At 39.8% G+C, this 144,179-nt stretch overlaps 4 protein-coding genes across 11 annotated transcripts in view; 3 read left to right on the forward strand and 1 right to left on the reverse strand.

Annotated features, from left to right (window-relative positions):
* Positions 1 to 11,468: 11,468 nt before the first annotated feature.
* On the forward strand, positions 11,469 to 13,207 carry LOC120800814 (early growth response protein 1-B). The gene is made up of 2 exons (XM_040147178.1): positions 11,469 to 11,625; positions 11,877 to 13,207. The coding sequence occupies exons 1-2, from the start codon at positions 11,469 to 11,471 to the stop codon at positions 13,205 to 13,207; spliced, it is 1,488 nt and encodes a 495-aa protein (XP_040003112.1).
* Positions 13,208 to 32,115: 18,908 nt separating this feature from the next.
* On the forward strand, positions 32,116 to 82,930 carry fbxo41 (F-box protein 41). Its single transcript, XM_040144935.1, has 14 exons — positions 32,116 to 32,168; positions 44,413 to 45,194; positions 45,962 to 46,191; positions 58,718 to 58,925; positions 64,070 to 64,143; positions 68,532 to 68,920; positions 74,542 to 74,780; positions 74,915 to 75,030; positions 75,574 to 75,726; positions 75,851 to 75,946; positions 76,069 to 76,187; positions 76,814 to 76,972; positions 77,447 to 77,562; positions 78,532 to 82,930. Exons 2-14 carry the CDS (start codon positions 44,646 to 44,648, stop codon positions 78,592 to 78,594), a joined length of 2,511 nt encoding a protein of 836 aa, XP_040000869.1. The 5' UTR covers positions 32,116 to 32,168; positions 44,413 to 44,645; the 3' UTR covers positions 78,595 to 82,930.
* An 8,843-nt stretch (positions 82,931 to 91,773) lies between these two features.
* Positions 91,774 to 109,510, reverse strand: smox (spermine oxidase). Of its 2 annotated transcripts, none has more exons than XM_040146745.1 (7): positions 109,404 to 109,510; positions 102,205 to 102,439; positions 100,191 to 100,417; positions 97,747 to 97,920; positions 94,826 to 95,570; positions 93,320 to 93,480; positions 91,774 to 92,287 (listed from the first exon to the last, which is right to left on the reverse strand). In XM_040146745.1, exons 2-7 carry the CDS (start codon positions 102,410 to 102,412, stop codon positions 92,135 to 92,137), a joined length of 1,668 nt encoding a protein of 555 aa, XP_040002679.1. In that variant the 5' UTR covers positions 102,413 to 102,439; positions 109,404 to 109,510; the 3' UTR covers positions 91,774 to 92,134. The 2 variants fall into 2 exon arrangements, with proteins under 2 accessions (XP_040002679.1, XP_040002678.1); XM_040146744.1 differs by lacking the exon at positions 109,404 to 109,510 and adding an exon at positions 109,066 to 109,374.
* Positions 109,511 to 130,420: 20,910 nt separating this feature from the next.
* Positions 130,421 to 144,179, forward strand: part of rnf24 (ring finger protein 24) — a 37,118-nt gene continuing 23,359 nt past the window's right edge. For 2 of the 7 annotated variants that reach the window (XM_040145332.1, XM_040145333.1), the window contains exon 1: positions 130,607 to 131,004. Coding sequence is in view for 3 of the 7 variants with exons in the window: in XM_040145331.1 (XP_040001265.1) it covers positions 141,303 to 141,364 (62 nt within the window). In the remaining 4 variants the exon portion in view is untranslated. Of the gene's footprint in view, positions 130,509 to 130,606; positions 131,016 to 131,624; positions 131,794 to 141,273; positions 141,365 to 144,179 lie in introns of those variants that run through there. The other 5 variants (XM_040145331.1, XM_040145330.1, XM_040145337.1 and 2 more) reach the window with 5 other exon arrangements.

Below are 144,179 nucleotides of genomic sequence, written 5' to 3' on the forward strand. Positions count from 1 at the left end.
GAAACTGTAGATACTGTAAATTAACAGAAATACAAATAAACACTGTAAGTTGGTGACTGTGCATCTTGAAAAAGGTTTCAAATGAATCTTTTTTAGTATTTTTTTCAACATTGTGAAATGTTCAGTTGACTGAGTTTGAGTTGAGATCTCAAAAATTGTTCTATGATGTATCAGTGTGCAATGATGCCTTCGGGGCTCAGTAGTGGGAGACACAAGCTCATCATTTGACCCTTTGACTTGTTAACGCACAGCACGTTATCGAGGGATTCGGACACAGATGAGCCATATCCTCTGCCTTTTGCCATTGCTCTCAGAGGAAATGGATTCCACATCCCCTAAATGCAACTAGAGTCGAAAATGCATTTATTTCTTTGAAGAGTGCGGACAATCTGTGTGACTAAAGCACTCACTGCGCAATCCATCCCCCTCACCCAAGACCCTTTTTTCACAGTGAGATGGGATAATAGCCAAACAGCATCAGAGCTAACTAATGTGACTGCATAATAAACAGATGAGTCAGGGAGTATTCATTTGCATATCATCCCAACCTTATCAGAGCTTCTATATAGTGACTATTTTGTGATTGCCTACTACCAATGAACTGGCTGATGGGTGCAGTGAACATGGAGTGAATGCCGCGTCCAAATGGCCGTAGCTCAGTGTTGAAATGTATTTTAATGATGGAAATCATTATACATCTGCAGAGTAATTATAAAGTTGTCTAATACTTGCTGGAAATACCCCCCCTGTAGCACTGACTGCTGAATTGAGTGTAATTACTGGGAACTTATGCTAGAGGGAGCTAATTAATAAGGCATTTGTGAGTGGGAAAGAGGCTTTTTGAATACAGCTTAGCTATCATTTTACTTACAATGGAGAGCTACTTAGAATTAAAGAAGTATAAGTGGATAATTATGCTAATGGCTCAATTTGGATTTAAGATATGGTGGCAGGCTGTATTTCTAGATGATCACTGCTATTGCATTACAGCGGCTCTCACACAGGTTTTCTGTGCGTATGTGGGCTTGTATGTTCATATTATCTCACTGGAGGTGTCAGATGTTTTGTCCTGAGGCCACACAATAATATGTCTGAGTGTGCGTGCAATCTCCTCTGACCAAACTTTTTTGCCTCCCATACAAATAAACAAGAACTCTGAGCAAACTGGCTATGAACTTCTGCTTCTTGTGACAGATGCATTTTCCCGTGTTTGTGTCTTCCTTTAGCCTCACAGCTATTAACTGTTTAATGTACCAATTTTTATTAGCTTATTGCATGTTAATTTTGCTCACGGTACTCTGGCTTTGACATCACTACCCTCCCAGGACAGTGTAACGGTGTTTGTTCTCCCTGACATCGAAACAACTAGCCTTCCTCTCAGCGTGAGATGCTATCGGCATCATCATCCACACTGGCCTAATTGTTGTTTATACTTCGTGTCTTTCTATAAAATGCCCTCCAGGATCCAGCATCTCCAGTTCTCTTTACCCTGCCTTTGCCCCCTAGAAGCTTACTGTGAGCACCAAACTTGCCTCAGCCAACATAGGTCTATGTATGTTATGTAAGGCCCACTATAAATAGGTTCACCCGCGATCTTTTGTCTTTACCTGATTCGCTCTTAGCCCAACAGTTTTTATTTCTGGAGAGAGCTGTGGAAGCCAGTGCAATGTAGAGCTGGCCGTTTCCATAGTTACTTTTGTTAGCTGCAAGCTCTCAACATTCTTCATCTGTTTCCTCACATGTCTGCTGTTAGCTATTTGTTTGAATCTGTTTGCATTGCATGTCCATGTAATGACTGTATGTGCATCGATAAAGCAGTAATGCAAGCAGTGCTTTCTAATTATTAACATTCATATCTTTTCATACACATTGTAGTGTCACTGGATGGAAGAAAGAGCAACAAATAGAAATCAGTGTGGGTGCAGATGAGTCAGAGACTAGAGTATGTAGACCTATTAACTTCTGTTGGTCAAAAGTACATGCAATTAGTCCCATGTTGCATGATAAGGATTTTGTGTAGTGGATCATATTGAGTTTCAGTCTAAGGGGATTTTTGTTGTATCTGGTAAATCAAATAACCTAGACTTTTGCATTTTGACACTTAATCAAACATTTTTTGAATCACTTTTGGAGTGATTAAAAGAAATTATGAAAATTCACTGTTTTTTTTCATGTATTTTTCTTGAAAAATGTGCAAGCAGTTAGGTAACAGCAGGTACAGTAGCTGGAGCAGGCCCAAGAATTGGACTGTCAGAGTGCTGCGAGCATGGATCCAACAGAGAAGAGGGCAAGGTGGGAGCCATGCAAGTGTAGTTTGTGTGGAGGAGTCTGAGGGCATGGTTAAAGAAACACTGGGGCATTCCGCAATCACGATTGGAGAGCTGAATGTGATTCTCACCCATCCCTGTTGTAGAGCTAAAGAGTACAGGCGGCTGGGGACCAAAGTGGGCGAGTGCAAAAGTATTTTTGGATCGTACGGGAAACCTGCCGCACCAACAGCAGCAGCAGCATCGGGGCCTGGTACCGGGCTTCCCTAACCCACTCCCACTCTCAGAGGAAGAGCAGGAGAGAGATGTTCCTTCAAAAGAAGAACCACGCTTCCGCTGCTTTTATTTTTCTTATTTGTGCTATTTTTCTTTCAATTGCCCAGCGTTTGAATGATGATGTAGTATATATAACTATGCAGAGCCCAACATGACAGAGAGAGAGAGAGAGGGAGAGAAAATAACGAACTTGGCAGCTGAGGCGAGTATCTTGTATTTATAGAAAGTCGTGTTTCCGGCAGAGGTTTCTGTGGTTTTAGCACTCCCAATCCATTTTTGCGGTGTCTTACAGGCCCTATTGTATACAGGTTTAGACTGAAGATGTTCCCTCATCTAACGCCTTGGGGGGAGATTTGACTGTGAGACATGTCAGAATGTGATTTGGGGGAGGCAGATGGATTTCTCCAGCTCTTGTGCAACCCTAGCTTTCGTAGGATTGCTCCAACAAATCTGCTTTGCATCGACAAACTTAAGAAAGCATAAGTCAAAAGTACAGCCCAGCACTTGAGGCTGAATGTAAATTTGTGTGCTGTATGATATATATGCATTTCATTATTGTATGGATGCAGGCAAAGATGTAGACTACCTTTTTTTTTTTTTAATCTCAGGTTTTTCGTATTGGTTAAATAGATTCAGTACAGTGTTTCCTGTATAACCTCTCCAGATCATGGTAGGTTTGAAGAGCTTTTTTATTTGAAAACAGCAACGACAGCCTCTGCATCTCAGTGGATTTCCTGGTATGGATCAGGTTCTTTTATTATTTACTCTAAAACAGTGTGGGTTGCATGGTTGGTTGACAGGATGCCAAGGCATTGAGACTTTGAGGAGCTACTGTATATCAAATGAGATATATTTCTTTTTGAAGTAAGATTTCCAAGTACAAAATGATTGCCTTTATGCCGTCAAATAGTAATGTCGACATGACACCAGAAACAGCCAACACTTCAAATCTCATAGTCTTGAGAAAAACGGTAGTCTGGGTTTTAAATGTTTAAGGTCTGAGAAAATCAAAAGACAGTACAGTTGTACTGTCCAATAAATTTAGAATTCCCATTGGAAATTGTTGTGGAAGATTTTCTACAAAAGACTCCTAAACCAATTAAACACACAAAACACTGATAGGGTTAAAGTGAAATATATTGTAAGTTACAATATAGGAGACAAACAAACCTTATAGCAAGAAGTCAAAGGAGAGTCTCTCAATAGAAAGAGTCTTACAGTCATCTTTATAGTGTTTCTTGAGACCAGGAACTTAGTCCCAATTGGTTATCCTTCAACCCAAACACATAGAAACATATATAATGTTCACGCACTGCCCATGCACTGGCCATAAATTGAAGCTCAGACACAGCTTAGCTTGGCTTATTTCCATTTATGGTAAGGCTACAGGCTGCTCCTTAGGTAGGCCCCCCTGGACTTATAAAACAAATGTCTAAGGCCCCTGGGGGAGACCTTGAAACTTCTATAGGAATATCACCGAAGGTGAATAAATGATTAACTTTTCTCTCACAAAATCAATTTTCAATAACAGCTGAAAGTCCCCTACTTTTCTGATTTTTAACCAGATTTACATGTTGTTTTCAAGAACAAAGGGAACTAGACTGGCACTTAGTAGAGTGCATACCTCTTCCAAGGCAAAAAATGGCAATGCCAATCTCGCAATGTTAAGGAAAGTGACAAAAAAAATCCTGGATCCGCCGCTTTAACCGGATCTGCACTAAAATGTAATGGGTTGTTCCCTGGCCCAAGTCCTATCCGTTCAACAAATTTGGTGCAAATCGGTTCAGTAATTTTTGCGTAATCCTGCTGAAAAACAAACAAGTCAACAAACAGACACTGGTGAAAACATAACCTCTTTGGGGGTGGAAATAGTCATATCAATAAGAATAGTAAGTGATAACTGACCTAGGACTCTGGCTGAGACTTGAGGTCACAGTCTCACACTTATAGGGAAATTGAAAATCTAAATTTTAAAACTAGTATGTACAGAACCTAAATTAGGTGTAATGATCCACTGATGTGTCCAGTTTTTCTCAACTGTTGCACAGTTTTGCTGGCCACAGCTTGTAGAATTCATCCTAAGATGTGTCTGAAGCAGAATGTAGTGTCTTTTTAAAGGTAATGCTTTTATTTTTAGATGGTGTTTGTATGTTTCATTAAGGCTCAATACAGCAAGACACAACTGAGTTTGATTGGGTTAGATGAGCATACTGTTGTTAGCATAGCAGCTCCTTTTGTTATTATAACACTGAAGAATAGTATTAAAAGTCAAAAAAAGAAAATATAGAACAGACATTACTGTCCAACCTATACTTCATCTTGCAGGTGGTGATCTCAGAGGGCAGTCACTCCTCACTGCCTCTTCAACTCTACCAGACACCCACCTGCAAGCAAAACTCCCACACCCTGTCCAGGAGTGAACCTGAAAATAACATGGCCAGGGGTTTGTATATACATTATAAAAAAAACTCTTTACCTTTCCCTGGGGCACAAAGCTTTCACTTCAGTTAGGAAAATAATAGAAAGCATTGCACATACAATCAATTAAGCAGAAGTGATGTAATCAAAGCATAATCAACAGAGATCGGAAAGTTTTCTGTTTGACGGTATAAATGTAAGTGAGAATAGGTCTGTGGGTGTCAGGACATTGATATTTTTAAGCATGTAGAAACTAAACTACTTTGCAAAATACAGGAGTTATTTCATGAAAAATTAGAATTTGTGTTTTTGCTGTACAGGAGCATTTTTAGTCACATAGGGTGGCATGGCTGTAGAGATGGCAATGTCGGTCTGTTGGTCCGTTGGTCTGTCGGTCGGTCCACCATAGACTGAAACATCTCAACAAGTGTTTGATGGATTACAGTGAAATTTAGTACAGCCTTTCATAGTCCCCACACGATAAATCCTAATGACTGTGGCGATCCACTGACTTTTCTTGTAGTGCCATGAGGTTAACATTTGTGGTTTTGAATGATATTTGCAACCCCCCTCCCCCGGATAACTTGTAAGCACTTTGGTGTTCACCCTTGACCCATCAAGTAGCGTCGTCAGCAGGGTGAAATTCCAGTTCGTCCCATACTTTGGTTTATGACCAAATACCTGCAAAACTAATGACATTCCCCCTCAGTTCAGCTAGATAGCTTAGATAGCTGGACTGACTGACTGATTTAATTTGTTACCTTATGTAGACACACGGGTTAATACACTGGCTAAATTAGAAAGACATACTACAAATTGATCTTCATTTAGGTCAAGGCTATATTAAAGCATGTTTCACTTGTGCTTTACTGAAACTATCCATTCAGTAGAAGTGCTGAGATATCCTTTCATTAAAGCAATGTTTCATCTTCTTTCCATAGCCAGCACTTTGAACCTCTTTTGAAGTCAATATCCTTGTTAAAACATGGAAGCAACTTTGTATTACTCTACATTCTTTCTCTGCCACACCAGGCTGTTCCCTACGAAATGGGAGCATTTTGTCTCACAGTGCTCAGATGTGAGGGAATAAAACAAAGGCTTTCCTTTAACTTTCACCGATATGAAGTTACCCCTGCGCGATAATATCAGTAAGTGCTAACATTACATAAATCCATTACTTAGTCCCTGTGCTGTGGCATTTTATGGAGGAGAGAGGTCAGCCACACTGCAGTTATCATAACAGCATCCCGTGATCTGAACTCTGTGTGATCAGATTGGTTTTAATAGTCTCTGGATTACTTGGAGGCAGTTCCTCAAAGCTAAACATCTCCGGGCCTAGAATTAGAGTGCACATCTGAGGTGAAAACGATTTGTTCCGGAGAATGTCACTGCTGCAATGAAAGAGCTTATACGCTATTATCATACACTACCTTAAAAAGATGACAGGGAAGCGGCTCAGAGATCCTTTGATACATTTTCCACTGCTTAGTATTGAAGGAGATAACATCAAATTTGAGTAGTCTAGTATAAGCAGGCTGTTTATTATGTCTAATAGTCTCTTTGCATTTGTGCTGCAGTAGACACAATACATTTTATTCCATGTAGCCCACAAGCTTTCTTCTCTTTAGTCAATCTTGTCCACAACAAAGCCCACTTGGACACTATTCAAATGACCTGTGATCTGAGCTCACAGGGGCCTTTCATTACACCTCAAAATAAGAAAAAAATCCTGTGGTTACTGGTAAAATGCTGTCTGTAGTGGTGTGAAAGAAATGATTTTCTGGTTTGCTCCACTTACTTAAAACATTTTTGCTTGTGTACAGCCATGTGCACCGGTGAACCCCTTGTCACAGGTTTCACGGCGATGGTGAGAGGTCAAACTGAAGAACCATTTCCCTTTCTCAGACTGTTTCATTTGAATCCTTTTTAGAAGCCTGAAGATATAAAACTATACATTATACACTATTGAATGAAAAAAGGTAGCCTAGTGGTTACGATGCATACCATATAATAGCAATGCTCCTGGTTTGGTTCTGGCTGTGGACCTTTGTTGCATGTCAGTTCTTCTCTCCTTCCCCATATTCCCTGTCTACCTCGACTGTCTGCTATTTAATAAAAGCGAAAATGCCGATAACCACTCAGTGTCAGCTTTATTAGTGCAATCTAATGCAGTCCAGTACAACTTTTCTGCCATAAAGTCTACCTTTAAAGTGCCCATAATGTTCAGTTTTTGTTAGAGGGCATAGTTAGTGGCAGTTGTTTACTGTGCTGCATTATACTGAGAGGTGTTTATAATATTCTCCTCCACTCGTGTATGTAAATAGGGAGAACAAAAAAAATTACAAACACCTCTTAATATAATGTAGTCCTGTACAACACCACCTTGAACTATGACCTCAATAGAAAACATATAATTGAATTTACACAGTTCCGACAATGTCACCAAAAACTGAATTTTATGAGCTTCGTAAAGATATATGTTACAGCAGGACTGTTGATTGCATTAGATTGCACAGGTGTAACTAATAAAGTGGCCACTCAGTGTTTAAAAATTATAAATATAATGTTGTGTTGCAAAATCACTGTGTACATCACTGCTAAAATATTGATTTTGGCCTGTTAGGGTCTTGTATGATCTTGCATCCTTATGGCAACGGGAAAAAGACATCTTAGCATAGCCAAAAGACTCAAATTATCTGTGATGGAGAGTAACTGCGATGATTGTGTACGGTCTTTGTATACTGCTGGTAAAGTATAATATTATACTGCTTAAACTACAGGGCTCCTGCCCATGTTGTATCAAATTATCACAATTCTGTTGACCACTGAACGAAATGCATCACAGGCTTAAGACAAAAAAACCGTTCTTCTATGAAAGACTTCTATGATGTGATTGGATTGATGTCATGCAAGAGAATGCCGTTCGCATGAATACAGTACCACAGTAACCATTCAGTGCACAGTAACAAGGGTTTGTGTGCTGCCAGTTCATGTGTGATTACACGGCTGAATGCTGCACCGTCGCTGTCCATGGTACTGAACCTCCAACCGGTGCCAGAGGTCTACTGCAGAGTGCAACGTCCTATGAAAGAGTATCGACTTTTTGTAATAGGAAGTGCGACCACGGAGTGCACCCGGCAATAAATGCGAAACTGGAAAAAAAAAAAAAAAAAAAATGCTTTGGGGGTTGAAATGTCATGTGAACAGTTGGGTTCAACCACTGAACACCTCAGGGGTGTTATTGACTCCCTTCAATGCTTTCAAAGGCCAAAGGTTCGTTTAGACTGGGCTTTGCAGTTATTCACCCTGATGGTGTAAGCGACCACAATTTCCAGCAGCCACACGAGAGGAGGTTATTTTGTGAAAGGAAATCTAAACAGTGGACTGCCTGGAAGAAGGGGTCAGTTTAATGCCGAAAACATCTAGACCATGCAGTCTGGCCCAGAAACGAGGCAGATAGAGAAGGAAGTGTCAGGAGAGAAACTAGTTGAACTAGACTGCAGATTGTTCTTGTATTTGTCCTAAAGTAATTAGTGAACTAGTGTTAACTTATATTCAAAGATAATCTTGCCGACTCAGGTTTAGGAGAATAGCCTATTATCTGCTCAGGTTCTTGCAGTTTTGCCTTAAATTGTTAGATTAATCTTCCTTTAGTGTGTTGTTTTTAATATTCAGTTCAAGGACACAGATCAGTGTCGTTTGTCAGGTCTACAAAGAACAGCTAGTCCTACCTGTCAGGCTGAACATAAACCTCTTTGAAATCTCTACTGCTCTCACAGTTTTTTTCGTAGTCATGTTTCATCTATTGCTTCACTTTGTTGATTTGGAACTTAAACTGGACACTGGACACCAGTATTACCCTAAATGAAAAGGCCTTAAAGAAAAAAAAAAATCTATTATTACCTGATTCTTCTATAATGACTTTTTGGTATCAGGAAATCTGATCTTGCATTATGGGCTTTTTTTCATGTATATCTATAGCATATCCCTGCTTCTTGTATTATGTATCTTATGTTTTCTTATTTCATCTCTGTCCCATTAGCATTACTTTAAAGGGCGTTAGTCTACTGTAATATCTATAGGCCTACAATATCTTGCTAAATGTTGTATAGATTATTGTAGCATTTTGTTTTCATATCTTATAGGCGAATACATTATTATAAAAACCCATGAGATTCCATAGCCTAAACTTCATTATACAGTCTTGGTTGAAATTATTAGCAACCCTGAATTTCAAGTGCATAACTGAGAATATCTTTAAAAATAAATGCAAATGAACCAATTTTGTATGATCAAAATATTTTAATAAAATATCAAAGGTTACTGAACAAAAAAAAATAACAAAACAAAACTTGCATAATATTGAAATACTACAGACATAAAATGTACCCCAGACACAGTTATTGGCATCCTTCGCTAATATTGGGTTGCATAACCTTCGGCAACAACAACAGCCTCTAACGTCACTTTTAGTTTCTGCCACTCTTCCATTGCTATGTGTTAAAGCTCTTTTAAGTTTGCAGGAGTCCTTTGAAAACCTTTGGAGAGAACTGAAATATGCCATTACAATGGAATATTTCAGCGCTCTCCAAAGGTTGGGATTTATGGTCAGGACTCTCTGCTGAATAACTTAAAACAGCCCATCTTTTCCTTTTCAACCATTCCTTTGTGCTGCTGGATGTGCGCTTTGGGTCGTTGTCCTGCTGAAAGACCCAAGACCTTCACCTCAAACCTAGTTTTCTGACACTGGGTAAAACATTTTGCTCTAAAATACCTTGGTACTCTTCTGATATCATCATTCCTTTGATACGTTCAGTGTCTCCAGTACCAGAGGCAGCAAACCAGCCTCTGAGCATGATAGAACCGCCACCATGTTTTACTGTAGGTAGGGTCTTCTTTTCCTTCTGGGCGTCAGTTGGTCGCCTATAAACAAACTGATGCACTGCATTCCCAAAGAGCTCTAGTTTGGTTTCATCTGTTCATAGAACATTATCCAAGAAAAACTGTGTCTTCTCTAGAAAATGTTTTGCAAACATTAGTCTTGTCTTTTTGTGCCTGTCTTTCAGTAGTGGTGTCCTCCTTGGCCTTCGCCCACAGAGCCCTACTTGGTTTAGTGTGCCGTGAATGGTACGGGCTGAAACCACCAATCCAGATTGCTCCAGGTCAGACTGAAGCTCTTTAGATGTCTTGCTTGGTGTTTTTTTTCACAATCTCAGTGAGTTTCTCCTTGGCACCACGTCCTAGAAGCATCTTAACAGTTTTATGACTGTGAAACTTCTTGATAACGTTACAAACTGTTGAAACAGATTTCAGTATCTTTGGCGATTGGCTCATAGCCTTTGGAGTTATGTTTTTTTGGTATTAGCATTTCTGATTCTTTTTTTTTTGTTGTTCTTGTTGTTCAGTGACTTTTGACATTTTATGGAATATTGTGATTATACATAACTGGTTAATTTGCATTTATTTCTGAGGAAATCCTAAATTCTTTACTTAAAATTCAGGGGGTGCCAATAATTTCAACCAGCACTGTATGGCTGATGGAAGAAACTTAGAACAAAGGCTATGCAGTTTTGTGAAAGTTTTTCCAGTGTATCTGACCTCCTGATTAAGTCTACACCATTCATAGAATATCTGCTGCCTATTGTATCATATTGTAAATCATGAAATATAATTAGAAGATAGCGAGAAATCAAATTGTCTTTCAGTTGTCACCTCACTCAAAAAGATCTACTTTCTTATTTCCCAAGTCGTATTTCAAATCTGTAGTGTTTATGACTCCCTGGGGGGTATATCTGTCACATTACTCGTCGCATTACCTTCAATACACCCCCTCAATAGGCGGCTAAATACCTACTACGCCGTTTGGGATCGTTTTTCCTTAAGAGTGACATTTTGAGAGGTGGAGAGAGATACCGAGAATAACGGCTTCGCATTTCCCTCGTAGCTTTGCTTCGGTATTCTTTTAATTGTCGTGATAAATCGTCAGTGTGCAAAGAAATACCATCATTACAGCGTTTTGCCACCCAGCACTGGTCGCCACTTGTTGCAACGTCAGACTCCATCTCTCCAGCACGGGAGGAGGGAGGATTGGGGAGGGTTAGGGGTGGGGTGAGAGGGGGGGGGGCGGGTTGGGGTGGGGGGGTGGGGGCGACTCCGTCACATCCTCTGTCCATATATGGGCATGAAGTTTACACGCAGCGGGGAATCCTCTCACTGGAGCTGATGAATGGGGAGGAGGGCCGACGGAGCTGCCAAAGTGTATATAAGGAGAGAGAGGGGAAGTCGCTGATGTGAAATCCACAGCAAGCAAATACCTACCGAGGAGCAGAGACGAAAAGGAATACCTTTAATTGCTTTTTACACCCTTTGACACTGACCACTTTGGATCATTTGTTGAAAACCATCAAAAAGGGGGTTGAAAGAAAACAGTCATCTGCACAATTTTGTTTTACATCTTCTCCCTTGTACCTTTTTCCCTGGGAGAGACGGACTTCTAAGTGCATCATTATGTTGAACAATATGGATTTGAATGCGAAAGATTCTTTTTACCCTCAGTTCGACAATTGCAACAGCTCTTCCCTGGGAATGGAAAACAGCGTGCGGAAAGATAACCAGGAGGCGTACGTCGATGCAGAGCGGGGGGTACCTGCCCAGTTTGGCCACGGTGAGTTCGCATCTTTGCACAGTCGATAAAATGTGCATGCATGAGAATTTGAATGTGTTAAATAGGACTAACACAGGAAATAGATAACACTGTTCGTGCAGGCGTGTATATGAAGGCATCTTATCCAGGTATTCCTGTGCCAAAATACGCATGAATGTTTATGTAACGCTAATTTTCTTCATCGCTTCATTTGCACTGATTTTCAAATATAAAACACTCGCGATGACAAAGTTTTCCCTCTAACTCAACAGAAGGAACCCCTGCAACCCTCAAAACCGAAGCTTCCAACTCGGAATTTGCTTTTAACCCCTGCGAGTGCCCAAAAGACACCTACACCCCCTCCTCGCTCGCCTACTCTGGCAGTTTCTATGTTGAGGCATCTCAGGGAGCGCCGTGCAGCACCGAAACACTCCTCAATATGATCACCGAGATCGTGGGTATATCTACGCTGCCGCTGTCAGAAGTGCAACAGAGCGGCAACAGTCGGGGAACTTACCCATCGCCTGCACCGATGGACAGCAGCAATGGCAATTTTGGAGACCCCGGCGTCAAGAGGCAACCTTACACCTGCTCCGGACCTACTCCCCCCGTATACTCCCCGGACCAGACCTGTCCGAGGTATGCTGATGATCAGGCCGACAGCCAGGCCCAAGACCCGTCCACTTCCCAGCTCGGCTTCGGCTCTTCCCGAGCTCCAAACCAGAAGAAGGCTGAACCAAAGTCAGAGGCCGCTTCCTTCCCGGTTGTGGTCAAGAATGAGTTTGAAAGCAGCTGCTACGAGTGGGGAACATTTAATAAGTCTGACTGTTTGGAGACGAGTTTCCAGAGCGAAACCTTCCCGATGTCGAGCGATTTCCCCCCTGATCAGCAAATGGATGTAAAGGAACTTTTAGACACGTTCCCCCCGATTTGTCCCAACCCAGAGATTGAGTTTAAAGTGGAGGGAGGAATCAAGCAGGAGCCGTGTTTCTCTGACACCTGTTCTCAGAGCTACTCCAGTCCTCTGTACAATAATTACCTCCCACCGCCGCCGATGGGCCTCTCCTCTAACCTGAAACCCTTCCCCGAGCCACCACAGCCATCTAATCAGTGCGATTCCTTATACACATCACCAGCTTTACCGAGCACCATAGACTCCATCCTCTACTCTTCCCTATTGCCAGATTCTTTTGCCCAAAGCTACACCACCCGTGCGACGAAGCCCCCCAGGGCCAGAAAGAGCCCCGCCGCCTCTCACGGCCCAGCCAAAGAGAAACCCTTCACCTGCCCCATGGAGAGCTGCGACCGGCGCTTCTCTCGCTCGGACGAGCTCAACCGGCACATCCGCATCCACACGGGCCACAAACCTTTCCAGTGCCGCATTTGTTTGCGCAGTTTCAGTCGTAGCGATCACCTTACCACCCACACCAGGACTCACACCGGGGAGAAGCCGTTTTCCTGCGACGTGTGTGGCAAACGGTTTGCCCGGAGCGACGAGAGGAAACGGCACGGGCGCGTACACCTGAAACAGAAGGAGAAAATGGAAATAAAGCCACAAGTGACCGCCGGTGCATGGCCATTCACTCTTCCCGAGGGAATTTGAAGACGAGGCTATGTGTCCACACATACGATTTTAGGATCTTTCCGTCTTGGAAGATAAGCCAGCTGACTACAACTTGATGTCTGAGTTGGTCTGACTGGCAAGCCAATGCCTGACATAAGAGGTTTTGCGAATGTTGCAGTTTTTGAGGAGCAGAGAGGGAGGAAAGAGGTCTGCTTCGGCCTTATTGCCTGCTGCTGATGCTGCTGACTTTATGCAAAGATGCATAACTTGTAAAAGTCGGTACACAGATCAACAGTGACTCGCTGCTGTTACTGTCACTAGAGCCAAACCTCTCTGCTGCGGCATTGCATGACTGCTGTTCAGCACCTCTTCATCTGGACAGCTCCAACCTCCATCCGCCTCTGAGCCTGGATGGATTGCACTTACAGATTAATAATATCTCCATTTAAGATTCTTATTTTCTGCTTTTAGCATTCTTAGAGCAATGGTTTGGACTATGTTTCTTAAAATGCATGTTTATGTCAGTGTTTTTTTTCCTTTAACCGGAATAACAACCACTGTCAAGGTACTCCTTCACTCCACAGTGAGGGTTATTGACATGAATGTAGGCGAACATATTTATGGCTTTGACCATAAAGCTGTCCATCTTTGATCTAATTTAGTGTTTGTTTAACTTCTTATCATTTGGCTGTCAGTGTTTTTTGTCATTGGTCTTTGTGTTGTGTTACAATTGTTTGGATTATTACAATTGTGAAAGATATATCATAAATGGGAAATAAATATATTTGTATTACTGTACTTCTTTGTATTTTTATAGCTAACTGTATATTTTACATTTACCACATTTGAGTGTCATTTCTAAGGTGGAATGTATTCTAAATCATTAATAATGTCTTGGTTTTTTGAGGGCTATTGTTTAGTAACACAATATTTTAAATGTCACAATTTGATATCCGAAAACATTTTCGCACTTCATCCCATTGTTGGTATGATAAGAGTTATTTCATTGAACTGCTGATCTAGATTTTAAAGGGACCAGAATGTACACTAGTTGTGGTACAGCTTTTCGACACAAATGATTTTACAGTATGTACAGAAGTATGTTTAATCGAGCTAGAAATGGCTAGCAAATCATATGAACATTGCTTTTGAGTAATATGGTAGCACACATTGCTGCGAGTTTCTGTGGACTTTACCTTGATGATTAAAGGGTTCTGCCACCTGGTATCTTTTGCTGGAGATACCGAATCCTGAAATGTTCACTTTAGCAAAACAAAACAAAAGAAAACAAACAAACAAACAAAAAAAAAAAGCACAAAACAAAAACCAACAAAAAAATTAAACAATGTTTAGAGTTTGGTGAAAGTGTCACCAACAGGGTACTGCAAAAAGTGATTTAACTTGCCTTAAGTTATATTAACTGTTCAAGTAAAGATTTTGTATATACACAGTTTCTACAATACTTTAAATTAATATCGATGTTGTTATTTTTATGAAAAGTTTATGAACAAAATAAACATTTTCTGGAAGCAGTAAGTTTCTTGTGCATGGTTCAGAATGATCAAAGCGCCTATTTTCCCTCTCACTTTGCCCAATCTGTTTCATAAAGCGTTGAAGACCCCCCATCGTAGCAATCAGATGAGTGTATCTCTTCCCAGAATATACATTGTGACAGGCCACCTGTGGCACCACACTGTAGCCCTAACATTAGACAACACAGTTCTGCCCTGTGACTCACAAGGCTTTTGACTCAAACACATTACAGTGAGTATTCAGTTACTCAGTGCTGTGATACTGAATCCCTTCGACTTCAAATATCACTTTTCTCATGATGGAAAAGTAGAGACTAACACCAAGAACACCACAATAAGCTTTATTGGAAAAACCGTTAGACAGGACATTTTCTTGCAATGTCAGCGAGATGATCTGATGCTCATAGTTAATTACTTCCTTTGTTCATTCACTCATCCGTTTTTGCAATAAAAAGATATTAATTTCCACTCAATTGCTGAATGCAATTATGGTTTATTATCATGTATTTTTTTTCTCTCAAAACGAATGGTGGAACTGAAGTCTCCTCTTGTCAAAACTCCCTGTAGATTCTTGTAAATGAAGTTAATGGTCTCCGTGCCTTGAAATCTGTCTACTAGAATTAAAAAAAGAGAGAGCAAGAAAAAGCAGTGGTGCAAGCCATCTCTGCTTTTTGTGATTGCGAAGACATTTTTTTCAAAGCAACAAAATTTGTATGTCACTATATAAAGAACAGACCCAAATGGCACTGCATTTTCATATGAAGCGGTCAAAGATTCACAGACTTGGAGCACAGTGCAAGTAATTCTTTGAGTTTACCGTACAAAGTGTACATTCAAGAGATTTGGGGAGGAAGACTGCCAAGATCTTACAGTCTGTCATTGCAAAACATGCAGGCATGTACTACCTCTGCAGGACTCTGCAGTGCAGAGGACATGCATGTGTCCATGACGCAGTTGGCTGGCAGAACACTTACTCTCCTTGCCCACGGCAGTGCGTAAGTGCCTGCGTTGTCTGTAGCTGACAAACATACTGTACCAGTCTGAAAATGCAAGCTGCCACACGGAGCACTGTGAATAGTATGTGCCCATCCTCTCCTGTCCATCACTCATCATTACTTACAATAGCACAGGGCCCCAACCGGCATCAACATGCATTCCCTTATCCATGTTGTTGTACTGGTTAACATTGTCCAGTGATGGATAGTTGAGGTTTTGAATTACAGTGATGTGCAGTCACAGTGACCATTATCCAGACACTTGAAGACTGAAGAGTTATTGAACTCTGGCCAGTGATGGAATTTCTGCATTTGTGCATTTGGAGGCTCAAATTCACATTTGCATACTGTAAATGGTCCTTGATAGATCTACAGCATGTGAGTACAGTTTCAGCTGTGTCGTCTCTATCGAATACGTTTACCATGTCATAAACCTTACTAACTCTTTTTTTGGTACGGACAAAAGACATAAATAGTCCACTGACTGAGTTTTATGTTGGTTGTTCACCTGTAGATATGTGTAATTGCTGAAGCCATTAAGTAGTAGTCATGGACCTCTGCTGTGAATGGTAGCACATGAAGTACATTAAATCCTTACCAGGGTATTACTAATGCAAACATGTTAATATTAGGAATGTTGCATTGTGTGTGTGTGTGTGTGTGTGTGTGTGTGTGTGTGTGGGGGGGTATCCAAGGTAGTGTTTCTGTGTGACTATCGTATTCAATATTTAACCAGAGAGAAACCATGAACAGATGTGATTTTACTTCTTCATTGTCTCATCCAATTAATCGCTTGATGTAGGATTGCTTCTGGATAAGTCAATGGGGCTATTTATCTGCTCCACCAAATGAGTACTTTGGCTCAGGATTAAATAAAAAAAAATCCTTAAAAATGACAGAGAAGGATTATATGGGTCCAAAGCATGAGGATAAGTGTCATTGCAGAATGATGTGTACTTACATGTGCATTACTTGTAAGCACACGCTTTTTATTTCTTCTGATTGGCACACAAAAGTTTGTTTTTTTTTCTGCATAATCCATTTTTTAATTGCTTTTGCATCACCCACAAGCAAATGGTGACCTCCAGTAGGTCTATATTATATAGGCTTAGAAGTGGAGCGTGCCGCCCTCCTCAGTGTCAAGCCCATACGCGTCTGTGGTACCATTAAATGTCTATCTTAAGAGGAACAAGTACAACCCCAGTCCTCTCTGAAGAGCCCAACATCCCTTTTATCCATGCTTGAACTCCAAACAATTCTACCTCTACAACTATAATCCAATAATGACTTTCAGAATGTATGAAAATGAATTTATTTGCTTATATGAAGGATCAGAGGCAGTTTCAGTGGCGCAAGCTTCAGCTATCGGGTCACCTCAAGTACCTATTAATAATCACAGTCCTACTTGAGACGGTCTATATGGCCACACGGTCTCATTCGTTCGTGGATTGATCCATTGTGAGGTAATCACCACATAATTTTATGCGCACCTTTAAAATGTGCACAGGGGCACGTCATGGTCCTTGGGGTGGGCTCAGTAATCAAGGTGCATAATCGCATGGCGGTAATGGCAATCAGGCTTAGCAGATTAATTCCTTGGATCATACATCAACCCGTCGGTCCTGTATCTGATCATGAAGAAGGGTGTAGGTGGTCTGGAGAGTGCAGGTGATTAAAAAGAAGAGAACCATTGTGGCAAGAAGGAGCTCGTTATGCAAACATTTTAAAGTGCCTAATTCTTTCCATTGTTCTGGCTCCCAAATTCTTCATTTGTATTACTGATCAGGCGTAGCACAAGACATAGAAAAGAACTTTCTCCTTGCTCCTTCATAAATTACAAGTCTACTCTAGGGTCAAGGAGTCCAGTCTACCACTTTTATCCTGTGCACAATATCTCTATGGTAACTATGTCAAAGGACTTTCAGTGTATGCTGCACCTAAAGTGAATGGAAAACATACCCTAGCTAGCTGAATGACTTCATAGCAATTCAATTACTCAGGAAAATTTGCAGATGCCCTTGGAACATTCCAGGTTTGAGCCCTTACAATACTGCTGCAGCAGAGTGGTGCAGCTGAGTGTGTGTGTGTACTGTGGCAACCTTTAGGAATCTGGACAGTCCATGGAAATAATAATAATTTCAGTCCATACCAACAGCTTTAAAACCATATTTTTTTTTTTTTTTTTTAACCTGCTGGTCTGAAATCCCCGTGTGTTGGATGCTTGTTTGTTCAGGTTTGTGTAGGAACAGGGTGCCCTTTGGTACTTTATAACATAACATAAATAATTTAAAGCTGCTATAATCAATACCTTTATAGTAACAATAAATCAAGTAACTGTTCAATATGGAATGGGTCACTCATAGTGATGAACTCAGAGAATTATCACCTGAGACTGTGGTTCCCCTCACCACTAAGGAGCATTTTAGCATCTTTCAGCTCATTGTTTTGGGCCTGCAACTTCACTGTTTTGGTAACACGGACCTGATTAGCCTTTCTTCACCTCCACCCGTAACAATTCCAGTTCGGGCTGCGACGGCATGTAGTGACAACAGGATGAACTATTAACCATTAACCTGATCAGCTGGTGGCAGAGTACCACAGCTTCCTCTCACAGTGAATGATCATTTAAATCAGTCATGATATATGCCCGCAGCTATGTGCACAAAAAAAAAAGAAAAATTCCCACCTATGCTCTTATCGTTTTGTTGTTAAAACAAAGGGCTGTTAACAATATACTGTCTAGCAAATATTGTGTATTTTGAAATGTGTGGAGGAAAGGAAACAAGCTTCAGGTGCATATATAGCTTAACATAGTTGAAAGCCTCCTGGATTGACAGTAATGACTCTGAAAGAAGTTTGTGCTTGTGTAAAAAAAAAAACGTCTATCATGCTATTACTTGTTGCAAATATCTAAACCTGCTGTCACATTAGCATGCAGCCATCTCACAAAGTGTCTCACGCAAAAGAAATGTGTAAAATCCAACCCTCTACATAACATCACCATATACACTCACAACTGTTAACCCCTCTTCCCATAAAATAAATTACCTATGACCACATGTCCAGTAGAGCTGTGAGTGATTACTTTAGTGCTTTGACATTTGCAACAGCAGTAATGAGGCATGTCTGTGACAGCAGTGTCACTACCAGCAGCCTAAGTCTCGGCTGTTCGGTTCAACGCTGGGAAGGAGGCACACTGTGGCCAAACACTGGCACTCTCTCTAGATAATGATGGTTCACCCATAGAGAAGCAGAGAAAATGTGTTGAAGTCTGAGGAAACTGTGCGCATGTGTGTTTCAGTGAGAGAAAGAAGTGAGTGAGGGAGGCCAATTGAGAGGGTATGTGAAGTGTATTAGTATGTATGTGTGTGTGTGTGCATGCATTTCTGTCATTGCCAAAATGGAATTAGAGACTGGGAGAGGAGGCTGGGCTGGGACATAAAGACTAGTAGTATAAAAATGAGTGGGCTGAACACACTCCGCTCATACAGTGCGCCCTCCCGTCGAGCAGGGCGACGATTTGCATCTGCATACCAGCCTTAACGCCAACTACAGTATGTATTCTGCATCTAAATCAACCATCAAAATCAAGCGTCGCTCTTGGGAGCTCCATGAAATGTATGCAAAATGTAGCTACTTCAGCATTAGCAGCTTGCATCCTCTGCCGCAACAGTTGTTTTAAGCCCGCTGAATTCTGATAGCTGTGAATTTGAGCCATTATTAAAGAACAGCAGACAACAGAGAGCCTCATTATATTCTGGACAGGTATATGAGTGACCTAAATAATACAGAGGGAGTCATAAAGTGGTTGTTTATAGAGGTTTAAGATCAAGTGTTTTTTACTGTTGTTTTATAATGGACAGAACTATTCTGTTCTGTTCTGTTCTGTTCTGTTGTATTGTATTCTGTTTTGTTCCTGTCAATTCTATTCTATTATATTGTTTTGTGTTCTGATCTATTCTGCTCTATTCTAGTCAGTTCTATTCTATTGCATTCTGCTCTGTTCTATTCTGCTCTGCTATTGTCGACTCTGTTCTGTTGTATTGTATTGTACTGTGTTTTGCTCTGTTCTGTTCTATTCTAGAATTTTTTCAGAAAAGTTGGAGATCTTGATAAATTGGTACAATAACTAAACCCATAACTAGATTTCGCTGAGGAATGAATCTTACTAAGTTTTTACTCAAAGTGCATCTCAGGGTTTTTGCGGCTCTCAGGATGATGAGCCTACAGTCTTTGTATATATATAAATATATATATATATATATATATATATATATATATATATATATATATATTCATTAGACTTTTGGTTGTGGCAATATGTATGTCGTAAAGAGTGTGATATTTTCTGCTGTTTTAAGTTACAGTATCTGTCGTGTCAATTTTTGCATTCACAATCCTACTGTTGAGTTAATGTACTTGAGTTTCAAAAGTCAAAATACATGTCATACACAATGCCCCCTCTCAATGTGTTAAAGCCCCTGAAAACTTAAACTCAAATATTAAATATTTCTCTATGACTGTAAATACTGATGACAATAAAAGCAACAATCCCACTTCAAACAGTGAGAAAATCAATCACAGTCAATATGTGAAATAACCAAAACTTTTCTAACTTTAGCAGTAAATCATGTTGGACCAAATCTCTCACAGTAAGAAGTCAGTTGATAAAATAGGTTTTCATGGCTTTTAGATTAGTATACTCTGTATAATTGGATCATTATTACTGATTAATTAACATGTAAGGAATTTTTCAATTGTTGTAACTGGGTGGTGAGGTGGTGCTGATTGTAAGTACTTTGTGTACTGGTTGCTATTTTAATTTTGTAGCCTTGCATCATATTTTGTAAGCTGATTATGTGTTTTACATGTGAAATCTGCAATATAACTAGTAGACTCACTGAGCACTTCATTAGAAACACCATACTAATACTGGGTAGGGCCTCCTGTTGCTCTCTAAACAACCTTAATTCTTCATAGCATTGATTCCCACAGATGTTGGACACATTCCTTTGAGATTCTGGTACATTTTGACATGTCTGCATCACACAATTTCTGCAGGTTTGTCATCTGCACATTCATGCTACCAAGCTCCCATTCTACCACATCCCAAAGTTGTTTATGGGACTTAGATCTGGTGACTGGGGAGGCCATTGAAGTTCCCTGAACTCATTGTCACGTTCATAAAACAGATTTGTGACGACTTTTTTTTTTGTGACATGATGAAGTATCATGCTGGAAGTGGCCATTAGAAGATGGTAAACTGTGGCCATAAAGGGCAGCACGTGGTCAACAACTATACTCAGATAGGCTTTGGCATTCAGATGATGACTGACTGGTATTAAGGGGCCCAAACTTTCCCTACACCATTACACCACCACCAGCAGCTGGGACTGTTGACACGAGGCAGGTTGGGTCCATGGATTCATGCTGTTGATGCCAAATTCTGACCCTATCTTTGGCGTGCTTCACCAGAAATACAGATTCATCAGACCAGGCTACGTTTTTCCAGTCTTCAACTGTCAACCATTATAGTGAGCCTGTTCCCACTGCAGCCTCGTATTTCTGCTCTTGGCTGACAGCACTGGAATCTGTGCAGTGGTCTTCTGCTGTTGTAGCCCATCCACCCCAAGGTTCGACGTATTGTGCATGCTGAGATACTTTTCTGTTCACCACAGCTGTAAAGAGTGGTTGTCTTAGTTACCATAGCCTTTCTGTCAGCTCCAATCAGTGTGGCCGTTCTCGTTCTCCTCTGACATCTCTCATCAACATGGCGCAGAACTGCAGCTCACTGGATGCTTTTTTGTTTTGTTGCACCATTCTGAGTGAACTCTAGAGACTGTTGTGCGTGAAAATCCCAGGATATCAGAATTTAGAATTATTGTAGTGGAGTTAAAATTTAATTTTTTCCCTCTGAAATGTAGTTCACTAATGGGAGGGTCGGTGGTTCGATCCCCTCCAGTCCGCATGTCGAAGTGTCGTTGGGCAAGATAACTGAACCCCAAATTGCTCCTGATGTATCGTCGGTGTGTGAGTGTGTGTGTGTGTGTGTGTGTGTGTGTGTGTGTGTGTGTGTGTGTGTGTGTGTTTGTGTGTGTGTGTGTGTGTGTGTGTGTAGAAAGCGCAGTATGTATAGAAAAGAGTGCTGCAGGAATGTGTGTTAATGGGTGGATGTGGCAGTAGTGTAAAGCGCTTTGAGTGGTCAATAAGAATAGAAAAGCGCTGTATAAGTGCAGTCCATTTATAGGTATAAAGTAACTCAAGTAAAGGACAAGTATTGGGGATTTGTAAGTAAGTGCAGTACTTGAGTACAGCTACTTAGTTACTTTCCACCACTGCTTTCCATGTGGGTCAGTAGGTTATCCTCTGATGCTGCTGAGCACAAATTAAAAGTACTCTACTAATCTCTCAGTCAGCCATGCTACCGGCTGCTTTACTCCCCTCTGGTGAGCGGCATTGCAGAGATGTAGTATCACACACTCCCCTCCCCTCCCATCCTCATTCTTCACTGTTCCTTCACAGCAGTGCATAATGGCCGGCTCTGCCCCCCCAGTGGCTTTTAGCTGGTGATGGACCGTCACTTTCACTGGGGGTGGGTGCACAGAGAGTGACGTCTCTCCCTGTCTAAGTGTATAGAAGCCATGCTGGGGTCACACAGGGGCGTATACGGTACAGTATGCTTCCCAAGCCTAAAAGCCCAGACCATAAATCAGACGGAAGCTGTCTCTGATCTCAAACCTGTAGAGTGTTGGAAACCTAAAGAGACATGTTTTGTCCCCCTCCTGTGATTCTTGGCACTTTAAATGGGAGCTTTCATATGTATGAGTCAGATCAGCAGTGCACATTTAAAAATCAAAACACTTTCTCTCACTGCAAGTCCCCAAAATCCCTTGTCTTGTGTTGTAAGCAATCACCATGTGAATTAACGGAGTGATTTAGGTTGTAGTTTTTGTAATCGCTTTTGTAGCTGCGGAGTAAGGCTGAAAATGGAGAAATTGAGCAGTGTTTGAAGGACTTAAAGTTGTAATTCATGCCTTGACACTAGAAAAGTGTTTAAAATACATGTATAATGTTCTCTGTCCATACTTTTGTAAGCCTCTGATTCAGTCAGTATGACTTAAATATACACTGGTTTCCCTTTTTTGTCACAGGTGCAAATAGGTTGTCTTGCTTGCCATTTAGAATGTTTCTTGAATCAAGTTTCCCGTAAAGCAATTTTAAATCGAATAATGCTAATTTCAGATTTCTAGAATCAGCAGCACAAATGCTTAGTGAGGAAACAGAAGAGGGAAAAGAGTCTGTGCTGTTGTTGTTAGTCATTTGTGATCCTGTCACTCAATGCTGTGGCGGCATAGGGTCTGCTTCCTGTTAACAAGATATGTTTACAGCATCAGCATTGGGCTCCCACTGTCTGTGTATTTGTGCATTTATACTACTTGTCACTCCTCAGGACTGATGCATCCACACGTCAGTTAACCATTAACTGATCAGGAACTGCCATCTTTGGGGAGACAGATAGTGACAGGGTCCCCGGTTCTCCACAGTACTTGGTGGCTGAGGCAGGCCTTCCTTTGTTATGAAGCCAAAATGGAGCCCAGTGGCAGGATGCTGTGTCTAACCATTAACTAGATTCTTGGCACAGGGGTTTACCACTGAGGTGACAAATCACAATGTTCCCCAGAACTTAGCCTGGAGAAATATTAACCCCATCTCAGCTGGGGCTCTTCCTCTGTCGTCGTGCAGATAAATGAATAGATGCTGATCCTTCCATCACCATCAGCTTCTCCTTCCTCCTACTCATCCACTCTCTGTGTTTGTGTCTCTCTTCTGGCACCACTGACAGTGGCGTCTTGTGAGGGAGGAAGAGATTGATATGATGAGAGGTAGATGTGCTGCTTCCTGCCTCTGGATGATAAAAAGATAATTTATGGATTCATCACTTTGCGGATCGTGAAAACAAGACTAACCATCAAAGAAATTATCATTATGAACGAATACAGAAGTATGATTGAAGTTGAACAATCACTTAAACAGTCGCAGAGCTGGTACAATCAAGGACTTGAATTTATGTAGAAGCTTCCCTTCATTTTTGATCTCCTGCAGTACCTGTGCTGTAGAAAGTCATTTTTAATGTGACCACATTTCTGTTCATATGACCCATTCACTGTGCCCCCAAATGTTGTATGTCTCCCTATGTTTAACCCCTCTGAAATATTTTCTCCCTCCTTCCTCGAGAAGCTAAAAGGGTGACAGATTCAGCCATTGCCTCCATCATTAAATCCTGCGCCCCTTCATAAAGTCAGTAGACCTCCATGGTGTGTCGGTCCCGTGCCGTAATGGCTGCTCATGGTCCAAATGAACTGAAGAGCTTTCATGTGTCCTGAACAGTCTACTCTCATTACAGCTCATAGTGGTCTCACATCAAACACCCTCATTATTTTCAATGAGGGAGGAAGCGCAAGTATGTGATGAGTTGGAGCTACAAAGTGACTACCAAGTTAAAATGAAATAAGCACTTTGAGGTTATGCTATGCAAGCAAAATGCTGCCGAGATTAAAGTACTGTGTGTCTCCAGACACGGGACTTCGAGTCACCAGTTTCACACATATTTAAACAGAATTTGGTGAAAATTATGTGAAATCAAGTCCTTTAATGTTTTAACAGGATACTTTAGATTCCTTCGCAAAAAAACTGCAGGAGTCTCCTTTATGCATGCTGCACCATCACAGTACAAAACCAAAATATAGTGTGATTATGATGGACAAGATTAACATTCAACATCAGCACTTCTGAATATCCTGTATCATAAATGGCTTTTCACAATCTGATCATTAAAGTGCAGCAAAAGTGTTTTGATATCACAAAGACCATCATATTAGCTCTCAGCTGCATTATGCCTATTTATAGTTTGAAATTATTTTACATCATTTACACAAAAAGCCTCTATTACTAGCCTAATTTAATAATAGCTGACAACAATTTGACAAGGCGAGATCAAAGGTTAAGCAAACACACGATGGCTATTAACTCTGTTAACATGGAAATGAATGCAACAACTCAATAGCCTGTTGTCATACCTACAGTGAACAGCCTAAATAAGTTGCAGTGAAAAATCACAAGGGCTGTACTTGATAAGACATACTCGTGTTACTATGGCAACATCCATGGCTCAAGCTAAGAATGCAGAGATCTGGATAATCGTTGTCATTGTGATACATGGGGTTTTTGCTGTAAGACCCATGTATTACTATACTGGGACATAAATGCGTTTGCAGTCGGCAAGATCATTTTCCATTCAGAAATCATCAACAATGGCTAGACATACACTCAACTGTCTGCAACACAAAAGCCTCTGTCCATCATTATTATCACAGTTTTCAAGATTAATATACTCCATGTATGCCTTTGTTGTAAAACTATGTACAGATTCTACATTACACTAAATAAAATGGCAATATTGTGGCAGTTTGCACAAATGATGAATCATTTTAAGTGGATTCTGTTTTCCAGTTTTATTGGCAAAAGGAATGTAACATTTGTTGGATATCCTGCAGAAACACCATTAGTTGCTAGAATGTAAAACGTACAGCGCACACAGTACGGTATTCACCCCCTTGAAGGTTTTCATGTTTTGTCGTTTAACAAAGTAGATTTAATGTGCTTTGCTGGTAGGTGCATCAGTATGCATTTTGCTGGCTGCTTAACTGGTTCAAGGAGCACAGTGCAAACAAGTCACAGAACTCCACCTTGTTAAGTTGACTTTTTTGAATTTGCTCATGTTTGGGTGCAAAAATGGATTTTAATTTGGGAAATAAGTTCAGCTAATACAATATATTTTTTTCAGTTTGGCTATTTTAGTGAAAATGACAGCTGGCGCTATTGGCAACACTTGTTTAATGGCCCTTGGACCAAACCACTGAGAAAAAAAATTCAAAAAACCCATTTGTATCAGTGGAGAAATGAGATCATGATTCCTCAGTAGCTGGCTTAGTAGTCATAATATTTCTGCAGAATACTGTTAAATTATTCTGATAAATGTTGTAATCGCCAACTGTAAGTAATAGCGGCACTGCTTGCCAAAATGACTAGAGTAATTCTTCAGGTGATTTCCAGATGGTTTTTATTTGCCCATTGTTTGGCCTCTTGCCCCAGAGTGTCTGTCCACACATTCATTTTCATAGCTGGACTGCTAGGTGATAAACTGTACACTTACATTTGAGTTGCATTGTTGTGAAGTGAATGCGATAATGATTTTCAAGCTGTTAGCCTGCAGTTTCATCACATTTTATTCTTTTAATGAGTATAATTGGCACTTGAGGTGATATATTGATACTGGCTGAGCTCCCACAGGCTTGTATGTTGTTGTATTGTGTTACCCTGAGTGTTGACAGACGGCAAAAGCCCATTTGACTTCCTGACGCAACAAGAATTCCCCATGCTTTGAGGAAGCTGGGCTGGCTGTCATTTTACACTGTGTGAGGTCTTTGATCAGTGAGCATGTTGATTTGGGAAAGATATCTCCTCAGCGTTTACAGAGGATTCATATGGTGGACAAATCCTTCATACATATGCAAGTATTCATTTGATCATTTTTGATTTTAGAAATAAGAAACATGCAAACAGGCTGTCAACAAGGAAATAACCACCCATCAAGACACAATGTCTGCACTAACAGTTACAGACATTTTAAATATCTGATCTGAGCTTGTTCTGATAACTGAAAACTAATATGTCTCTTAGTAACTGATGTTCATCAGTTAATCCTAGCATATTACTGGTGCCCCCTGCTGTTCAAGGCTTTAACTGCTTTCCATCTCACTCTTTAGTTGAGATATTGTTGTTGCTACACCAAACAGCCATGGCTTATTGATGTGCTTAAGTGTGGCTTATTTAGTCTAACATGACCTATTGAATTATATTGACCTTAAGGTCAGATAGACAGGCTCTCTCCTTTGGAGAATGTCATAATAAGTACCTAGGGAGGGTGTCAAGTATTGTCCCAAAAATAAAACTGTAGGTCTTCCTTCATGAAGAATTAAACAAGCGATTACCACAGCTGCCTATAGATGTTTGCCTCTTCCACTGATTTCACATTTGATGTTGACATCACTTAAAAACATAAATGTTAAATAATCTCAACAAACGTATTGTTTAGTGTCATGCATAATAATAGAAAAAGATTGTGCAATTGTCCTACCTGGCTTCTTCTCCTTTATCACCTTTTAACATCCTCTCAGCGAAAAATAAAATAAACTGTGGGCAAAACGTGTTCATTGTACAAAAATGTCAGACATGTGTTGTGGTTGCTAAGCAAACAGTGACTAATAATATCTACATAGAGGAGGTTTGCATTAGTGCAGCAAGCCAAAGCACAGCATGTCTCAGTCTCTACCAATCTAAAGACAATGAAGGTTCACCACACTGTAATTACCCGACAATGAGTTTGTCAGTCACTTCTCATAAATATGAATAAGGAGGGATGGATAAAGGTGTTCGGTCTAAATTTGCCACGGTTTTTGACGTGAGAGCGAAAAAAACGGCCCAGCATCATATTCATCCTATCAAAATCTCCTGAGGGAGAGAGTTTTTAAGCTTTTGTGTGTCAGTCTTTCCCTGTCATGGCTGGATGAGTGTAGCATGTAGAGGGCGTAGAGGGGTAGAGATTGATGTAACAGGTTTGGGTTTTTACTTTATAAATTATGAAAGGGGTTATATTTCTTAGAAACAGCCATAAGGTGTCAGCTGTTACAGTGAAATGAAGGAAAATCGCTAGGATATAATGGACAGTATATCTATATAAAACAGAAAATCAGACTTCTATATTCACTAACTAATTTAAATGTTAATGAGCTATATGAAAATCACCTCTTATACTGCTGCACAGGTTTCACTTAGCATCCATGGAGAGTACTCTCAAAGTAGGCTCGATCGTAACCAGTGTTGTACAATTACATTTCAAATTAACATTAGGCTATAAAAGGTTATTTTGGCATCAGAATCCATAATAATCAATTAATCTTTACTTTAGTCAAGGAGACTGTCTCTACCTCATCAGACTACCTCTTTGTTGTTGGATAGAGCAAGTCCTGGATAGACTGTAACACGGTGATAGAACAGCGTAGAGGCAGTGTTAGGTCCGACATAGGGTAGAGTCAAGTCCTCCTGGCTGCTGGAAAAACTTCTCAGTGTCTCAGTGCTGTGAGAATTCTGGTTTCATAACCGATGTTTGAAAAAAAAAAAACAAAGCAGACAAATGTTTAACAAATCATGTACATTTAATCAGTGTTAATGTACCAGTGATTATATTCCAAATATTACTATACTGTACAATACTGACCGTGTGTGTGACCTAGACCGTGGTCCATTAGTTTACCTTTTTAACTATTTTGAACAGCAGTGATTCTTGTCCACCTAAACGTGGTATTATTAAGATGATTATAAGTAACAAAACTCACAAATGACTTGATGAATCACAACATAATTAAGTAGATAAGATTTTTAAAAAGAACAATATTTCATTATTTCACATTTAGTGTTTAGACATTTTGAGGATTTTCACGATTACAAAGTTTTGATTTTGTGACAGTTTTATATAAAAAAGCAACATCAGATATAGTTTGTGCGTTTACTGTAATTTACTGAAGTATCACTGTATCATAAGCTTTTAACTAAAGCCCCATTGGCCATAGAGAACACACAGTAACTTTGATCTACAAAGTTTTACAGAGAAAACGAGTGAGGTAAATGCTGACATTTGGCATGAATAATTTGACAGTTTCAGAAGTGTGATGAATTATGGCCCATTTGACACTTTAATTTTCTGCGTACTTGCTGAGAATAAAGTTGACTGGACTAAATGAATTCATCAAATACATTGGTAGGAAAAAAAAGCTAGCTAGCATTTTACTTACAATTTCAATACTAAGCCATAAGGTTTATACACTTTATACATCACTGTGCTGCAAGGACTACGTCCTAAAAAATATTACTTTACTGAATCGTTTCAATCAGTCAATTTGCAATCCTGATACAGGACACCACAATGAAAAAGTTGATTGCTGTTAAAGGTGACAACCTATACTTACATTGTATTTGTGTCACTTTAGGTTGAAAACTTCTGTCATTTTTTTGCCACTTAAATAGCAATGATGCAAAGAGTTTTTTAGTTGTTCTAGTTAATCACATTATTGATGATAGCTTTGAGATTGTTCTGTATGATGATTTTTGTGTCTCTTGCAGCAGTTTACATATAGAATCTAAAAAATGTGCCAAACAAGAGTTTTTGGTTTTTTTTACTAACAGTTGTGTGTTTAAAAGCCAGTTTTTATTCCTAAATAAACCTGATTTTCCTCGGTGGAGGGAGTTGTATGTTGCATAGTAAAATTGATGACATATACTTAATAAAATTTCAATTCATGTCACGTACCAAGAACAGTAGTGGGTCCTGTTACTGTTTTTTAGTGATAAAATGTAACAACGTGGGAAGCGTTAACTAATAACTGTAGTTCAGCTGGTACGTCATGATATGTACAAGAAGTAAATAATATGCAGAAACACAGTATTTTCAAATGGCAGTGTGTACATGGTGTACTTCTCTTCTCTGACCAGTAAGTGGTGCTTGAGCCTCTGAATGGGATGTCTGGGGATCCTGCAACACTCTCTCTCTCTCTCTCTCTCTCTCTCACACACACACACACACACACACAAACACACACACACACACACACACACACACTTCTTTCTAATTGTGGCTGTATTTATTTTTAAGCTACATTAAAAACTGAACCCCATACTGTATGTTCACTGTAGCTTCATCTTGCTAAAGCTGAAAATTTTACCATATAAAGAGGCATTTAGTGTGTTCCACCGCAGGGCATATTAATTCAGACATTGAGAAATCATAAAAACATGCAGCAGTTTGGGTTTAATGACTCGCTCTATTTAAACTCACCTTTTTGGTAAGCTATTATTGGAAAATGTAAGTATAAATGCTCCTCAAATACGACATAATCATCCAAATACTGTATGATATCATCAGACCCGACCAGTTTACATGCTTGTCTGATGATGTGCTTAATAACAGGATCCCAATCTGACAACAGAGACTCAGATTAGCTGAGATTTAGGATTTCATCATTTAAAAAATTGTTTTGTCGTTGTGGAGTACATTTTGTAAAAATATTCTCGGTTGGTTCACACAGAAAATCTTTAAATCTTTGCAATGACAACTCAGTTTTACTTGCAGGCAGTAAGCACCCCATATTAAAGCTAAATCCCTAATGTAGCATCACTTTAGCAATACCTAGGTCTGTAGTAGAACCATCCAGTCAAGATCAATCAAGACTGAAGCAAATCTCTAAGTCTCTAGCACAGAAAATGTTCATCTAGATTTGAAAGCCCGACCAGGGACAGGAGCTGTATGGTTTCAGTTAAACAAACAAACAACCACATAATTTGATTCAATACAATAATGTCGATTTACTCCGTGGTCATTTTTAGCCCAAACTGGGAAAACCAATTAATCCAGTACCACACCACCACCACCAATTCTAGAAATACTGAAGTGAAGTGTCAAAAGACTACCTGACCACAATAGTCTGTAAGATTTTCTTTTTCCATGTTTTCTATATTAATCCAACTGTTAAAATACTACATTTTCTTACATTGTCTAAATTCTGTTTCTGAGTCTTCCACACTATCCAAGACATACATTACATTTCTTGTTGAGAAACATAAAATCCCTTCATTTTAATTTATGTTTTGGCCTAAAACAGTCAAATGTCATACTTTACCACTCCAAAAAATGTCAGAATCAGCCTTTAAAAACCCACTATGTTTTTAATTTGTGTATAATTGCTGGATACAAATTCTTCCGCAGGTCATTAAAAACAATCTTCTTGAAAGAATAGTGAGTTCACCTCTCTGACAACTACGTGATTAATGATTCTTTTTATTATAAACTGTCCGACCAACAATCCAAAACCCAAAGATATTAATTTTAAAATGACAGAAAACCAGGTTTAATGTATGTCAGTTTGTGGTACTTTGATGAAACACAACTTATTTTACTGAAAATGCGCCATGTGAGCACAGTATTCTGACTACAAGACAGGGCCATAGGGTTAATGCCCTAAGGACTCAAAAGTAAACCATCGGCCTTTGGGGCCCCTGGAGGTCTAGCGCCCCAGGGCGGTTGGCCTCCAGTTTCTAAAAAAACTGTTATCTACATGTTTGAAATTTTTTCTCGACGAACGACTCAAACAATTAACTGATTGGGGTGGACAGAACTACTGGATTTTCTCTGAAAAAAAAGGAAAATAGCTTTGCTTTGTAATGAACACTATATATAATGTGAGCAGGATCAGTAGATCAGATTGAGTACACTGTGCGTGTAAATTACTAACTCAAAAAAGTGGATCTAGAGTTTAGTTTCTCTTTAAAAGTGTCCAACTCCTTCTCGCTTCTACTTTTAGTGAATCAAAACTACTCTAACACTAAAATTGCACATCTGACTACCTCTAATTATACTGAGGATCCCCAAGAACAAAACCATCCGTGGTGTACAAATTGCAGGACCCCTTGTGCCCCCCTTTGTATCAAGACTGACTGAGAAGCAAAGTGGTTGGATGACTGACAAGATGATAAATGGTAAAGGCTGAGACACATGGATGATGTTTCACAACACCCCCCCCCTCCCTCCTTCACTTGATGTCCATTGATTCACAGAACCGAGCAGCAGCTGGCAGGACCGAACTGTCTCATCGGCTCGCAACGCTGAGCTGGATGAATGGGATTCGTTGTCAGTCTGTCCCTCCCGCCCGTGGGCCCTGTCATCTTCCTCCACACCCGCGGCCTCAGCAGACACAGGTACAGTGGTCTCTCCTCAATCAGAAGATGGGAGGACCGTATTTGTTCACGATTCCCTTTCTTACATCTGTTCGAGCCTTCTCTCTCTCTCTCTCTCTCTCCCCCTCCTCGCTGTCTCTCCTCCCTCCTCTCTCCGTCTCTCCTCCCTGGTCTTCCTCTGCAGGCCCTGCTGCTCTCTGCTGCAGAGAGGGGCTGCGTGACGTCAGTGAAGGCTGGAGCGGTTCCTTGGTTGGAGCGGAAAAAAAAAAAAAAAATGGGGAGAAGATTGCGAGGTGAGTGAGACGCGCATTTCTTTCGTTTTCTAACCCCCCTTCTTCCGATCACAATTTGTGTTGCTGTGTATCCGCGCACGTGTGTGTGTGTGTGTGCGCGCGCGCGCGCGGGCGGGCGGGCGGACGCGCGAGCGAGCTGTGTGTGTGTGTCGTTCCATTATCGCTTCATTGACGCCGCTTCTCCTGTGGAACGATTTTATGCAACGTCGCGAGTGGAGTCCAGCGATGAGCCAGCGACGCCGTGAGAACCGGAGAAAAATCGGGTACACGCCAAGCGGTGCCGCCGCCATCGGCATCGGTGCGAATTAACCTGACTCCAGGCCCGTTCGTGCTCGTAAGTCGTTACGGTGGCGTTCATTGCTGTAGGATGACACTTGGTGATGCCGCTCGTCCACACCCACATGATGTGCTGTTTGAGATCGATCCATGTGCAGTGCAGATATGAGGATCAGTGTTTGTATTTCTTTATTTATTTGTTTGTTTATTTAGGTGTGTGTGTGTGTGTGTGTGTGTGTGTGTGTGTGTGTGTGTGTGTGTGTGTGTGTGTGTGTGTGTGTGTGTGTGTGTGTGTGTGTGTCAGTGTTTACTGTCACACCGTTGACCGCTTGTCAGTCGACAGCTTGAATCAGCTTTTCAGACCAACAGGAGACTTTGATGGGCCTGTTTGGCCTGGACGTGTGAGAACTGTACCTGCTAGTCCTGTATGTAGAAATATTAAGATGTGCTGTATTGCGAGTTAAGTAAGTCCATTTATTCACTGTACACAAAGCTGTAGCCTGATCTTTTTAGTCAGTGTATGGAGCATGATTTCATGTACAATTTTATCATAAATTACATTCATTTTAGTAGCATCTGTGCAGTTATGTTCACAAACTGCAGTCTTCATGTGGAATAGGGTTTTAATGTTCCCCTGAGCACACTTCGATTCAAGAGTAAAATCATGACTCCATAATATTCACACTCTAAAAATAATATTCCCATGGGACCCCTCAAACTCTCCTGGTGTGCCTCAGCTCTCCAGGCAGCACACTGCCGAAGCGACAAACGGCCAGGGCCAGTTTGAGTTTGGGAAAGTGTCATGTGGCCCCGGCGCATGAGAAATCTGCCTCACAGTCAGCGGGCCTTAGCCTGTACGCTGCCGTGTTTGTCGATCAGACGTGACAAAAGTTGGAGCAGTCATGCTGGAAAAAAAGGAGGGATAACTACTAAGATTAAAAGATGACAGCACACACGTTTGACTGGTCCTCTGCAGAACGAGGTTAGTGTTAAGATAACTGATGACTGCTCTTCTCTTCAAGAGAGAGTAGTGTTCTGTATCTGCACTGCAGCAGTATGCAACACGCATTCACATGCTACATGCCTTTGTGCAGTCCCCCTGACCGGCTGCTTTGCTCACTCGTCCGAGACATTTTTTTCTTTTCTTTTTTTTTTTTTGATAGCATACCTGCAGTTTTCAGCAGCCATGTAAATGTCACTGCAGACAGATGGTTTCCCAATGATCCCATGTCAGCAAGAATTCACACTGATGCAGAATATTGTACTGTCACAGCCCTTAGCACTGAATATTCCTGCTGCTGAGACGTGATTGGTTATGTTACTTTGTGCACGATTACGTGTGTTTTCATTCAGTGAGCATGTGTGCATGGCTCTTAGAGCTGCAGTAGTGGATCCCACATTCATTAGCCCATGATCCAAGAGCAAATAGAGAGCCTCTGCTGTGGGAAAACATACGAATGTGTGTCTACAATATTGTATTTGTGCCATTTTGGGAGGATGGTTTTGTAAGATTTTTATTAATCTCGAAGAGTGTTTCTCTTGCCATGTGGTATACAGTATCTATCTATCTATTTTATGTGCTGACTGACTGATTTAAGAGTTGCATCTCTGGACGTGGGGTTTACAGATGAGACGGGGATAGAGACCCAGGGTAGGACCTGTCAGGATGCTGCCAGTCAAGTTTATGTCTACAAGCTAGAAACACTCACACTGAAATTCACATATCCCACAGATATTTAAGTACAGGTCCTTATATTAGACACTCGGGAAACATATTCACTGTATAGGATAAGGCTTGAGATATTCTGTATTTTTTTTATTGTCAAGAAATCCCATGAAAAGACCAAAACCAACAGTGCCTCTCTCAAAACTTTCTGATCCCCAGGCCTTGTTTATGACTCTTAATCGTAATCCCATTTGCCGCATTTGAGGACAAATATTCAGAAGCAGGTCACACATATGAGTTTCATTTTTTAAAACACAAAGTATGAGAGACATCTTTAATTTCCCAAAACAGCTGAGCTGTAGTTTTTTAGCAAACGCTACTCAAACAGGAGTAAATTGTGCATTTGTTGGGAACTATTTCCAGCTGCAGATTTGATGCGCTAACAAGTATTTACACCACCCAGATGGTGTAAATGGTGGGATCAATGCCAAATAAACTATAGTGCTCGTATTCATCACAATGAAAGAAGTTGTTGCCAGTGCAACAGTTTGGCTGACTGATGTGTTTTTAAGAGTTTCTGGTAAATAATGGAGGTCTATGGCACAAAGAGTTAAACTATTTCCGGCTTTGGTTAAACAGACAGTACTTGTTAGTAGGATCAGTTCACTGACTAATTGATGGCATTATAAATAAATTACAATAATATTCACGCTCTAAGTTTCTCTCAGTTTCCTAGAGTCCAAGTTGATGTTTTTAAATGTCTCGTTTTGTCTGACCAACAATCCAGAATCCAGAAATATTTATATATAAAACACAGAAAAACAGCAAATCCTCTAATGGAGAAGGGAAAAGTTTTTTCTCAAAAAGTTACTCAACCAGATAGTTATTTTTCAAAATATTTGATGATTAATTTTCTGTCAGTTCACCAATCAAATACAGAATATCACCAGCTTTACCCTTCACAACAAAAACCCTCTGTACTCTAACAAATCTGGGCTAGTTTTCAGTTTTGTGCTTAACGTGAAATTTGTTATTTAACATTATCGAGTTTCATGCTTTAGTTGGCCAATCTCTCGGGATCAGACTGTTTTCTCCCTTCGGCTAATCATTCATTTTTTAACTCATTATAAGTATTAACTTCTGTTACAACAATGTGCCCATGCACAGCTGCCTCAGACATCTCTCAGCCATTCTGTTGTTGTTGCGCCTGCCTACAAAATGGTGTTCATCCAACCATCACTAAGAGATCAAGGATCAGGCTCATGATTCTGGCCTCAGGGCATTTAAACTTTTCTAACAGCTCGTGTCTGCCAGACTGTGTGTGGAAGAATACTGATATTAATATGTTAATTCCTCTCGTGCTATATTTACTTATTCATCTTTATTTGTTGTAAGGTTTTTCAACCCAAGATTGGCATGTTATCAAATTTTGTTAAGTGCTCTCTCATTTGAAATCTCCCATCCTTGCGAGACAGAGTGTCATATATCTGCCCTATTGAAGTATGAAATATTTAATCTTCAAGGATTTCCTCACTCTACCAGCAACGTTAATATCATGCCACCACAGGCTCAGGATTAATGAGTATCAGAGGACCTCAGAGACAGTCAAAATGCGGCCACAAATAATAGGGGCCATTTTCTGCATCATTTCCCACCGATATCCTCTATAGAAGCTTTGTCCTCAATGTTGTTTAGGCTAGCACTGTGGGCTTAATGTACACACATAAGAAGCTCTCTTGTGTTCTTTTCAGAGGATATGAAATCCTGAGAAAGTATAGTGTCTTATTCAGCTCTGGTTGGATAAGATACTGTAACTCTTCTGGATGGCACTGACAAATGGGTCGGCATAACTATCTGCATATCCAGCAGTGGCTTGGATTAACGTCGCTAAATTCTAGGTAAACCCTCGGTATAACTTATTAATGGATCTATTAGTTGTTGAGGAAACTGCAAGATCAATTATATTTTTTTATATTCCTTCATTAACAAGCCAGTATCAGCCTAATTTCCTCCCATACCCATGGAAAAGAAAAAACTGTACATAACATACAAACTTATCCACGTACATTGCGCAGTTAGCGTCTTGGTATGCACTGATGATCTATGTATAATGGGGGATAACTGTTTCACTGAACAGCCGTCTGGATCAATAGTAGACAGTGGTGAGCCGGGGAATGAGTCTGTCCATCAGCTCACATCTGTGAAAGTCATTCCATCCCCTTTCACTATCCAAGCCTCGTCCTGGCCTGAGCCCCCATAATGATGCTCAGTTGGTGTCACTGCAGTGAGAGCTGTGCAGCTTTAGCTTTCTTGTTGTGTTCAGTCACCCTGTGGTCCCTGGATGTTAATACTGCTTCAGTGGATGCTGGCTGGGGCCTTGTCATAAAACATGAAAGAGCATTTACATGGTGTCTTCCTTTGTTATTGTATTGATGAAGTAATGGCTAAATGACAGATAGTTACCATACAATAGTCATCAACAACTTTTAACAGCTTCAAAGTACCTTACTTTACAAATATCTTATTTTTTTCATGGAGACTACGCTGAAAAAGGGGGATATATTATACTATACTGTGGATCAGACAATTATGTAATCACAAAATCTGTTTTACCCTTATGAAGTAACTTCTTGCTCATGATTTACACAGAGAGACTGTTACTTTAAACCTGCAATAACTGATTTTTTTGGCCACATGGGGGCAGTGGAAACAAGCTGTGAACGCAACATTGTCATCATCACCTTTTAAGTTGATATGGTGAACTTGTTAACAGTTGCTTATTTACATATCCAGCAGTTCCACAGCAACATTAGCTTTCAGTCAGAGTGTTTGTGTTTGTGTCGACCTGATGAATGTGCGTCCAAATTTCACTCTGTTTTGGCTCGGACTCCAAAAAAAAGACAAATTCTGAAGGCTCCTAATTGTTCCACTTTGTTCACAGGCTAGCAGCTAATTGTATCTGTCTGCCATTTGGTGCTCAAAAAAAAGTATGAGAGTGGTGACGGTGAACCAAAACCGTAAAGTTGCCGGTCAAACGGCTTAACAATGTGCTTAAACCCGCTATCAAATTCTGTAAAGCCACGAGGAGCTGCAGATTCAGGTGATTCAGGCTAGACAGGCCAGAAAATGTGCAATAAGCACAGTAGTAACCTCATGTTAAGTCCTAAAGAGAAATTAAATGAAATGAGATGAAAGTGTCTCCAGACGATGATGAGCTAAGCTACAGTACAGCAGAGTCTTCTTTAGAAGCGTGGCTCTGTGTATAATGACCAAAGTGTACTGAATCTTTTTCAACATAAGTGGTTAGGTTTGCCCTTTGCTGTCAGGTTAGGAGCCCCAGGCTATGAGACTGTCCTGTCATGGGAGTCCCATGACTTACTCAGGGCTAACACACTTGCCCATGCAGGAGCCTAGAGGGCATTAGGAGCTTTCACTAAACCTTTCATTGTTCAGTTTATAAAGGAGTCCATATGCTGTAGTGTAGCCTATCCTGGGAACATCCTAAGTCAGCTGCTGTCAGCATGCTTACGGTCTTTAACAAATTTTACATTGATGCTATCATACTGTATGCCATGCAGAGGAAATTAGGGTTGGGCAATGTGATTATTATGTCGTAGCGTTACCTCTTTATTTGCTTGGATATCAAGTTTTATTCTGGCATGGGCTGTGAAGTAATAATGTGGGAGTGGGGCGAACACATTTTACCCACACGAGAAAGACCAGCAGTGATAACAGCTCCATTGTCTAAGTGTAGGATGATGCTCGTGTCACACCTCTCATGCAGCCTCGGCACCTCCAGTATAATGTACAGTAGCGTACTGCAAGCTGCCAGTTTGTTTTCAGTGCCGCAGCATCTCTGGGTGAAGCTCTGCAGAGGACTGGCATGATGGCTGTGATGCACCTTGAGTCACACTCCTCCTGAATCCTCCAAGCAAAACAAATCTTTATCAGAGAGCACAGGCACACAGGAGTAAATCTCACAGGACAAAGAGATAGAGCCCCAGAGCCAGTCTGCTGAACCAAGATTGTGCGAAGCTGAGTGGCATTTTGCTTGAAACTGATGACTTTTATTATTTATGAATAAATTCAGACCAATTTGAGGATTTAACGTTCATCCTTAAGATCTGAACCTTTAACACGCACATCATTAGTGAGGCCTGAGGGCCAGCAGATGTTTTATGCGCATGGTGCATAGTTTAAGAAGTCCGTTGCAATGACTGCAGCATAGTCCACAGTATATTCACAGAGGTAATGTAAGGAGTTTGAATTAAATAATCAATAATTCTAACTCCAGTTATTGTGAGCCTATGGCAATGTCAGCTGAACCTGATGTTGTGAAAGCATTGTTTTTCAGACGTAAGCACAGTTCAGTCAGACACTTACCTCGAGGAATCAACCATTTATAGAAAATTGTTATACAAATAGATTTGGTGGAAAAGGCTCTGCTCTCTGAAGGAGCTCTCAAAGAATCAGAGTAGCAATGAGGATTGTGCTGCATTGAAGAACTAATCCCCCCTTAATAAACACATAAATGGACATGAAATCTTAATTAAATCAACAGTACCAAAAACACAGCACATACGGAGGAGGCTGGGGCTGTGGAGGGAGCTGCGGTGGAAAACCGTGTTGGCAAGACCGTATCAGCAGAGTAGTAGTGAGAAGTGTCAGGTTATAATGGCCACGCTGTACACCTACATGAATGTGGCTGGACGTTGCTCGTCAGCTGATAGCCTGTGAAAAAGCCCGTGATTGTGAAGCATAAATGTAGCAGCCGATGCCAATCAGGTAAAGTGAGTGCGGCTAAAGTGCTCTGCCTGGTCTAACTCAGTTCTGTCATTAGTTCCTTGGATCTCTTACATCGGAGGCGGCGATGGGCTAGTTCAAGTAATGCTAAAGTAATTTGGAACGTTTTCAGTAATTCTCCTTCTATTCAGTTTTCAGGGATCTGTGAAAACTAGACACACTCATTTGTATTACAGTGATATGAGAAAGCATTTGGTGCTCAACATAAACCAAAGAGGAACATGGAAGCCTCAAGGTTTTTCGACCTACTTATTGATTTTCTATCTTGTCTGTTTGCTAACAGCTTTGCAGAACATTGGCATCCAAGTTAAGGTACTTACAGTATATGGCCTTTTAGATAAGTATCTTGTGTCTTAAAGGATGTTACAGTGAATGAAAAACATGATTAGATCGAATAAATCAACAGTGAATCACAAAATGCCAAATGATTAAATACAGTATTCAAGAACACAGAACAAATTAGATAACCTGCAAATCACCTGCACTTTCCACTTTTCACCTCAGTCGGTGTAAGAACGAACTTTTTAAGAAGGCTGTATGAGCAGAGACAGAGTTAAAAAGAGTGACCTTGGGTAGGCTGAGTCAAAGAGAGATCACCCACTGAGATGGTTGAGCTTTCAGTGAGTGCTGGGATAAAATATTATTATATCTAGTAGCCTGGATCTGCAAAGCTTGTGGTTTGAAACAGATGTTACTGGTGTTAGCCTTTGTCTTCTACTCTTTAGTACATAAAATGCTGCTGTGCGCGACACAACAGCACAGCAGGTCCAATCAGGTGGTTTATATTGCAGTGCTGCAATAGAGCATCCTGTTCATCTTAATTAAAACGGTGTAAATACTGCTGTGTACACAAACTTTTAGCCAGTGACCACATACATGTAGTGCTTAAATTTAAAAGGTGTGGTAATGTAGGGAGAGGGTGTATGTGTGTCTGTAACGATGTCTGATAAAATAAAATCTGAATCTGCCAGAGATGTTATGACGTTACTGTCAAGCCACAACACATCTGACTCTGAATCTGACTCTGAAGCTGATGCAGGACCTAAAAAAAAATCATATGACGTACATTAGAAAATATGTACATGGAAGCCATTTAAACATAAATACACAGCGGTGGGTTATGATTTAGTGCCTATTCATTTTTGATTAGGGCTGGCCAATGCATGTAATCAAATGGTAAATGGACTGCATTTATATAGGTCTTTTTATACTAAAACCCTTTATGATTGGCTCTCTCACACACTCACACACACACACACAGCTACAATCTAAGGCACTGACATAACCACATGGAGCAATTGTGGTTCAGTGTCTTGCTCAGGGGCACTTCAACATGTGGATAGGCAACTCTGTCTCCTAGAGAGAAATCTAATTTCCAGCAGGACAAGTCCCTCCATGTCTCTGAATTAGTGGTGTATTTTCCATGGTTTTTCAATCATCATCTAAAATTTCAATATTAAGATCTCTCTATTTCTTTTTAATATATATAGCTGTGCTTAATAAAACTTTAAGAACTTTATGTATACCTCTTGCACGATCTATATACTCCTCCCCACCAATGTGAAATCTTTTAGCTGTCTCTGGTCTTGATCATCACCTTTCTATATCTTTATTCTCTCTGTCTATTTGAGTCCATTGTGACTCCCTCCTGACTTTCTGGTCAGTGACCATTTTCTTTTTGCGATAGAAATGTACTGCAGGATTTGCCAACCCCTGTAAACAAGCCTCTGTTTTTAAACACCCCTCAACTTTAGGTTACTGCCTTGATGCAAACAGCAATGGATATAGAGCCTTTTTGTTCTGATACTGTCTGTCTCACTCATGACCTTGTTGCAAATAAGCACGAAAGCAGAAATCGAAGCCCTTGTTCTCTTTCATGTAGGTCTGTATATGCCTTGATTGGATGGACTTGAATGCCTCGTTTGACCGTCTGAGAGCTTGTATGGGATTAATATACGATGAAAACGAGATTGTTACAGTTTCCCAGCAAAGAGCTTTAAAAAAAAAAAACTTTTCGTTAGAAGTCTGCAGAATAGGGCTACTTAAGAAAAACAGAAAGAAAACATCCAATTAGGGTGATATTTTCGATGACCTGTCATGTCAGTCAAGAGTGTGTCCATTAGCCGTAATAGTACTGAAATCTTTACTAATGCTTATGTATCCGCATCAGCCCTGGACTAACATGACACAAGGACAAGTGAACATAGTAGATATACAGTCCATACGAGATATACTGTAATAAACATATACTGTACTTCTTGATAATAAATACTCGGCCACTCGCTGTGATGTTTTACCATAGCACCAGGTGGCTGCTCTGTTGAGTCATACTTACATAGCAAATCTGTGTATGTTGGTATCCCAACATCATACCAGGACACAAAATGTGGCCCTGGGATTGTGGCAGATTTGCCTCTGATCGGTGCAGGAACGAGAAAGAAGCATTTGGCCTTTCCCCTACAGCACTACTGCCTCTACTTAATTTTAAAGGATCTCTTGTATATCTGATTACATTTAGGTCACACACAACCTATCAGTTGGCAGTTAAAAAGTAGAGGCCACTGCATCTTGGATACAGATGGGACAGTTGGTTTGATGAGGCTTGTTGCATTTGGCTGTTATTATTAATTTTTTTATCCACAGGAAAAGAATAAGAAGGTTTAAAAAAAGTGTCAGTTGCATTTTTCCCCCCACACATCGAACCAAGTGTACACAATATGAGAGTAGGACTGGTTATTGGTAGTATCTGATATTCCACCCTCTGTCTCTCAATTTTATTTCCATTTTAATTAGTATTCTGCAGATCTTGAAATAGTACATCGTTTGTCTCATTTTATGGATGTTTTTTATCGTTGATTCTGTAATCGTCTTGCTTTTGAGTGGTTGCTGCAGCCTACGGCTTAAGTATTAAGATGTTGATGGTTCAAAGTAGAGCTGAAACCGTAAGCCAATTCTAATTATTAATTATTCAATTAGTCAATCAACAGAAAAATAATCGAAAACTATTTTAATAAGAATTTGATCGTTCCAGTCATTTTTCAAAAATAGTAAAGTAATGTTACACATTCTCAGGTTCCAGCTTCTCTCATTGTCTCTTCTCTTTGTCATATAATAGTAAAATGAATTAGGTTGTCATTGGGACTTTTGGTCAAACAAAACAAGATATCTGAAGACATCACATCCGTGTAGTTGTGCTTGGTTTTTTGACAATTCAGAGACCAAACAAATGATCAGTTTATGAAAAAAATAATCACCAGATTAATAAATAATGAAAATAATGGTTAGTTGAAGCCCCAGTTCAAAGAGTAAATTTGATGCCTGACGAATTGTTGTATTTCTAACAAACTCACTGCTGACAGTGTGCAGGAATTCAACAATTTTTTTCTTTTGAATGTGCCCATGCATCAAAAAATTGTTGCTTCTTGCTACGACAGAACACCAGTCACTGTATTTGACAGGATCCTCTCATGGTGAGGCCACTCCAAATAAGTTTCCTACTGTAAAAAGTAAACGGACAACATGGGGAAAAAAACACAAAAGAGCTTCTTCTGATGTGTCTGTCAATGTAAAACTACAGTAACCACTGTTTGCACTTTTTGTTATGTGATTTTCACCTGGATTTTTTAAATATTCAAAATAGATACTGATCATTAGGGAAATGAAAACTCCAAAATGATGAACCCTAAATATTGTCGATGCTTTCCTTTTGCTGTGTGCTTGTACATGGCTAAGATGAAATCTCCTGGATCTGTTTGGTTGTGGTAGAAAAGAGAGGGACTGAAAGCCATGAGTGTCTTTTGCATGACACACATGCCCACTTTTCACCAGTCCACATTAAATACAGTCCTCTGCGAAGTCTCAGCTGCGCTGCATTGGCAGGATGTGACATGTGGCTACAAAGCAAACTCACTTCCTTCCATTTCCTGCCTGGTTAAATACCTCACTTAGTAATTTCAAGCAGATGGGAATGCCTGCTGTCTGCAGTGTAGTGACTGCGGCTGTGAAATCCTCCTTCTTTAATGAGTGGGCACAACTTGCCAGTACACTCCCCGATCCAGCCACACCAGACTTCTAATAACAGTCTCAGTGACTTCTGGGGAATTCCAGTGTATGAGCCCGTTGTGAGGACGGCCTGCATCTGGGATTTGTGATTACACTGTCAATGTTTGTGCCTACTGCCTTGCTGATTTAATAGCTGCTGTAGAAAGCTGTGAGACAGAGACATTCAAAAAGTCTGTTCTGGTTCAAGCTCCAGTCTTGGATTCGTGTACACCATTGCTGACCAGCTGTAAGAGTCCAAGTCGTACATGTTGGTATACAGATTGTGCACACTCTACGACATGGGCTACAACTTATATGCACTCCATGTGGATGAAAAATGGCGGTATCAACATTGTACAGCAATTCAAGTTCTGGGCTTTAGTATTCTTGGTGTTTGAACCAGCATCCATTCGGCTGCTGATTGTTTGACTTGACAGTCAGGATCTTCTTTTTATTGGCTGAAAAACACTAAACGTGATGTAGGATGAGTTCAGTAGAGCCTAAAGGATCTATCACCATATTCTTAATAGTAGAAATGGAAAAGGACACACAAATCACGTTACTCTTTTACATCTTTTGCATCTTAACAGGATTTCTGTCTGGTCTCTTTAATGGTATCTGGATATTTTGTATACTCTGGCCCTCTTGGCCAGGTCTCTCTTGAACCTTAACTTTACCCTGGTTAAATTACGGAGAAATGAAAATGAAAATGAAAATGAACAGACAGAAAAAAGAACAGCAGCCCATATAGACAGTGTAGATAACAGAACAACCATATTCAAACAGATAATTTTAACTTTTGCTGGTAGGCCATGACGCTGGTTTGGTTTTGCTGTAATAGAGGAACAAGTTTAGTCAGAGAGACTTATCTAGCCACTATCTAGAGCTGGTTTCAGTGCGCTGGTGTCTGACACTGACCTGAAGATCTTGCAAAAATATTTTTCAGTACAGTGCTTGATTAAAGGATTATACTTTCATTAAAGGACCTGACGTAGAGGAGCCAATGGAGGCTGAATTTTTATTTCATCAGGATTATCAAGTGCTGGGTAATTGGGTGAACACAGTGATGTAGGGTTCTTGTAGCAGCTTGACTGTGCTCAACATCTAAGTAGCAGATGGAAATGATAAATGTAAAGGTTTATAAAATATATTTGCCAAGGTTCATTGTTATTCAGAAATTGTTTCCTTTGTTTAATGTATGTTGAACATTTAATTGACTTTTCTATACCCCCAACTGCAATATTGTTAAAAATATAAGGCAGCATTTAAGGCTTACAAGGAACAACAGAAGCAAAAGACGGGTTTAGGAGCCAACTCAGATAACCGATAGTAGGGTTTCTTTCCTACTGTTGGTGACCAGGTCCCTTTGTAAAGCACTGTTGGACTAAAGAGATTTGACCAGCCTGACTTCGTAGACTTCAGACTGTAAATTAATGATGGCGCTAACAATCACTCTCACTAATTGATCCATTTGCATTTCCCCAGTTTGTATTTCATAGTACAATTAGTGAAGAAGAGGGAAAAAGTTTCAATCAACAGTTATAGGAGTCCGTAAACAGGATTTACTTACCCAGCATTTTCCTGCAACGAGGATATCTTCAAACAAAAAGGGCTCCTGAGCACTGGACCCCAATATATTTTTTTGTGGTTGCAATCGGATGAGTCACTGCCATCAATTGTCTGTCAGCAGTTTATTTAACTTGATTAAGTTCCATTTGTTCATTTGATTCTCATCTGATGTTATACCAAAATTCACAGTATTAGGCACTTGTGTTTTCTCCCTCTGTTTTAGGACCTCAGGCAGGGGAGCCATGAGGGATGAAGTGCGAAGACCAGTTGAATGTTGCCACTATGTGGAGCGGGGCTCTTCCATTGCACATGGAATCTCTCTTCCTTCTGACTTTCTGTAGTTGTCCTGTTTCCACCATGAGAGGATCTGTCAGGTGCCTGACATCTGTGCCCTCATACTGGCGCTACTGTTGTGCTGCGTGAGCGCCCCGTCTCCTCCGGCAGTTACTGCACGGAATGGCCTCTCTGGACCTGCCATACCGCTGTCCTCGCTGCGGGGAGCACAAGCGCTTCCGAAGCCTGTCGTCCTTACGTGCCCACCTGGAGTACAACCACACGTACGAGACCCTCTACGTCCTCTCCAAGTCCAACAGTGTATGTGACGCCGCTGCTCTGCTGCCCCTAGTGGCTGAGGGAGCTCTCCTCACGCCCGCCAACAACAACGACCCCTTTGAGCCGCTGCGGCCTTCAGCTTTAAAGGAGCGACGCTTCCCTTGCCGTGAACTTCCTTGTGCGGACGACCTGAGTTTGACCCCGGCCAACTCCAACAGTGCAGCTCGGTATATTCCCAATGTGGAGTTTCCACTGGGGGAGATTTTTATGAAGAAAGCCATGACATCCACCGACCCAGGTCCCCATGGAAACCCCAGCACAGCTGTAGCGGTGGCTGCTAATGTAGCTGCTAGTGCAGTGGAGGCGGCCTATGAGGAAGGCCTGGCCAGGCTGAAGGCGCGGGCGTTTGAACGGCTGGAGCTGGATGAGAGGCTGGAGAAACTGTCTGAAGAGGTAATTATGATCGCTGTGCTTGATATGGTGAAAGAGACTATAGATTTTGGTGCTCACCAGTGGTTGTATCAAACATTGCATGCAGCCTTTAGAAGCCCCTCCCCAAGTCATCTAACCTGGGGAACCTGAAAGTGAATAGAATAAAAGCAAACCACCAACTTTGAGTGGGATCTTTTGTTTCTACAAAAAAATGTTATCATGAGTCTTACAAATGAGTCGTTTGTAAGATGTTATCACTTAAAAAATGTACACATAGGGGCTTAGACATTGAACCACCAGCAGCACTCTTCCTGATGTCCTCAGTCTGCTTTGAGAACTTTGAGCTCTGCAGCAGAGAAGTTCTTTGCTGACCAAAATGTGTATATAGTGAATAATAATCAGAGAATAAAGATATCAACCAATGTATCAAAGTTTTTAGAAGATGGGAAGTTTTAATCTTTGCATCTTTTCTAAATTGGAAGGCCCATTACTGCACCACTGATTTTCCATTCTTTTTTCCACACTTAAACTTTTCTCAAAGAGTATTTTATGCTCAGAAGTTACATTTTCAGACAAGGAACCAAGCTGTTTAAAAAACAGAGCACTGACAGTGTATAGGGAAGTCGAGTGTAAGTATAACTGATTTGACTTACCTTCTTACCTTTGTTAATAAATGTTTTAATAACTGAATCTTAGTTGAAGACCTAATTAGCATATCTAGTTGTGTTTCATATAACCTGGTGATTATGGCAGGACATTAAGAAGCTCAAGTGCTCGTTGTCTTGTAGGTGGAGCAGAAAATAGCAGCCCGTGTAGGCCGTCTTCAGGCAGAGCTGGAGAGGAAGAGCTCCGAGCTGGAGCGGGCCAAACAGGAGAGCGAGCGGCTGAGCCAGGAGAAACAAGACCTGGAGGACAAGGCCTCCGAGCTCTCTCGGCAGGTGGACGTCTCTGTGGAAATGCTAGCTAACCTCAAACAGGATCTGGTGAACAAGGAGGCGGAGCTCAACCACAAACAACAGTAAGTGAATTGTACTTGTTCTACTGACTTAAACTGTGTCACAACTCCATGCTACATAATATATTTTAGCAGGTTTGATTTAGTATGTAGTATGTGATGTGTTCACAGTGTATGAGTGACAAAAAAAAAAAAAAAACAGCTGCAAAAACACAAATGTGGATGGTGATGATTTTTTTGGAAGAAAATTTTGCCTTTTTTTTGTGAAGTTTAACTTGCATTGGCTTTCCAAAGTTGCAGTTTGTGTGATGTCCATCATCTTAAGTAAGAGTAAAGTAAATTTCTCTTTGGTATACTAACTGCAAATATTGTATATTATAACAATTAGTATGGTGTATATACAGTGTATACAAAACGTGGCAGGCACAGCTCCAAACTGCAGTCCTTTTTATAGAACACATTATCATGCATACAAACACTCACCTCCTCTCCTTCACATCCACCGCTCTGTTGATAGCGTAATTTCATTCTCATATATATCCACCCACCAGATGTGCTCTGCATCTGTCTCGCTGCTGTCTCCTTGTACCACTGCCCTCCAGGGCTGGTTAGCTGCTCATGTTGAATGGAGGGTTGGACAGGAGCAGCTGGTTCGGCAACAGAGATGTCTACTGTCTCTCCCAGCCCCGCTGCCAGTCCCTCCATAAAGCTGCCATGCTGCTTCATGAAATAGTTAAAAGTACAGCTGGGGTAAATAGAAGAAGTACTTGGATGTAAATCAGAGTGGTGATGCAAGTTATTGGTGGCTCTGGATCTATTGAATATTATTTGGCGCTCTCCCACGGCATGGCACAAAGAGTGAGTAAGACCAGGCTTTATTTTACTGATTTTCAGGGTTTTTATTGAAATTAATCCCTGGATGATTTATTGTGCTTTCCAAACATTGATGCTATTTTTGGTTTGACAGTGTAGAAGCAATGCGTAAAATATATTATTTTTACTGAAGATAAGTCTATGTTAAAATGACATATGTATCCTCTACCATTATATGTTATTATTTTACAAAATGGCTTGCCCCTTTCCTGTCTCACCAATTAGGTTTTTAAAGATGCATGGCATTAAATTTCCATAAGAAATATTCTGCCCATGCCAAATAGTCATCCAGTTTCTTATTCATTATTAATAAGGGAATCATTATGCACAATAACAATCTAATGCGAAAAGAAGGCTCTGGAAACAGAAGAATTCAATTAGCTGGTTATATAATGTTAAGTACAAGGAAGTAGTTAATCTGATTTTATTCTCAGATAGTTCAACAAAGGTGTCAGGTGAAGATTTTAGAGTAGGCTTTTAAAAAATGTAGTTTCTGTCAACTTGTATTGATTAAGTTGTCGTACTTCATGGCATCTTCAACCACAAACACAAACTCTTTTCTTGGTGACACCGTTTTCCTTCGTTGAAATGATCAGCAAGTGTTGACAAGTGTCATTCGAGGCTCACATTAAAGTCCTCTGGTATCTGTGTTGCGTCTGTGTCTATAAGGACAGCCAGCCTCGTCTTTCTACCTTCCTCTCGGTTTTTATCACATCTCTTTGGTCTCCTTATCAGGCCTGAATGTCATCAGTAGGTCAGAGACAGAAAGGCACTTTCCAAGGCCTCTAATCTCATCAAAGACATACCACTGCACACATCCCTGCACTGCATGTGTGTTTGTACACATGTGTAAGTTACTTAAATGAATCATTGTTGGCTGCCTAATTGTTTTAGCACTAGTGTCGTCCCCTAAATCCACAATATGAATTCATTGGTGCCAATTTAAATCTCAGGAAATATATGCATGTACAGTAGGTTATTTAGGTCTTTGCAGGTCAAAGCTAACTTACAAAAGTGTCATAAATCTCTCTGTATGAGACAGCATAAAAAAAATGTATATGTTTCCTATTACATAGTCTTATTTCAGAGACAGCTGAACTTGTTATACAAGTTGAAATGGCTGATCTCATGATAACACAGAGCAGGGTTTCAGGGTTTGAATGAGCACGAGAAAAGTGTACTTTTCTTCTATTTAGTCCCTCCTCTTTCTTGTAAAGCTTACAGTAGCTGTGGTCATGTACCCGAAACCTGGCAACATCGAACCCGGAAGGTCATATTCTTTAAATCCTTCCCTGGTGTGTGTGACTGCCTCCCAGCTATGCCTGCAGCCCAGTTTCTCCTTCTCTCACAAACATCCACTTTTTCTGTCTCTGTCTCTGTCTCTCTGAGGAGAATCTGGCTTTCAAACAGTAAGCTCATTCAGGCTTTAAAATACAGAGAGGGTCTGAGATGGAAAAAGAGCGTCACAGTCGGTGAATGTTCAGCAGGGTTGATGACTAAGCAGTAGTTAACAGACAGAGCAGCTTATTGGCTTAAACGTGTCTGCCTAACAACCTTAAACACTCATTGGATTTTCCTTTTCTTTGATTTTCACCAGTTACTTTGAAGAGTCTGTGAAACTGTGTACCCTTTCAGGGAGATATGCATCATGTTGTACATCACTTGTGTCACATGCTAAAAATGTTAGTCACCTTTGGCTTTCTAAGCAACCAAAAGAAAACTCTATGAAATAAAATATGACCCCGACCTGATCATTTATTCCGCATTCAGAAACACTGTAAATAATTTTGAAAAGCATATAAAACACCTCAAGTACCTGTTGTTCAATTCAATACTGTCTTGATTACAATCTCAGCGTGCAGTTTAGTTTAATATACACATAAACAGAACACATACTCATACTTTAACAGTCACTGAGAATTTGTACTGATAAATGTCACACCACAATGTAGCAGCAGAAACTGAATGAATAACAGAGTCTCTGAAGCGTGGCTGTTAAGTGCTATCATGGCAGTTGGCGTAAACGAAAGCAGCAGTAATCAGCAGAAACTGGAGTCTGAGGAGAAATGAAAAATGGTGGGATGGTTATCTCCAACATTTCAGCGTGTTACAGATTCACTCAAATTAGAAAACAGCCTGATATTGTGTATGACTCAGAAATATGTCGACTATTGTTGTAATCTTTCCAATGATTAATAATTGCTTGATGACATACAGTGAAGTTTACTAGGTGTTTACAAAATGATTACAGTTGCTAATAGGGTAACTGTCTTAATATTGTCCCAATGGATCATTTTGAAGAGCTATTTATAATTAACACTGATCTTGTCCTTAGCATTTCATATGGCACTTCAATTTGAGATTCGTTTCCTACATAGCCAAGGAAATGATGGCTATCCTCACTGAGTGCTCCTGCAGGAGGACATAATACTGTCTGCTCCAGTGGCAGCCAGATCATCAGCTTCTGTTCTTTTAATACTTAATTATTCCTCTTCTCTGGGGAAAAGTTTGCATGAGATTTACAGGCGGTTGATACAGTATCATTTAGACCTGTGCATTAATTGGGACCATTGTTATGTGACGAAGCTCCCTGCCATGACTGAATGAATGTAACTGATAGTGGAAACAGTGAGTCGTATAATGACTTTTAAGAAACTGTATTTAATGTGGATTGGTCATGTCTTGGCCAATACCTCGTCCACTTAATAAGATGGGTATCCGTGCTGATATTGATCCATCATATTGGGTCGATGCATAGCTAACTGTACACATCTCATAGAGTATAGGGTACAAACGGGAGAAACTCAATGTTGCAGGATTGCAGCTTGAAGATAATGTGTGTCCACCCTCTGCATAGATAAGGGAGGAGAGCAGTACAAAGAAAACTCCCGTCAGATTATCATATCATATTCACACACACACACACACACACACACACACACACACACACACACACACACACACACACACACACACACACACACACACACACACACACACAGTGCTGCAGTAGGCCTCAACCAAGAGGCTTGATTTATTCATCCAGCAAGCTATGATAAAGTAAGAGTGCCCTGTGTAGCATAAGAAAGCTGGAGGCTCCAAAGGCAGCACAAACCATGGAGGAATGTAGCTATTTGCTGTCAATGTTGCCCCCCTTAGAAAAACAAGCTCGTTCTTCACTGAGCAGCAATCTTGAATGCAAAGTGAAGCTGTCAGGGCTGAGAGAGAGCTTGCCTCATTAACTGCAGTGTCTGATGGAGACGAGCATGCAGTGTTAGACTGCCAAGACTTCTGAAGGCTTTCTGCCGAAAAGAAATGAGCGTAGGAATGTGATCTGCAGCATATCTACGGATGTGGACAGTTTGGGCCTGCCATAAAGATGGATATAATCCAGGGGGGTCTGTGTTTCTATTACAGATGTTCAATTGCAGTATATCTCAAGCAAATATTAAAGCATAAGACAGTGGAGTAACATTTTTCCACACCCTGGAGGAACAGATGTCATGTAAGCCGGTAAATAGTTAGGATGTTGGTAAAAATTGCAGTAATGATGCCAAGCACTTGTACACGCATGCACAGAATGCACTATGCAGATTTTTTAATATTAGAAATAAGTTTATTAACAAGTATTTCATAGAATTCTGCACATTTATCAATTTATGTACTTACCAAGCTCATTTGCAAGGATTGGATGTCTGCGGTAGATATATTAAGGCTATAATGTACAATGCAGAGCGTTAATAAAGCAAGTTGTAAAGCCAGCCAGCACTGCATTCAGATTTCCTGCAGCGATATGAAGTAGCCTCTAACCAGAAAGGGTTCTGTGTGTTAATACATGACCCAGGTTGTAATGTATGGATGATCCAGTGGTTGTTAGCCCTCAGTTAGACGTGAGGGCATTCCATGACATTCAGTAGACTAAGAAACTGGTTAGAGAAAATAATTGGCAGATTAATCAATATTGAAATAATCGTTAGCTGCAGCCCAATTTAAACATTTTCATCCTACATTTCTTATAATGATTGCACCAAAAATACAAAACATCATCACTGCACACAAACATTTGAGGACAGATTAATTCTCTGTTTTTGAAATTCAGATAGCTGAATTTCAGGTGGCATATTCTCGCATTATGGATCCATCCTCTTTCTGTCATGCATGTTGAAATGCTCCTCATCGTCACCTTGCTGTTGTATCCCGGGTTGACTCAGCCATTTTGTTTAAATTTTGAGAGGCCTGGTCGAACCATGATAAAATATTTACTTTCCCCTGATTGATCTGAGCCATGACCTGGATTAGTGGATTCTTGGGAAACGAGTCATACATTTTTATTCCAGAGGGGCTTTGAAAACAGCACATTTCAGCCAGTGTGTCTTTCATCATCTCTTTTCTTCACCCTTTCATCCTTGTCTGTCTCACATCTCCTCTCCTGTCACCCTACTCTCCAGAGAGCTCCGCATGCTGCCATTTCTTTGTGTTGTGATGTGCTGTGTTATGTTATGTGTGTGTGTATATGCATACAAATATATGACATTACGACAAAAAGAAAACGATTTCATCCAGGTATCAAAACGGGGCGACCCACGAGCAGCTGTACTATGTTAGCCCGGAAAAAGCTTGTATTCATACAACATCCAATCTTCTTCATGCAGCCCTTTCAGTCAATCATTTCTGCTCCTAAATATTAATGAGGCATAATTTTGAATGAATGGCCAGAGATGATGACAACTGTGAAAGGGGGCTGACCAGTGATTGTAATTAACATTTAAACAGAACCTTTCAGAAGATCATGCCTTATTAATCGTGCCTGTTACAGCTGGATGTCTTTGCTATACTGGACTATTTGTTATGGCTGTTAAGTAGAAGGGAAATGAAACAGGGCTGGCTTAGCTCTTCATTATTTCTCTGTGCACATGCATCATTGTAGCAGCATGAGGCATTTATTAAGGTTCTCAAAACCCATTTTCATTTGTTTAATGAAAAAAAAAATAACCGTAGCTTAGGTTGCTGGGTTTGAAAATCTCCAGACCTAAATTTAGCAAGACTGGAGTGAAAGAATGAATTGTGCTTTTTTTTTATTTCCAAGTGCTTAAAGGGACAAGAAGGCCTCAGATTTTAATCCCATATCAAGTAAACATGCCCCTTATTCCAGTCTCATGGGAGAAAGCAGCAAAGAGTAGAACCAGTTTTTGAGTTGTTTGGCCACAGACTTGTAGTAAAACTAAAACCTAGCACTTATTCTTTTTAACCAGTGGTATTGATTGAATCTCCACTGTTGCGTGTCTGTGTTCTAGGATTTAGTGAGGAACAATACTTGCATCACAGCTTAGCGTATATAATATTTAGTTCAAAAGGGAAGATTAATTGGAAGTGTAAAACAATATTCATGGAGGTTAGATTCAATCCATGTAAATCATCTTCATTGAGCATGTTCCCATATGAAGATGGGAGATAACAGTTCGGCTCAAGGAAAGTGGCAAGAATAATCACTGCTCATATATGGTGTTGTCACAATTGTGAATGCAGGGATTTGAGTGGGAAGAAATATCAGAAATTCACCCATAGAGGAATAATAGCATCGCATGAGAGAAGAGCTCGTCCTTGAAATTAGTGAAATTTAGCCAGCGATTCACTTCAATTGTATCCTAAGGATATCCCAACCAGGACTGGATTTTTGAGGCCAATATTTGACATTATTTGACAGTTAAAAATTATTTGACAGTTAAAAATATTAAATAATAATACATCAAGCAGTATTGTTTTTTCTTTTTTTTTTTTTTTACATGAACACATTATATAAACAGAACATTTTGATGAGAACCATTTACTGTTGAAAAATAAACTTCTGGCAGAGAATCTTTGTAATTCCAACTCTGTTTCTAAATTACTTCAAATATATCTTTTGCATTTATGCACTACAGTGTCTTGTTACTTATTCACTGACATATATGGCGATTATAATATATACTGTATATAGGCTAAGCTAATATGGGCCTGGATGATCTATCAGTCTGGTTCTAATCCTCTTTAACAGTAGTTCAACGTAATCATTGGTATTCAGTGAAATGACTCATGATGATAATGTGTATGTCAGATACACCCAGTATCCGAGTGACATCTTCGGTCAATTATTTACATTTTGTCCCAACACAAGTTAATATTGGATACATTTTGTTTACTGTATTTAAATACCTGATACTCTGTTCCAAGCCAAGTAAATAATTTACAAGTCATTTCTTTAATTTCTGTCATTGTTAATGAGACAGTGCCTGAAAAGCTGAATTTGTCCTGATGTTATGAGTTAATTTAGCACGATCTGATTTATTTGTTCCCTTGACCACAATACAGTTTGGTAACATACATGTGGTATTTGTGGTAAGATCAGTTGTGCAATTTTGATCATTATATATAAACATAATTTTTGATTTTTTTCCAAAATCCTATGAATCTAAGAGAACAAAGAGACTCTATAGCTGAAAGTAAAGATCAGAGTAAAGAGCAAAGGAAATGTATTTCATATCTGCAAGGAATTAATAGCTCATCGACTCAGCAAGAAAGCAAATAAGTATATTTCCCACGATGTCAGACTGTTTCTTTAAGTTTTATGCTGTTACTAGGTCCGTATTCTTATTTGAAGCTAAATATAATTTGTGTGCTGTTACACAACATCACAGCAAAGCATGTGTGTGCATTATAAAGTGTGTATCTGGATGTTCGGTGTGTCTGTGTGTGTGTTTGTCTGTCAGATGGAAACAAGGATAGAGAGGAGTCTAAAACTCTGACTGTGAACACTAGGGTCAGAAATATGTGGTTCCCCCTCACCCACGAATACAACTCGGTGTGATGAGGACGGTGTTGATCCAGCGGGAACCTCCACCGAGTAATTTTCTCTGAATCGCGCCCCAGTCTAACAATCTGCATGTTCATCACCCAGGAAAGATGGCGGTTTGCCTTTCCAGCTCCCCCCAGCATCCGGGTAAACACGCTGACATGTTTTTCACCTTGAGGCTTTATTTCTGAGGTGCTGGAGTGAGTCACACTGCGAGAGCGTAGTGTATGTGTGTACGTCTGAGTTTGTGTGTTGAAATTAGGATTGACAACAGGAAGCAGCCACATCCCATTTCTCTTTCCTCCTCTGTCAAACCTCCTGTAATTTCTGCTTCCACATGACTGCAGATTTCTGCTTGCTGTCTGTTGCTTTAGCCTCTGCAGTGTGGCTTTTTTTCTCACAGTCTTTGTGCCCATTCCCTCCTCCTAATTGGTTTTTATCAGCTTCAGTCCTCACTTTCTTCTCTCCTCTTAATTTCTGGTCTTACCCATTTCTCCGTGCCTGTGTCTCAGGGTCTGGTGAAGATTGTTTTCCTTTCCTTCCCTACTGCCCACCCTCCACCATCTAACTCGTTCTTTCGATCTCTTGCCTGATTCCCTTTCTACTCCCTTTCTTCTAGGATTTCCGTGCTGAGTGAGGTCCCTTCAGTTGAGTGGTTTGACAGCCAGGCGGTCTGGTTCATCCGTGCATTTCTTCCATGCACAGGGAAAGACTTTCCTGTGCTGCTTCTAACATGTTCATCGCATAGACTGTGTGTCGCTGATACAGTTTAATAATTGATTAAGACAAATTACAGCTACATGAAAATTCAGATGCCAAAACACAAATAGATTACATACACACCTAGCTAAACAACTGGTATTTCCAGAAGTCCGGAGAAAGCTATATGTTACTCTGCTGGAGGCTGAACTGATACAGTGCTCAGTCACGTTGTTCTCTGTTTATCAAATTGAATAATGAGAGCATAACTTTTGCTGCTTACTCATACATCACATTAGGTACAGCTCTATTTATTAAATCAAAATAAATGATACTTGGAGTCAGTTATACTAATGAGATACATTATATACAGTAGGATGGATCAATTATATGATCTACGGAGGCAGTTTATTAATTCATGCTATTTTGACATGAGCACTCCCACATCCAGCATCTGTCTTCCTGCATATTATGTGTTTTTTGATGAGCACAGTGGTCTTGCAGACCTTATCACTGCAGCAATTCACCAAAAAATGCCTAAAAATTTGTTGCATGATTAGACTGAAGAGTGTTCATATTTTGAATCTGTGCAATCCTGGGACACTTTTGATATTGACTTTGAGTTTTGAGCAAATCCTCCATGTAAACATGATTATTTACGAAAGCAACTCTTGTGTTTATGTTGCACAAAGCAGATCATATGGTTATCGTTGTCTAGCTCTACCATCGTTCAATCTCTCCTTCCCTTCAGGCAAGTCAAGTTTATTTGTATGGCACATTTCATACACTGAGGCAAGTCATAAGTCTTTATATATTGCATTAAAAATAAATAGAAAATATAGCTCAACACATTGAAACACAAATTAAGACGATAGAAGCATTTTAAAAGCAATTACAAAGGTAAAAACAGAGAAATAATCATAGATAGTGAGAGAAAAATGCTCCAAAACATATCTTAATGTGGAGAGGTGCTGTCAAATGTTTCTGTAACCCAGATTCATTGAACAGCCTGGCAACGGTGCACAGATATTCCCTTCTAAAGTTTTTTGACCGAGCCTCGCCCTTCTAACCAATCAGAGAAGGCCAATGTCGGGTCAGAGCTCACTGCTGTCAATTCATAAGTGAGCACAATTCTGGTCTACTACTCCTCTAGCACCGAGGCTTCAAGCTATTATTAGGTGAAGGGCTTGTTGGAGCGTAACGGAGCAGAAGGTGGGAAGGGTGGGAGGAGCGGAGTGGTTGCTTTCGAGCATATCTTAGCTTAATCAATTATTTATATGATGTGTAAGGGGTCGCTCAGAGTGATGAACCCACAAAGAAAAATCACTCAACTCTGCACGTCAACTAGGCTATATAGAGCATTTTAGTATCTTTCAGCTCTTTGTTTTGGTTTTACAGCCTGCAACTTTGCTGTTTTGGTTCACTGTCATCGCTCTCATTAGCGTAGCTCCCATGAGATGGACGGAAGAGCTTGGAGCTGAGAGTGTTCATGTCTCAAATGAAGACATTCTTCATGTTTTTCTCTGTATATTCCACAATGAGGAGTGACATCTCATAGCAGCGGAAACAGTGTACAGTAATAGGCCTGTTTAAGTGAGCCCAGTATAGATAAAAAATCATGTTATATCACATTATGAGCAATTACCAAGAGAAACTCTAAACAGGATTGATCACAGAGGGGAAGAAGAGAAGTTATGGCCACTTAATTATCGTATAATTTACTGATTCACTGATTATTTTCACAAAAATATGACAGCACTTCTAGCTCTATTTCTCTCTAACAGACAAATTTTGAAGTCATATTTTTGTAATCGTTGCCTGAAGATGAGAAAAGTTAACTATGCCAGACTCCAAACTATTTTTAACCTAGAGTGCCCCCATTTCAAGAACATTCGCTTTGAGTGTTTGTACTGTTTTGAAATGATTCTGGATTGTGTAACAGCTGTAAGTGTTGAATATTTTACAAGTGCTTGTATGAGAGGTGTGCAGACTATAGATGTGCAGCTTGGTTTATTTCCTGGCATGTTAAAGATATCTGAAGGGGGAAAAAGAAGAAACGCAATCCAATTTAAACTGGAGGAACACAGATTTTATGTCTGCAGTGTTGGTCTGAACCTTTTAATGGTTCCTTTGGCTTTGTCAAGGTCAGATGACTGAATTACCTTGTTAAACTCTCCTGACTGCATTGTTTATACAATAGAGACCCAGGCTGTTTATAAGGACCGAACCACAGATACATAAGGAAAAGGAATCTTTATCTAGAGTCTTTATCTTCTAGGAATTGTAGAGGTCCTACATGGAGGCAGAAGAAAAAGGAAAAGGTCTGTAGAGGGGAGGGGAGGTGTGATTTTGGGTCAGGTGGTGGCAAGATAGTTGGATATGAAAAGGTTTGTCTGGATATGAAAAGTAATGCTGTAACAATTAGTCCTTAAACATTAAGGATATTTGATTAGTTGATTAGTCTGTATCAAGCAGAAATACCAGACATTTGCTGATTTCAGCCTCTCTTAATGCAAAGATTGGCTGATTTAGCCTGTTGTATACTATATTTAAAGCTTGGTTATCTTTGGGTTTAGGACTGTTGAAGCAACTGAAGATGTCACATGAATTAATCCATAAATAAACAACACACTAATCCATAATAAACATTTATTATCAGTTGTAGAAATTGAAAAACTTATGTAGTAAGTTAGCAATATTTTTATGATAACCATGTATAAATGACAATGTGAGAACAATGTGACATGAAGCAGTCGCTTGTAGTGATGAACCTACAGAATATTATCACCTGAATCTGCAGGTCCCCTTTATGGAGCTTTATAGCGAATTTCATCTCATCCATCTGCAACTATACTGTGGTTGACTCTCACCGCTCTCTTTGAGTCATTTTCCGCTACAGCAGGCAGCTGTTCACAGTGTAAAAGCTCTTAAAGCCCACTGTACACGACCTGCCAGGCACAGTTAGCAACTAGCTGGTGAACATAGTGGACAGAGTTCCCTCAGGAGTTGGTTAGAGACCAGAAACGGAGCTAAAACAGAGTGAAGATTGGACTTCCATTTGCCAGGCGGCCAGAATAAGCAACGATCTGAATTAATGACAGTGTTGCTCCATAACTGCTAGAGCTGTGAATAAGCAACTTTTTGCTAACACCTTCTCCATATCACCTTAAAAGATAACGCTTCAATGTTGTGTTCACAGCTTGTCCCCACTGCCCCGAAGTGGCCAAAAAATCATAGCAGGTTTAAAAGATGAATATAACTGAGTGTGGAGAGAGGTGACATTCCTCAGGTGAACTTTATCTGCATCTCTTTTAATGTCGTGTTGTTTCATTGTGGCAACTGTCGCTAAGGAAAAAAATAACATTTTCCATTGTCATCATTTGAAGATTGGGTGATTTAACTTTTTTGGCTGATTTGAACTAATACAAAGTCAAGGCCAGTTTCCATAATTGCGGAGACTGCTCATTGGTACTGGACATTAGGGGCTGCTTATATAATTCATAATCCAAGCTTAAACCTATTGAGCTAATGTGATCTGACTAATTACATCCGAACATTTAGGAATTTTTATCATCAGAACCATTTGCATGCATGATTATTCAGTCACACATAGTTTTTTTAGATGAAACAAATAAAAATCACTGCGGGGAAAGCTAGAAATATATGCCGAGCAGGTTGCAGGCAACTACTAAACTACCCGTTTTCTGAGTTCCTGGCTTGTTTGCCTATGTATCTGGGTAACACACTGTCCCTTAAATTGACGCGTTGTTAGCCGTCCTGTGCCCGCGGTTATAAATATCCAGCTGCTCTTTCAACCTCTGTTTCTCTGCTCTCTTACTCGCTCTCTCCGTTTTTCTCTCTCTCCGTTTGTGTTTGGCCTGTTTTTTTTATTTTATCTCTGTCACCAACCCTCAGTCTGCGTAAAGGGCAGAACAGCAGCTGCTGTGTATGGGAGAGAGGTTTTGACAAAATATGAAGGGAAAAATGTGTCCTGCAGTCACATAAGCACCATTTGCTCAGTAGAAATCCATCTGAGCTGAACATGTAAATCCTTGTCACAAGCACAATTCAGCAGATTTGTAGTTTGCCCCTTTCTTGCACACATTTACAAATCAACTATAAGTTGGTTTGAGGGTTTCGGGTTAAAGAATGTGCCAGTAATATTGCCGCTTCCCCCCGTGCCCGCAGGGAGGTCGCCCAGATCGACCAGTTCCTTCAGGAGACAGCGGCACGGGAAGCCAATGCCAAGGTGCGTCTGCAGCAGTTCATTGAGGAGCTGCTGGACCGGGCCGACCGCGCAGAAAAACAGCTGCAGATCATCAGCAGCTGTGGCACCACACCGAACGGCAGCCTGGGACGCTGCAGCCTCCAAGCCTCAAAGGGCAATGGCCGCCAGGTGAGGATCTTTGAAGTCGTTTATTATACGTTCAGATTTGACTTAGTTTTATTGATAATATTAAAGTTCCAAATTGTGAAGACAAAAAAAACTTAATGCATGTTTCAACATACATATATTTTTAAAATGCTGAATTGATTCTGATCACATTTAACTGCACGATAATACAAAAAGAGATATATCAATGTTCTTTTCAAATCACGCGCTGTTTCAGATCTAAGTTCGTGGTGCATTTTAATTGTCATGATAAATTAGACGACTGACTTGTTGGATCAGAATCTCAATTTTATTTCATATTTTGTAAATAGTTAAAGTTTTTCTTTTTACTACCCAAGACTCCACTTCAGGATTCCTCAGAGTGCTACTTCCAGCTTTCTGACAGAGAGAGCTTTTCCCTGACATGGCAGCTTTTTGCTTTTGAATAGTGTATAAGCATTGATTATACCAAGTAATTTCCCCGTAATGCACCACAGGTCGAACCCATAATAGACTTTAAGATGCCGGAGACAATAAAATCTACTATTCTTTAAAAGGCTAAAGGGCAGTAATCACCCATTTTTTCATGTGTTGTGAACTTGTGCATGAGGTCTTTGAGTCATTGAGCGAATTTGTTTTGCCTCGTGGTCTCGGAAGGAGCCAATCATTTACCTTCTCATTGACTGCATTAGCATGACATAAATAAACCTTGCAGAGATGTTTTTTTATAAACTTTAATGCAGCAATGACTTGAAGTTACGTGGTGTGGAAACAACATGCCTGCTTAAAGGATTGTATATTAGTTTAAGGTTTTTTCTTATCGCAACAAGAAGTCTAGTTTTCTGTCATTCAGTTTATCAGATTTACAATGTAAGATTTTTAATACCTCGCTACAAAGTTTTGATAAACTGGTTGAATACACTACAGGGCCAAAAGTACGTGGACAACTGAACAGTAAACCATTATATGATTGTTGAACATGTCATTGTAAAACTGGGTATCAATTCGCTGCTATAACAGCATCCACTCTTCTGGGAGGGCTATTCAAACAATTTGATTGGTCCCATAGTGGGGTCGGGCGCTGATGTTGGGCAGTAATGCCTGACTCACATCTGGAGTTCCACTTCTCCAAGGTGTTTGACAGGTCAGGACTTGTATTAATTAAACCTCAAAGAATTACACTTTAAAGAAACAACTGAGAAGTATTAAAAGTTTTTCACTACAAGTAAAGAATAAGACACATTTATCAAGCAACCTAAAACAGCAAAGTGTGGGAGTAACCCTCAAGAGCAACTTTCAAGTGATCACATGATAATTAGTATGAAATTATCAATCATCTAATATATTTATAATGTAGAAATAGGAAATAATAGAAATTTTGGTAAAAAGTAAACAAAAAGACAGCCCAAAGTGGAGGAAAAAAGGAAATCCTGCTGCTGCTAGATGAGGTGCCACAGAGAAAAGGATAATTTAGTACCATAAAAGGTGCAGACAGTGAAGATGCATGGGAAGTGACTGCAAACAAAATGAATACCAGCTTTATACTTGTTGTTTGCGAATGACAAAAAAAAGAAAAAAAAAAGTGTCAAATCCTATCAAATGTCCAAACCCAAATCAAATGCAAATAATATGATAAAATGATGTAATAAAATATGAGAATAAATTAAAATTATTCATATTTTTTTAAGATAACATATTATTCATCGTGGCCAAGTCCAAAATTTCCCTTTTAGCTGTTTGATGAATACAGGCCCAGTGCTGTGTGCAGGCCAGGCAAGTCCTTCCACACCAAACTTGGAAATATATTTCTTTATGGACCTGGCTCTATGCATGTGGTATTTTCATGTTGAAACAGAAAAAAGGCCTTTCCCAAACGGCCACAAAGCCACAAGGCACACTGTTGTCCGAAATATTCTGTGCTGCAACATTACATGTAAGATTTCTCTTAATTGGACTTAAGGGGCCTAAACCGAACCATGAAAAACAGCCCCAGACCAAAAGTACACTAAGATATGTGGATCGGGGTGTCTACATATTTCACCATGAAGTGTATGGATCTAAAGCATTTTGTCCTGTGGTCAATTGTTGTTTAGACAGCATAGAATTATAAGATTAGGACTTGTGCTTGCAAGGTGAACACGAGACTTGACTCCTGTCTGTTTAGCATTCAGCGTCAAAACAGTGGAAATAGACTGCATCCTTACCAGAGTGTATGCACATAAAAAGCTGCCTCTTGCTCCGGAAACCAGAGATCAGTTCTTTGTCTCCAGGCTCAACGCAGCTTCCACTGTGGCACTTTTTTTTGTTCAAATTACGATCCAACACCTCTTGAAAAAAGAGGTGACCTGTTTCACATTGCAAAAATGTGTGTGCTGCCATGGAAACCAGTTCTTCCTCTTGCTCAAGGTTTCAGCATGATTTTGAATCAGAGGTAATGTGGTGCAGATCTGCCTGAGTGAAATTTGCTGTTTCATTTTTGCTTATTATTCTAGTGATCCTCAGTTAAAAGAAAAATCTTCTCCACAGATCACTCTCTCTGGGTGCAAAGATATTGTCGGCATCCTAAGGTCATTCACTTTATATAGTCAGTACAGTGAAGAATATTGGTGATGACTCCTTTGTAATGCTAAAAGTAGCCTTCTGTAAAGATTCCTGAAATAGTTAAATGGCATTTTACTTGCAAACAAGAATTAGACCCTTGAATATATTAAAAATGATAAAGAAATGTACTTTTAACTCTTTCTTAAGCTATGTCAGAGAGCCATTTGACCCGTGATTGACCTGAAATGCAGCCTAAGTTTAGACGTGATCTCTTTGGATTTAAGCATCAGTCAGTTTCATGGCTCTGTGCCTGTGCACCGTCGAAGGACTGTGAATAATCAACATGACAAGTGCAGGTGTGGAGTCGCACGCCGGTTGGCACTTTGTTACACTGTCAAGGGCATCCCAGAGATGTCGCCCAACCAACCACACACCTTCACAGCCTGACTCTCCCTCTCTCTGTCACGGCATCCGCAAGGTCGCCCTTACCTCCTAAGAGACGGGTTTTAGAGCCGCAGAGGTATTTCAAGACTGACAGTAAGAGAGAGGGGATGGATGACTTTACGCCTGCACACTCTCTAGTCCAATCCATGATGAATCTAATGCATTTCTTCAAAGGAAGCGAGGTACGTTAGTGTTTATTAACCTTTGGCTCTGTAACAAGGAGAGAATAAGTAGGAGAAATAGAGAAAGAATTTAATTTAGACCAAACTTAATTCACCAGATTGGAGTTTATTTTATTCCATCCATTTCTTGTCCCTGCTCTGCCTTTGCTGCAGACTGGCCAGGAAATTAGCGCCATGGATGGCGTGTTTGCCTGTTCCCTCCGTGGTCCATTTCCACTGGCACTAAGCCAGAAACAAGCTGTGTGAGTAAAGCGGAGAAAAAGAGAGGGAGAGAGGGAGTGACAGTGTCTGTGTTTGTGCCCATTTCCCCTCCGTGGCACGTTGCCAGTCTGGTACACAGAGTTCCACCTGGCACTACACACACACACACACGCATAAGTATACAAACACGTACAAACACTACACACAGCATACTTCAATGCGCACGCGGCTTTGAGTGATGTGTGAAAGAGTGACTAGGATTTTGCTCTCAGGCAGATAGAATGAGTGGGACTCAGATTGCACACCCACCACCAACTACGCTGAAAAATTTGCACCTGCTTTCAGGGCTCCGGCCAAATTTCCTTAGTTGTAGGAAAGATGCTGAGAGTTTTTGTGTTGCTAGAGTCGGGGTTAAAGGTTGGTCAGTCAGTCAGTCTTTCCATCCAACAGTCAAGAACAGGATATCCTGACGACGATGTTTGTCATTCACATTTATGACCGCCAGTGGATGATGCCCGTGATTTTGGTGACCCCCCCCCCGACCTCCTATAACATCGCTATTAGGCCACAGTTTTCACTTGGACAAAATAAATAAGAAAATTTGGCATCACATTTGGTGAGAATGTCCTTGAACACTTCCCATCTGAGAGTGTCCATGGCCCTTCCTGTACGGCCATCTTGAGGTCAAATTGTGAACTTTAGACAAATGATGCAACATGTCTATGAAATTTGTTTTGGCTATTCAAGGTCCCAAATGATGATTTCAAATGATGAGTCCACCACCAGGCCAAAATGTCGCTGTTGTACTATAGTTCACAATAAGGTATCTTTAAAAACAGTCACCACATTTCCATGTAATTTGCTGTGGGCATTCCTGGTCCCTAGAGAGTGTAGCTTGAGGTTTTTGGCGAGCCCCCTTAGCTTTCCCCCAGTTTCAAAATAGGGCCAAAATTTTTATTTAAAGATAAGAAATTTCTGAGTAAAATAATCATTAAATTTACTGAGCACATTCATGCTCCCAGAGAATGAATTCTTCCCATTTTTGGCATTTCGTGAGGTTCTGTCTTGTGCCAAAATGATCCTAATATTCCTAACAAGCTTCCTCTTGCCTAACTGTCGTCTATGACTGATCATCATTTACTCAGCTGCTATAATCAGCTGTACTGTATATGCTCAAATATAAGATGAAGTGAGGTGAAACGGCACCACTAAACCATACAGAACATTCTTTAATGAGAAGACATTGTTTTGCTCATTTCAGTCTTGATTATATTCTTCATATTCTTCTTTTGACCAACACCTGTGCTGTCAGAGCCTGTTTGAAATATGCCAAACAGGCTACTGTTTCATTTGTTATTGGATTTTATTCCCTTTCCATTCGGAATTTATGAAGGAGTCTTTCTTAGTAGTTTTAACTTAGTGTGACAACTGTCAATTAATGACATAAACAGTATTCTGTGCTTTAACTTGAGTTTATTTGTCTTTATCATATTTTTGAGTATTTTTAAAATACAAATGTTCACATTTCTCTCATGAAAAACTAACATACCCGTCAAAACTCCCACATATTTTAGATTGCAATTGGGAAACAAATGAATGATAAAGCCAGAGCATCAAAGTCGTCACCCATTCTTCAGGGGGTTTAGCAAGGAATACCGTAGTCTCACACAACAACCATATCTCTTTGTAAATGACATTACAGCCAGGAGCACATCTAAGGAATCTAGGAGTACGGAGTCATTTTAGACATAACAGTTCCCTTTGTGTCGCTCCAATCTGCATCTTCGTGTCTCTCTCCAGAGAAACTCCAGCCTCTCTGGGAGCACAAGAGGCATGTACCAGGTGTCAGAGCGACGTTCCTCCCCCAGCACAGGGTAAGTCAGCACCCTGCTCCCATTCCACATTTATGGACAGTTTCACACCTAGTCAGGCCTTGAATACCTTGGGTCTAAAATGCAAACCATCCAAAGTACCACTGTGCCATTAGGAGCTTTGTGATACAAGTGAAAACCCTCGCTTACTGATACTCTCAACCATCAGTAACTAAAGAGAGGATTATCCAAGATCTTAATTGCTATATTACATGTGGTATAATTAGGAATGGTTTTTCTTGTATACGCAGTATTCTTTAGATAATAATAGCAATACTGATATATTACCTGACGGTCAGCTGTTTAGGGAGCTATGAAATGTCTGTCTGTCTGTTCATTTGAAAAGAAAGGAGGTTTTTTTTATGGTCCAGCTGGTGATTTTGTGGTTCTTGGCTGTCAAATGAATTTGGTGCAGCTCATCTTTCTTACCTAGTGAGGGCTGCTATAGTAAAACGCAGTCTGTCAGTTATGTAGAAATATAACAGAACCGCTGGAGCCCCACAGCTGTTAACCTCTGGGGTACAACTTGTCAGTCCTGTGTATAAATGTTTGTCAGCACGGCAGTAGCACTTGCAGTACCTCAGAAAAACAATGAAAGCACTGGAAGGGCCATGGTCCAAACCTGTTTGACTTGTGGCACTACATTATTTGGCCTTTCCTTCATTAGCTGAAATTCAAAATCCAGACATTATATTGCAGTTATCTCCACAAACACTTTTTAACGCAAGAGGTCATCCCTGTTCAGCAGGTTTGCATTTACATTACAGTACGTTAGGTTTCTGAAACATTTCTTTCTAAGCATTAAAACAATTAATAGATTAATAGATGGATGGATTAGTTGATTAACAGCAAATTAGTCTTCAACAATTTTCATAATCAATGAATCGTTTACTTAAGTCATTTATCAAGAAAAAATGCGGAACATTCGCCGGGTCCAGCTTCTCAAATGTGAGGATTTGCTGCTTTTCCCTATTTTAAATTACTATAAACGAATATCTTTTGGTCATAAACTTACCTTGTGATGGGCATTTTTCCCTATTTTGTGATATTTTTGGACTTAATGATTCTTTGATTATGAAGATTAATGTTAGTTGCGGATCCTACTGTACTCGCACAGTAACAGATCTACTGCTATAGTTTGCTTAATATTGAGAAGAGTGTGACTCCTCCTCTGACATGCTTTCTCACACACTGACACCCACATTAAGGTATTCATATGTACTACAATATTGGACGATGTGATATGTGATGGAACAGATTCCATTTTTAGCCAGAGACTAATTCAGCATCGGCACTGACATGCGGGTTTTACGTCTCTCTGCATGAGGTGTGACTTAAGTATTTCTGGGTCTCTGCTGGAGATTTCAGACACATGGCCCTTGCCATAATACTCTGATTTACACAACTGTCATCCCCAGTTGGTATGTCAATGTGACGTCACACAGATCCCCATTGGATCGTTGATGGCGTGACACACACACAGTGGCCCAACAACAACCCTCTATGCCTTCTGTCTCAAGTTATTAATAGCTCCTCATTAGAAATCAAGATATTTTTGCCACTAGTTATAGCAAAGGTCATAATCTCAAGTGTGCAACAGTTTTAGTGATTTATTGATATTGACCTCACCAGATATTTATGCAACAATCATTCGTCCACATTTGTACCAAATTGCCTCAGACAGTTTGCCTTTTTTTAAACATTTTATATTTCTTTAATGATCACTAATTTTATTTATTATATTTTTTACACAATAGTAATCATAACAGTTTGGATATGCATGGATTTCATCAAAATATATTAGAATTATCCTCTCAAAATTTCTAAATCTATTTTGTTTTGGCTCCAGGTCTCCCATTCTTTTCCAAACAACATAGAAAACCAGTGTAAGAGCTCCTAATGTAAATGTAATCCACAGTGAGAACACATGAGAACAGTACAATCAGGACATACAATCTTACATTCTGAAAGACATGGTAAGTCTATTCAAATTGATTTGCACTTTAAGAAACAACGTGAGTAGTGAGATAAGAGAAGAGTTAGTGTGTTTCTTTGATTATTGAGTTGTTTTATATTTATTCTCTGATGCTACTTTGCGTTCTGGAGGCACACACTGAAATCCTTAATTAGCAGTTGCTAGACTAATCGTGAGCTTCTCATGATTGCTATCCATTCAGATCCTACATGTTGCTATTGATTTAATGCTGACAAAACATTATTATCAGGTTACTGCTTTACAACTGGCTCATTAGCCTGTAATTTATGCCAGTTTTCTCACTGTCCCATTTTAGATTGTTAAAACCATGAACCAATAGCACTGTTTTCATTTTACATCATCTCAATTCAAGTTTGTGGCTTAACATGTGTTTCATCTTCTGTGCATCCTTTTCACTTGCAAGTACTGATAAGAGCTACCTGCAGGATCACCTGTGATTCGCTTCCATTTTTGTTCCTTAAATGATTTATGCCAATGCTCCGACTCTCTCGATTATGCTAAAAGAAAGAGGATGGAGTACTGAGAAGGAAGAAAGGGAAAAAGAATGAAAGAAAAATGCCCTACTTTTTGAGAGGCTGATATTTGAACTGCGCATTACTTGTGTTGGTTGGGAGGTTATTTTAAGTACTGTCACAATACATATGTACAAAATCTGCCCTTATTCTCCTGTATATCCCCTGAAATGGGATATATAGGAGAAATGTGTAACAAAGGATGTTACACTGTGTAGAAAGGACTGAAGTCAACTAATCAGAAGAATCAAATGAACAAAACACCAAAGGATTTAGAGCAGGTGTAACAATGCTACCTTTTTATGTATTTTCAGGAGGTTTTTATGTATGGTGTGGGTATACGTGAGTGTGCCATTAGGTTATCATATTTAAATCTACTGTAGGTGATAAGTTTTACCTTCTCAAGTGTCAAGTAGAAGCACCTCTGCATATCTCTCTGCATAAGTAGAAAGTATTTAACTCTCTGACAACATGACATGATGATCAAAATCAAGGTAAACTATCTGATTGTCAGTACAGTTGTGATTGTGCTGTCATTGTATTAGAAGTAGTAAAGAGATAAGAATGTTTTCAACTGTGATTGCCGTCCGAAATATAGATTATTGTTGGCACAACATGACCAAACTGATCTTCATGAGGCTGTGCATTTCTTTCCATTTTCTATATTAAAAACAGCACCAATAGACCACGGGAGCTCTTCAAACACCCACCTTTGGCTTGATTGTGTTACTCTGCTCGTTAAAAGCAAACTCTCCATGATAGTGCATCATGAATAGGCTCAACAATTCAACAAATTGGGGAAATACACATTTTCGCTTTCTTTCAGAGAGTGACGTGAGAAGATCTACACTGATCTTGTGTCTGTACGATCAGTATGAAGCTACGGCCAACAGCCTTTTAGCTTAGTTTAGCATAAAGATTGAAATCAGGGGGAAACAGCTAGCCTGGCTCTGTCCAAAGGTAACAAAATCTTCTTACCGGCGGCATTCAGTTTTTCTGCACCACATATCTGGAACAAACTCCCAGAACAGTTGCTCTGCTCCAACTCTTAGTTCATTAAATCAAGGCTCCTTCTGCTTGCCACTGCCTTTCATTAAACTGAATTTGTGACTGTTTATTCTTATGTTGCACTGCGCTATAACTGCACCGTAAATTTTATCTTCTGTTTTATTTTACCATTTTTAAATCATCTTTATGTGCGTGCTGTCATATTGTCTTGTTCATTTTTAAATCTTGTCTTAATGCCTTTTCTGCCTAATGTAAAGCACTTGGAAATGACTTGTTGTTGAGAAGTGGTATATAAATATATTTGCCTTGCCTTTTCTCTAAAGCTCACTAAATAACACATTATATCTTGTTTGTTTAATCTTTAAAAAAGGAAGAAGAGAAGAAAAAAAGTGTAAAATGACAAGTTTGAGTTTTGCTGAGGTGTAAGTGAAGGACTATTTCTTGGCAGGACACAGTGACCTCCTGGAGTCTCCACTGGTTGCTACCAAACTTTTTTTTTTACACATTGGTATTTGATGTGTAAATTAATGATCTTAAAAGGTGCTTACAAGGGGTTTTTGTTACCTTTGCGCAGAACCAGGCTAGCTGTTTCCTCTTTTTTCCGGTTTTTATGCTAAGCTTAGCATTCTGGCTGCTGTCTGTAGTTTTATATTTAACGTTAAGACATGAGAGTGGTAGTGATCTACTCATCTAACTCTCTGCAAGAAACTGAATAAGCATATTTCCCAAAATGTGAAACTATCGATTGTCACATTGATGGTCATATCTGTATTGTTGACATGGAATGGAACATCCATGTGTTGGATGTGTTATTAAAAAAATAAATAAATCATTCAATCATCATTTATGCTAAACTTCCCTCTCTTTTCCTGCAGAGCATCAGGGCGGATCAAGTCCATCTCACAGGGTTCCGGAGGTTATGACAGTGACAGCGTCGAAATGCATCCCATGGAGGACTGTCCTGAGGCTCAGTACTATCACATGCAGTGCCGGCTGGGTGAGGGGGGTTATGAGCGCTCCCCTGGATGTGGCGGTGGTGGCTCAAGAAACTGGGGTCTCCGTAAACAGGCTATCCAAAACTGGCAGCGACGACCGTACAGGAATAGCACTGAAGGCGAGGAGGGAGATGTGTCAGACGTGGGCTCACGGACCACCGAGTCTGAAGTGGAGATGTGGGAACAAGAGAGGAGAGCTGTGGCTGAAGTCCAGCAGTCTGCTGCACCCTATCCTCACCACAGCAGGGCAGGATACCGCCCTAACACAGGTAGGGGCTCTCTGAAGTTATTCAGAGCAGTAGAGATCGTTATTCTTAGAAATCCACGTACTGTATCTCACACACTCTCTCCAGTCCATCCAGGCAGTAGCTCAGACACATGGGAGCCAGGAATTACCAAATAATGGCCTTGAAATGACTCCTATAGAGCAGTGACTGATGTGGATCGAGGTTGGGTTGAGTCGCAGGTGCTGAAATCTTGCAGGCGCTGTGTCACTGATCAAAGATTATTGTACAAACTGAGTGTGGATCAGACATGAGCATATATAGAAAACTTGGAGGGAAGAGGCGCCGTATCTGCTGCAGTGTGTAGACACAGTATAACTACTTAATGAAAAACAATTACTCAAACACTCCTACAAATGTTGATAATCTTTATTTTTTCCTATGGATTTTTTTCTTTTCCAGTTCCTTTACCAAAAAATGGGTTACTAGAAAGAGTTTGTCGTAAGCTGTACACTTTGTAAAGAGACAAACTTGTAATTTTGGCTGTATACTGGCTTGACTTGACTAGTTAGAATAGTTAGAATAGTGTGTGTGTGTGTGTGTGTGTGTGTGTGTGTGTGTGTGTGTGTGTGTGTGTGTGTGTGTGTGTGTGTGTGTGTGTGTGTGTGTGTGTGTGTGTGTGTGTGTGTGTGTGTGTGTGTATTCAGTTAGGTACATAAGTATTCGGCCTGTTCCCTTGTCATTTCATGACAAATTAAGCAAATAAAGGCCTGGAGTTGATTCCGAGTGTTGAACTTGCATTTGTTAGCTGTTCATGCGAACTCTCAACATGTGGTCCAAAGAGGTGTCGTTGCAAGTGAAAGAGGCCATCATTAGGCTGAAAAAACAAATCACACCTATCAGAAAGATGGCAGAGACTTTAGGAGAGGTCAAACAAGATGGTACATTCTTAAATAAGAAGGAATGCACTGGCGAGCTCGGCAACACCAAAAGGCCTGGAAGACCGTGGCAAAGAAGACAACTAAAGTGGGTGTTTGCAGATTTCTTGGTGAAGAAAAATCCTTCACAACATGTAGCCTGGTCAAGAACACTCTCAAGGAGGTAGGTGAACCTTTTTTAAAGTCTACAATCAAGAGACGCCTTCATGAATGTAAATACAGAGGGTTTATCACAAGGTGCCAACCACTGGTAACACTCAAGAACAGAAAGGCCAGATTAGACTTTGTCAGAAAACATCTAAAAAAAAACCTGCCAACTTCTGGAACAAGATTCTTTGGACAGATGAAACCAAGATTAATTTGTACCAGAATGATGGAAAGAGAAGAGTATGAAGGAGGAAATGAGCAGCTCATCATCCAAACCAAACCACGTCATCTGTTAAACATGGTGGAGGCAGTGTTATGGCATGGGCATGTATGTCTGTCAATGGAACTGGGTAACCGGTGTTTATTGAGGATGTGACAGCTGATAGAAGTAGCAGGATGAATTCTGAAGTGCACAGGGCTATACTATCTGCTCAGATTCAGCCAAATGCTGCAAAACTGATGGGATGGTTCTTCACAGTACAGATGGATAATGACCCAAAACATACTGCGAAAGAAACCCGAGAGCTCCTCAAGGCAAAGAAATGGAATATTCTTCAATGACCGAGTCAGTCACTTGACGTCAACCAAAGTGATCATGCTTTTCACTAACTGAAGACAAAACTGAGGGAAGAAAATCCCACAAACAAGCAGCAACTGAAGGCGGCTGAAGTAAAAGGCCTGGAAAAAGCATCTCTAGGGAGGAAACTCAGCATTTGGTGATGTCCATGGGTTCTAGACTTCACGCAGTCATTGACTGCAAATGATTTTCAGCCAAGTATTAAAAATAAACCTCATAATTATAATAATGTTGGTTTGTCCAATTACTTTTGAGCCTTTGAAAATGAGGGACTATGAGAGACTATGTTCTGCAAGTTATAAGGTTTAGTAAAATGACATTTAGGTGTATGCATACACACATGCCAATCATAGGTCAAAATATTTCTAAATTTGGCTGAGTTATAAAAGCCAGAAGTGGTAATAAATGAAGAGCCGTCTGGGAGCCAAAAGAGCCGGCTCTCATTGCTGAGCTGAGCCAAACGATCTGGCTCATTATGAAGAGCCAGAATTCCCATAACTAACTGACTGAGTGAGTGTTGGAAGTTTCACCATTGGCTGCTGCTCTTTTAAAATGAATATGTGAAAATAGTTTCTATTACGTGATCCTGGAGGTGTTTACAGGCAGCGTTTGCAACTTAGCGCCTTTGTCGCTAGATTTACCGACTTTTAAGACCCTTTAGCGACTTTTGTTCACAAAAGCCCCTAGTGACAAATCTAGAGACTTTCTGGCCAAACCTTAGCTACTTTCCATAGAAGGGAGTCTTCAATATTATCCTGCCAGCGTGAGGTTGGGCTTTCCCTCTGCAGGCACGCCTCTCTATGCGTCTCGTTTAAGTGACAGCACGGCAGCTGACACAGACGTGAATGATCTTCTAACTTTCTCTCTGAGTGATCGTTTTACAACTAAATATAGCTGAAATCACAGCACAGCCGTTGTCTTTAACTTATGTGTCTGGTGATTTTGTCAGACGGCGCCGTGGTTATAAAATGAGGATTTTAGCAGTGCAGAGCAGCAGCTTGGAAATGGCTTGGAAGTGACTGCTGGTTAACATGTAGTCTTAATTGGCTGCGTTTCAGTCACTATTTCACACTAGTTGCGTTGTTTGACAGCAGAAACAGAAAAACATTTCAATGAGAACAGTTTTATTGGGAATTCAGCTGTATTAATTGCTGTGCATGTGAGCACAGAGAGTAGGAGAGAAGCAAACCGATAAAGTGCATTCCAGCCAAATACTAGGTTTTGATCTAGTCTTGTTCAGTTAGTTTTGGTTTTTGGGATTGAATGTACAGAATAATAGATGCAGACTATACGTTTAACTAAATTTAATCAAAGTGCAACACCTACACTGAACAAAAACAAATGTTATTTCTCTGTTCTTAACAATAGGGTGCTGTTTTTTCTATGAAGACATGCCTTTATGTATCCGTGCAATGTGTTCTTGATTTAGTATTATATGTTTTATTAAAAACAAACAAGAAAAAAAACATACACACTTTAAGGATGACAAATTCTGCTAATAGGCATGCAGCCTACTATGGGCCAACTTGGTTGCAGTGATTACAATTACGATAAAATTAAAGCTAAAGTCTTTTTCGTGATGTGTTTTATTTTGTTATGTCAGTTGTAGCTGATGAGTAAACCAAGTCATAGACTACACTAAGTCCTGTACTCTCTCTGTTCTGCATGTCTCTCTTTGGTAGACATTGCACATGTTTGTATTTGGGAGAACACTATTTGTCTGCTGTATCATCTCAGTTTCTCCTCTCATACTAAACCTTGCAATCTACGAGTGAGCCAAGTTAGACAGCCAGTCCTGCCAGCACATTTCTTCAGATCTACCACAGATTGTACATCTCTCTGTTAACTTCCTGCCCTGCCAAGATCCTTAAACCCACTGCTGCTGCTCTCCATTTTTCTCCACCTGCTGTCGGGTTTCTTCTAAATACAGAGTGGACCCAGGCATTCTGGGAAGGAGTGAAACTGGGCCAGAGCTCTATGACAAATTCGTATGAACTGCTATAACTGCCCCATAGGCTCAAACATTTTTCTCGCGTGAAACATGCAACATGTTACATTTTTCAGCTGTGACGTAGTTCTCCTTATTGGGACAGTCTATGCCAGGTTTTATCAGATGGTATGTATCTACAAGCAAACAGTTTTGTCTCAGCATGTAAGACAGCTTGGTTTTTTTAGTTCATTTTGCAGTCTTGAGCGTAGGTGGTGTGTGTGAGAAAGAAAAAGAGGAAGAAAGAGTGAGAGTGTAAGCAATGGTTCACAGCCCTGATGGTTTCGAGCAGACGCCTTCCAAGGCCAAAGATGAAATGAGTCATCTAGGAGTAATCTTGCTGGGAGGATTAAGACTGACTTGGACTGGACACATGGTATCAGCCAATAGATGTAATACACAGGATAAAAAGATGAAAAGAGGAAAAAAAAAGTTATGTAATCTCCTTTAGTGTCTTGTTGAAGTCTGGCGCCACCATGTGACAGAATATCTTTTAACATTGTTTAAGTGGCATTTACCTCTGTTCTTTAGAAATTTGCTTTAGAAAATGGGCTTGTCTACAGTTGCAGAAGTAAAATAAATCCCTCCAGGCATGGAGTTACTGAGTTGAGTTCACTTGGCCTTTTTTAAATCTTACAACTTATATAAGGATAATGTTACTAATAAGTTTATTTATGAAGCATCATTATGAAATGCTTTACAATAAGCAAACAATGAGAACAACAAACCAAGTGAACATTAAACAATTTTAAGTGAAAATATAAAGAAAAAAGTCAAGGAAAAGGACTGGTCAAATACCAAATATGCAGAAATAAATATACACAAATATATATGTATAATATGTGTATCTGTGTGTAAATACACTGTATATGTATGTGTATAAGTATACGTATACACTAGTTTATTAGGTACATCTAGCTGAAACTAATGCAATCCAATACAACAGCCCTGCAGTAAATCCTTCCTTCCTGAAGGTTAAAAGGTTCGGTTTTTTAAAACATTTTGACAGAGGTATTGATTCATCTCAATGATCATTTTGCTGTTGAATTGTATTGAGTTAGGCTGACAGATGTTTCTGTTATTTCATCTACTCCGTTTATATCAGCGAGGGTAGATTAAACAACACAAAACTCCTCTGTTTAATGCAATAGGGTTTAGCAGCATCATTAACTACATCCTACAAAATGATCATAAAGTACAACGTAGGAACTATAATCTGGGGCCAGGCCACGAAGTACCTTAAAAGCAGTGAGCAAACTCACCAGCAGCCAGGGCGAGGATGTTAAGAGGGGGGTGGTATCTTCTCTTTTCTTACTTTTGTCAGGAGTCTGAAAGCTGAGTATCTGCTGCATTCTGCACAATTTGGGGTCTGCACATTTTTAATGCAGTAGTCAAAATAAGAGGAAATTAAAGCATGTATGGTGACTTCAGTACCTTTTTAAAACTCATAATTGAAAAAGCTGTAGGGATTCTTCCTGAGATGGTAGAAAAGAGATGATGGCTGATTTTGCTAATATGATGTTAATAGTGGAGGCTGGAATCAAAGATCACATCTAGGTTTCTGAAAGAACTCTTAACATAGTGGACCTGGTGAAGACTGGATTTGTGGGTGCAGATAGACAGGACCAATAATAAGGATTTCTTTTACCACCCACTGTTCCACCTGCAGGACACATGATGCTGAACCTTCACAAAAAGTTGATAAGTTATATTAAGGGATATTATTTGTTATTATATTAGCTATTAACTTATATGAATATGAACATGTTTTAAATCTGTTGATAGTATTTTATGTCATTGTGGTTATACAGGCTGTTGTAATAAATATAATAAATAGTCCAGGTACAGTCCACAGCAGAGTATACAATGAAAATCTACCTTTAAAGTGGTCCAGTCATCCAACAGTGTAATAAATCCTTGAAAACAATTTCAAAGATCAGAAACTTCTTTTCATTTGGGGATTCCACCCCCAAACAGTGTTTAAAGCGTTAAAGTACCTGGATTTTTCCTCCCACAGGACGGTCGGAAGGGGTCTACAGCAAGCCGTGCCGTCATGAAAAGAGCCCGTCCAAATCCAACGAGGTGATCAGTCCAGAGATCCTGAAGATGCGTGCGGCTCTCTTCTGCATCTTCACCTACCTGGATACTAAAACCCTGCTGAGAGCTGCTGAGGTCTGCCGGGACTGGAAGTTTGTGGCTCGTCACCCAGCTGTGTGGACCAGAGTGCTCCTGGAGAACGCGCGCATTTCTTCCAAGGTGCACAGTGAACATTTAAATCCTGTAGGCCGTCAACAGACAGTAGCATTATGAAAGCAGAAGCTTGTGGTGCCTTTAACTGTATTGTCCGTGTCTTATGATGATTTTCACTTATCTCCACGTTTCTCTCTTAGTTCCTGAGCACATTGTCTCAGTGGTGCACTCAGACGCACTCCCTCATCCTGCAAAACCTCAAACCGCGACAGCGAGGCAAGAAGGAAACCAAGGAGGACTACCTTAAAAGCACACGGTGAGACACACATCCAGTACAACGAAGACACAGGTACAGCTAGCGTTTTACAGCTGCATATGGTTTTAAAATATTTCCCAGTTCTCAGTTGGGGGGTACTTAATGCGCTGTGTGTTGTTTTGGCTTTGATAAGCACATAGCTTTGCTGCTATTGGACTGACTGACATACTAAGTGATTCCTCAAACAGTGATGGATGAGAGGAAGCCAACAAGAGGAACATAAGCGATTGCCTACTGACGTTTTTGTGCTGTTTGATTATGATCAGCATGTAAAGTATCAGTTTTTGAGGTTTGACGTGAGTGGAGAAAAGTTGTAAATGTTGTGTGAGGGAGACAGGGTATGTTATAGCTAGAAGCTGCTTTTAAATTGTTCAGACAATGCATAGACATGCTGCTTTCTTGCATATATTGCCACGGTCATTTCAGGAACATTTTGTTCTGTGCTATAAATGGCAGAAGTGCTGTTCTGAAGGACAGGAGAATGACTGCCTCTGCTCTGTCTCTGTCTTTACCCGTTGACCTACACTTACATCTCCATCTAAGTGGCTGTCTGGAGGAGGGTCTGGAGGCGTTGTTGAAGGCCACAGGAAGCAACCTGCTGATACTGAAGATTTCACACTGCCCCAACCTGCTGACTGATCGCTCCCTCTGGCTGGCCAGCTGCTACTGCCGAGCTCTGCAGGCTGTTACCTACAGGTAGACTAGTACACCTTGGTCTTACCTTTTTTAGAAAATGATCGATTTAAGAATTTATCAAAAGATTCATTTACCAAGCACCAAGATTTTCTGCACTTAAAACGTTGCATCTTTTGTGTTCCAGGAGTGCCACAGACCCAGTTGGCCAGGAAGTGATCTGGGCCCTCGGAGCAGGTTGTAGAGACATCATCTCCCTACAGGTGGCGCCACTACACCCATGGTAATATACAGAGAAATGACAGTATCTCTGCAACTTTGATCATAGCTTAATGATCTGTGTGTTGTGGTAATGACACTCTGGTTAAATCATTGGACGTGGCTTGTATTTCTCCTCTCTCTCAGCCAACAGCCTGCCCGTTTCAGTAACCGATGTCTGCAGACTATTGGAAGATGTTGGCCACACCTCCGTGCTCTCGGTGTGGGAGGGGCTGGATGTGGCATTCAGGGTTTGGCCTCACTGGGTAAAAGATTCCGTATAAAACAATCATTCAATGTGTAGTTATTGCTGTGCTAGTGATTTCGGCAACAAACACATTGTTCCTGAACAATTTATAATTAAATGTAACTCGAATCCTGTCACGCTACCTTCTGTTTCATGAATGCGCAGTTTTGCTTATGCAGAAACAGTGAAGGGACAGAGGTAACTCTAGATGACTAAAAAATGGCATCACTATGTCAGAATACAATCGAAAATAGATGATAGAAGTTCAGTTCGATCTTTCCCGGCGATGGAAATCTTTCCCATTTGACACAGAAAAATGACTTTCCAAGTCACAAGCAGCTGAACAAAGGCTCAGATGTTTACTTACACAGAATCTCAGCTGTATTAATGTTGCACTTTGTTGAACTTGTTTTCTTCCCCTAATATTTTCGTCCAAATCACTGTTATTTCAGTTTTGGAAAAATAAATCTATTCACATGCAGTATTCTTCTTTAGAAGTGTGCATATCAGACAGCAGTGACAAGAACAAACAAGCCTTTATGTGCTGTAACCTTTTGTCGTGTAGTATCTTGACATTGTGCCACTTCGTCTTCCCTATTTCTTCATCTCTTTACTTCCTTTCACCACCACCACCCCCACCACCAGCGAGGAACTGCATGCGTCTGCAGGTGCTGGAACTGGACCATGTGAGTGAAATCAACCAGGAGGTGGCGGCAGAGGTTTGCAGGGAGGGCCTGAAAGGTCTGGAGATGCTGGTGCTCACCTCCACACCAGTCACCCCGAAGGCCCTGCTCCACTTCAACAGTGAGTCCAAACACTACTGTACTTACTACAGTGAAATCTCATTTATATGCCTTGGTTTGTGTTAGTTGCCTTTGCTACCCTAAGGTTATTGATACAATCTGGCACTGACAATATTTTATGTACTGTCTAAGGTAGGAGTGTTGTGTAGCCCACCATAACAGTGTAGGTTGTGTTTATATTTAGGCAGCTATAACTGTTATGGTTATTTTTCCATAATTCATTTTAAAAAATATAGAAAACTAAAACTTACAACACAAAATTTCTTTGCACTATTTCGCTGTCAAACTACTGTTGGTTGTAATGACTTGAGGTCTGTTTTCCTATTTCTTATTTCAAGAATGTCGTGCAAAACTAAAGCACATCTGCTTTTCAGAAATATAAGTAGCAATTTAACATGAGAACACTGTGTTGACACTGAAAAACAAATACCCACAAACGACTAATGCCGCCTGAATCCTCCTTCCACTAATGTAGGTGTTTGCCGCAACCTGAAGTCCATCGTGGTTCAGATTGGTATAGAAGACTACTTTGAGGACCCCAACAGTCCTGAAGCTAGAAAACTGTTTGATGAGATGGTTAACAAGCTGCAGGTAACAACACCTTTGTGTCTCAGGTCAGATCTTGCACTTGCATACTACTACTACTAAGATGAGCCATACAGGACAATTCACTGAGAAAAATCAAGACAACAGGCATACGTACACCTTCATCCACTACTCATACAGGTCGAAAATGTGCTTTGCACATACATGTTTCCATGTGGAAGAAACCTATTTAAACCTATTTTTCACTCTGTTAAGCACTTTTCTGTGAATTTTGTTCCTTTTTTTAGCCAACACCTCCTTAGAGTTTTGCACCACTGTATTTACATGACTAACAGTTAAGCTAAGAGTTGTTCAGAGGATGAGAAGCATCTATTTATATTGCGGGCGCTCACCATTTAAACTCATGACTCAATCCTTGAAGTCCCAGTGATGGCTGGTTGTGGATGTGCTGCTGCTAACTCACTCGAGCAGAGGCTCACCGTGAGAGGCTCAGGTCATTCTTATGGCTGACCACACAGGGATAAAGCAAAAAGCCAAAAAAAAAGCTGTGAAATCCCAGGTTTTATTTATGTTTTGTTTTTATGAGTCAGTTTACAGTGTGTTCTTGTTGGATATTACAGTCTAGATGGTGGGGTTGCTCACAGCAGTTAGATAACCTCTCCAAAAGCTACAATTTATTTTTATCTCTCCCTCTTCAAGTTTGATGTGAAAAGGAGGCCAAAACTCTCCTCTCATGTTTACTCAAATCTTTTTTGAAGCAAATTCTGTAGAGTAGAATCTCGTGAAGCAAGACAGTCTTCCTTAACCTGCTGCGTCTCAGCGCTTTGTTTTTGTTTTTTACGGCTTCCTGTCATATATCAGCTATTGTACATACTTACTGCTAATGGAAGAAAAATATAAAAGCATGATGACGCAGAAAGACATTTTTGTCCTTCGGGTATTTGGAGAAAAATCACGCACAGGTTGCTTTCAATGAAATGAGATTCAGATATTCCTTCCGTTCTTTTCTTTCAGGCTCTTAAGAAGAGACCTGGCTTCTCCAAAATCCTCCATGTGAAAGCAGACAGCCTCTGCTAACGTCTTTTGTGCAGATTCTTCAATTCTTGGAGAGGCGCCATCTTGGCTCCAGTCAATTAAGAAGACCCAGCTGTTTTGAGTCCACTCTATGGGGTTGAATGTGTCTGCAGCACCGACAGAAACAACAGACGTTCGCCATGATGAACCAGGACCGAGGCTCAATGTGCATACTCTACAAGTACAAACTTAAAACAGAAAAACTCATTTACTATTCCAGTAGGGGGAATCAGTATTTCCTTAATGTTGGTTATGGCAGAAAGCCAGTCAGAAGGTTTATTTGGACTAATAATGGCACTATTTATGAGATTAAGGGCCTGTTTTAATCTTTACAAACTCAAATAACCCAACAAAACTGTAAGATCTCTCTTTCTCAGTCGTGTTCTGCTTTCACCCTAAAAATGGATCATGTCGTCGCACAGAGCCAGACCCCTTTCTTGAAACGCTTGGGGCCAGGTGAGAGCTGTATTTAACTCACTGCATCTACATAATGCTCAATGTAAAAACCTGAGACTACCTACAGCTCGTGGGCAGGGGCACATTATACAGCATACTTACTTCCCACAGAGAAGAACATTAAATGGTGGCAGGTTTAAGAAAACGAGACGAAAAATTAATTTCCTCAAGAGATCTTGAACTCTCTTCAAGGAGAGAGTCTTGAAACAGGAGCTTTATGTTTGTGTGTGCACGGATGAGTGAAAAGCATAAATAGAATAGCCAAGAATTGAATAACTGGTTTTCATCCAGCCTGCCCTGCACTACTGTATGTTGAAACTGGACAGTGGAAAACGTCCAACACTTACTGCTTCCACCCAGAACAGAAACATGCTGCACCAGCTCCAGGCAAAGCTGAGGACAGCCTCCCTGTAACACACAGACCCTGACACTCTTATAGCCACTGCATGTCAGCGATGCATTTTGTCTCTTCTACCATCCTCTGCTTCCTTGTGTGAACAGGACCATGTCGCAAACCCGGACTCAGTGTTTTTCATCGTTGTAGAATCTCTAGATCTGTTGTCTGAGAGAACAGGAGGCAGTATCTGACGTTGCTCTTCCATAAAACCTGGAAGTTGATCAATAATGCATTTCTCTCAAAAACTGGTGCCATTTGGAACAATGTCTGTCCTCATTCCAGCGAGCATTTTCTCCAATGTGCCATTAAAGAGGTGGGAGGAACCATGTGGGGCAGCTGTTGTGAACGGATGAGTGCAAGCAGCTCTTACTGGACATAAGGGTGTTGTGCTTCATATGGAACATAGTCTCCAGGTGTAAACAGTTGTTATAGTGTATCACGAAAGTTTCATACCTTACAATACTAAACAGTGCCATTCCTAGTCACAGGGCTTGTCATGGCTGAGCCCTTGAACAATCTTTATTTAGACTCATCAGCTGATATCCTCTGGCTCCCTCTGCTGGTGTTTTCAGGCAGTTTACACAGCTGACAGCCAGCTGCTGTGATGTGACACTTGTACCCTTTGCAGCTTGGAACAAGTATCAACTTTGCCATTTTGGAGATCTCAGCACCAAGAGGTCAAGTCCTCCAGTGTCGCCTTCAAATTGGCACAGTTCTCGGTTACAGTTTAGTTTAGTGTACTTCAAAGAAATTCTCAAGAAGTATGAGTAGCAATACTTACAGTGTTGACACTGAGCGTACACTCGTCTAAGATCATTTAAAGGGGCACTCCAGCAATTTTACACACCAACATCCCTTTACAAGTTGTTAGGGGTACCACTCAGCCCATGAAGACAGTTGTATCGTTCCTTCTGCTCTTCTGGAGTGAGCTTTTTCAAGTCTGAGAAATTAACCCTGATGATGTAATATGGGTTATCTAAGCTTGGAGATTATAAATTTACACAAAAAAAACCTACACTATAAACGGCGTGTGTGGAGTTTGAAAGATGTTAGCGTTTACAAGGCAGGGAGGGTCAAATAAAAAAAGATATTAAGTGAAGGATACGATCCAGCATTTTTGGAGCGGGACCATACTATGGACCAAAAGTCAGGATTTCTCTTCTTCTGCTGCATTGATTTTTAAATCTATCTATCAAGCAAGTCCCCCGACTTTATGAAAGTGCAATACTAAATCGCTGGAGTACTCCATTAAACAGAGCTCCTGTAGACGCTTACAATCACTTTGATTTCAAGAAATCGAGCACACAGTTTTGAAACAGGTTTGAAAACGAGTCACACATCAGGGACAGCGTCACGTCTCTGACCTTGCGACACATTAATGCAGGTCGCTTAATGAGTAGTTCATTTTACCATTTGTCTATACAGCAGATCTTGTCATTCCTGGGTGGAGTGTGCAACAGAGTGAGGTGACAGTTTTCAGGAACACTGAGCAGGGGATCGTTATGTGGGCTCTTTAAAACTCAGAACCTTAACTGATGAGAAGAGCTTTCAGCCGTTTTTTGTCTCTGCTTCATAGTCAACAATGTTCATGCGGAGTCGTGTAGCTGCATTTTGTAGTAATGATGTTCGAGGTGAATATGTGAGAACAGTTGTGGACGTCCATTTCGTCATGTTCTTCCAGTACGGCATATTATTATCCTGCACCGGCTCTGAGAATCTGCTCGGTTTCATTGAGGGGAAAAGGTTTGCGGGAAAGGTGTAAAAACTTTGCTGACACAATAGAGAAAACACAAAAAGCACTTGTTGATTTTGAGTTTTAGACAATCCTGCCTTCGCTATCAGCTACTCTGTACATAATGTTTGTAAAAAATTAACAAAAAAAAAACCATCAACAAAAACAAGAAAAAAAAGGACCAACATGTGATGTGATATAATATTAAGGTCATAAATATGAGTGGAAACAGTTGAAGTTTACAGGTCTTCATTCTGTAAGCATTTTCTCTCCAAAGTTGAATGAAAGATAAACATAGAGAATTATATTATGTATAACAGTAGTGTTGAAATTGCAGTTGTGTATTAGATACTTTATATTAAATGTGCATCAGAGTCATATAAAGATGGATATTATTTAAGAAGAGGATAAAGATGATAATTCAGCTATTTATTTCTATAGAAAAAGACCGATGTGTATAATGTTGGCATGTTTGTGTTCGAGCATCAGTCATTAAGTTGCCTTCTTAACTGTCCTGCTACCGTGGCAAGAAAATTATTAGATGTTTAAAGAGCTTTGATTGCCTGCCGGTTAATAGCATTTCTCTTTATTTGATCCAGTCTGTTGTTGCACTAGTGAGAAAAAAAAAAAAAGATGTTTCAGATGTTTATTATCAGAGTGTTGTTTTTAATGTTCAGCTATTTCTCAGTATTTGACAAAATATGATGCACTTTTTTTCCTGAACACTTTTATCGGCCCGTTGGTCATGGGGCCTAGTCGGAAACGAAGCTGGTTTCTGTGAGCAGGATGCCTGGTGGCGTCTTCTGGTGTAGTACGCAAGACGAACTGTTCACTCACACGTTCGGGGTCACGGGAGGAAGAAGTTTGGAAACGCAGCGATAACATATGAACTTCTGTGAGTGAACGGACGTACAGTCGGCCTCTTTTCTCTTACACCATCTCTCAATGTCTCATTGGTTGGGAAGTTACAAAGATTGAACCTGATTCAACTACATGCAAGTGCTTTTTATGTTCATAGCCCACATGACCTTATTCTCACCTTTGTATTTGTCACTGTCTTTGTTTTGTTTTTGCATTATGCTGTAGATTTCATGCTCATACTAACAGTACATTTGCTCTCGTGTGAAAATGGACCTGCTGAGGATGTTACAGAGCCTGTGCGCTCTGAAACAGCAGATTAGAGGTGCCAAGTACGCCAGAATAACTTGTTTCGGCTTACGTCTCCATTCTCTGCCTCTCCAAATGTCAGCCTGACTAATTTCTAATTTATTTTATTAATTCAGAGTCTGGAGCATCACCTATGAACCAAGGTACTTCCTCATTCACGTATTATTATTTAATTATTTAAATCGAGATCTAATCTTCTTTTGTTGCAGTGACACCGATTCATTATACTGTGCAATTGAAAGACAGTGTCTGAGTGTTGATGTACCTCTCTGTACATATTTTATGTATGAATGATTGTACTCATGCCCGTTCATCTGAATAGTATTTTACACATTACCTCAACACTTATCTGGGCAATTAAGTGTGCAGTTTGTCTTTGTAATTTTTCATTTTTGACAACCATCAAAAGGTATGCCAATTTATCCATGAACTCCATCCTGGTTGCTACAAAGACAGAATGGATTCTGTTGCTGAAAAATACTTTCTCAAAAGATGATCAGCCTTCTACCATGACTGCAATAGATGGAAATGTTTTACTACTCATTTTCTCTCATTTGTTGTCATCAATAAAACTGCTTTAAATTGTATTTGCGCATATTTTCAAGTACTTTTTGAATCTGTCTGAACAAGACCTGGCCTCTAAGTACAAGGTCAAATTCCTTTTTTGAGCTAACTATTTCTTTGGTAGAAAGTAGTTCCAGGGAAAAACTGTTCACAGTGGAGTCTGTTGATTATCCAGAGTAACAGGGAACGACACGTTACTGTCGATTTCTTTTATGCCTCCACGCCGACAACAGCCTTGGCCGGAGGCGCTATTTTTCGGGTCGTACATCCTATTCTCGCGGACGAGATATCTCGGAACGCCTTGAGGCAATTTCTTCGGATTTGGCACAAACGTTCACTTGGACTCAAGGATGAACTGATTAGATTTAGCTGTTTCGACGGTCTAAGTTCAAGGTCACTGTGACCTAACTCAAGAATTCATGCACTAATTTTGAAAAAAATTCACGCAAATGTCTAAAAGGATAAAATGATGACGTGGTGACATTTTATGTCCAAAAGGTCAAAGGTCAACTTCACTGTGACAACATCATGTAATGCAAAAAACCCTTTTCTGGCCATTATTCAATGCCATAACCCAGGAACAGAAGGGGAGATTTTGATCATGTTCCACATGGTCTGGGAACACATGAGATGTAAACTGCAATTGACTAGTTGGCGGAGGCAAGTGTCCGAGCCGGTAATTCTAATTTTGAAAGTAATTATTCATTGCTGTTAGTTAACCTAGTACCATCCCTTGACACAATGCTGACATGCAAGATAGGAAGCCTAACACACTTAAACTGAATGCAAATGTTTGTCGTCAAGCTGAAATTGATTTCACCTCCACCGAGTTTGTGCGGCAGCAGAAATCTCAGAGGAGGGTGTCTCAAACCAAAACCTATCTATGTGATAGATAACGCTTGAGGTGACTGAGAAAGTGTGTAATTTTGGTGTGTCTTCGATGGAGTCTGTAACCTGCAGTTTGCACCACAGACTTTTACAGGTTTATTATACAATTGGCTGCATTACTTGTAGCGACAAACACTCTGAGAATTATTACCAGTGATAAAGCCAATGAATGCGAGTTGCTTAGCACTAAACAGCAAAAAACATAGTTAGCAACTAATGAGAGCTGGTTCAAAAAAAGACAGACCTGTAACCACTAACGCTGATATTTTTTAATTTTTGAGTTGATGTGCATTCTCTTGGCCAACAATAATTCATGCAGCTTTAGCAACACATGATGTTGGTCATTGCTTAAAAAAAAAAACTACATAATGTTGATTTTTAATAATGATGTTTTTTTGTTTTTTTTTAATAAATTGTATGGACATATACTAAGTCTAAATTATTTATATCATAACTTCCTGGTAGTAAGTGCTGCAGTCTGACACATTATTTGTTTCTCAGTCTGCTTTGTTTATATTTGTTTGTGAGGGCAGTGTACTGGAAAGTTCATTCTCAGCTGAGTTAAAGCAATAATGGTAGAAGCACTCCTCTTTATGGGACATGTAGGTGCAGGTGGTTTGTTTTGGCAACCAGGGCACATGGTTTCACGTTTCATTGGCAATAATGAGAAAAACCAAGTTGTGTTTACAAGCAACCAGCCCCACAAAGGTTAGGAAAAAAACTTTAAAAAACTGTATATTTTAACACTGGTTTACTCAAATTACAAATACACATATTTTCCACTTTTCTACTCATGGAACCATTCAGATAACTTCGATTTAAATTGGCCAGATTTTGAAAAATTTGGGCCAAATAATATCAGCAAAAAAATAAATATGTGGAATTTTCATTTGTGCTGCTCGTTAATTATATTTGAAAATGCCTGCATCAATATGTCTTTTCAGCACTGAACTGTCCCGTTTACTCCAGTTTTCACTGAAACTACTCTGAAAAGAGACAACGTTATAGGTAGGTGAGATTGTTTTTTTTTTAATCTTTTGTTTTTGCTTTTGTTTTTAAATTATTTTCCAGTGTGTACATTTTTTTCATTTGTAGATAATTTAATCAATTATCTATACATGGTTTGGTAATTACCTCTAATGTTTCAAAAATTTTAATTACACGTTTTTTATGATAATCAAATAATAACTAATCAACCATTAACATGTGAATACAACACATTTTTAAATGAGGAGTTCATCTTAAAATCTTTAAAAGCTATAAAACTTGTATCATAGAAGCTGTGCAGGTTTACCTCTGGTTATTAATGTCTGTGTGGGCCATTTGAGTGCAACTTTCTTTTCACCTGAAAGCACAATCAAGTCCTGATTTAAAAAAAAAAAAAAAAAAGAAAGAAACACTGTTTCCCATTGTAATGAGCAGTTTATTTCACCAAGACAGTAAAACAGATGACTTTACCTTCTGGGGATAGCTGCAGCTGAATGGTTAAGTCCTCTGCCTCGGCCGCCTCACGTGTTCTCCTGCTGGACCAGGACTCCTGCCAGAACTTTGTCCCCGTGTTTCCCTCTCTGCTTTCCAACTGTCTGAATGAAGGAGGAGGGTAATTGCACTGCCCACAGAAAACAAGGTTCCAGCTCTAAAGCCTCGTACACAGACCCACAATGCACAACAACCCCCTTAGCCCTGCTGGTTTCAGAACTTTCTCAATGAAACAACTGAATGCGTTAAAGCTCCACTAATCAATGTCTTTACATTAACGAGGAGTCAAATGTCAAGGTGTAATTTGAAGAGGTTTGTTCACAGTGATTAAAAAAAAATAAAATAAAAAAAGCAGGAGCTCTCTGCAGCTTTTCTGGCTCTTTTAGCTTATTGCTTATGGTTTTGGTTTTATGGCTCGCAAATTTACTGTACAACCCCAATTCCAGCAGCAGTTTCAGGCAGATGTTTTTAGAAAAGAAAAAAAAAAGATAAAAAAGAAAAATCAAATGTTAGGCAACTACCTGGTAAAGAAAGACAAATATCTAGCAGCTTAAGGTATAGACATACAGATATTTTTATCACAAGTTAGCGGAGACAAACACAGAAGTACAAGAAAAGTGAATGCAGGACTTCCACACATCAGGTGGCCACAAACACGACCCCAAATGAATACGAATGTTGCTCTGTGTCACCTGGATTTTTCTCTAAAGTCAAGTGTCCAAAAAAAAAATTAAAGTGCAGACAGTGAGAAATACAGTCAAGGATGGTTAACTTTGTCCTGGTCTTAATGGGGCCCAACTGTGTTCCTGTCTTTAATCAGAGCTCAGGGGGTAAACTCACTTTAGCCGTGTGGTGGCCAATTTTTGATAATCTGCCATGAAATGAAACTTGAGCTCTGATTGGATGTAGCTGTTGGCGGCCTGACCTGTTTCCCTGCCCTTGACACTTTGAGGTGTTAGAAGGAGATGAGTGGTTACCGAAGTTTTGCTCCAACAAGGCTCCGGAGAGAACCTAAATCTTGATAGTCACAGTCAATAGAAAAATTAAGGGGAAGCCTTTAATAAACTCTTTTCAATAACTGTACTGATACATTTATTTTTAGATTCAACTATTTCTTTAAACAACATCCGTCTTTGAAGAAGATTTCTAGTTTTTCTGATAAAGCAGAATATTGACTCTTCACGCTGTTAAGCCGAAGAAACAGTAGCAGTTGTTGTCACACATTTCCCTAAAGGTCTGAACACCCAAAGTATCTACAACCAAGTCCAGTTGCCCTCGATTCAACAACTCTTGGATGCACACCCACCCAAGTGTTTTCACTTGTGGTTGACTGGACCTCTGCTCACACTGAGGCTGGGCAGCGCTTTGCAGGCAGTTACATGATTTTACCAAGCTTGATGTACTAATAAGAATGATAAAGGTAAATTCATTCAGTTTCGGTGCAATCTGCGGCTGAATTGCAGGACGGACTTTACCTCTGTTCTGCGAATTCACACGCGCTGTGTATAACATCCATACTACTTACTAATTCTATACAGTATAAACTGCTCATCATACACAGTATACTGTTTAAGCAGTTAGTATACAAAAATATCAAGAGGAAATGATGCAATATGTGTGACTTTGCATTGTCAGTTCCAATCACAAATAGACAGCTAAATGGTTTTCCTAAGATTTAAGACTCGTGTTGTTTTCCAAGATCTCTCTGCAGCCGTTTCACCGCAAACCACAATTTATTTAGTTTATTAATTTTTTTTCCAGCTGTTAGAAGCTCCTCCATTTCCTTTGTGCATTGCATTATGGGAGAATAGAATCAGTTTTGTGTCCTTGGCACTAGTTTGGTTTGGAATCGTTTGGTTATTCAACTGCACTACAGCTGTTTCCCGTAAGGACACACATTTCCCATACAGCGCATATTCTTAACCCTGGAATTATCACCCTTTATAATAATGAACAAGTAAGTCACATTAAAAATGTCGGGAAAGGCCTAAAAAGGAGCGTGAATGATCATTCTATGACTGTGATGAAATAAAACCGTTCTAAATACCGTAGCAAAGGTTTTTGGGATATTTTCGGTCCAGTGGTGGACAGTTAAGTAGATTTACCTGTACTTTACTGGAGCATTTCCATTTCCTGCTACGTTCTACTTCTGTTCGACCACTTAAATAATGTATTTTTACTGCACTACATTCATCTGATTGCTAGAGCTGCTTTGTAGAGTCACGTTTTGCGTGGCGCAAACACCATACTTAATCATAATGTTCACTTATTTTAAAAAAAACACAATATACCTGTCATATAAAATAGTTAAAATCCGCTCCACCTGGATCAGCATCGAAAGCATGTTAATGCATGGATGATTAATATGATATTTGTAGTTAAATAAACTGTTCATTCTGCAAAATGAATACTTGTCCTTTTGATACTTTAATTACATTTTGCTGATAATTCTTATGTACTTTAGAAACATCCTGTCTCAAAAGGATGCAGAAAAACTGGTCCATGCATTTGTTACATCTAGACTGGACTCCTGTAATACCTTATTATCAGGATGTCCCAATAACTCTGTGAAAAACCTCCAGTTGATGCAAAATGCTGCAGCACGAGAACTGACAGGAACTAGGAAAAGAGATCATATTTCTCCTGTGTTAACTTCTCTGCATTGGCTCCCTGTAAAATCCAAAGTAGAATTCAAAATCTTCCTCCTCACCTACAAAGCCCTTAATGGTGCCCTATTACTTCAGTAGAACAATGCACTCCCAGAGCACAGGCTTGCTTGTGCTTCCTAGAGTCTCCAAAAGTAGACGGGGGGCAGAGCCTTCAGTTATCAGGCTCCTCTACTGTTGAACCATCGTCCAGTTTGGGTCCAGGAGGCAGACATGCTCTCCATGTTTAATAGTAGGATTAAAACCTTTCCCTCCCTGTCCTCATTCTGCAGGCGTCCCTGACTCCAGAACCGAAGGATCCAGATCTGCCACCACTACTCAACACTCTTCATCATTATTATAAGAGTGAAGGAGTAGGAGCCTCGGATGTAGGGGTTACTGCCCCACGAGGAGTGCAGGACACGCCGGGGCTTTGGAATGTCAGGGTTCCCTGTGGATGGACAAACAGAGGAGACACAAGAGAGGGAGTCAGGACAGATGGTGGAGGGAGAAACCTAATTTCAATCACGGACAGTCTGGTGTCTAAAAGATCCAGTACATGACAGAATCAAACCAGTTCAAATTAATGAGTTGAGGCCTTTTTACTGGGAGGTCCCGTTCGACAACACTAATCAGCTTGTGACCCTCTATGAGCAGAGAGGCACCAGCGAGTCTATATGTAATTATACAACAGCTGAGGGGATTAAACCACATTGACCTAAATGAGAAGTGTGTGTGTGAGTGTGCGTGCGTGCGTAGTGTCACAGTGTGTGTGTAGTCTAGTGTGTGTAATTTACAGTCAGCATCCATAGGAAGTCCACTGAGCCCATCATGAAGTCACAGTCACTGTATCAGTACTCGCACTGTGACCTATTCCTGAGGCAATCACTTCATCAAGTAGTAATCTCAGACTTTTTTTTTCTGCACATTCCTAATCTACTGCCAAATGACAACAATGAGCCAACATGGGATGAAGCCTTTTACATTTCATGTTGCAATCACCTTGAAGCAGTTAGAGTTGTTTATTTCATCTGTTGCACGAGAAGTGATTAACTATTGGCAGCAACGTTGACTTAGCCTGAGAGAAAAATGTAGCACTCAAGACATGTCTGTGTTTGTGTCACATGAAAAAGGGGAGATTGATCAAATGTCAGTTAAGAAGAGGCCCCCGCACCTTATCTAATGCAGGATCACTCTACTCAGCCATACTAATCAACTCTTATTATTATTTTTATTATCATTATTAATTTGTGTTGCTATCATTGCTGCTGTTATTGCTAATAACATTATTAAACCTAAAAGTATCACTATTATTATCATCATTATAACAACCAGTTTGAATACAACAGTATCTGCAGCGGTTCCTGGTCTCTCTCTCTCTTCTCTCTCCTCCATTTCTCTCCTCTCAGTCCCACCGGATGAAGCAGACGTCCGTCCACCCTGAGCCGGGCTCTCTCTGAGGTTTCTACCTGTTAAAAGGGGGTTTTTCTCCTCCACTGTAACCAAGTGCTTGCTCATGGTGGGGACTGTTGGGTTTCTCTCCATAACATTGTCAGGTCTTGACCTGACTCTGTCAAGTGCTTTGAGATAATGTGTATTATGATCTGGAGCTATATAAATAAAAATGAATTGAATTGAACTCAAGTAAAAGTTTAAATGCAAGACTTTTACTTGTAAGTAGTATTTTCACACCGATACTGTAACTTAACTAAGGGAATAATTCTTCCACCACTGACACTTGCAGGAGCTGACTTGAGTGAATTTGAGTGAATCTTGAAATACTGTAGGATCAGTTTCTAACAGATCAGCATAATGATGGTGTTCCACAGGGCTCCTTTACTAGACCTTTGTTATTTCTGGTCTACAATAATGAAGTAGTTTATTATTCTTTATTGTTAATTTTAATCTCCATTGGCTTCCACAAAGTTGTGGTTAGTCTTCCCGGCATTCACATAACTTCAGAAAAAAAATGGAATTGGACCCAGAAGGAATACTAATTAATGAGCCTAATTGTGTTATAAATATTTATTTTTTAATATAGGTGTATACACAAAACTTTAAATGAGTTGTTCTGACTGAATTTCCACAGTGCTGTTTTTACACCCATTTTTTTATCCTTAGAATTTCATAGCCCAGTTGCCTCAGGACCCCTCCGCTCCTGACGGACCTCAGTGAAGACCGTCAGGCAGTGAAAAACAAAGAGCTGTACTGCAGCTAAAACAGATGAGTGGTGCTGTCTGCTGTGAGAGAGGAGAGTTTTGGACATGTGTCAGAATATCTCATATTACTGTAGATACCAATGAGACTGTTGCTGTCAGTGTCTTGCATTTGTAGAAAGAGTTGCCTGTTGGATGACAGGATTCGGGGGAGATCTGGGCCACTTTACGGAGCTCTATACACTTAACAACATTTGGCGCTACATGAGGCTGAGTTTATTAATATGCATCCAAAAATACTGCCAGAATCCACCTTCACCTCAACCTCAGCATCAGCTGAATAAATAAATGGAATCAGGAATATTCTTGTGCATGGATTTGTCTTAATAAAAAGAACGTCAAAACTTAGTAGACTTCATTGCTGACAAAAATCCACTGACCCTTAAAAGGGGCACTCCACCAATTTTAAACATAAAGATCAGTTTACTTGTCCTGGGTATTACTGCTCAGCCTGTAGAAGCTATCGTATGATTTCTTTGGTGGATTTAGAGGACCTTTCTAAGGACTGAGAAAGTAACTCTGATAATGTCAGCAAGGTTATCTCAGCTTGGGAACTAGAAATTTTGAACAGAAAGTCTGCACTGGAAACATGGGGTGTGGAGTTTGGAAGATACAGGAATTTACCAGAGTAGGGTTGGAAAAATAACACTATCCCATTGCATTATTGGAAATATAGGATCCAGTAGTTTTGGAGCTTAACCTATAGTGGGGACTAAAAATCAGGATATCTCTGCTTTTTCACCATTGATTTTGACATCCTTTTTAAAATATCTTAAGAAAAGAAACTGTCTGTGGTAAGTCCTCTAACTTTATGGGAGTGCAGTCATAAAACACTTGAGGACTCCTTTAATCCTTTTCATGACATCAAGTAATTTTTCACTTGAGGGGAGAAAATGATTTAATTTGTCTTGCGGACTCCGCAGAGAAGCACTATGGGACAGAGACTAAAACAATCATTTTGTGTGGTAAATGTAGGAAAATCTAGGACATTTGGAGAAAACTGAATATTTTTCTTCATTATTTTGCCATTGGCACATGCCAAATCTTGTCTAAGTCACTAAGAATCTGGAAGGGAACCCAGAACTCTTGATTTCCTCTTTATCCGACCTAATATGAGGAAATTATTGTGAAAAATTAGAGAAAATAACACTGTGTAACTGTGAAATAAGCTGCTAATAAGTAGGGAGGAAGTACAGCATTGTATACTAATTTCCCTGTTTTTCTGTTGCAAATTAAAACTTTCACTTTTCTTTTCAGCATCTGATTGTGTTTGTTACTGATGAAGAAGATTAACACTGTTGCCCAACAGAAGTGAGGACTTGGTTGAGGCCTGTTCTAACACCATCTGCCACTTTGGCACGGCATTATAGCTCTGGAGTTCTTTCTTTTCTTTCCATGTGCACTCACTTTCTGCCTTTCTCTCACAGATTTAAAAGGATACCAAAATGGTGAAAGTATGGAAACGGCTCTCGACTGTGGTTGTACTTCCCTGGAAAATATTCATGAGGACAGAAGTGGGTGAAGAGGAGGTATCTGATGGCTACCACTACTGTGTTTTAATAATTTACTGAAGTAACAGCACTGAGATGGTCTTGTTTGATGATGATAGAGCTTTTATTTTGTTAAAACTTTCTCAATTTTTATTTAGCATTTCCATTATTTTTGAAACAACATAATGTTACGTACAGAAGGCACTTACAAAAACAAGTTAAATTACAGATGCTGTTATAAACATTAAATTACCGATTTAAAAAACAACATAATGAGAGAATGATAAAGACAAGAAATGACAGCACCATTGGCAACTGTTGAACAGTACATCTCAAATAAAACTTATCATGATTTGAATCTACAGTACAATAGAATCAATACTCATTTGTTATCAATGTAATAATGCCCAAGCTATGCTTTTAAGTATAACTTCATCATCAAGATAAAAAGATTAAAACCCAACAGTTTAATATTGGTTTTTTTTTCACTAGTCAGAGGTACTTTTATTTTACATATTAGGCTTTGTGGTTTGAGCTCTGTGCAAGTCCTGGTACATCTCTATCAGGCGAGTGGCTTCTCTCTGTCCTGACAGCAAAGCACCATGGGTAGTGGAATAGTATTTTCTGTGGGTGGCCTCTCCAGCAAACAGGACCTGCAGAGGCTGAGGACGGAGGAGGGGGGGGTGAGCAGAGAGAGAAGGAGAAAAGCTCTTAGAGGAGAAAAATCAGACTCAAAGATACGTCAGTGTTAGCTTGACATATTTTTGGCCTTTCGTGCAGCTTATTTTCTATGTCCATCACTGATTCCTTCGTTAGCGCTCTACATGTAAGAGGCTACAGTTACTTTCCTGCGGGCTTAAGATCTCAGTTTGACAGGGTCGAAGGACGTCAGCGGAGGGGTCACACTGTTCCTTCAGCAGTGTCAAGTGGGTATACAGAACACCCCCCCCCCAAACCCCTTCTCACCTTCACCCAGAACACATCAGTTTTTTTTGGTCTAGACTGCTGGCCAGGAGTCAGCATTCATAACCCCCATCTGACACCAGCTGTATTCTCTCCACATGTGCTGGGATATGACATGGTAGTAATGAAACCACCACATTAGCCAGATGCTCGCAGAGTGTGCGCAGGGATTGTAAACAACCAAATGTACAGTCAGTGAAAATCCTCTTGTAGAAGTAGTTACATCCCAAATCTTCTACACCAGTTCACTTAACACTATATAATTATTATTATAGAGAAAAGATTAAAGAGAAAATGGAGACAAAAAAATTCCATTGTTCTTTCCGGAAAACCTTCTTGGAAATTATTAGGAAATTACAGACCTGTAAAATATTGAATTACACAATTTTTTTAGTGAGTGACTTTGAGCTTGATACATTTTTTGTGTTTGGCGGGACAGACGCTGCCACACCAAAACAAGAGAAAAGTCTGTCCTTTTCATCTTAATTCTAAATATTACACTAACAGCTCACATGTAGTTTTATATTAACTGAACAATACAATATAACAAAACAAAGCGGTACAAAAGAACAGCACTACTATCTTTCACTGAGTCGATCACCTTTCTGACACAGTCTCACATTATAATCTTCCCACGGCCAGTCTTTTTCAGGGCTACTGAGCTGCATTATATGGTAGGGGGTGTTTTTATTATTATGTCCACCCCATGTGTCGTGGAGTGGTTGTCTCACCGGAGCCTTGGTGCTGTTGGCGTAAGGCAGTGGCATGGCCAGCCTCTCACAGTCCCCGCCACTGGAGCCCACCCTGGTGAAGGAGTAGGAGCCTCGGATGTAGGGGTTACTGCCCCACGAGGAGCGCAGGACACGCCGGGGCTTTGGAATGTCAGGGTTCCCTGTGGATGGACAAACAGAGGAGACACAAGAGAGGGAGTCAGGACAGATGGTGGAGGGAGAAAACTAATTTCAATCACGGACAGTCTGGTGTCTAAAAGATCCAGTGAATGACAGAATCAAACCAGTTCAAATTAATGAGTTGAGGCCTTTTTACTGGGAGGTCCCGTTCGACAACACTAATCAGCTTGTGACCCTCTATGAGCAGAGAGGCACCAGCGAGTCTATATGTAATTATACAACAGCTGAGGGGATTAAACCACATTGACCTAAATGAGAAGTGTGTGTGTGTGTGTGTGTGTGTGTGTGTGTGTGTGTGTGTGTGTGTGTGTGCGTGCGTGCGCGTGCGTGCGTGCGTAGTGTCACAGTGTGTGTGTAGTCTAGTGTGTGTAATTTACAGTCAGCATCCATAGGAAGTCCACTGAGCCCATCATGAAGTCACAGTCACTGTATCAGTACTCGCACTGTGACCTATTCCTGAGGCAATCACTTCATCAAGTAGTAATCTCAGACTTTTTTTTCCTGCACATTCCTAATCTACTGCCAAATGACAACAATGAGCCAACATGGGATGAAGCCTTTTACATTTCATGTTGCAATCACCTTGAAACAGTTACAGTTTTTCTTCCTAGGAAAATTCCCCTGTTGCACAAGAAGTGATGTGTTTTCATTAATTAGTTGCAGCAATGTTGACTTAGCCTGAGAGAAAATGTAGCACTCAAGCCATGTCTGTGTTTGTGTCACATGAAAAAGGGGAGATTGATCAAATGTCAGTTAAGAAGAGGCCCCCTTATCTGATGCAGGATTATTCCTTCTGTTCAGTGTTGTTTTTGTGGTGCTGACACCAGACCAGTTAGCTGCTGGACACTAATACAGACACCTGAGTCATTCAGCTGTATTATATGTCAACTTGTTTTCGTGGAAAAAGCTTATGTCACAGATGAAATTTATGTAATTTCCTTTATATGACACACAATGACCCAACTCGAGTCATGTTTCGTATGAGTCACTGAGCTGACAGGCTCAGTCTCAGTCTACCAGGGCTATTGTGTTATCTTTAGATTACTGATTCTTACTGAAAGCTTACCTAGAATAGAGCTCGAAGATGGACGTTGATCCTGTCTGTTTTCTGACATAAAAATCTACACAATATAAGACAGAATTACAAAGAAAGTAGTCTTTTTTTTGTAAGGAATATGTTATGTCCTTCCTCTTGGGTAAAGGTAAAGGTATCTAAAACTCGGGATAAATGAAATCAGGTCAGCTCAGCTCCTATGGTGTAAACAGGATTTATGATGAGGAACCACAATATAAAGCTCTTTTTTCCCTTTGTGTTCGTGGCCTGACCTGTGAAGCGCCTGAGCAGCTCAGTGCAGGTCTCAGCCACTGTTTCGTCATCGCAATGCTCCATATACAGCGCCTCCTGCCCACAGATCCATCCGCTCAGCATGTATCCATAGCGTTCGGGCGGGTAGAGGACGTCAAAGCTGCAGATCTTCTTGTACCATAGCTCCTCGGGGTAGACCAACTGTTCGAGCTGAGCCTCATCCTCCCAAACAAACTGGATGCTGTTGCACTCGGGGCTCCAGAAGGGTTCTTCAAACTCTAAAAATATCTTATCTGTGGTGCTGATGCCAAGCTTCTCAATGGCAAGTACCTTGTCCTCAGGCAGAGAGGGGGAGAACATAGCTTCATGGTTCTGCTTCAGCACTCCCAGAGAAGCTGTCACGATCACGTGGTCAGCCGTGATCCACTCCTCATCTTCGCACTCCACGCAAATGGGGTGTCCCAGGATCAGAGGGTCCTGGTGAGGTTGGCAGCTGTGGTGGTTTTCATTGTGGTTGTTGTCCTGGTTGGTGTCGCTCCTCTTCGCGATCACCTCCCGATGCTGGGCTGAGTAGTTCCAGTGGATGCAGCGGACCGGTTTGCAAAGGCAGGTGGTGCGGGAGGGGATGTCCTGGGCAAGGAGCTCAATGATCTTCATGAAACCTTCAGGAATGACATAATGCGCACCAGGGATCTCTGTCCACTCACCGAACTCACTCAGAGACACCTCATCCATACTGGGAGAGCTGCTTTCACAACTCTCCACCTGAAAGAGGAGAACATATCAACACAGAGAATCAGATCAGTTACATTTCTTGTTAGTACTTCCACCCAAATGACTTGCTGTCTAATACACACAAATCATCCCTTTGCTGTTACAGCCAAAGAAAACATTCTGCAGACACACTATTTGCATTTTAAATCAGTTCTCTACACCCATTGAATACATACTTTATTGTAGGTACTGCACTGTTCTCTATGTCAACAACTCATCTCTACAGCTGCAGCTCTGAACAAACAAGCATGATTAAACTGGGTTTTTAACATGTTGAAACATACAGTATGCTTTATTTAGAGGACACAACCCGGTAGTGTGTTATTACAAAGCAAAAATGTGCTAGAGCCTCTGCTTCATTAGCTGATGAGCCAGCATGGTAGCGGATACCTGGGGGCTAATGCGCCACTGTCTCTTGTCTGCTGCATTTAAAAACATGCTCTGTGTCCTGTGCATTTCTGTCTGTCTGTGTGTGTGTGTGTGTGTGGGTGGGAGCATATGGAGCAGCGCTCAAATAATATGAATATATATGTAATAGCTGCTGGTTCAAAATTCCAGCAAGGCAAATTTTCAATTAAGGTGTTTTTTTTATAGCCCACAATAATCACAATAATCATGAGGAGTGACTGTTTTAGCTCTCAGATCTTTTTATGACATCTTCCAGACAAAGAGACAGACGAAAAAAAGAGAGAAAAAAATATCATAACCTCCAATATGTAATATAAAACTCTGAATGTTGTTTGGACTCCCTCACAAAATTACTGATTTGTCTTTACTTCATGGATGGGGTGAGTTCTGTCATTTAGTGCCAAAACAATTTGCTGATCAACAGAAAATTAATTGATCTCAATTTTCCTCATTGATTAATCATTAAAAATGATAGTTTGACATTTTAGGAAATAAGTTTGTTTGCTTTCTGGCAGTGAATGGATGTCAGGCAACCATCAGAGACTCCAGGAAGCTACTACTCTCAGCCAAGAAATACTCCGGCTCATAACCCACTGTTAAACTGCCAACAGTCATTTTTCCAATTTGTTTTTTTTTTTATGGATTTAAAAACAAGATATAACATGTTCATTAGTGAGCTTTAGAGGTTCAGGGAAGGCCGATTTGTTACTGTTGGACATAGCTAGACCAGCTGCTTTCCCCCAGCTTTTGTGCTAAGCTAAGCTAACTGGTTGCTGGCTGAAGCCTTATATTTAAAGGACGGAAAGGAGAGTGGGAACAATCATCTCATCTAACTCTCCACCTGAGTGTAAAATTTACTGTTTTCATTATGGACTCAGACAAAACAAGTGATCTGAACACTTCACTGTGGGCTCTGGGAATTTCTGGGAGGCATTTTTCACTCTGCTCTAACATTATATAGACTTAACGATTATTTAAGAAAATTGCCAACATTAGTTGTATCCCTGCTATCATTCATTGATTGCTTGTCAAAATATTGCCTTTCTATGACAGAATCAAGCCTGTACGTTTTCTATTATTGGACACTCATAACATAAACTGGATCTTTTTAGATGGATTCAACCCGTCAGAATAAAAGTCGGAGTAAACCACAGCTCTTGGCTGCAAGGTAAGAAACAAACTCATTAAACACCTGTGAAACTTGAAAATAACAAAAAGCCCAAGCCTGAATATTTGTCAGTAGATATCTACATGAATTATAGTTTATGAGGGAGTAAATAAAAACTCGTAATTACTATCTAATTAGCAAACCAATCTTTTTGTAATTAATAATTAAGTGTTGTCTTATGAACCCTCACTATTAGCACCAGCGGGCAAACAGATTAGATTAGATTTGTAGGTTTGTAAAATAACTAGAATTAAACATCATTTTCCACAGTTCTGACTTGATGATTCATGAACGTCCGTATTAGTTTAGGGCCTCAGCAAAACATCACCATTAAACCAATGTTATGGGGATGTTATGGTAAAAGCACCTCCTGATTCACATATACACTTTATCTTAAAAGATAAAAGGAAATGAAGAAATGAAAAGAGAAACCCAGGAGTGAATACACTGCTACAGGGTCAAACACTCACAGATAGACATGGATATTGAGAACACACACACACACACACACACACACACACACACACACACACACACACACACACACACACACACACACACACACACACACACACACACGCACACGCACACCTTGAGGTACTGTTGAAGCATGGACAGTTTGAGCCTCTTGGTGCTCTCAGAATCATCAGGATCCAACATGATCTTCTTGCGCACCACGTCTCTTGTAAAGACACCAACGCTGTTCTGGCTCTCAGCGCAAACTGGCTTCCCATTCTGGAAGAACTCCTGAGTCAGCTCGTACACCTTATGTAGGGTGAAGGGTGAGAGACAGGGAATGATGGGGAGGAAGTCGAATGAGGAAGGATGAAAAGAAAATAGAAGAAGATGAAAGACAAAGAGAAACCAGTTAAGTTCAGTTCAGAGCAGATCAGGTCAGCACTTCATTGTGTCAAATGCTAAACTAATTTTAGCATGATTGAGAAACACCTCGGGCAGCACAGCACATTAAAAATAAATACCGCTTGCCACTACAAGAGCAGCACCTGGCTAACGAGAAGAAATTGGAATGAAGGGAGTGGGAAGAGAGACTAGGAAGAAATGTCGCTACACTGACAAGGTGATACATGAATGCTGGGTTGTGTTTACGTAAACTTGTCTTTCTTGATGACAAAGGTGAAATATACCATTTCCTAGAAAGTACCAGGTCAAAACAACACCAGTGATGTATCAAGTCTAAACATTAACAGCATAAATCAAGACTGTGTTTACTTTAAGGGAATAAAGTTGGGCGTCATCTCGAAAAAATCATTTGAATCCTTGACTGCACAAGTACTGTAAGTACTTATCCAGTTTAAGTGGTTTATTTGGTAAAGTGGAGCATCAGCTGAAGACAAGGTCTTTTTATGTTTTGGCATTCTAAACATAATGCCGAAACATAATGAAAGATAATGAAAAACAACTTTCACATATTTCAATATAGTATATGGAAATGACATGTAATATTATGTGACATGATTTTCTCTCTGTCTGTTGCATCAGCATCAAAAATTGAATCTCAAGGACAATGAACGCCATTTAAAAAGTTGCTGCTTAAAAAAAATTGTAGTTTATTTGTCACACATGAAAAATAATCATCATGCTAGAGACTGGTTGTTTCTTTTTGATATATTTCTGAAATAATTAGCTGATTGTTAGAAAATGATCACAGATTAATCACTAAAGACAAGTAAAAACGCCACAGTCTCAGGTTCTCAGATGTGAATCTTTTCTGGTTTTCTTCGCTTCTGTGATGGTAAACTACATTTTTGGTTCTTGGGCTGCTGGATGGACAAAACAAAGAAGATGAATTTTTCAAATGAGTTTTTCAACTTGGGCTTTGGGAAATTCTGAATTATAGACCAACCAATCAGCAGATGAACAGAAAATTAAAATAATTGATATACTGAGGCCAACACTGAAGTGGGGAGACAACATTTATGGTCCAGTCCCTCGACAAGAAGATGAAAGAAATAAAGAGTGCCGCCCAGAGCATACTGAGGCATCTTCATGTGACCCTGACCATGAAGTCAATCAACATGAGAGGGACACAAGAGAGAAACATGTTCCACATCAGTCTACAGTTTCTCAGTCAGGGCTGGATGACACCCTGGAGACGGCAGCTTGGAGTCTTTCCAAGTCAAGTCAACTTTATTTATATACCCCAAAGTAGCAAATTTGTCTAAGAATATGTCTGTAAAGTCCGTACAACATAGAAAAAAGCACAGAGGAAACTGGAGGTGGGGTGGACAGGATGGGGCCTGGAGGTCACAAGGTACACACAGAAAACACAGATGTACCAGCATTAACAAAAACAAAATGCCTTCTGCTTATTCTATACCTTCCCTCTGTAAATGTTTTTCCAGACGTGACCCACTTAAACGACAACACGGGGCTGCTACCGAGCAGAGAGCAGAGAACTGGGCTATCAAAAATGGCCATTCCTTGTTAATTTCACGATGCTTTGGTGATCGTCTCACTGGACCAACTGAAGGCTGAAGATATGTTTAACAGTGCTGTCATAGATATAAACAATATAAACAGAGGTCTGGTGCAGAGACTGAGGGAAAATCAACTCCTTGACATATTGTTTTCCTATTTTGTTTCCCTTTAAGAAGCTTTAAGGTCGGAAAAATCATCCTATTCCACACTGTCTGACAGTATCATATATATTCTGTAGCAGTTTGCTCCAACTCTTTACTAAACCATATGATGTTGACACTGAAAAAAATGTTCAAACCACAGAATTCATGTTTTTATATTCTGAGTGGTTTGTGCATCATTTTATGCATATAGCTTCAGATTCAGCCAGACATATTTAGTATCTGTGGAAAATTTGGCATCTCCAACAATGACCGGTTGACGTTGTTAAAGAGTTGCCCCTGAATTTATATAATCTGTTTACAGTGTGTGGCATCATTAAATGTACATATTCTGATGTTAGGTAGGCTGAACATTGAGTATCTGTGTGTTCTTGTCCATGCATACATCAATTTGTGCATGCAAGCGGGAATTCATGTGTGTATGTGTCCCCTCACCTCGTTGTACAGGTCACTGAACTCCTCCACCAGGTCCTTGGGGATCCTCTTCCCGACATTGGTCTGGTAGTGAGCCACACCATTCTTGGTGTACAGGCTGATGCGCCCCACGCTCCTCTCCCCATCCGTGGTGTGCTCCAGCAGCCCGTTGTCCTCTGCCAGGTGGTACACTGGGTTCCCGTTGGCACCATGGATCCACGTGGCTCCAAGCTCCAAAGTTGCTTTTCCTACAAAAAAAAAAAAAAAAAAAAAAAAAGGCCAGAGATCCGTGTGAGTTTGAAACAATTGTATTGCTTTGAACTCAACGTCTCCTACGTGGCCTTGAATGAAATAGGATATAAAGTGTGCTCTGTTAAGTTAAAACCACGGCTGAATTTTAGATAATTAGGCAGTTCAAGAAGACGGTCAACTCAACTAACACACTGTGGTCGCTGAAGCCCAATGGAATACCATTAATTATATAATTTTCCTGAGGATGATGGCATCAGGCAATGTATATTTTTTACATTCATTTATACAATGGAAACGGGCCAATGCAAAGACAGAAATGGCTAAATGCTTCTCTGATTATGAAACGTCTATGCACATAAGCAGGCATTTACATAACAGAGGCATTATCCATGTACGTGACACACATTTTTACATTTAGCAGTGCTGTATGAGTGTGTTTACACGTGACCTCTTTTAAATGCCTACAAGTATCAGCGCAACAAGCAAATGCCGTTCCCTACTTGTTTGTCCTTGCCAGTTGGAGGAGATTGTCATGATGGCAGATAAAGGCAGACAAGTTTCTATGGCACAAGACTCGCACTTAAGTCGACTTTGTTGGAAAAATTTACCAGCGTCACTCAAGCATATTTCCCTTGGAACTGGACATGCATCTGATAAGTCTAGTAATTCAGGTTATTTAAGGGAACAGAGCTGATTGTGTGAATGAATGGTTGCCTGATTGGACAGTTTTTTCAAGTAAATATGAAGTACTTACCAATCAAAGTTATTGTGAATGCAGAGAAAAAGCAGACGTACAGTTCTTTGATACGAAAAAGGCCTAATACAGATTTTATAATACTATTTCTGCTACATGGCTTTTAAATTTGTAACTCCAACTTGTGTCAGAAGATTCTTTGTTCATATATCAGCAGTCAAATACTTCTTTTTCATGGATTTAGCTGAACAAAGAATGTTGAAAAATGCATCTTCGTGCCCACAGCAAAATGCAAATACAATCAGTTGTTCTGTGAGTTCAACAGCTATTTAACAGTTCATTTATTGGCTTCAGAGGGAGAAGTAAAGACCCTTAAGCAGTAGTTCAATTTTGAGAAATTCTTGCCAAGAGTCAGATAAATGCTAAATAGACTGCACTTTCATAGCGCTTTTCTAGTCTTATCGACCACTCAAGCGCTTTACACTACAGGCCACATTCACCCATTCACACATATTGATAGCGCAGCCATCAGGGGCAATTAGGGGTTGGGGTTCAGCCCAAGGACACTTCAACATACCAACTGGAGGAGCCGGGGATCGAACCACCAACCTTTTGATTAGTGGACGACCACAGCTGCTCAGATGAACAAAATCTGCCTACCGGGACCACTAAAGATCACTAATTAACAGTTTTAGAAATTTAGACATTGGGTTGGAGAAGGAAGCAAGTCTATAATAACCCATGCCATTTGGTATGTTTAGAAAGATAAAAAGGCAGAGGGAAGAGAAGTTTCAGGGCACTATGTCTGCTGCGAATGTGGTATAGCACTTCAGGATTTAGCTTGAATGCATGTAACTTTTGCAAAATGAGAAATACATGCACAGAGAGTTGTATTGTACCAAATAAATGTGTTGCACTAAGGGTGTATACTGTAGGTATCGAAAGCTGTTTTACACAGCTAGTGTGGGATTACATGTTATTATTTGGTCTGAAGCTGCAGCCCCACTGTAGTTTCAGTCATTCCGTTCATGAATAATTTTAACACAAAGTTTTAGGTAACATCAGGGAAGCAGGGACACGTCTTCTCACCGTGCTGAACACTGTGAACTCGTCCGCCGATGTGGTCTGATGCCTCTAGAACAGTGACATCCGTGAAGCCGTTTTTCAGTAGGACCTTTGTTGCAGCAAGGCCGGCCAAGCCAGCACCAATCACTACTATTCGAGGCTGCCGATGAGTGCGTAGGTCGCTACTAAGAGGATCATCAGTGCTGTCTGACGAAATTTCACAACTTTGCATGCCGTCCGAGCTCCTCTTCGATGCAGTCTGAGGACAATTTAAAGACAAGGACCCAAGTTAAAAATGGCACATTCATGACTGAGCCAGGAGGCGACATACACTTGTACAGCAGAGGATAATATTGAGTGAAAGATAGAAAACTCAACATATTTTAGAGTTTGGGTTCTATAAATGACATGAAATATACCTTAAAAAACAATATACCCTAGAGAAAGTAAGACTGTAAACACTGCTGGTTGGGTGGGTCATATTAGGTTGCATGCCTGTTAGCAGTTACCTCCTATTCTCTCCTATATCATTCCCCAGGGGGTATTTTTCAGCTATTGATCCTTGCTTCTCTCTGCTGATGCAGTTTGACATATGTTGTCAAGATATGCTCACAAGATTAAAAGAAAAACCATATTTCAGGACTTCGGGGGCTCATTAAGATACAGTGTCCTTGTTATTCTAGATAACCCATTAAACATGCTATAAACACGCTTTCTTAGGTAGGAAAATGGTTCCACTGAAATTCGTTGACGTGAAGTCTGTGGATTTGTCACAGTTCTTTCTTGCATTCATTCATTTTCTGCCTGTCATCGCCATATCACTCACACTCTCGTCATTCCCTGCCACTCCCTCCTGTCCTGCAGTAACCCCTGCCCTCCCCGCCTTACAGCCACCCGACTCTCCACCTGAACCTGCCCACCTACTCACCTCTTCCTAATTCTCTAATCAGCTCCTAGTAAAGGTACCGGCCAATTTCCAGCCATTCTCTGCCAGATTGTCTATTGTGCTTTATGGGCTGTAGCTTCCCAGTCTTGCTTATCTGATTTTTTGAATATTATGTTTTTGGATTTACCTTTTGCCTGCTCCTTTTGCCTTTTTGCCTGGTTTTCCTGCCTGCCTGTTTCCGACCACTGCTCAACGCCCTGACTTCATCTATTTCTTGTTCCTGCCTGATTTTATCTGCTGAGCCTTAATAAAGGTAAACTGTTCTGTACTTTGACCTTTGCTTCTGAGTCATGCTATTGTGTCTTACCTATGCTGAGTTGTGAAAGGATTATCCAGAGTAATGGGGACACTGTCTCTGGAAAGAGGTGCTGCTGTTGAACTTTTTTAAATTACTTTTTCAACGCTGTGAGCACCACAAATGAAATTGCTCTTAACTCCATTGTATCGGGGAGCAGATGCATGTCTTAAAACCTGGATGAACTAAGCCAAAACTGTCGTTATGGCTAGATTCCATTAGGTGTAATTGGGGAAAAATTTGGGTGAACTGACCAGTTAAAACTTTCAAACTTGACCAGTGTACCAGCAGATTGGGGGCACACATCCATGACACGTTTACATTGTTCCATCTACCAACTGTTTATCCTGTCATACGAGACTGTTTATTGAGCATAAGGTCAAATTAGAAGTCCTGACAAAACCCTGTTATTTCTGCCAGCGAACAGACTACACACACACACACACACACACACACACACACACACACACACACACACACACACACACACACACACACACAAAAAAAAGATTTCTTATTGCAGTCTCTCTAATTATAGAGAAATTGCTCAGGGACAGTAACATTGAAAGGGAGGAATACACAAGTGACCTTGTTACTCCAGTACACAAGGCTGCTTGCTGTGAATGTATGGACAGCTGTGAGCACGAACAGCACAGTGGGAGTCTATTCAGAAGATGTTCCTGTTTACCCAATAGAGAAATGTACGAAGAAGCAACACTCTGGCAGTTTTCCTTGAAGGGTGTATATTGTTAGAACAGTTATCTGGGGGAGACCAAAGTCCATCGTGTCCAAGACTGGTTGCTATGTCTTAATAAATCCCTCGACATTGTCATGAAGGGTGTAGGTCAGTTTTTCCAGAGGGAGCATTCTCAGTACCTCCTTTTACCAACCGTCCAGTGCAGGGATGTCCTTAGAAATCCAGAGGTTGAGAACAGTCTTTCTTGCTATATATAAGAGTATTCCAATCAATTCAGCGTTGTGGTTGTTCCTTGCATTGTCCACTTTAGCCAAAATACACCAAGAGGTGATAGCTCCAAGTCATATCCAATCAAGTTAACCACCTCATCTTTCAATTCTCTCTGAAATTTTTGTATCTTTGCACATTCCCAAAACATATGTGCATTCGTGCCAATTTCTGAGTTGCATTCACCACATTTAGGCGACCTTAGACCAGGCCTGCCTCTCAGTCATGGTGTACGATGGGATTTCACAATATTTAAAATTGTGTCTCTAAATCATTATTACAACTCAGAATAGTAAGTGTATTTTCTATAATTGATATCCAGATATTTTCTTCTATCTGACATTCTTTATCAATCTGCCACTGCTTTCGAATGTGATCAGTAGAATAATTTGAATTTAAAACGAAGGTTTCATTGACGTAAGAAAAAAATCTTTTTGGCATGGGCTTTTGAAGAATGTCTTCCAAGAAAGACGTGTTTGGAGCCTGTATATTTTTGGTATATAATGTATTTGTAAATAGCAGAAAAAAATCAGGCTGTAGTAAAGAAAATTTACCCTTCAAGGAGGAACAAACCCTTGAATGTAGTCATCTGAGGGCTTGTTCCTCCTTTATAGAGTTTAACAAGCTGGTCCAGACCCTTTTCTTGCCATAGCTTAAACACTAAATCCCGGTGTGATGGAGTAAAACCTCCAGATTTACCTTTTTATGATTTACAAAGCGGGGTTCCCTTAGTGTCATTAGAGCACAGTTTCTAGACTCCATATCAATCCCTGTATTCGTAACATTTGGACACACCCATTCATATATAGTGTTCTCGCATTTGTGTCGCCCAATAGTATAGCTGCTTGCTTGGGACACCCAGTCCCCCTTGTTCTTTCCCTCTCTGTAATTCACCTATTTTTATTCTAACCTCACTACCCTGCCAAATGAATTTTGTAAACGTTTTATCCAAAGGTATATATTAAAAAAAAAAACAGTTGTAAAAATAACTGTTATCTGATGGTTTTTAATCTGAAATTAATCTGTTTTCCCCATTTTGATATCCATGAACAACAGTATTAACTCATCTGAGGTAAGTTACTCACATATGTTACACAACTTTGGCACACATACATAAATACACATACTCCCCGCTTTGTTGCCACAGCAACGCTGGACACAGCGCTGTACAAAAGGTACAGTTTAGAAAATATACAATGAGTTTCCTTCAAGTTGAGATCATACAGCAGAAAGAATTCATTGGAGCTGCATATCAAACTCTCCTATGTTATGAGCCACCATTGTTATTTGTTTATCTTCAGTCACATGAGGTCCTTCATCTTCCTCTGATTGGCCAGAACTCGACGAGTACACACAGTATGTACACTACAGATACACTACTAATGTCACTACTGTGACACAGGGTGTTGGTCATATTCACTTGTTTTTAGCCTTGAACTTCCACTTTGCAGCTGATAAACTGTGTTGTAAGCAAACGGTCAACCGTGACAGCTCAGGTGGACGAGTCACCTGCTCAACAGGAGCGGACACAGAGAGTCAGACAGGAAACCACCGGCCAGCACTGCAAGAAAAGATACTGCATGGGTGTGTTACGTAAGTTCAAGTAAGAAGACTGTGATTCAATACCTATAAAGAGGTAACATTGAGTAAGGGCTTTTCTGTAAATCTCTGTAACTTCTTATTTCAAGTTCTACCAGAGTCGTTAGTTGACTGCTGATTTCCATTGTGGTTCTCTGCTGTATTCTTCACTGCCTTTTTTCAGTTGTATTTGTTCTTAATGTGTTAACCAGACCACTGACAGAAACGCAACTTCATTCTCCTGTATACTGACTATTGTATATGGAGATAGTAATAAATTCTACCTTGTATCTTGTATCGTGTACTTTATATGATTCTTGCATCAATATGATGCAATTTGTTATTCGTTCAGGTATTCAAATCACTGGATTTGACTAAAACAGACATTCCTGTCTGGTTATTTTCATCTGATTATTTTTACGAATAAACAGTTTATCAGATTAGATTAGATTTTCCAGAAAATATATTATATCACTATATATCAGTGTGGTAAAAAAAAAAAAAAAACAATAGAGTAAACTATCCATACTGCACAATCCAGGGAGATGTTGGTCCATTGTATTTATTTTTGAATTGATAAAATATTTCACCTAAAATGATGGTTGTAAAAATTAGGCTCATTTCTGATGTCAGACAAACACACCTCAGACAAAAAGGCTTTTCTGTGATTGTTGGGTGTTATTTGCTGATGAATCGGTGGTCTTGAATTAAGGCTAACATGTCTGCTTCCTGCTCTGCTAGGTGGCACAAACTTTTCATCGACCGTTTTCTGTAGTTTCAGTACTATGACTACTGCTCTTTCATATTCTGCAGCTGCTAGAGATGAGGGTACATTCAGGCAACATATCTGACAAAAGGTAGATGCAGCAGTAGGTTGTACATCTATTAGTAACAGATAATCAGTGGCACATAAGCTTCCCAGACAGTAAAAGACAAGCATCCTTCATGCCCGAAAATCTGTATCTGATTTCTATATCTATATGTAAATACCTGAGCTTCTTCCTCTGACCACTTAAACAACCTGCAAACAGAGTTGGCTGATGCTGACAATAGGTTCAACAGGTTCTTCAACAGGTTCATCATAAAGTACATTGTATTGTGTTTGTAATGTGCTCTTTACACTGGAAGTGTCGTTGGAGGTTTGACCTCTCCCTATTTCCCTTCTAGGCGTCGGTGAAGTTGTGCCAAAAATCCCTGCTCTACTTCCAGCAACAGGATGAGCAAGCAGCTTCAGGCTCTTACTGATCATTGCAAAAGTCTAATAAGGTCAGAAGATTGTGTCACTTTACATCTTTGCATCCTTTCTTGGCAAAACCACATCATAGCTGTAAAGATTCAGCTTTCACTAAAAGCATATTTCAGAACAAAATTCACCTGGTTCTACAAACACCTAAGCAACAATGACTTTAAATGAATGAGAGATCTAATTCATAGACAGTGTTTTTTTCACTTCACTCACTGGCCTGTCCGACATATTTTGCGACCCCCTCTGGTTGGTTTTAATTCCACGCCTGGTCAGTGCACTCGCCACGTGCCACCATTCCACGTTCTACACCACCAACGCAGATTGACGTGTGGACTGGGCTAGGGTAGATGGGCAGCTCAGGGTGGGGTGGAGTGAGGAGCGGGAGGCAAGGGAGGGGCCGGCTACCACTGACCTAGAAATGGCAATCTACAGTGCGGCTGCCGGTGGCCTTTTCAAGAGCAGGACCAGCCCTGAGCAGGAATATCTTTAATGACTGTGTCTGTCTCTCATCTTTACTGCGTTACTCTCTCCTTTAATTGTGGACACAGCTCTCTCCAGCTGTGCCCACACTCACATCTGCATTTGCGTTATCAGTCCCATGTAAGTAGTAGCATGATAACAAACATTTCTACATCCCTGCATTAAAAAAATGTCAGTGTAGTCTGGGGGTTTTGTGCCAAAGGCCAGAGATTCCACACTTCTCTCCCAGCTCTGATTTTCCTAAAATGGGATGATGGCGTGGAGGCAACACACAGACACACACACACACACACACATATACACACACACACACACACACACACACACACACACACACACACACACACACACTCCACCGCTGTGCTACTGTAAACCACACTGGTACATATGAAGAGGAGAATAGTGCCCTGAGAGACTACTGTAGTATTGCCAAATATACACACAAGTCACAGAAGCACAGACTCAGAGAACAGACGCAACACATTCAGTCGGAAGTACAGAATGATGACAGGCAAATTACCACCATCAAAAGACTGAATATACCAAGTAAAACAAAGAAAATAAATCAAAGACAAAGACGGAAAATACAGTACATTAAAAATTTATTTTAAGTATATTTCTGTAATAAAGACACACATCCTAACCCACAGCAGTGAAAATATAAAAACACAGGTTGCACATCTCCATTTATAAAGGGTTTATGAGTTGAAACTAACGGCTTTACTAAGGGTTTTTAGGTTTTCATTTGCCAGGCAGTGAAAAAAATCCCTTTGACTGGTTGGACGGTTTTACCACTTGCTTGAACCATAATCCATTTTTTAACAACTTGTCAAGATTTATACCTGCAGATTTGCCGGATTAAAAATCTTTTATTAATATCTTAATCAACACCTATTAGTGCAGTATAGAAGGATTTTTAGAAAAGCTAGAAACCAGTGAAATAAACCAGCTAAAGGGTTTTGTCTTGACCATTCTTGAGCTGTTATTATTGTTATTTATCTATGAAGTAGGTAATTATATTTACTTCTAATTAAGCCATTAGTTACAGCTCATACCCCTTAGAAAGTGGTACCTAAATATGAATAATAAAAGGAGGAGTATCTCAACGGATAAGAAAGATGGGACTGGAGACAGCGGGTAAAAAGTAGGAGAATCCAAGTGTTTGATCGACTCCACGTCCGTCTATACGCTGGACACCTCAGCTGTACAGTAAAAGCCTTTACTGCCACGTATAAACTGCGATGCCAAAGCGGCCGCGGTTTGAAACAAAGCAAACTTCACCGAGTTACCCCGACTGATCGTGGCGTGAATAAAAACCAAAGCTCAAAACGCATCTCAAGGCGGACAAATACAGCGAAGAAATGAGATGAATCCACCTTGTTCCAGTCAGAGCACCGTGTCCCCTTGCCAGCACGCAGAGCCCTACAACACATCAGTGGAAGTCACACTCGGGCCGATCTGCAGACGGTTTGGCTACGCACAGGTTGTTTCGGCGCCGCGTTTTGCCGTCCCCTTGCCAGCCCCAACAGCTGGCTGACAGTCGGCGTGATGTGTGTACGCGGCCGCCGACAACTGCGGCGGATGAGCTGCTCTCGCCGTATTTCGGCGGCGTTCACTGACAGAGCCCGTTCTTTTTCTGGCCCCACATTTAAATCCCCTGCGCCCGCCATCGCCGCCCCGCCGTTGCGAACAGTTCGTCCGTTCAGCCGCTTACCTGCCTCTCTTGGTCTTCAGCTTTGAAACCTCAGGTCGCTCCGCTCCCCTTTGTGGCGTTTTTCCCCTCAGACCGGCTCCGCTTTTGTATTTATGCCTGGAAACCAGAAGCAGCCAGTTTTCCCGTGGCCGCTGCCTCCTCATTAATAATTAATGAGCAGCGATGACGACGAAGACCGGCCCTCCGCTGAGTAAGTGAGCCTGCTGTTGCTTAACACACACACACACACACACACACACACACATCCTGCGCGCATAGCATAATAATAACAATAACAACAACAACAACAACAACAATAATAATAATAACAGTTATGGTGGGTGGGTTACAGGTGGTTCAGGTTGATGCTTAATCTTAATCTGATATTGATCATATACATCATTGATAAATAGATATATCTATAGATACAGCACGCTAACAAATGAAATGTTGTTTTGGACTGGCATTCAATTTATTAAACAGCAGTCTAAATTCAACTTTTAAACAACGTTCCTACTGCTAAATGTCTCGCAATATATATGTAAAACATTTCAGCATAAAAATGATTCATAACAGCCAGTGAGGGAATCCAAATGCAGAAACAGTCGTGATTTGTTCATGTTTTTAATAGTAAGTTGAGAAACATAGAGATGTGTACAAGGATGTGAAATTGCAGCAGTAGTTCCTATTTTTATATTAAGTAGCCCACAGAAAATGGCAGCTAGATTGCTACAGGGAGAGAGGACATGTGAAATGAAATATGAAGGCAAGCAGAGCAGAGGCAAGAGGGGAAAAATAAATCCATCCATGGATGAATGTTGATAACCAGAGCTGTAAGAATATGAGAGCAAATGGAGAAAGAGTCCTGTCCAAAGATACACGATAAAGGCTAGACCTTTCTAACTGAACAAATTTTCACCTTATCTTCCGATCATTTGTTTTTAATCAAACAACAACTTGCAAGCTTTTAATTCAGTGAAATAACAGTTTACTCTCCATTTCCATTTAACTTCTGATTCGTTATATCCTGTTGTATGGACACAATTTGGATGAAGTGGAGGTATCTGAATAAATATTTAGAATTCCTTGCTCACATGCATGATACGTTTTGATGCCAAAGTAATTACACTTCCATAAAAGAGGTTGACGGATGAAGTTTATGTAGATATAACTTATTTCTAATTATTTCTACAATTTGGTTTCCCTGTGGGCATTTCAATGAGGACCGAGTCTGTTTGGACTGGGGAAAGAGAGATTTCCCAAAAACTGTCCCACTTTACCTGGAATTACTGTATATGATAATGATTTTTGTTCCTGCACAAAAGCACATGTGAATTTACAGTATAAATACTTTTTTAATGTATCAGGCACATGTGAGTTTCGAGTGTTTCTCTTTCTTGTGTGACATGTAAGACGTCAGATATGAAAGCATCTTCTGCGCATACAATATTACCAGTAAAACACAATTTTAATATCACATATAATCACGTCTTTTATCATCACGTGATGAAAAAAAATCACGTGTTATGAAAAAAAGGAGTACCTTAACATCCCCTGAAAGTCTTGTTTTGCTTACCTCCGGTGGTTTAACATTTCCCTGTGCTGTAGTGATGTGCAGGTGTGGCCCCCAGATACTGTGACATCACTGTTGGCTGGGGTTTCAGGTGCAACAAAGCACACTGCTGACCAGACCCGACCACGTGAGGGTAAAACAAACTAAAACAACAAGAGAAGACAGTGAAGCACTCCTCTTCGGCCCGGTGTTAAGTTACTCTTTAATAATATCCAAATATATGATGTCACGTGTGAAAACACGAGATTAACATGCTTTTTATAATTGTATTATTAAGACTTATTATTGCTGTTGTGATTGTCTGTGATGAAAGATGTATTAAGATCTTTTACTTAAGTAAAAGTAGCAATATCCAAATGTAAAAACATTCAGTTATGAGTAAAAGTCCTGCATTCAAACTTTTACACAAATATATACACAATACACAATATTATTAGCAAAATGTACTGAAAACATTAAAAAGTAAAAGTACTCATTAGGCAGCAGAATGGCCCATTTCATAGTGTTGCATTGCATTACCGCATTATTGTTGTTGTTGTATTAATGTTTAAGCAGCATTTCAGTGTTTCACCTGGTTGAGGCTGATCTCATTTTAACTGCTTTATATGCCGTCGGGTAGATTAATCTACAACAAGGCATCATATTTTAAAAGTTAATTATATGTTGTGGACGTAAAATCATCAAGGCCACTAGTAAATGTAGCCATAAAATAAATGCGGTAGAATGAAAAAAATGAAATATTTTCCTCTGAAAGGTCGGTCAGTCAAAGTATAATGTAGAATGAAATAGAAATGTAAGTGCAGGCTTTGTGTTTTTTATTGTCCCTGATGCTGTAATAGTCCAACAAGAGAGAAAGAAAACATTAAAATAAAGACAGAAAAAAAATAACAAAACTGGGGAAAACAGGACTCCAGCAAACGGCAAAACAAACGGCAAAACAATACATAAGTAAAAATAATAGGATTAAGACACTTCAAGTCACAGAGGCAAGAATGATTTTAAGTGAAGAGACAAACTGTGTGTGACACTCAAAACACAGAAAAGAAATGTTCATAGGATGTTTATTTAGAGTCTCCAACCTATTGGACCTGTGTGTGTTTGGAATAAGAAGAGAAACCACACAAACCTGTGTCTTTTCTTGTTATTAAATGATCACAACTAAGCCATTAAAATGTTAAATGTAAATAATAAGATATTTTATACATACATATATATATATATATATATATTTTTTTTTTTTTTTACCATCACATTCATGAAAGACACTCTGGGAGGAAGGTAGACCTTTTAGTTGATGGTAAGTGTATCTAAATGATTCAGTTGTAAAGTTATTTAATCACCATTAAGGAGGTGAGGTATCCGTGATAATTTATATGTGTAAGTGATAATCAGAGTAAGCAAACAGAACATTTTAATATCTGAAACATTTCATTGTCATTTCCAGATAGCATATTCCCATCGTTTCCCTCAATGTCCATGTTTAGTGGAATATTATTTTTCTTGTCTATTTCCAACATCGACACAAACAAATTCAGGAAGCAAATTAATGGCCTTTAATATTTTCATGGGTCAGTGCTGTCAAGTGTATTTTAAAAGGCAAATGCACAAGATGTCCAACCCTAAAATGCATCCCTAATTAAATTACCAAAATCATCCACAAACATAACAATCAACATCAGAAATGTTTAGAAGTGTTTATGGTGTCTTCTCAATGACAAGACACAGCATTTTAAATTGATGATGCCGCCTGTAGTGGATTTGTTTCATGTTGTTGAGCAGGAAATCCCTCGGGAAGTAGGCACTGTTTGTTTTGGTGAGTTGACCCCTTAACTTCTGTAGAAGGCCACCCCCAGCTGTTTTGTCTTCAGGTCCAAACCCATAAATCAACAGGAAGTCATGCGGATGATTCAACTCTCGGATGTCATCAGCGTTCATCTGTGTTAGGGGCCAATAATCGCTGAAGTTCATCTTGCAGGTTGCCTCCCTTCCTGTTCTGCGCTTTGTCTGTGCTTTGTTAACAAGGAAGTCTGTCAGACAATCATTTGAATAATCAGCAGAAAATGACACACAAAAAATAAAGATCTTTACAGAAACTGTTAAACTAAAGGAAATACAACAACAGGAGTTACAATATATAAATAAATAACCCTGTAATACACACCCAATGACCATCTGTTTGTTTGAAGAAGTCCTATTGTTACTGCTGTCAAAGAAGATTAAGGTATCAGCACTATATCAAGTAAAGCCACTAAAGACACAGGGGGTGTGTCCCCGAGATTGTTTCTGGGGCGTATACACCTTGAAATCCCACTATTTTAGACAAAATTTGAAATTACATGAACATAAAATAAAGTGATTTAGTATTCCTCCACTAGAATTATATACATGACTGTTTGTAGAGTTCTCTGAAACATCATTTAGATGATCATACGGGGAGATAAAATTTAAAAATAATGTGAAAAATTTAAATAATCAAAAAATGTTACAGATTCTGGAGGCCGAAAAAAAATTTCTCAACGGAAAACTTGAACCCATGACTTCAGTATTTCTGCAATCTTGTGCCGCCTTGACATATAATAACCCTTTTGAAAAGATTTAGTTTCTCAGTTTTCACATGGATTACAGTATGAAATCTACCAATACAGTTTCAAATTAGTACAAAAGTCCTCTCATCTCTCTTTTGCTTCAATTGAATGCAAGAAAATATGAGAGTCGTTGAATTTGACCTAATTAGAATGAATTAATTATATATAAAAATATGTCCGTAGGCAGGTGTCGTTTGTCAAAGTCAAGCACTGCAAGATACAGTCGCAAATGACTTAGTTTAATTTGAATACATAATCTATTTAATGTCGATGTCCTGCTGCAAATTGAACCTCAGTCTGTTGCCGGGCAGAGCAGTCATTCTCTTTGATTACCGGATCTTTGATTTTGTTCAAGTCACCAACTTTGAAATAGATTAAACATTTCCACTACCATGACTGTCTTAAACTCCCGATGCCGAATTCATTGTTTGAACTCAAATTCAAATATTGTTCACATACGAATCTGTAAACGATATCTTTCCTCCACTTCTCAAAACTGAAAGTCTCATACTATTTGACCCCTGTTAGAGTTTACATTTGTTTCGTCAGTGGAGAAGTAGTTGGGAAACTAGCTCTCCCGATGAGGCAGCAGTTTTCATCTTTCAGCTGGTCCTAACTGGAGTGGAGTGCTCACAGGCTTCAACTGGCCTTTGTATTTTAGGTTGTATGGTTACTATACTGGTCTTTAAATGGTGGGGTTACTTTAGGTCAACTTGACTGTCATGCTTTAAATCAAACAACTTGGTTCCCTAAAATCTTTCCAGTGTGGTCTCCCTTTCAAGTTTAGCTGTTGTTGGAATAAAGATAAAAATCAGAGGTACATTGTGTACTAACATGGATTAATGGCTGAGTTTCATGCACACTTAGGGAAGAATGCTGTTATCACGTTTTTTTCTTTTGACTGGCTTTCTTTGACGTCACACTTAGTGCACAGTTATGACATGGCATTGCTGAACAGAGGCTGTCCGGACCCGCTGTTTGACAGAGATTAAAATGCACAAACAAACAGGTAATTTAAAGCAAAAAAAAAAAAAAGAAAAAGAAAAAAGGTAAAGAGAAAGAGAAAAAAACAGGTGGTCTCTACCTTCGTTTTCACTATTAAAGGCTTCAAATCTATCAGTGTGCGCCAGTCTTTTTTCTCTCAGAAGTTTGCGGTTGATCTGAGGGGCAATAAGCTAATTCAGTTACACATTACTGGAAGAGACAGATAACTTCTTTTCAGCACTGTAATAAAAGATGGAGTGGTCTAACGGGGCAGTCATCTTTTGCATGTACCAGCGGTGCTTAGCCAGGTGTGATTATGCAACCCATGCAATCCAATTTCCCCCAAAAAACACTTCATCCACTGAATTCTGGCCCAAAATGAATGAAATAATTTTTTCTACAGGTGTTTCAGCGAATTCGATACAAACAAGATTTACGCCCGTAGGCACTGCCTCCAGAAAATAGCCATATCCTCATTCTCTAAAGTCCAACATTGGCAAAAGCTTTCACCCTCTCCTGCATATTTGGCTTTAATATGTTACCAACCATATCAGTGGCAGCATATACAAACTTAAATAGTGTTACAAACTCACTTGAGTACTGTGTGACAAAGTTTAGCTTTCAGCACTGCAGGTGGTGACTGACCACAGGTGACACAGGTTTTCCCTCAGGCCTTACTGAGCTGAATGAGAAGATCATTTCTTATTTCTGCTATGGCCATGAAACAACATACATACGTGTTGGTAGAGTTTTTTTGTATCTACTATAAACCCACACAGGTAACATCGGCACAGTATTATCATAGTAAGTTAAGTAAAAACACATCTTGATTTCACAAACTATCAGCTTTATGTAGTTTGTAGTCTAATATTTTGGGAGGATAATGAAGTATAATGTTTTACTTCCACTCGATATGGACATATCATGTGAGTGTGCCCTGCAGTCTTTTGGCCTGAAAGGCGCGCAACACTCGGTACTTGAAAACTGGAAATATTTGATACATCAGGTCCACACTTGAACATCTCAGCACCGCATCCACTGAGTCTTCAGAAACTTGCGAAACAGAAGGGTTAAAGAGCAGCCTGTGTTCAAGGAACCAAAGGTACAAGCTGTTACTGCAATTCTATTTCAGGGGCTTTGCCTATAAAGATGGACTATTAGCTTTGAGGGTAAAGTATTATTGCTTCACCGCCTGCTGTAAGATTGAGATTGATCATATAACATCTAATAAAAGACAAGGCATTAACCCCTATGCCACTGTAGAGATCTCTGCCACACCTGTCCTGCTGCTGTCCGTGCTGCCATGTTCTATGTGAACTGCTGAGGTACATCAAGCAGCGTCTCTGGGTCTGCGTCTCAGCCCCTCAAAGTCCATGAAACTGTATTTGTGGATATGCATGAATGTAGTAAAGAATAAGCTAAAGAGAAAAGAAGCAGGGTAAACAGAAGATAAAAAGGTACAGTGTAGAGGAAGATATGAACAAATAGCTCCAAATTTGATGTAATAAAAAAACGCAGTGTAAATTATATATTCATTGGTAATCTAGACACACATCGTGTAAAAGCAGAATATTTGTATTCATATGATTATTGTTTTGACATGGGATGGTGCCATACTGTGCTCACTGAACCTAAAATTGTAAGGGCACAGCGGGACATCCAGCGGGTCCCTAGAAGATACATCAACCCAGATTCAACAATCAGCAAATCTCTTTTATTGACAGCATTATGCAATCACAAGATACCTATGTCCTCTCTATGTATGGGTCCCCTTGGATCACATTATTCCTTCCGTATCACAATTACTTTACAGGGTGTCCCGGCCGCAGTGACGTGATTAGCACGTGAATATGCATGTGTTTGCTGCATAATTAAAGTTCAGAGGAATGCTGGCGTGGGACTGGTGAAGCAGTTGGATCATGAGAAAGGCCTCTCTGTCTGTTGGTCTACCAGGGCACAGAGACCTCACATTGTGAGTCTGGCCAGCGTTGGGTTACTGTATTGTCCATCGTTTTCCCACCTCCCTTTCGCTCTCCTGCACAGCCACACACCAGAGAGGGGAAAGAAAGTGGCTTTTCATTGATGGGTCGGTTGGAGCAAGGACAGGAACTCAGTGATGAGGGGGAGTCAGTCAGCTGGCTACAACTGCCTTTCATGATCCCGAGCCATTCCCCGGCAACAAGCAACCTGCATGAATGCTACGGAGTGACTCATTACCTCCGACACCACCATGAAGCAGTGAGGAGGGTGCAAAGGACAAATCAGAGTGCAGTCATTAATGGCAGATTTATTGTTATAGTGTAACTTGCTCTGGTCAGACTTCAAGGTCCTGTATGGTTGGCAAAGTACATCCACTACGGAGCTTCAGGGCATCAGCTGCAGAGTTCAGTGCAGGACAATTTGGACAATAACCTTCAGAGGAACACATATTGTCCGGGGAAAAAAAACCTTTGCAAGTTGAATTTCATGTTGGCAAAACATAAATATCTCCATTAAGTAGATCAGAGGATTTTAGAAATATTGAGGTCATGAGTCCAAGTCCAATTCCCCGATTAACTATGGCCACCCCCTTTAGTTACTGTTGCTTTCATGAGCTGGAGCTAGCTAAGTAAGAAGGCTAACATTAGCTCCACGAGTTGGTTGAATGTTTACAGCTGACTTGTATTAAAATGATAATATTGTAAACGGGGTCTTAAATATGAACTTGATGGCCATAAGCATGATATTGTGCTAAAAGACTGAGGCTAAAGCTACATGCCCGCAGAAAAAAAAGTCAGAATAGTTGGTTGATAACACATGTCGAAAACATGTAAATGAAGAACCACTTTGCCCTTGTGTCACGGTGTGGAATGTAGAATGTAAACAACCCCCCCCCCACCCACCCACCCAACACACACACACACACACACACACACACCCTACTCCCCATCCTTCCTGGTTGCTGAACCCCCCAAATTCCCAGAAAAATACAGAGGACATGACCTCTGCGTCCTCAGTGCTACGTCCCTGGCAACAGGTATTTAAAATGGCAGTTATTCTAAATTATGACCAATTTAGAGTCTCCAACCTATTGGACCTGTGTGTGTTTGGAATAAGAAGAGAAACCACACAAACCTGTGTCTTTTCTTGTTATTAAATGATCACAACTAAGCCATTAAAATGTTAAATGTAAATAATAAGATATTTTATACATACATATATATATATATATATATATATATTTTTTTTTTTTTTTTACGATCACATTCATGAAAGACATTCTGGGAGGAAGGTAGACCTTTTAGTTGATGGTAAGTGTATCTAAATGATTCAGTTGTAAAGTTATTTAATCACCATTAAGGAGGTGAGGTATCCGTGATAATTTATATGTGTAAGTGGTAATCAGAGTAAGCAAACAGAACATTATAATATTTGAAACATTTCACTGTCATTTCCAGATAGCATATTCCCATCGTTTCCCTCAATGTCCATTGCCCCTTACTCTGTTTCCCTCCCTGTTGTGTACACTATCACACCACCAGTTGCGCAACAGGTCTTGGCTAGTGGTCTGAGTTTTCTGTTGTTATAGTGTAACAAGGAGCTCTGTCACAAAGTGTTTTGGCCAAATCCTCCCCTCCTTCCTGAAACTGATGCCCCCACGCTCCCTCCCCCACTCCCTCCACTCTCAAGTCTCTCTCAAACGCACGTTAACCTGTAAGCTGCCTTTCTCACAGAACGGCCCAAAGGACAAAGCAGCTTATCTTAGTAAAGCTGAGTGGTGGTAACAATGTGCATACACAGAGGTGTAAAGCATAAAAGTAAAAATGAAGATAAAGCTCAGAAATGCTACCTGACACTGTGGTTTCAGAGACAATATTTTATTTTTTGTCAACTGCATCATTACTGTACCTTCTTAAAGAATTCAACGAGGCTTACAAGCTGGAGTCTGATGAGTCTGTACTGAACCCACATGATCTCCTCCGTGGTTTCTGTCTTTTTTATCTCAGTTAACTTCTGTCTCAAGAACAGCCCAAAATCTTCATTAAAAATTGGCTGTACATTTCATACATATAAATCAACTCCTCTGAATTTAAAAGAAGAACAGTTTTTGAAAAGAATTTAATAATCTATAATTGAAAATCATCTGGGCTCTCTTTTGCTTTTACATACAGATAAATGTCTAAATTTGAACCTTTCTTCATAGCTCTGTCATTTCCAAGAAAATGGGCTCTGCTCCCAAAGAGCTTGAAAAGCCATAAATCTCTACCACTACTTAAAAACTATGCTCTCTATGGTTATAGACTGAAATGGTCATGCAGTTGCTATTTGAGTGTGAGCAACGTGTTAAAAGTGGATGGCTCGTAGTGTGATACCCACACACTACGGTGTGTAGCATGTGGTGTACCTAAATCCTCTTTTGAAGATCTTGTTAAGGTCAAAGAATATTTACCTACAGACTAATGAGGAAGTACAGAAAGTTGCTAATGCTTTTAACTTATTACGCTTTCATTCAATATAAAAATTAAAAAAAATGAATGTTGTTACATTTACGGGACAGATATGTAAGGAATAAGGATTGGCTAATTATTTTGTATGTTATTGATGAAAAACAGAACTGTAAAAAATATATAGATGTGTTGATGACAAAATTGTGAAGTAACCAGGGGTCAGTAAACTGTACAGTAAACTATACATTTTTGTCAATGACCATTGTTTAATTCTGCATAATTCCACAATTTATCCCAATTTGATTTTCTTTGGGCCAGAGATATCAAAACAAATCACTTTGGGCCAAAAGTTATTAATTTTATCAGTTCATTGTTAATTTTTTCCTTTATCTTGTTGTAATTATAAGTACTTTTCCTTTTTTTAGTTTGTCTTTATGCTGATTTTTAAGGTGGTTCCACTGTTAACACTGATAACTTTTTGATCACTTTCAGTTTTACGCTTCTTTTTTATGCAATTCTCACTTTTTTGGTGTATATTTTTGTGCAGATGCTTGTTTTACTCAGCATATTCAATTCCCTGGTCCATTTTCACTTCTCCATCTAAATCAGCTGAACAACAGGCTACAATGCTCCTTGTGCAGTTTGTTTTAAGCTATTGCTGTCTGGTTTTATGGAGGAAACAAATTTGCAAACAGGGCAGAAAAGACTGGTAACGAAAGAAGGAACATTTCAAGTCTCAGCCTTTTGGTTTTTAACCCAATTAACAAACTGCTATTTTTAGCTTGAAACTAGGAGCGTCATGTTTCCAACTTTGGTCTTCTCCATATGCACTCACCATATTTCAATCATTGTTGTGGAAATTATTGAAACTGTCTTCTTTAAGATATTAAAATGTATACCAAGAAAAACAGAGTAGAAAAGTTGCACAAAAAGTTGCTTATTCTGTCACATCATGTGCACATGCAGAGAGCAGAGATGATCACTCTGTCTTCCATTTAAAATTTCTTTCTGTAGATAAATCTTATTTTTTTATATACACATATTAACTTGTGAGTAAATCCACCACAACATATATAACTCTTATGGTAAAGCCTAAAGTGTGAATTCTGCAAATCCACTTCCAAAAAATGGTGTTTAATATGATTCAATCAAATAAAGAGTTTGGGAGCAGCTACTACAGGCTGAAGATTTTTTTTTTCTTCCACAGGAACAAAAAAAAAAAAAACAGCTAGCCTTGCTCTGTCCAAAGGTAACAAAAACCTATCAACATCTCTAAAGCTCATTAACATTTTTATATTATGTGTGTCTAATTCATTTCTTGGACTATTTCTTTGCCACATGCATTGACTTCCTGGCAATGACAAGCCTCCAGATAGGAGTCTTTAACAGCTTCTTCAATTTATATTTCTGCAAGCATGTAGATGATATTCAGATTCTAGCCATCAGAAACTTGAGGAAATTAAACTTTGGCTTCTCCTTGAAAAACCTGGATTTGACTGCATTTTCTTGAATCTCTGATGTTTGAAATGATTTAAGTCTGCCTGGGGAGAACTTGGCTACAACCTGGATTTCCTCAACTGAGTCAGGAAAGTATGATGAGTTAGGACTACAAATAGAGGCAGCAAAGTAAAAAGGGGCAGTAAGATGGATGTTGAGCTTGCAGGAGGTAGGAAGCAGACAAGGATAGACATGAAGCGGGAGGGCCGTGATAATAAATATCACTTCCTGCCTTGTCTTTGGCCTGATGAACAAAAAAAAAAAAAAAAAAAAATGTGGTATGATAATTACATTAGTGTGCAGGCCTTTTGCTGTGGCTCATCCGGTGGCCCTACAGGTACAGGATAACCTTCTGACCTGACCTGTGCTCATGTGGAGGTTATTTTAGAAGTCCAGGAAAGAGATGAATGATCAACACCCTGATGCAGTCACTCTATTACCTGCAGCCATGAATGCTTTTTTCAATCACCAGTTAAGACATCATCTCTGGTCTTTTAGTCTTACAACTTACTTAAACAACAAAAGGTTTGGAGCCTTGTTACATATCAGCAGATGGTAAAATGTACAAATGATTATAGTTAAAGCAACATTAATTGATTATTATGGCCTCTTGTGGTATTATAATGACTGAAACCACCAGACAAAGGACTCACAAGCATGACTCAAAAGACAAAAAGCTAGATCCAAAAATCAGACAACAGACACTGTACAAGGGAAAAAGGCTGGAACGCCGGTCGTATGGAAAAAAAAAAAAAAAGATGAACTGGCACAAAGGGAACGGAGCACAAAGACTAAATACACTAGGAGAGGGAAGACAATGAGACACAGGTGCAACACATTAGGATGAGACAGACAATCACACTGGCAGGAAACACACAAGGGCAGGAAGTAGAATCTGCAGCGAGAGGGACGGTAAGTGAAACCAAAATAAAACAGGATATACAATTAACAATGGAATAAATGAAAACATGACCTAAGAGGCAGGACGGGACATGATGGGCAGAGGGACAAGCTGTAAACACAGCACTGACCTTATAACGCTGAAATGGTGGACATGCTGACTGGCATTCATTTGGAGTTGCGTTACTGGACTCCTGATCAGAGTAAGTCCAATATTCACTCTCCTTTTGGTGTTGCTTTTGTCCCTAACAACTCCTGAGCAAAATACAATGTGGCTCTAAGAGACTAATGCCCCACTGTGTTCACCAGCTCGTCGCTACCTCTGTCTGTGTGCCAACTTTTCACAGTGGCAAAAGAAATACAGTGTCTCGATTTAAGAGTTGTTATTTCTGTAAGTCGACTTACGAGCTTTAGAACAAATTGTACAACTGCGTCAATTTCATCCATGCTTGTTGGCTTGTTTCTGTCTTCTGGCCATGTAGCTATGAAGGAAACTGACATCCACATTGTTAATCCTGCCTACGAAGCTCTGACTGGAACAAGTGGGTTTATCGCAGCTTTCTCACTGAAAACAGCGGCTTGCTGCTGCTGGAAACAAGCTTGATTAGAGCTGTGAAATGGAACCAAAACAGTAAAGTTGCGGGCAGTAAAACCATAACTCTGATTGCTGAGGGGAGCTGCTGAATTGGTCTGTTGGTGCCCAACGTTAATACTGATTGGTGCAGATTTAAGTCTGAGGTGTTTAATAAATTATCTTATGAAAAACATTATGAATTTTAATACACTCTCAAATGGTAAGCAATACCATGACACGAAGCCAAGAAAACAGCCGTGCTGCTTCCACAGTAAATTTTCTGTGTGAGCCAAGCGAGCACACTCTCGTTTCCATCTCGCCTGTGTTTGTCACCGGATACGCTGCCTCGTCATAGGCCACTCTGCTAATGTGTGTCCCAGCGGGAGAGCTGGGGGAGTTATGTGACCGTCGACCTCTCCTGTTACAAAACATACACTGCAGCCCGACAACCTCGCTGATTCTAAATGTCACACAGACTGCAGGGGGATGCTGACTCTCACATACATGAAAGGTATTCTAATTTTCAGTCTGAGCTGGCAGGCTTGTAAACACTGAACAAAGTCTTATCTGTGGCTGGTGTGTAACTGAGGCAGGGTTGGATTCGCAGTGAAAAGAATGTTGACCCCTATCAGCCTTTATGTTAAAGTTAGCTGATAACATCAACAAAGTCTCTAGGTTAAGTTAAGTTATAAGGAATAGTGACTGGTGTTGTATCTCTAAAAGCTAATATTAAATTGGAAAATACAACCAAAGCAGTTTAACACATTATAAGATTGTATTGTGTGTAGCATTAGGCCAAAAAGCTCGACTAACTCACTGTCATGACCAATGTCCCAGTCCTGTTCATTTTGGCTATTCTGGCCCTGTCTCCTGCCATTTTTCTATCCAACCGCCAGATGTCCCTTGTCCCAGCCACCTGACTCCTTACACCCACCTGTGCACCTGTTCTTCCTTCCTAATCACCAGACCTGCTCCCATTTTCTCGCCGCAGCAGCTCCTCCGCATATAAGCTACTTCACTCCCTGTGTTCCCCGTCGGATCGTCTCTTCTGTTCCTCTGTTTGTTCCCCAGTTCTTTCCTTTAGTGCATGCATCCTGCTTGGAGCTGCTGTTGTCTTTTCCTGCCTTTTTGCCTGCCTGTCGACGCATCCGCCTGTAAGCCTGTTTATTTTCATAATTAATGTATCCTCACCGCTCCTACCTGCCCTCATGTGTGTCTGAATCTGGGTCCAGAAATCCCTGAACTGTGACACTGTTCTGATTCTACCATGGTTGTTCACCACCCTCTCGTCATCCAGTAGCATGATAACCGATCGGCTGATGCAAACACAACATCAATCCTCTGCCCGAACTAAAGCAATGCTCTGTTATTACCACACAGGCAGCTCAGTGATACACAATTATATGGTAAGAAAATGCCCCTTGATTCTTCGTGATATCTCTTGACTGTAGATGAAAATGTAACCTAAAAAGGGAAAAAATGCCTTCGAGGAAGCAGAAATCAGGCCTACACCTTATGCACTTGCTGCTTACCCTATAGCATGAACCCATAGTTTTTGTGTCGAGTAACCATAAAGTTGCTGATGGCAAAGATGCCAAGAATCAGAACATTTCAGAGTTCACATTTCTAGGAAATGACTATGGATAACTGCAAGACACTGTATCACCATAAATTACAATATGATTATTTCTCCTGCACTTATTTACCATGGCACATATACTACAAGAACACAAACATCTGTTTCTAATCTGTATTTGCTCTACATTTCGTACATATGTCCAAGATTTGAAAGGTCCTGTAGTCGATACTCTTCACAAAGAAAAGTCATCACTTCAAGTTACTGTATACAGTGATTTTTGTTTACGTGACTATGAAAGTGGATTTGAACTACCCATCCAAAGTGGAGTGGAAGCCACCACACGTTCAGCACACACTGTTTGATTCTCTGTAAGCCTGCTGTGTAGTATTAAAACATGCAGCAGGTTTTCTTCTGACATGTCACGGGCAAGGCAAGTTTATTGTTATTACCTCTGCCAATGAGGTTATGTGATCACTTTTGTCTGTTTGTTGGCTGGTTGGTTGGTTTGTCAGCAGTATTACACAGAAAAGACTGAACTAATATGCGGAGTGATGGGGCACGGGCCAGGGAAGAACCATCACAATTTCGGGCAAACCCAGATCATGTACTATGAATTTAGGTTTGGTTTTTTTTTTTCCCCTCTGAAGTCTGTTGTGTGTTGTTTGACATTGGCCTTGGTGGAGGTCTGCACTCTAGTAAGCACATTTTGTAGTTGCAATTTTGGACAAGTGCATTTCACGGTGAATATAAGACAATTAGCCTAAATATAAAATCCAAAAACAATAAAATAAATACCATAATCTGTAGCCAAAGCAATAACAGTTAGACTTCTGTTTCTTTAGAGATGGAGCCAGTGCAATGGTTTGAGACCTGATATAATGATCTCTGCTTTCTTAGTCCCAGTAATAACTCTAGCAGCAGACTGAGCTGGAACTGTCTGAATGCTATTTTGAAGAGTCTTGGACACTAGTCCAGTATCTGTAACATAACCATGACATCTGACATCGATAGAGTAAATGCAGTGGAGTGGGTTCTCATTTTCAGGAGACTTCACAGTAGCCTAAAGAAAAGCACAACTCTGGCAGCTACAGATTATCTTAGCCCACTACGTATGATCCACATTTATCAACATCTACAGCCTAATTTCATCAAATAGAAGATTCCGCATATTAAACAGTGAAACAAAACATAAGGAGCTGATTTATCAAGGACACGGATATAAGACATCTCTTATTGATCATAGCTCTGTTCCTTTAAAACAAATAGACTTTATATGTTAGAAAATGCTATATTTGGATAATTTTTCAGGACGTTCATAAATGAACCTCATCTTTTCAGAGTCTTCAGGTCAGGTTGCTGGTTTTAGTGTGTTTTTTCTTTTCAATTGAGAAATTGTATAAGATAACAAAATATAACTTCTATATAAATCTTTTTTGCAAAGCTTTTTTTTTTTTTTTTATTCTCTATCTCTCTGACCCTGACATATGGTAGGAAATATGTCACTTAAACACATAGAAATCCTCAACACACACTTTATATCTCCTACTTTTTGGGAGCTAGAAATACTTAATTAGGCCTCGTGCAGGTCTGAAGCCTCATCTGTTTCACATCTGTTGACTATAATGTGAGTGTGTTTTTACACCGCACCTTTTCATTGTCCTGCATTGACCAGCTGGAATTTAAAGCAAAATGATCTAAACATCAGTTGCATTGTGATCACCACTAGAGGGTAGCAAATACTCATTAGTTCAATAGCATGTCTTTTTTTTTCTTTTCTTTTTTTTTTTCTGTTTCTGTCTGGTTTAAGGTGATGTATGATATATAATAGATGTATGGTGTATAATGTGGTGTATTGATTTGTATTACAGTAACTGCACTATGCCTGTTTGTGTAACAGTGCTGTTGCAGTGCTCCTGACGAATACACTGAACTCAGTCCTGCTTCTGACAGTGACTGTAGTTTTATACTAGTCAGGAGTTATCCTCTGTATACGGGCTGTCAATTTTACTAACAGTACTAACTGGACAAGACATAGTAAACCACTATCCAGAATATTTGCTTTCAGCATCATCTAAAACCTAAATTGATTCACTATTCCTCAATCTTCTTTGTTTTACATATTTAACCTGTTCCACCTCTAATAATCTTTTACTATGTACATACATTAGTTTGTGTTAATTGAAATTCTGGCAGAATTGTGGGGAACAGTGTTTTATCTAAATTTCTGAATATCCTAGCAGTCTAGCTGATCTCACATTTGCCTCTCTGATATTAAATCCTAGACGTCCCAAAAATTCCCTAAATTTAACGATGTTAGTCTGAGTTCATTCTGTTCTGTCCCCCTAATTCCATCAGCTCTGTTGGTGCTAACCTTGGCAGTCGCTCAAATGATAACAGGCAGACTGCTAGTAATTTAGGGGTTTTATTTGATAATAACCTCTGTTTCAATGATCAAGTCAAAAATGTTGGAAAGTCTTTTTCTTTTTTTTTTTTTTTTTTCCAGCTCAAGATAATTTCTAAAATTAGGTCATTTTTATCAAACTGATGATTAACAGATGTTCATGCTTTTATTTCTTCTCGACTTGCACTGCACTTTACTCGACAAAGACATGATCATATCACCCATGTGCTTGCCTCCATACATTGGCTTCCTGTTAGATTTCAATTTTATTGCTCACTTTTAAGGCCTTAAATGGCCTAGGACCTAAGTACCTCTCTGGTTCATTGACCTGGTATGTGCCCTCTCCATCTGAGATCCGCGGTCGGAGCCCTGCTGGACAAAGGGTGACTAGGCCCCTTCACTATGGTACTATCTGCCTCCTGGACTCAGACACCAAGAAGTTTAGCTTCTTCTAAATCTCTTCTCTAAACTTTTCTCTTTGTGGAAGCCTCTGGAAATGTTTGACACAGGTTTTTATTAATGCTGTTTTTTTGTTTTTTGTTTTTTTTTTTCTTTAGTTGTTGTTTCTTGTATTTACTTGATCTTATTCATTTTTATTCTTTTTACTTCTTCTGCACTCATGCTTCTTCTTTGCCCTTGTTTGGATTTATTTCTTTTTGAAAAGATCCCTGTAACATTAAGAGAAGTGCTATATAGATAAAGATTATTATTGTTGTTGTTGTTATGATGATACTTTACAGCCAGTCTAACAGGTTTGGCAGCATTAATGGAGTCATAGCCTTCTCTCCTCTGGACCGAAGCAAGTGATAGCACATATTTTTGACTAGCTAACATTATTCTTCAAAGAATTGTGAAAAACAAAACTTTTCACATGGAGCTACACACAGTAAGTTTTGATACCAGTGAGGGGAAAACTTTTGTAAACTATTTTTTGCTGTTCAGATTAGGCAGTTGTCCTTTTAGCAGAGTGAGATAATAGAAAATATTGGTGTAGAACATACACTGTCATCAGTTTTGCTTCTTTTGACTTTTTTTTTTTTTTTGCCATGAACTAATTTACAGACTTTTTGAGAATTAACAGGTCTAACTTTGGGCCTTGTTAAAGAACAAATCCTGCTTGCAAATTTTGTGCCATCTTATGTTTTGTGGGTGCTGACAGAACAACAGCCTATTCTAGACTGTATGAGCAAGACGCAATGGTAAATAACACAAGAAAGTAGTGTATGTGCAAAAGCGGACATAATGACCATCAACAGACTCGAGGAAGTGTAACATGGGGGATAATAAACCTCCTTTCTCCAATTCTCCTGAAATAATCCCTCCATTCAGTCAGTACCAAGCAGAAGCCTCCTCCCGCTGCCCCGTGGAAGGGAAGGAGGACCAGTGCCAGTCTTGTACCTAGTTTGCAATCCTTCAATGGGTCTTTGTGGATGCTGCCATCCTTCCCCCCCGGCCAACCCCCGGCAGCCCATTCAGGAGTGTCACATGGCACTCCCACTCTGCGTCCATCTCACAATGCAGCCCTGTCATTTGCACCTCATTGACATGCGCTCATAGTGATGTGCATTGGGGAATGGTCGTGCTCTTCCACTAGTTTCAAAGGGTATGAAGTGTCGGGCTGGGTGGCCAAAGCGTGGCTTCCTGGATACGGTATTCATATTTCTCAGGAGGAAGTACTGGTGTGTGTGTGTGTATGTATGTATGTATGTATGTAGATGGCATTGGGTTTGGCAAATGTGTCGCATCCAACCTCCCACAGGTACCGTGAGAAAATGTCTGATATTATAAATGTTGAACATGAATAGTCTTAACACCATATGATATAAAGGTGACTGAATGCCTGTTACCATGGAAAATTGTCATATTTAAATGTTAGTGCTATGCTTCTAGTAACGTGTGGAAACCCTTGCCTTTCACGTGAGCAATACAGTAAGGGTGTGACAGACAAGTGGATATTATCAGGAATGAAGAATAGAAATCCTAGCCCGCTTCCAGACTTCCACATCACCACCGATATCTAATTCAGTCATTATCAGGCTAAAGAAATTCATAATGGTAATTAGATATTTGAGAATCCCCATTAATGGCCACTCCAGATAACATGGGTTCCTTCTACATAACTTGGAATATAATTCAGAGCTATTATAAGTCTCTCACATTTAAAGTTTTTAAGAATTATTGATTAAAATGTGTGGACTTCCTGTTAAACCTACCAGAGCATAATTGCACTGGAATGACATCTAGATAGTGATGTGTGAGTCCAGCCAGCGTGATGCTCGCTTCCTCTTCCTGTCCATCCTGTCCATCAGTGATAATCTTGTGAAATATATGAAAAATAATAGTCTGCACATGTATGAGTCTGCATGGATAGTCTTCCAAAGCTGACATACACTTTTATGTTTACAAACTCAATCTCATTTTGTGCTAAAAAAAAAAAAAATCTTATGTTGTAGCAAATTTAGTCATTTTCATACCAAAGACAACAAAAAGGGGCTAGTTGTTGCCTGATATAGGCCTCTTTGCACTGAAGCACACCTCAGAGATGGGAGTATTGAGAGCTGATTGTGGTTTTGTAGTTGAGCTCAATGTCAGAAATGTTCTCAATACGGTGGATCTGCTCTGGAAAACGTATTATTACAATTTATTTAACAATTAACTTGTTGTGAAATACATTGGAAACCTTTTCTAAATATGCATATGAAATAGCCTGCATGACACTGTCATCTACAAGAGAGAATAAATGAACAAAGTAGAGAGATGTAGTACAATAATACTGAAATACTGTTGCAAGTGTACACATCTGCAGTTTACACACTTTGTACTAAGATATTTTACATTGAGACAAGATCTTTTTTCTTTTTATTTTTTATTTTTTTAAACCGGTTCCAAGAGTTACTGTATATTCCTCATTTGGGAAAATGGTGTTGTACTGTCTCTGTGAATGTCCAACTTTCAGCTGTCTTCCTAGGTCCCTTAGTGGCAAAGGAAATCCCAAATTGGAGACTTAATTGCCTACTAAATATTTTCAGGAATTCCATTCAGATTATTTTTAAGCTTTGGCATATATAGTTTTATTTTTGTAGAACTTTTTTTTTTCCATTCCCAGGAATAAACGTCACATATGACATATTTCAGAGCAAAACGACACTGCCTTTATTGTTCAACAATGGACAAAATCACTTTGAAAAACACCCCCAAAAATAGCTGCGACGTCATAACATATTTAATGAAGCAATTCTGAGATATTACTGCTATGTATGACTCAGTTTCTCAGCCCTTACTGACGGAGACAAGAATCATCATCATCACCATTGTCATCGTCATTGTGAAAGACCAACAGCCTTCAGTGCACTACAGCAGGCAGACATGAATACACCCTGCTTGCTGCTATTTCAACCACTACCCTTAAAAATAAAGGTTCAATTTAGAACCAACGGTGGTTCCTGATGGTTAAGAAATTTACCTTTATCCTCTCTGTGTTTGGTGTTTGAAATAACGTATAGTATTGAGTGTTTTAAACTCACGTTTCTTAACAGTAATGCCATTTTCCTTATCATCACAACCCTCTCACTTCCTTAAAAGGCACCCATTAAATGACTTACACATTGTAACTTACGGATTAATTAATGATAAATTATCATTTGCTTTCAGATGCTTTCAGATATGAATCAGTTGTAAACCATTAATAAGAACTGCTTTGGATTGCTAAGGTGTGAAAACCTCTTTGGCTGGTCATATCTATTTGATAATAATGGAGTTAGAAATGTCGTCTTGCCGTTATTCATACTCATCAGTTTCTCATTTCTCTAATAAGATGTCAACTTTGCAGTTTAGTGAGGACAGAGGGTAAATGGTGTCTCGCTTTCAAGGAAGCTGACATACATCAAAGGTAAGGTAAATTGTCAAACTGTACATTGTCCACTAGCTAAGTGGACAGATTTCACAGATGAGACAGAGATGTAAGTTAAAAGGGCAATTACAATAACATGAAAGAAGATGGAGAAAATGGTATCATACTGAAAAAACATATTATTACCATACCTTAACTATACAACTAACTACATAACCTATAGCACTTTGATATATATATATTTATATTCATATCTATTGGTATTTCCTTTCATTTTTATTAAATTTCTGTGTCTCTATACATTTTTTTTGTAAATTGTACAAATGATAACTTTATTGTAGAATTGTATTATTGTTATTTTGCACTGTGAGCAATGCATTGGTACTTTGTTGCGGCTACTTGATTGAGTCTGTTTTGTGCTTTTATTTGGTTCCCTGCAGGTTTATCCCATGGCATCACAGTTAGAGAACCAGCATTGGTTCTAACCAGAACCATTATTTTTAAGGATCACTTGCGATCAGCTACGTGACCATGTGCAGCAGCCCCCCCACCCTCTCTCTCTCTCCCTCGCCCTCTCTCTCTCTTGCTCTCTCTCTCTCTCTCGCCCTCCCTCTCTCTCTCTCGCCCTCCCTCTCTCTCTCTCTCTCTCTCTCTCTCTCTCTCAGGCTAGCATCACTCCCATCGTACAAGCCGCCGCCAAAAGCTCCCGCGGCATTACCCGCCTCGGCCTATGTACGCTGAGCCGACTGGAAGGAGGTGGGACCTAGCTACTGATGGTCTTGGGCTTGCAGGGGTTTACGTGCGAACCGTGCAGATTGCCAATCACGATTCCCATTGCCAACGACGGGTTTTTTTTTTTTTTTTCCTCTTCTCTGGGGAAAAAAAAACCGACAAGAAAGCCCTTCTTGGGATCCCACTGCCTTCCTGCCAACGGCACACGATCATCCACCACCGTCACCTACGTTTTTCATTTATCGTCGGTTTCTGCCTCTGTTTCCCACCCAGACCCATCGAGATTCCTCTCAGCCGTAACCGCCACCATCGTCAGCATTACAGCCGGGGACTGTGTGATGAGGTCGCCCTGCAGCCGGGTTTCGGGTACATTAAGATAAGGCGGTTTTTGTGTTCGGGACGGTCCTCGCTTTCAGTTCGGTTTGACTTCTCGCTTTCCAAAGCCCTGTGAGCACCCCGAGTGTGTGAAGAAATACACTACAGGAGAACGCAGCTACTACTGGGGCTGAGGGAATCGCTGGTGAGTGGATGGTCCGTCTCTCCTTTGGAACCGTTCGCCTCTAACTGTTAACTGATACGTTGAATGTGCCGAACTTGGCACCATACATTGATGCTGTCATATTTCGAGTTTGAGACCAGTCAAATGCATGATTTATAAACTAGTTGAGCCTGTGAGTGATTGTATGTTGTCAAAAGGACGTTTTCAGAGGAATGTGTGAATGTTTCTGTGCTGACTTTAGGCTATTTAACGTTGCATGCCCCCCCCCCCCAATAATTTGGCCCGAAGACGGCTCAGAGATAACGTTAAGTAACGCTATGTCACTCGTAGCTAAGGTTAGCCGTTAACACTGCTAGCTACCGAGCCTACGCCCAGTTGTCTCCCGTCCTGAATTCATCCACAATTACCACACCAAGAATTGGTTAGCCACCACATAAAAGATGCCAGCTTGCCTAGGTGTAGATAACATTGTGTGAAATTATCAAAGTTAGCTCACACAACGCCTATTTACTGCCCAAAGGTCAGCTTGCTCACTGATGTCCTGCCACCGTTAAAATTGCACATTTTCTCGCTCATCAGTCATATCAGTGCTTTTCAGTGACATACACAGAAAGTGCAGCAGCTGTGGTTTAAACCTCAACTCGCCTCACAATTTAGTCAGACAGTGAGGACCCTTGTGAAAACGCATGGCAGGGAAACAGTAGGGCTTTCTCTGCGTTTCCGTCAACACTGACAGCATTGTGTGGGCTGCAACACGCCCGAGCTATATAACACGCTAATCCGTGGCGGGCATAGTTGCCAGCCGGGCAGGTATGAGACTGATTGGGTTGATTGTATACACGCATTCACCTGTTTTTGTGTGTATTCATCACTTTGTTAAGATAAAAATGTTTATGTGGTTGAAAGTGAGCAATAATGATATCTGGGATGCAAGTCGTATTGTAGCTGAACCATGCAGCCCTGACGTTGGCACAAAATCATGGTCATGTTTTGTTGAGTGCTTACTATTGAAGCAGCTGTCAAGTGGAGGCTATGTACAATGTCCTCAATCGTAATAACATTTGTGGACAAAATATATTAAATCACGCTATTTAACAACATATTTTTTAGCCTTCTTCTGCCGTTCAGGTGTACAGATTGTAAAGCTGTCTAAGGCAAATTTATGCTATCTGATTTTTGATTGTGTGGAAAGGAGTTTGTTTACTGGCTGGAGTCCTCCACTGAAGTATGTGGTGGCCAGTGCACTGCACCATACTTTCAGATTTGCTGAATTTTCTGTGCATTGACCTCTGAGAGCGATTCCAATGACGGCTCTTCAAAAATGACTGTACATCTTGTTCACATTGAAGCACAGATTGATTGGGGGTATTATCAAAGAGTTATCTAGCATCAGAGAACATTTGCAGTTAGTAATTAGAGCCCTGCACACATGCATGTGGCAAAAGTTCAAGTTTTTCAAACTGTGTTCTCTGACCTCTGAGAGCGATACCATTCAGGGCTCTGTACACATGACTAGATGTCCAGAGTGGGGAGAAAAGGTGTTTAGTAGTGTTAGTGAAAGTAATCCCTCTGGGATTCATGTAAAAAAATATTTAATTACAGTATTTAACAATTTATATTTGAACCTTCCTCTGTCATTCAAAGGTCTAAGGATAGAGGGTTTGTACAGATTTGTGGTTTTGGGCTGTATAAAAACCTCTGAGAACGATACCATTGAAAACCCCTTTAAACCTGACCTCCTGTCCATCACGGAGGAAAAATTGACTGGTAGTCACAGTGATTTTCCTGAGCTCTATAAGCAAAGCATGCAAGAAAACTTTATTTATGTATTTCTTTTCAAAACAGAAGTTACAATATAAAGTAAGACTATCTTAGAAGCACACAGAGACTATAGATGGAAACTTCACATGGCTGAATGCCACCTTATACTTTTTTTCCCGGCAGCATGAATGATTAATGAATACTCACTTTGGTTTAAATTGTGCAGTGTCTTTGATAGAAATTTATCTGGAAGTTAACAATGAACACAACTAATTGAGCCAAATAAAATAACAGTCTTAGAACTTTGCCTATATTTCTCCCTGTAAAATAAAGCATTACTAAAAGAAAAAAGGAAAAAAATACACAAAAACCCCAGCAAAAACCTGACAATGAATCACCCTAGGGCTGGGTCATACTAGAAAAGAAGTGGTTTGTACGATATGTTGTCTGACCAAGTCGTAAATAAAATGTGTTTATACCTGATCCAAATGAGTGTAAAGCTGGCCAAAAACTGGCCACGTTTGATAATAGCGCACATTTTCAGACAGTTTGTCCTTGAAGACATTCACAGTGTTGCACTCAGTAGTACATGAAAAATGCCACAAGTAGTTGTATAACAAATAAAAAAAGAGCCAGAGAGAGAAGTTCAAACCCAGCGTATATTCTCACCTGCGCACAGCTGGGCTATCACAGCCTGAAGTGGCCAGAATGCTGGAATTGCTGGTTTTGGTAAAGTTACAGAAATGGTTGGACACAACCCTCCAATTTGCTGTCAGAAAGGTGTTGTAGAGGGGTTACTGAAGCTATCTGACCATCCAACAAGTATTTCGGAGGGCATATACTGGCCCTTTCAGTCATTCAAAAACTTGTCAAAAGCAGGCAGCAAACAGTCCAGGGTGTTTCGGTAACAGTAAGGTGTTAGTCTTCCTCTGACCTCACTGTTGTTCTAACAGAGCATTGTAAATGGTTTTTCTGGTGTTTAGAAGGCTTCTGGAAAGGGTCTTTAGATACTCTGAGATACTCTTGGGGTCAGCTGTGTTTCTTGACACCCAGTATTACCAAATATAAAAACACACTCCAGTGAATGAAGGGAATACTTATATTTAGATAATCTTGATGGTGAACAGTTTGTGAACACCTACTTATAAAGCCTACTAGTCAATGACAATTTAGGGAATGTAATTTCATACTGCCAATTTGTTAATATCAGTTGTGTAATTTTCCACCAAACAGGAAATGGGCATTACTAAACTCTCATGAAGTGTGAGAACTTACTTGGGCGCACTCTGTTCTCACATTGAGGGCAAAGATTTAATAGTCAAATATAGCATTACATAAAAGACTTTAGTGTCTCCTAGAACATCTAGAGCCAGTCCAACATGTTCCAAATACTCGTTTCTCAGCCTTAAAAATGTAAGCTTGACTGTCATAGCACTTGAGATGTGGGTGATACAAGAGTGTTCCCTCTGACTCCTTCAGTACCTGCAGTGCTCACATATAATAAAAGTAACATTATGCAGAATAAGTAAGTGTGAGAAAGTACCTAAGGGGATTTTGTTCTATTTAACACAAAAGCTGTGGTTACATGCACGTGTTTTTTCATACTGATTTGAAATCATTCTGATTGAAGATTTCAGGTCATCATTCTGATTTAGGTATTTATATGGATCATCGTTATACTGTTTTGGCTTTTAAACCGATTTATAATCGGAATATTAGGCTTAATGTAAACGTACCTGATGGTGCCTTTTAGATGTAGTTATTGGAGGCTCAATGTAACTTGTTGGATTAGTTGTAAAACTATCATAAACTAAAAGACACCTGTAGTGTTATTAATTAATAGACCAGACTGACTTTCAGAGGTTAACCATTGCTGAACATGTAATCAGCTCAACTGAAGGTAAATAAGATGCTGTGGCCCAGGTGGATTTTCATGATGATAAGCCTCCACAAAGAATCACCAGTGAAGTCTTTTGGCAATGGCACCTTTCATTTTATTAGTAACTTAAACTGTAACATGGTTTTACATTAGGTGGCATCCTTCATGCAACTAGAATATGAATAAAAGAACCGGCAAAGACCGTGTTGATTTTAATAGGTTAATGAATCTTGACATATAATTAAAACAAAATATAGCCAACAGATTTTCCTTTTTGTGAAATTATGCGTACTAATTGTTAAGCAGATGTTTGGATTCAGTTGGCATACTTAATGTAAACATATTGAATATAACCAAATCAAACCTATAACGAAATAATAGTAAAGTCTAATTTTTGTTTGCGCACGTGTGTTATTGTGATGTAATGAAGCTGTGTCGGGTTTGGTTATTTTAAGACCCCCATATACTGTATGCAAATCAGCAAATAAATAACTTGCTGTTGACCTAATTGTCGACAGTGGGTCCACCTTACTCGATACATTCCATAGAACATGTCTTGTTTCGGGATGTTCCTAACGACTAATTTCCCTGTCAATTAAATGGCGATTAAAGTTAGACTAGTTGACTAGTCTAAATGTAAGAAAAACAATGAGTGAGATCACAGTGTCTGAGGATAAACAATTTGATATTGTTTACCGACTGTGGCTAACGTTATCAGTGCTATCACAAGCAGCCTTCTTTCCTTGCAGGTTAACGTCCACATGCCTGTGCTGAATGTGGTTACGCATTGTTCCGGTCGAATGGTTATATGCCAGTTTATTCTGACAAGGCCAAAATACAACCTCGTATTCATTTTCTAGATCAAAATTCCAAACCACGCTGGTTTTATGAGATGTCATCTGTCCCACTGTCCAACTTCCTTGTTTACAACATCCGGGCATTAGCCCATGGAGAGGGGTCTGCTGTCTGCCAGGCCTGCAGCCCCGGCTAGTGGTAGTGGCTGCGTAACATCTTAGACACAACATTTCTAGTATTTCTGGTGCTGACTAGCAAAGGTAGCAACGTTTAATCGTTTAGTCGACTAATTGCCCACATCCCTAGTCTTGTTGCTATAACTTTAAATTTGACTTAAAATACGGCTACTTGATTTGACCTACATGATTTGAATTTTACACTGTATAGAGATGTTGCCAGTGGCACAACAGTGCAAGTAGATTGTCTATGAAAAGGTAAAATTACCCTGTATGTTGAATTTGTATTGATACTCCAGCATTGGGAACACAGCAGGTCCATTGCAAAGGCTTGCAGTATTTGTTTTGTCAGGATTTGGGAAACAGTTTTACTTGTGTTAAATGCAGGCAAATACTCATGTACATGTGCAACGAATATTGATCAATACATGGTCCCCTTCCATGTTATCTTGCAGAGCAGTTAGTGTCTAACTTGTGATATTGTGTACTTCTGTTACTCTTAAATTTCATCAACTAATACTCTTAAATTTCATCAACTAACCATTAGGTTGTTGCTCTTGGCCTCAAGCACAAGGCACATGGCAATCTCAAACTCTAATTTCTTAAATAGATTCATTAAAGTATTGCATAATTGAAGCTGAAAATAGGTTCACTGTATTTGCGTACAGTTGGTGTGCATTAGAAAATAGACGATAGAATATTTTAGATTAAGTCCAAGTGTATTTATATGTTTCGTTTTGTCTAGGTTAGATGGTTTGTTTATTCCTATAGGTCAATAACGGATAACCCCTAGAACTGATAGGACTTTTATTCGGTTCAGGTTGTTTTCATGTTTCAGCTTGACCCTCTCACCCTCACATGACTACAGGTTTTATTTTTAGTGACTGTGACCCTGTACTTTGTAGACCAAGGGTCATGTTTCTCTAAAGTAGGTAGCTGTGAAAAAACATTACATTGGATTGGGCTTGTTACAATCTGAATATTAGCTTGTTAACCAATACTGTTGGGAATTTTTTTTTTTTTTTTAATTTTCAAATGAAATAACTCACCACTCTTGATTTAAGTGCGTGTGTGCTTTCGTGCGTGCGTGTGTGTGTGTGTGTGTGTGTGTGGGTACAAGACAAACTTAAACAGAAGTCAACATACAGTCCACAAAAATAGATAGATAGAATAGAAAATTGGGTAGAAAGGAAAGTAAAGGTTTGACATTCTGGTGGGGACAGTTAATCAAGTGACACGGAGAATTGAAAGTAAAAAAAAAACCTTCCAGAAAATGTGGCACTACTTACGGCAGACAAGAGTGCTATGAGACAGCTGTGTGTGTCAGTTCCTCTTGTTTGTGTCAGCTTGTGTTACTGTCAGAGTCCACTGAGGAATGATGGGCTTCAAGGGAGGGAGACAGGTCAAATACAAAAAAAGGTTATAACTTTTTCATTTTGGTTCCATTTAGATGAGTGTAGTTGATGACTGAAGCTCTCCTCTTTTGTAGTCAAATCATAAGGTTGTTCAGAGTTTTGTTACTTCCATATTTGTCTTATTTATGGTTAATTATCTTATATTCTAAATTTGATGCCACCCTATTCATATTTTTAGTTAACTGTCAGCAGTTTATCTTTTCTTATTGATGTTAACACCTCCAAGTCAGACACCGTAGGGGATTAATTACTAGCCACAAAAACACAGTTGGTTGTTGGTGTGAAATGAATCAATCATGAATCAAAGATATAAGATGTTAAGTTGATTAATTCTTTACACAAATCTATGTCTTGTAATAGCCTTGCAAGTGAAGAGTAGCGTTGGTTTCAAAGTTTTTACATAATTATAAATTGAATAATTTTTCTGATATATTATAAAAGAATTATTGATTCCTCAAAAATATTCACTTATTTTATTTCATTGTATTACTGAATAATAAACCATTTTATGAAGTAGCTACAACCTGTGTGGCGTGTCAGTCACTAATCAGCTACAGGTATTAACAGATGTATAAATTGGTCTAAAACTATAAATTGCTTTTGACTATATTTACAGTGTGGGGGTTAGGTCAGGTTTAATCAAGGACTATATTCCATGGCAGCATGACTCTATGTAAATCTCCACGTGGCAACTTGTGCCTCTGATGCTTGCAGTAAAGTCACATTGCATGTTTGGAATGATCAGTCACTGATACCATTAACTGTCAGTAAACAAACAGCACAGCATTGAGCATTTGTTGCACTGGAAAAGGAATGAATGCATTTAATCTGAAAATCATGTTAACAAGTACCATTTATTATATACGAAGGTTTGATGCATGCTTTGAACAGTACATGGAGTGATATTCGACGTAAATTCAGTAATTGAAATTCTATCAGCAGCCGACATCAGGTTGACCTTGTCAGCTCTACTCAAGTCCTGTGCCTCCCACATCTCCATAACTGGAGTTATTGTTACAGCGACCTACTTACTGTAGAACTTGGCCCAGCTTTGGAAAAAACAGGCTTTTTCTAATGCACATTTCAGGGCTTGAAGTGGAAACACTGTTGGCTACTTTCATACAGTAAGTAATGGGGAGCATGATCATCAACATCATGATCTTAATTCCTCCCAGGAAGGAACATAATCCAACACTGTCTCACAATTTAAACAGAGAAAGGACTTTTTCAAAACTCTCAACACCCCTCCCTGAGAACTGTATCCTTGGTCTGCATTTTGTATGCTTTGTCACTGATTGGTTTTTCCTCCTCCTCCTGCTAAAAGAGGATTTAACTAGCCACTCTTGTCATAAACATAATAACTGCCAGCAGTTATATCTAGATGGATTGATCAGATATGTGAGTGGCCATTGCCCCACTACGCCTCCCACTCAAATTGCTGAAAATTTGATGTGTAAGTTCAGTATCATATGAATATGGGCATTTCACCTACCACATCCAGCACATTTTGAAGAGTCTCTTGCACTGCTTCTGAGGCCCTGGTGTTTGTTGCTGCCCTTTGGCATATTAAGTTTCAGATGTGCAAATCTCATGGCCAGCCGTGGCTGCTAGTGGAAATTTCCACTTCTCATTCGGACAGCATCTTGTGAATGTGATGTGGGCTGATCACAAGAAAATCCTGAACAGACCTAATGTTTTGAGGTTGTTTTAAAGAGAATCTGATATTTAAAAAGATAATAAAACTTTTATTTGAAAGAAAATCATTAAAGATACATACAGCACATAATTATTTTGGAGAGGCCATTTTAACAATGGACTAGGGTTAATTAAATTAGCCTATTCAGGTAAAGCATTTGGAAACTTCTTCCTTAGATAAAAACCTAATGGCAGCATTCCTCAGCAGCTGCTTGAAACTTAATTTTTTGCAAATGACAAAATTATTTAGAAGTCATCATTTGTCCATGCAATGTATTTAACAATGGTTCAGCCATTATTGATTATGAATATAGTGTAGAAGCCTTCTTGGGACGATGATGGGTGGAAGGGCGGCATGTTCGTTATGTTGGATTAAGCTTTACAGTCATCAATCTGTACAATGAATTGGTTATATACTGTCTTAACTAGGAGAAAAGAAGGAGTCTTTGGTCAGCTGTTTAAGAATGATCACGAGTTGTCTGTTAACAACATCAAGCTTGCTGCTGTTGTGTAAAACCATCATATGTAAGGCTCAGTATTTGAATGGTTGTGTAATGATTTAGCCTGTCTAAACAAGTAGTGGGAAAATGGCTCAGAAAACTCATGGTTTGGTCCATGTCACATAAAAGGTCAAAAATAAATAAATAAATAAATAAATAAATAAATAAATATATAATATATAATATATAATATATAATTAAACACACACACACACACCTTGGTCAACTGATGATTATTTTCATTATTGATTAATTTGCAAGTTATTTTCTTAATCGATCAATGAGGATATGAATATCAGCACAAAAACTTAAATAGTGCTCATCACTGTTTCCCAAGTGAAATTTCTAAATGTTACATGAAGGCGACTGAACTTGCTTGAAGTCCTTGAAGATGTTTCAACTCTAATCTGAAAGGCTTCTTCACTTTAAATTGACCAGTGATGGAGTATCAGGCCTTTAACCTCTCGTGGGGTCAGTGTACACGTTGAGAGTCTTTGATGTCACATGTGAGTCGTTAGGTTTGTATGAGCCATTGTATGAATCGGTGTTAAGCTGCCTGGGGAGGGATATCAAGACGTCATTGTAAGTGGCTGATAAGTGGTGTCGTAGAACACCTCCTCTGTTTAGTGACGATTATTCCAGTTTGACGTAGATTCTGTCACTCCTCTTTCAAACCATTGGTCTTCTCTGGCCAAAATGTGTACATTATTTTCCTCAAATTAGTGTCCCTCGTTCTCCAGACTTAGGTGGACTGCTGAGTCCTGACCTGAGGCGTTAGCTCTCTTTTGTTGTGCCATGCGCTTGTGAAGCAGTTGTTTTGTTTTCCCCAATGTACAGGTCTGTGCATTCTTCACTACATTGAACTGCATACACTACATTGCTCTGCTTATGTCTGGGTGATTTGTGCTCAGGGTGGACAAGCTTCTGCCTCAGGGCGTTACTGGGCTTGACGTGCACAGGGATGCTATGTTCGTTGAAAGTCCTCCCGAGTTTTTCAGATACTCCCGAAACGTAAAGTATGACAGTGTTCATTTCGATGACGTTAGAGCCCAAGGTGATGATATGAAAGGTCTTTTTTAATCGGAATAGTCCAACAGTCCAGAACCCAAAGATATTCAATTTACTATAATGTTGGACAACAAATAGCAGCAGATTCCAACATTTCAGAGGCCGAAACCATCAAGTTTTTAGCCTTTTTGCTTGACAATTGACTAACGATTAAACGGTTATTTGCCAAATAATTTTTCTTTCGTTAGACTAATTGATGGATAAACTATTTGTTGCAACTTTAAAACTACCAAGATATGGTTGGCCTTAATCTAATCTCTTAATTTTAATTAATAGGCCTTACAAACATATTGTGTTTTCTATGCTCTATATTTATCTAAATATTTTGATATCAAGCTGGTATCATATATCAATCTGAACTGGCCATGTGAAAGTATTTTTCAATTGTTTTATTTCTGCATACTTGTTTGACATGCCATGGGTCAATTTGAAACCATTCTGTTACACAAATAAGTGATGACTCACTGGAACAAAGTCTTTGAAGGTTGTAGTCCTAGTTAATAAAAACTCAAACATACAAACGGTGCAACCAATACCAGTCAACTGAGGGTAAATGTAAAATTGAGGTGATACCTCTGTTTCACTTACTTAGGGAGTGATGCTATCTACAGAGGAAGCTAAGAGTTCCAACACATAGGGCACAGCAGCTCATAAAATGGTTTTATTCAGTGGGGGTTTCATTGAAAATGAAAAGCATACTATCACCAGAAATTTCCCTTGACCTAAACAGATTCTAGCTTGTATGTGAGACTGTTTCTTAATCTCAAGTAGGGTTATGGCCCATATTAATGTCAGTGAAGCCAAAATACAAAGGGCTAGAACGTACAAATATTAGAGAAGGGATTTTTATGTATATTGTGTGCACTGTTGCACTGACTGAATTTTTTTTTTCTTACAGATTAGTGAATAATTTTGTAAATATTTATTTGGAGGCTTCTTGGTGATGCCTAAAAGCTGTTTGTGTGTATTTGTGTATATATGGCTATCTTTCTTGTCCATAGTAACATTCCCTTGACGTCCTATAGTCGTGATGACCAGTGGAATGGCTTCATTTTCTGCATTGTTCCCCAGTGATGCATACAATTTCATAAGGTACTTCCCCTTAACCTAAAAATACCACTGTTCTGGTATGGAATGACTGTAATATGAAAACCCATGTGATAATTAACAGGTCTTGAAAAATGGCATCAAGTTACAGTGTGTATACTTTAAAATAACAAATTATGTTCACCAAACCCAACAGTTTAAAAGCCCTGTGTGTTGTTTTTTTTTTCTTTCTAATTTAATTTTTAATAGAAAATTGATCTAGTGTATGTGTCATTCCATTTTCAGTTTCTCAGTTTGTCTGTTTTGATACTGCCACTAGGAATGGAGTCAGACATTTCTGAACCCTACACATAGACCCGGGAATATTGTAACTCAAAATGAGTTTCAAATAACGTTCTTATATTATGTCTCTCGTAGTTCTGATCAGTGGGCACACCATCTTTTGCACATTTTTATTTTCTGTTTTTACAATTCGGGTGAACTGACAAAAAAAAGGTTAAGGTTTTAAAGGCTAAAACGTTAACTTTTTAGGTTTCTCGTGGGTTGTTAGTATTCCCCTTTAAGTATTCTTTTCTCTTTTCACCTTTCCTTGTGTTTCATTTCACAGTAGTTGGAAAATACAATTTTTTTCTGTTCCATCATACCACAGGAAACAGCGCACAATAAATGTGAAGAGTGATTTGCTCACTTACTCATTTCCCATTAATGTGACGTGCTGTGCATGGTCTTGTTTCTGGTTATGTAATTGGGTGAGGCTATGTGAGTCTGAGTGAGAGAGGCAGATGGTTGCAAAAAACAGTGGGATGAGGAGAACAGATGCCTGTTACATCTGCCCTTTCCAACCAGAAGACACTGTTGCCAAGCCATCATATTCGCTTTGAGTGCTGGATTATCCTCTGTGTGAGATGCGTTGACAATCACTTTCACGTCTTAAACTGCTATACATTTTTAATCCGTGGCATTTGCATTTTTAAAAATCTGACTGATATTTGTTAAACTTAATGGACAAAACAGATGGTTGACAAATTAAAGTAAAACCCAGCATCAGATGCCTTAATAAATTGTTGGGGCATTGCTGGCCAGAGGAGCTTCAGTGGGCTTGGCCTCTTGACTCAATTAGAATGATAAACTCTACTTGAAGGACTAACACCATTCTTTCAAGAGGTATTCCTTCATTTCTTGTTTTACAGATTGACTATTATCAGTCCAAAATTCCCACTCTTTTAAATTGGGTTGAAATCTGTTGAAGGCCATAGCATATGATTCAGACTATTTCAGCACTCCTCAAACCATTGACCCTTTGTGTCCTATATGGATGCATCTGCATTTGTTGTTTCTCCACTAACTCATTCAGTGTTTTCTTTGTCATTTCCCTATATGTCTGTGACAACAGTAACTACCAGAATTACATACTGTATAGTTCAAGGTGTTACAGGCTTAGTTTTCATTGGTGATTTTTTGTAATCCTTTTGCAATGGCAGTTTAGCAGTTCATGGGGTCTTATTTTGTAACAGACCCGAGTTCGACAATGTGAAGCCTCAAAAGCGTTTTTGCGGTATGTGGGTTGTTTACTGCAAAGGGGTTGGATTTCTAGATCACTTGATGTACCCACAATCCTCTAGGTCAGCGAATCTTGATATTGTAGGGTAGTTGCATAGAGTGAAGGTGACAGCCTCATAGCACAGAGAAGGGGCTTTTTAAATCTGTGGTTCAGTCTAACCTGTATTTTCAATGACCGACATATCTGCAATGACGAACTACCAAATCCTAAACTCTTAGCAGCTCAATGACCCACATGTCTATCCAATATCAGTTCTTAGAATTGTAAAGGAGGAATTAATGCCTTACCATTAATACCTTAATGTTATGGCAGTCCTGCTGTAGCTGTGCTGGGCATAGGAATTTATAGTTCAGCATAGAGTCAGCCTGTTGATTGTCATAGCACCACCACAACATTTGAGGGATGTGTCATAGATTATCACGCCATGTCATGCATTCATTATATACTGTATAAAAAATAATTGTGTTCAGATACTTTTATTCACTTTGTGATACAGAGCAGTGATTCAGAAGTATTGCTTTGTTTTGGCCTGATATTTGCGAATTCATTTCACCTCATTCATACAGCCTGACATATTGTGCATGCTAGCAAATTTCTATCTGGGAAAGGGTATTTATTTTGTTGTGTTTTTCCAGTTAGTAACAAGTGACACATCCATCGTGGTAATGCCTTCTTTAGGCAACATGGAAGCTATGGTAGTGGTTGCTAGGAGCAGTTAACTTTCTCACAACAGCTTATGTAGATTTAAAAGTTGTTACTATAACGAAGTTAACTTGCAGTAACCTGTATAGCTGCTTAGATCAGATTCACACTCGTCACTATCGTTAAGAAAGATGACAAATCCATTCCTAATCCCATTTACAAAAAACGAATTGTCATTTGATTTTCCGATTGAAAAACGAATTGATCAATCACTACAGCAGCAGACCCATTTGAAAAAATAAACACATGGGAGATTTGGGCGGCGATTCAGAGGTTTGGAACCAGGCTAGCCTTATCTGGCCTTCTCTTTTCATGCATAATGAATATCAGTATTTGTGCATATATTCTTTCATTGCAAAAAAGATTTCAGTAGTAGTTGTTTTGCTAGATTAAGTTTCCTTTTCAGGCGGTGTTACTGAAAAGTAGACGATTATTTAGCCTTTTTTCACATTCTTTGATGTTGTCTTCACTATCATTAATGTCTAACCCATTGTAAACGCGCAGGAGAAAATTCAGTGCAGTCTAAGATGACAATTCACAAGAGGTGCATGTCAGCCCTGGAGGAGCCACAGCTCACTATTTAAAACTTAAAATGCC

Source organism: Xiphias gladius, chromosome 15, assembly GCF_016859285.1.
Source record: "Xiphias gladius isolate SHS-SW01 ecotype Sanya breed wild chromosome 15, ASM1685928v1, whole genome shotgun sequence".
Lineage (NCBI taxonomy): Eukaryota > Metazoa > Chordata > Actinopteri > Istiophoriformes > Xiphiidae > Xiphias > Xiphias gladius.

Excerpts from the sequence above, each read along its gene's own strand:
- LOC120800814 (XM_040147178.1), top strand. The coding sequence starts at position 11,469 with ATGTTGAACAATATGGATTTGAATGCGAAAGATTCTTTTTACCCTCAG. Across the intron at positions 11,626-11,876 it reads ACCTGCCCAGTTTGGCCACG|AAGGAACCCCTGCAACCCTC; the intron begins GTGAGTTCGCAT and ends CTAACTCAACAG.
- fbxo41 (XM_040144935.1), top strand. The coding sequence starts at position 44,646 with ATGGCCTCTCTGGACCTGCCATACCGCTGTCCTCGCTGCGGGGAGCAC. Across the intron at positions 75,727-75,850 it reads CTGCAGGCTGTTACCTACAG|GAGTGCCACAGACCCAGTTG; the intron begins GTAGACTAGTAC and ends TTTGTGTTCCAG. Across the intron at positions 75,947-76,068 it reads GTGGCGCCACTACACCCATG|CCAACAGCCTGCCCGTTTCA; the intron begins GTAATATACAGA and ends CCTCTCTCTCAG.
- smox (XM_040146744.1), bottom strand. The coding sequence starts at position 109,122 with ATGTGTTGTAGGGCTCTGCGTGCTGGCAAGGGGACACGGTGCTCTGAC. Across the intron at positions 100,418-102,204 it reads AGTTCACAGTGTTCAGCACG|GAAAAGCAACTTTGGAGCTT; the intron begins GTGAGAAGACGT and ends TTTTTTTTGTAG. Across the intron at positions 95,571-97,746 it reads TGCTTCAACAGTACCTCAAG|GTGGAGAGTTGTGAAAGCAG; the intron begins GTGTGCGTGTGC and ends CTCCTCTTTCAG.